This window comes from Peromyscus eremicus, chromosome 22, assembly GCF_949786415.1.
Source record: "Peromyscus eremicus chromosome 22, PerEre_H2_v1, whole genome shotgun sequence".
In the NCBI taxonomy this organism is placed as follows: Eukaryota; Metazoa; Chordata; class Mammalia; order Rodentia; family Cricetidae; genus Peromyscus; species Peromyscus eremicus.
In genome coordinates, this window is record NC_081437.1 from 21691597 (window position 1) to 21835775 (window position 144179).

Genomic DNA, 144179 nt, shown 5'->3' on the forward strand with positions numbered 1-144179 from the left:
GTCTCATTCAAGTTTGAATTGCCTCAAAACAGGAACTGTGGAACTCTATGATGGTCGGGGCTCTGCACAGGCTGTATCAGGTCTTTATTTTTAATGTATATGAGTATTAATGTATATGAGTATTTTGTCTGCATGTATATCTGTGTAACATGTGTGTACAGTGACTTCAAAGTTCTGAAGAGGAATGTCCGATCTCTTGGAACTGGAGTCACAAGGTTGTGAGCCAATATGTTGGTGTTGGGAATTGAACTCGTGTTCTCTGGAAGAACAACTAGTGCTCTTAATTAACCTCTGAGCCATTTCTCCAGCCCCTCAAGTCTTGTGCTTGATAGACAACCGACCTTTTAAGGTGTTTTCCTTCCTCCTCTGGGTTCATGGAAATCAAGCTTTGAAAGTTGATGGGGTGTTGGCAGATGCAATCAAGTTCAAAGCTACATTCAAAGCCCCCTCAGGCATACTCCTGCTTGAGGGTTTTCCTAGGGTGGTCCGGGCTCCGCATCATCAGCACCGGCACCTGTTTGTAACTTGCTAGTAACGGGACCTGATGGAGGTAGATCCCAGCCACCTGCGTGTTCAAAAGCTGCTCAGGTGATTCTGAGAATCGCTGCTCCAGGAGAGGTTTAGGCGGCAGTTGAAAAGCGCAGGAAGCTGGGAGGCTGGTAAGGTTGCTGAGCTGTGTCTCGGCATAGTGGAGCGCTGGACTGGCGGGTCACGAGGCCTCCTCTCGCGGTGTGCTGCTTCCTGGGAAGAAGAAGAGCACATTTGGAAGAAGGAGTCGTGGACTGCAAGGGACACGAGGTAAGGATGCCGGAGGGGGCTGCTGACACACGGGCACACAGAAGGAGGGGCAGGAGGGCCCCGTGAGGCCTATCAGTGGCTAACGCACAGGCAAGGACAGAGGGGACTCTGGTCTCCTGGTCAGCTTTTTCTTCTCTTCTCTGGCTCAGGCCAGCTGTCCCAGCCCATCATGGTGTCTGTGAAGCACTGGTTCCTTACTGGTACTGGGTAGAGCATTTCTGGGCTAGCTTGCATGAGTAAGCATGGGAGATGGATGATTTGAGTTCTCCATGGCTCATGGTTGGGCCCCTCCTTGTACTCCTTATCTTTCTGCTCCTGGTAGCTTGCTGTGGCGGTGTGAGGCAGTAGGTCCTCCAAAGGGGGTGCAGGTCGACATGATGCCCCAGGCCCTTGAAGGGGCTTTCGGGCTTAGGTGTCATAGCTCTTCCCTACGGTGTGTATTCATTCTGGTGACAAGAATACAGTGAGATACCCACATCATACATAGTCAGGGAGCGCCTGCCACAGGTGTGTCTCAGGAAAGTCCTAAGTCATTTTATGAAGTTCCTGGTGAGAAGTTGTGAGTTGTCTCTGAGTGGAGGTTAAGTTCTGTAACTTGGTTTGTCCTGCCAGGCAGAGAAAGCTCTACTGGACATGTCTGGTATCGCACGTGCATGCTAAGTAGTCCATCTGTCATCTGCATCCTTGTGCTGATCTCTTGGTCATCCGTGAGAAGGCGTGGCCGAGACACGTTAGGCTAGAAGGTATCCATGGTAACAGAGGTGAGGATGAGGCCAAGAAAGGGAGTCAGTCACAAAGGCGGTTGTGAGGAGGAGGGAGACTCTTCCTGGAGCTGGATTCTTGGGGGTGGCCAAATTCCTGTGTCCACACCAGTTTGATGAAAACGGGTTCTCAGGACTTGGCTGTGGGACACGGAAGGAGGCATTTTTGGCATTGGTATGGAGCAAGTGTGGATGGGTAGGCAGCCACCCAGAAGTCTGTCCCAGCTGGAGCTGGGTGGGGCATGGTGAGGGACCAGGCAGGCAGTAACTCTTCAGGAGCACAAAGGAAGCACTTCAGGGGTGGTGGTGGTGGTGGTGGTGGTGACAGGGATGGCATGCAAATGTTAGTGGACATATGAGTACCCCATGCAAGAGAGAGGTGGCTAGAGGGGCAACTCCGGGGCACACACCTGGCGGGATTGATTTGGAGATGAAAAGCAGCTGGGCCTGCAGGAGGCGGGCCCTCCATGCCTGAACACCTTCTTACCCGTGCCCCTTTGCCTCATCAGCAAACATACTGAATTCTCAGCCCTAGAGTTTCCAGGGACGTCATGGTTTTTCCAAGCTTTAATTACCTGCCTATCTTCTGTGTCTACGTCCTTGCCCTCGATGCCTCAAGGGCAGCTTCTGGACCTGTTTTATTTCGTCTCTCTGAAACACAGTAGGTTACAGAAGAAACTGTTTGAAATCAGCCCACCTGGATGCGAGATGTGAATTTGGGTATTTTGTAGAAATGTCTCTTGGCTTTGCTGGGCTTGTCTGTCTGTCTGTAGAATGGGCTGCATCCTGCATTAAGAGAATCATTCTAGTAAGGTGTGGGGGTGATGAGAGAGTCACGTGCTGACCGTATCAATGAGAAGGCCGGGGCCTAGACTCAGTCATCTTGTTTCTTTCTTTGCTTCCTCTGCCTGGCTGCACGTATTGCCCAGGCTGGAGGGCCTCTCATTTTGGGGTAAGCACACCTCAGCTGACATATGTCAGAGTAGCTGTTGGGATTTTAAGGGAGGGAGTCCAGCTTTCCTTTCATGTGAAAATCCAGGGGCGATTTTTGTTCCTTTCCTGTTAGAGAGAATCTATGTCAGATATTCTACACTAGAGATCAAGTTCTGTGCTTGGCTACTGAACCTAGTCCTTTGATATCCATTGATATCCATTGCAATTACAGGAAAAGCTGGGATGTGTCCTTGTCTTAACACTGATCACAAATAGAATGTGTTTTCATGTCTGGGATCAAAGTGGCACGTGAGCTCAGGCATATGGACAGGACATTCATTCTGTGCCACCAGTTTGTGACAGCTTGTGACAGCTAGTGATTATTTTCTCTCTTTCCTTGGGCTTCATGTAGTCTAGGCAGGCTTCAAGCAACCTATGTAGCCAAAGATGGACCCTGAACTTCAGATCATCCCAGCATCCGGGAGGTGAAGGCGAGATTGTAGGCATATGCCACCCACTCTTGGTTTAGGCAGTGTTGGGGATCGAACTCAGGGCTCTGTGCATGTTAGACAAACACTCTACCAACTGAGCTACAGCTCCAGTTGCTAACCTGGTGGTTTCTTCCCCTCTGTTGAACTACATTTCTTTTTAAAAAAAAAATAATTTATTTATTTTTATTTTATGTACATTGGTGTTTTGCCTGCATATATGTCTGTGTGAGGGTGTCGGAACTAGAGTCTTGGAACTAGAGTCACAGACAGTTGTGAGCTGCCATGTCGGTGCCGGGAATTGAACCTGGGTCCTCTGGAAGAACAGTCAGGGCTCACCGCTGGGCCATCTCTCCAGGCCCCACACTACATTTCTAATATTCTTGTCTCACCCGGGATAGGGATTTTTGAATGGCCCCACTCTGCCCTTGTTCCCTTTTTTGTCTCTGATTTTGAGCTCTGCGCTCTGCTATAAGTAGAATTTGCCAGAGGAAGGGGAAGTCCCTTGACCCTCACAATGTAATCCAGCTGCAGGGTGAGGTCACAGCTCAGCATGGTACCCACAGTCAGTCTTCTAGAGCAGCTGGAGGCCTCTCTGTGCAGCCTGGCACCTATGGGCCGGTGCTTGGCTTGGCTTGCCCAATGATGCATCTGAGCCACCAGTGGCCCAGGAAGGAAAGTCACACTGACAGGGCTGCAGATGTTCCTTGGGGATGTCTGGAAGGGGTGTGCTGTGTGCCTGCATCGAGGCTTGTGCAGAAACTGGAGTGTTGAGTCCTCGATGCTTTCTGCTACATAGACTAGTAGAATCGTACATGGAGATTTCTGGAGAAATCGGGAAAAGGAAATAGTAGGGAAGGGTAAAGGAGGTCTTGTTAGGAGGTGGAAAACTCTAGGAAAGGGACAACAGGAAGGAGTCAGAAGACAGGCAGCCATTGCTCAGCAATTTCAGCTCTGCATCTATTATGCTCCTTCTGCATACCAGGTATGAATGCAACTATCATTCCAATGCTCCAGCAAGGATGCTTAGCCACTCAGCGAGGTGGAACAGTCTTTAGGGGCCGGTGTCACCAGGGGTACCAGTGCTCTGGACAGCTCCTTGAATGTAGCCTGGAAACATCTGTCTCAGAAGACATCTATGGCTATGGACCTTGGCTTCTATTCCTTTTGAAGGCATCATCAGAAGCTCTTGGAAGACATGGACAGTGTCACTACTGACTTTGTAGTCTCCTGGTAGGATGCTTGGCAGGGAAGAGTACAGTAATTAATGTCCCAAGAATCTGCTGGATGACCAGGCATGGAGATTCACTTGAAAAAAAAAAAAATGAACATCAGAGACCAAGGAGGGACTTTCCAGCCCAGATACTGTATATGATACTAATGCCTTTAAAGTTTAATGTGCTTATTAACATCCTGAGGATCTTGTTAAAAACCTTACATGGGCTTTACCCAGAGAGGTTGTTAGAAAAGTGGGTGTGGGGAGCTGGGGAAGTGATGCAGTGGTAGCATACTTGCCATGTGAGTATGAGAACATGAGTTCAGATCCCCAGAACACATGTAAAAAGTTGGGCATGTGTCTGTAACCCTAATGCTGGGAGGGTGGAAACAGGTAGATCCCTGGAGTTTTCTGGTCAACCAGCCTAGCTGAGCTAGTGAACTCCAGGTTAATTGAAATACAATGTTTTAAAAAAAGGTGGGTGGGTGGGTGGGTAGAATGAGGAACTCACCTGAAATTGAGCTCTGGCCTCCACATGCTTGTATGAGCACACACATACAAACACACACAAACACACAGATGCATACATGGATACACAGGAGAAGAGAAAACGGAAGATGGTTGTTTGGGATTCAGACAGAAAGGTTCTTGCCTTGTCCGCCCTCTGCTGAGCTGTGTGGCCCAGCAGTAACGAACTCCGTCCTGAAGGAGCTCGAAGAGCCAGAGAAAACTAAGTTGGAGGATGTCTGAGGTCTCACAGCTGGAAGCGACAGGGCGGGAATCCAGGTCTTCGGACTCCACGCCAGATGTCGTCACTGCTGCCAGTCCTCAGTTTCCCAGCCTCCTCTCTGTGCTGGTGGTCTGAACTCTGGTGGGAGGACCTGCTCTGTGCAGAGGGGCAGACCCCTTCTACAGTGGGGCCCAAGCTCCTCTCAGCCAGAGAGGGACAGGTGGGTCCAACGGCCAGCTTGGCCTGGTTTGTGGCCAAGCTTAGGTACCAAAGGAGCAGACTGAGTGGGTCTCTTCATTCAAACAAATTATTTTTTTTCCACCTGAGGCAGGGTTTCCCTGTGTAGTTTTGTGGTGCCTGTCCTGGATCTCACTCAGTAGGACCAGGCTGGCCTCGAACTCCAACAGAGATCCGCCTGGCTCTGCTCCCAAGTGCTGGGCTTAAAGGCATACACCACCGCCCGGCCAAACTCTTAATTCACTGAGATCATGGGGTCAGGATGTCGCTGCCACTCTATAACTTGAGTTTTGTGGAGTCAGCCTTTGAAAGGCGTTTATGTGTGTCTCTATAAACAGAGCAAGAAGCCCCTTGCCGCACCCCGATCCCCTGAGTCTGTGATGTGTCAGAAAGATGGTAGTCCATAAAGTCATGACAATAAATGCCTGACACTATTATGGTGATGCAGATTTTCAAAGCACTCTGAATGCTCCCTTTCATCTTCATCCTCCTGGCCTCCCTTTAAGAGAGGCAGGACAGGTATTATGTTCACGCTACAGATTAGAAACAAAGACTCAAGAAGGAGGTTGGCTTGGCCAAGTTCATAGCTCTAGATGCAGAAAGACAATGGTCTTTCAACTGTGCTGGACCCACTGTCCCAACTGCCTGCCTGCCTGCCTGCCTGCCGCCATACAGCAGAGACTGTCTCAGTTCTGACAGATTTATTACCAGCAATTTATCATTTGCTTATTACCAAAGAGAGGAAAAAGCCAGCCTTGAGAAAAACACCCGAAAAATTGCCCAACGAAGTGTTCAAGAGCTGACTGAAGCTGGCATGAAAGTGAGGCCAGGAGATGGTCCACCCAGGGGAGGGACAGGAATGCTTCTGCATGGGAAAGGTAAAGGTAAAGCACACGAGTTGGAGGCTGGCAGATCAGAGTTCACACCCGGCAATAGCTGATGTGTGGGGAGTGGTAGGTAGAGGTGTGCCGGCTGATAGGACAGGGTCAGGTCTAGAAGAGATCGGGAGGAGGCAGGCTACATCCAGAGTCTGGGCTTTAAGAACCAAAGCCCAGAATTCTGGAGGAAAAATTGTCAGGGACTCATGTCTGGCAACTGAGAGTTGGTACCAAGAAAGGAGAGGAAGGAACAAAGAGAACAGGAAGGTGGAAAATAGTTGATCGGAGTAGAGATGCTTTTAGATGTCTTGTCCAGGAGAGATCTAGGCTCATGTGTTTAGATTGGCTGGGAATGTGTGGGAAGGTAAACCGGTCAGTGTACTGTGGTGGGAGGCCAAGGATGCTCTTGGCATGACTGATTTATCTGGAGAAAGGGTTGTATGCTTTTTGTTGGCTGCCAACTCACAGATGACAGCACAGAGACTTATTAATTATAAAAGCTTGGACATTAGCTTAGGCTGGTACCACTAACTCTTATAACTTAAGTTAACCTGGTTTTGTTAATTTATGTTCTACCAGGTGGCTTGGTTACCTTTACTCTGTACCTTATATCTGACCTCTTCAGTGTCTCCCTGGAGTCCTTCACATGCCTAGATTCATCTCCTACTTCCTTTCTCTCATCTCAGAAGTCCCACCTATACCTCCTGCCTGGCTATTGGCCATTCAGCTCTTTATTAAACTAATCACAGCAATATATCTTCACACAGCGTACAAAGATCCCCAACAAAGGGTCAATAACCCAGGCTAGTCTCCAGCTCCCTATGTAGCTGAGGATGACCTTGCACATATGATCCTTCTGCCTCCACGTCCTGAGTGTTGTGATTACAGGTGTGTACCATTACACCCCATCTATGTGGTGCTGGGGGTTGAACCCAGGTCTCCGTACATGCTAGCCAGGTACTCCACCACCGAGTCATGTCTTGGCTCCTAGTATGGTTTTTAAGGAACTGTTTCTTCAACTGACATTCAGTAGAGAGTGCTCTCTAGGATGCCTCTTTGGGAGAGAGGGAGAGAGGAAGGTCTGTATGCAGTACAGATGTCAGAAGAAGCTCCACAGGAGCCTTTAATGAAGGTTCCACAACGCCTTGAAGAAGCACACATGCAATCTATTCCAAGTGAGAGGAACTGAGGGCAGTTTTCCAAGCTCTTTTGATCTTGGCACAGGTTAATATCTCCCGGACCTCAATCCTGGAACACAATCCAACATTTTATCAGCTTGGCCAATGGCCATACCCATAATACTTTGTGCCTTCTACCCCTGGCCCCTGGCCTCTCACTTTGTGCTGGGGGTTGGGCACCTACATAAGACAAGACACTGTGGTGACTTCATCCTCCCTCCTGTCTGTTTTGGGATTTCCTCTCATAACCTTTCCCTAAGCATTGCTCTAACTTGGCTCTTACCACAGACTAACTTGCTTCTAGCTGACGTCCAGTGGGGATTGCCCACCTGTTCCAACTACGTGACAAACTAAAGGTCAGCAAAGCCTGGAGATCCTCCACCTTTCTCTGGCCACCGGGCTGTCCACTCTGCCCACCTTGTTTGCCCAGGTGAGCAGGAAGCAGAAGAATGGCCCGGAACAGGCTCCGCCAGGCTCTGGTGTCCCTTTGTATCTGCCACTCTCTTGCATGTGCCCACACCCAGTTGGGCTTGTCCTGGCTACGCTGCCTTCTGTCTGGGCTCTGCTTGCTCCCTTCCTCTGATCTTATCCCTCTTGTAATGGAAAGATCCTAATGGCTGTTGATCAGCGACGGCCTCCTAGTGGGTTGCAAACTTAGGCAGCCACCAGAATTATGGGGAGACGTGGGATAAAACCTTAGAATTGCCTTTCTAGTAAGTTCTGTGGGATTCCAGTGCTGTTGGCCTGAGGGGCCATGCTTTGCGGATCTATAGTTCCCAAATGTGAGATGCTTGGGAAATGTGGTAAGACATTATATTGTCTTAGTAGCTGTGATAAAATACCCCCAACTTAAGAAAGGGTTTACTTTGGGCCCACAGTTTGAGGCTACAGTCCATTATGGTAGGGAAGTTCTGGAAGCAGGAGCTTAATATAAGCATGTTGATCACATTGTATCTGCGTACCCTTCCTTGTTCAGCTGGGTTTCTTTATTCAATCTAGGATCCAAGCCTAGGGAATGTGCTGCCCATTTTTAGGTGGGTCTTCCCACCTCAAATGAATTTAATTAAGATAGGCCCTTCCAGGTATGCCCATACAAAGGCTCATTTCCTAAGTAAGATCCTATCCAGCTGACATCAATATTAACTATCACAGAAATGTATATTCCTGGGGCTCACCTCGGACTTAGTGAATCAAAATCGCTGGAGGCCAAGGTCCTTCCTGCCTGCTTTTCCTTGCCCTGGCCCAGTGCGGACTGCTTAGCTCTTCCACCTTTCCTATTCTTCTGGCCGTGAATGCTCCTATTTGCTTGCTCTAAACCCCATCTCTGGCTCCTTTCCCAGCTTGCTCTGTGTGCATTCACACCTTATTGCTGAGTGGGAACTTTCTGTCAGTTTTGATTTTCTCTCAAACATTTTCTTTGATTTAGGGTGGCAAGATGCCCAGCAAAATGCAAACTTCAGAAGAAACAACAAAATATTTGGGGGGAGTTGTTAAGGTTTGAAATAGGGTCTCTATGTGGACCCAGGTTGGCGTTGGACTCAAGAAGCTTCCACCTTAGTCTCCTGAGTACTAGGATTATAGGTATGTGCTACCCTACTGTTTCAAATAAGTTTTTAGTGAATGTCTCCTGCAGTATTTGTGACATACTTAATTAAAATGTTGTTACTTGGGGTTAGGGATCTGGTTAAGTGTTTGCTGCACAGGCATGAGGACCTGAGTTGATGCCATCAAAATTTGGGCATCAGGTGTGGCACACACCTTTAATCCCAGCACTCAAGAGGCAGAGGCAGGTGGATCTTTGAGTTCAAGGCCAGCCTGGTCTACATAGCAAGTTCCAGGACAGCCAAAGCCACACAGAGGGACAACTGTCTTAATCAAAACAAAGCCGGGCATGGTGAATCATGCTTGTAATTCCAGAACTGAGGGTGGAGACAGGAGGATTCCAGGGTTTGTTGGGCAACTAGTCTAGCTGAATCTATGAGCTCCAGATAAAAATGAGATGCCCTGATTCAGAAAACAGATGTTGAGTGACTGAGGAAGATATTTAAGGTTGACCTTTTGGACTCTACATGCATACACACACTAGTGTACTTATACTCTATACACATGTACACACCATAAACAAGTACCCACATAGAAATATTATTTCTTTGAAGAGAAACATTTTATCAAGTGTTCTGTATCTTCTCCTAACCAGTCCTGCTGCCCCTTGGCATGCTGCCATTTTGGTTTGGACAGATTTGACAGAACCTTCAAGGGTTTGCCCTTGGTCTCTCTTATTCTCGACCCCATCCTTTATCTCTTTAGGTCACCTGCCTGTCACCTGCTATCCACTCACTGGTGCGTCTCACCATCTTGCTTGGTCAGTTTCTCTAGACTTGCACCTCTGGTCTCTTCTCAGATCCAAGTGGCCTTTGTTCCTGCGTACATCCCCTGTCCCATGTGGCCAAGCCATGACTTGACACACCAACATCAAGGCTCGGTATATTGAAGCCATCGGAGATTTCTACTTCCAGTTGGGGCTAAGATCAAGGCCTAATATGTTCAAGCCCCCAGAGCCTTCCACTCCCAACAAGCCTCCAGAGACAACAGCTCAGTGCTTTTACTCATTAATTTCCTCATGTTGCCCATGAGTTACCATAATGGGCCAAAGTTCACTGTCAGAGTCGAAATTATATATAGGTATCTCATTGATGAGGCTGCCTTTAGGTACATGCTTGTCAAAAGGACCTAGGAATATAACTTTAGGTGGCAACGGGAACAAAGAGCCCTTTAATTAATTTACTCAATTTAATTTATGTCAATACAATTTTAATTCTGCTACCAAGGAGAGGGAAGCTTCTTTTAAAGTGTATTTTTAGTGATATTTTAATTCATTCTTTGACAGTTTCATACATGTACACCATGCTTCTTGATCATATCCACCCTTCACTCTCCCTAGATCTCCCCTAACGGGTCTCCTTTCCATGAAAAGGAATCTTCTACGAAGCTATCTACTAAGACAGCTTGCAATCCTTTCTTTTCCTTTGGAGATTTTTTGGGGGGAGGGGGTCACAAGAACATATGTAAACCACTTGGGGTTGGGGGGGTGCGAAGCATGAAGCTGTCCGTGGGAGTGGTTTGGTTAGTTTACAACTCTAGGATTTTAGAGGGACAGAGCGTTTGAGCTTGCTGTGGGTGGGTGTTGGTTTCAGAGGCAAACGTGGGTTCAAAGCAGCCCACCACCACATCTCCACTGCTCAGTGACAGCAGCAGTAAAAACAGTCCACTGGGACATCAGGGCGTCACACAGAGCAGTCAGTGAACAAGACAATAGTGCGTGCAAAGGGATCCAGCTGTGGTTTAACGCGCAGCCTGGGAGAGATGTGAATTCCAAGCCTGGAGAGAGGGGCAAAGGGATCCAGCTGTGGTTTAACGTGCAGCCTGGGAGAGATGTGAATTCCAAGCCTGGAGAGGGGGGCAGGGATCCTGGCTGGAAGCAGTTAGAGGTTAACTCAAGAGAAGGTGTCATGTGAAGTTGGGTCTGAGTGAGTGAAAAATGCAGAGTTCTAGAGAATAGAGACGTGTCCTTCCTGTCCTCCAGAGGCCTGTCCACAGTCCGTCAGGAGAGGCAGGCAGGTGACAGCTTTGCTGCTCTCCCTCACTTGTAGTCCTACTGGGAGGTTTTGTGTTGGGGTGTGTGTGTGTGTGTGTGTGTGTGTGTGTGTGTGTGTGCGCACGCGCATGCATGCATCCACCTGAAGGTGGCTGTCCTTATAACTCACTATGAACTTGATTTTAATGATCCGAACGTTTTTTGTTGTTGTTGTTATTGTTTTTTATTTATTTATTTATTTATTGTGTGTGTGTGTGTGTGTGTGTGTGTGTTTGTGTGTGTGTGTGTGTGTGTGTGTGTGTGTGTGTGTGTGACAGAGTTTATCTGTGTAACAGCCCTAACTGTCCTGGAGACCAGGCTGGCCTTGAACTCACAGAGATCCGCCTGCCTGGGATTAAAGGCGTGCGCCACGCTGCCCAGTTATGTTCTCAAGTTTTAACACGTTCCTAAGTCATTTGGGGATGAAGTAGTGGTATGGTTAATATAGGAGAAGAATATGGGAGAGTTTGTTGAAATACCTTTTGTTGTCTGTTTCCATCCTTGGAAATTGAGGTTCTGAAGATCGGGGGTGGGCCCGGCAATCTGCCACTTTAAAGAGCTTGCCAGGCAATCCGATGGCAGGGGATCTTTGACAATATTTGAACGTAGCTGTAGAAGATAGCTCTCCATGCTACACCCGTGCTTTAAAGAACCCTCTGTTGCTGAGAAGATGGTAGTCAAATGATCCTGGATGGAGGCCAGCGCTTCAGGCTTCTTCACGGTTTCTCAGACCCAAATCCTAGGGAGAAAAACACAGTGGGAGACCCAGTCTTACCAAGGAAATGTGACCACATTATTGTCTCCTAAGAAAATGCCGTGTAAAGGGGTTGGAGAAATGGCTTAGCAGTTCAGAGCATTTTGCCTCTCTTGTGGTGGACCTGGGTTCGGTTCTCAGCACCCACATGGCAGCTCACAACCATCTGTAACTCCACTTCCAGGGTATCTTATGTCCTCTCTGGCTTCCACAGGCATAAAGCATGCACATAGTGCACATACATACATACATGTAAGCAACATACTCATCCACATAAAGAATAAAAATAAATCTTACCAAGAAAATAACATGGTGCGAGGTTAGTGGGAAGAGGTCAATATCCTATGTCCTTAGCAGAAATGGTTCTCACTCCTGATCAGCTCTGAACATTATGATGTTCCCCACACGGTTCATGGTTTCCCCCATAAGTCCAGGTAGAGGCAGATATGCCCCTGATTGCTCTTTCTCCCTCCCACTGGGTTTCTCCTTCCTCGTCTTAGAAGGCTCCTTTATGTGCTTTCATTACAGCATCTACTTTGGTGGCATGTCAGTTTCTCCAAGCAGCCCAGATACTCCCCTCGGTGTATGACTGCCATCCTGGACAGAGGATGTTCTTGAGATACTCCCACCGTCATGTTCTGTGAACCTGGGCTTTGGAGACGAGCTCTAACTTGATACATTCTCTTTCATTGGAAACTCAATGGGTTGCAAGTGTAGAAGGATGGATTGACACATGCCTGTGACACATTCATGCTTCCCAGGACAGAGCGTTTTTGGGTGGCGAAGCCAATCCCAACTTGGAGTATGTGGGAGGATACAGTAGGATACAGGAAACAAATACTAACTTGATGCTTACATGCCTTTTTCATAAGGTCAGGAAGAATTTTGCCTCCCTACCATCTTATTTGTGGATGGATGCTGGTGAGCTTACTCATGTCACATACCATATTCCTTAGGGGCAGTGTCCTCTTTTAATGTGCTATGGTGATTGTTCCCTAAAGTCACAGAGTTAATTGTGACCAAATTTGAAAGGTGTCTGATGACAAGTTGACAGATAAAAGCACTAGAAAAATAGCCATGCTGGCTGGCTGCTGACAAGGAGAACTCTTGTAGCCACAGGATGAAAATTCAAGCTATGATGATCTAATCAGAGCCGACATCAATGCATAACACTAGGCTAGTCCAGAAGTCTGGATTGAATATGGATTGCTCTGCATTCCTCCCTGATATTGCCCAACCCCTCCCTATATGTGCAGCTGGTGCCTTCAGACATAAACTAGTGACATCAAGCCATATGGAGGAGCAAGGCATTGAAGGAGGTGGCACTGGGTCCATGTTGATGAATCATTCTACTTTACAGAGCAGTGTTTAAAATCGCAGGGCTCTGAGCTCCATACCTCATCAAAATCTCACTTAACCATAAATGTGATATTTAGGAGTCTTAAATTTTTTTTCTCTCCCCCTCTCTTCACTTGCGGTTTCCTTTTTGTGGTGATAAAAAGTACCCACATGTCGTCATGTTTAAATAAAACAAGGGAAGTCACACAGCAACCAGGAGAATAGATCATTTTCACACTGGTGGAAAATGCATAAAAAGCACAGTCAGATATTAGAACAAATTATGCGCTAAAACACCCCATATGTTTAGCCTATGATATTTGTCGCTTTGTGTCAGCTATGAAATATGGAGTAACTCTGCATGTATGTGTGTGTCCCGCTGAAGAAAGAAATGTACCAGTGAATTTATTCTCAGTAGACTATTCTTTAATTCAAATTACGCTTTGGAACTGGAGTGGAGCTCATGTGTTTAGCATGTGAGAAGCTCTTGAGTTCAATCCCCAGGACCAAACTCAAAACAAAATGATGCTTTGGGGCTGGAGAGATGAGATCCGGGTTCTGAGATTTGTGTAGTTGGGTGATTGTGTCACCGTGAGATCATGGAGTGTGCTTACACAAGCCTGGACGGTACAGGTTAGCCAGGAAATGCAACAAAGCTGGACATCGTGGAATACAGCTCTAGTCCCAGGAGTCCCAGCCCTGGGGAGGCTGAGGTGGGAGGTTCTCCAGTTCCATGACAGCTTGGTTAACCCTAGATAATGAGACACTTTCTCAGATAGGAAAAAAAAAGTCAGGAAAACACACACACAGACACACAGACAGACATACACACACACACACACACACACACACACACACACACACACACACACACACAATCTATCATGACATACTGTTTTATAACAAATGTTTTGATGGAGTTAAGGGCACTTACAGAGGGCCTGGGTTCATTTCCCAGAATCCATATGGTGGTTCACAGGACTCTGTAACTCCAGTTCCAGGGGACCTGATGCCCTCTTCTGATATCTTGTGGGCACCAGGCATGCACGTGGTACACATACTTACATGCAGGCAAAACACCCATATACATAAAATAAAAAGAAATACATCTTAAAAAATAATGCTTTGGAAAAAATCATGGATGTGTCCTCACAGTTAAAGTACCTCCTTGAACTAGAGTAAGATTCCTGGGTCAGTGGCCCTGCCCCTTGTCTGCCGATGCAGTGCAAGGTTGCCTTCCATGCCTTGGGCACAGGAAAGCTTCGCCCCTCCCCCCCACTCCACCCCCATGGCTCTCCTCAGTTGATTGCTTCTGGTATAGCTGCAGGCAGAGAAAGACTCATCCTCCCTTGGGGGTGCTGGCCACTAGGAATTTGACCGTGCTCCAGTGAATATATGGACAACAACAACAACAACAACAAAATTCTTTTTTGGAGGTGGGGAGGTCAAGGGAGGGGAGGTGGGGGGGGTGAGAAGACTAGGAGATGAGTGCGATTGGGACGCATGATGCGAGATTCCCAAATCAAAAAAAAAAAAAAAAAAAAAAAAAATCCTGAGTCAGATCTCTGTGACTTCATTTTATAAATGTTCTATGAAGTGTCTTTCTCCCATAAGTGCTGGTAGTCTATATTGATCAAGTGAGCGTGGCTGTGTGTGTAAAAGCAGATGCCTCTGTAAGAATACAAGTAGAGCTCCATCAATGAGAGGATTTTGCTGTATCATTTACTGGCTACTGCAGCACAGCCAGACGCATCCAGAGTACCTCGGGCTATCATCACCCACATGGTAAGGCACAAACACAGGCTTTGCAGTGTAATAGAATTCCTAGGACATTTTTGTAATGAGAGGAGGAGTCGCCTCAAGAGCATTTTGGCCAAGTGCTTGTAAGAGCCATCCTGCTTGGAGATGAGTTTTGCATTTTAATCAGTAGCTTGTTACAAATTTGTTTCCCTCTGCACTGCTGACAACTGGGTGTTAGTAGCATGGCACAGAGGACATATTTACAAAAAAAGTAAACTTGGTTCATAGGAAAGGAGAAGAAATGATCCACTTTTGGAAGTTGAAAGGTGTACGGTAATCTTTCAGTTGCTGACAAGTATATAATCTGCCCAGTGGCCATGTCATAAGAGCAGCAGATGGCAGTTGACTTCAAGGGGTCAACCCACCAGGAGGCAACTCCCCTGATGAGTGGATCTCAGATAGGCAAGACCACAGACCCCAGAATGTCTTTTTCTTCTGCTGTGCCTCTACATGTTTGCTGCTGCCAACTTTCTCTGGTGTCTGGCACGGTGTGAATGGGTGTGGAGACCCCCACTGCCTGTAATGTAGTGTGTTTATCTCATGAAAACTTCCCATTCTGCTGGGCATTTTTACTTGTGGATTATTATGAAGATGATTCCTTCCTAAGCTGTATTATCTAATTGATAATAATAATATTAGTTTACACAGAGTTTTGATGAATAAAAATAAATACAAGGAAATGTTACACAGCTAGAGCCTATGAGTTTCACCTAAGGAGCTGCATTGATTGCAGCTTAATTTAATGATTAAGAAAAACAGTTCAGGGCTGGAGAGATGGCTCAGAGGTTAAGAGCACTGGCTGTTCTTCCAGAGGTCCTGAGTTCAATTCCCAGCAACCATGTGGTGGCTCACAACCATCTGTAATGAGATCTGGTGCCCTCTCCTGGTGTGCAGGCAGAACACTGTATACATAGTAAATAAATAAATCTCTAAAAAAGAAAGAAAGACAATTGAGTCTCAGGAGCCAGGCTGGCTCAGATTCCTTTAATATTAATACTGAAAGTTGCAGTCACGGGCTTTGGTGTCCATAGTTAGCTGAAACAAAGCTTTAAATAACTTCAGGTTAGATCAGATGTTTAGATAATAGCTTTGAGATGAAAAAACCCCAGAAAACAATCTAAAGTTCACAAGGACACATCACTGAGGTAAAAAATACAAAGCAGCACAATTGTTACTAGCTGATGATCAAAGGTGATCATTAGTTCCTTGTACCCATTACTGCCCACAATCTCCTGATATAAAAAACTATGCACCCTAATGGTTTGAAGTAGAGCTGACTGATTCTTTTTTTTTTTTTTTCTTTTTTTTTCCGGAGCTGAGGACTGAACCCAGGGCCTTGCGCTTGCTAGGCAAGCGCTCTACCACTGAGCTAAATCCCCAACCCCCGATTCTTTTTCATATATAAAAGTTTAAGTTTAGCTGGGCGGTGGTGGTGCATGCCTTTAATCCCAGCACTTGAGAGGCAGAGCTAGACGGATCTCTGTGAGTTCGAGGCCAGCCTGGTCTAGAGTGTGAGATCCAGGACAGGCACCAAAACTATATAGAGAAACCCTGTCTCAAAAAAACAAAACAAACAAACAAAAACACCAAAAAGTTTGTTTGCCATTTCTTTAAGATTCCTTATAAGATTACCTTTCAAGATAAGTAATAAAGTAATTGGCCTTTTCTTTGTAACTGCAAAACGCAGCCTGCCAATAAAAGACCTGACTGAGCCGGGCGGTGGTGGCGCACGCCTTTAATCCCAGCACTCGGGAAGCAGAGCCAGGCGGATCTCTGTGAGTTCGAGGCCAGCCTGGACTACCAAGTGAGTCCCAGGAAAGGCACAAAGCTACACAGAGAAACCCTGTCTCGAAAAAAAAAAAAAAAAAAAAAAAAAAAAAAAAAAAAAGATCTGACTGAGAAGAATATCTTGCTTGCCTATACCATTAATCTATAACAAGTTGCTTGGGTATGAATATACGTGGGTTCTTGGGATAATTTGTTTTTCACCTGTAATACATAAAATGTTTAATCATGTAAGAGAGATGAAAAACATGTTTTTTTACCTGTATTCATTATAATCTTTCACTTGAAAAATAGAATGTAACCACATTGTAATTCTTATATTGCTTGAAAAACTTTGTTGGGGTATATAAGCTGTAGAAAAAAAGTATACAGTAGGAAAAAAATACAGAAGAATAGAGAATAAAGGAGGAAACCATCGAGAGAGTGTGTGTCTAAAAAGTTTAGTATGCACTACTCTGTGGATTCCCTTTGAGCCCTGAGCTGCTGGGGGATGGCCCCCCAGGCAGCAAAAATAATCCTTTTAAAATATGATGTCTGTTTATTTTTATTTATTTAGTTTGTTATTCTTGAGACAAAGTCTCATATGCTCCAGGGTGACTTTAACACACTGAGTAACCAAGGATGACCTTACAGTCTGGATCCTCCTGCCTCTACCTCCCAAATGCTAGATTAACAGGTGTGTGTCACCATACCCAGTTTTATGTAGTGCCAAGGACCAAACCCAGGACTTCACAGATGTTAAGACAAGCAACCCACCCACCACCTGAGCTACAAACCCAGCCCTGAAGGTGATTTGTGTGTGGTGTTCATGTCCATTTGATATTTGTATGGGTACATGCTTGCCATGGCGCATGTGTTGTGGACAGATAACATCCTTGGGCATCTATCCTCTTAATTCCCTTTGTTATAGACAGGCTCTCCCCTTGTTCACCCTTGTGTAAGATAGTCTAGCTGGCCCGTGAGCTTCCATAACTCCCCTTTCTGCCTCCCATCTTGACTCAGGTATGATAGGATACATGTGATGGTTTTTACAGGAGTTGTGGAGATCCGCATCCTGGGCCTCAGGATTGCACAGCGTGTGCTGTATCCACTGAGCCATGTTCTCAGCCCCTGGGGGTGGTTTTTTAAAGGAAACATTGGGGCAGGTGTTTGGAAATGCTACTGTTACATAAAGTAACAGCAGGAGCCATGAGGTCTGTGTAGAGTAATACCATCTGTGCACATTCAAACAAACTTAGAAGGAAATGTTCTGAGACCTCTTTATGCTCGCGTCTGGTACCACAGGCCTGTAACCCCAGCTGCTTGGGAGACTGAGGCAGGAGGATCATAAAGGCAGTCTGTCTTGGGAGACTGAGGCAGGAGGATCATAAAGGCAGTCTGTCTGGGCTGCAGAGTGAGTTCAAGGCCTGTCTGTGCAACAGAGACTGTCAAAAGGTAAGGGGGAAAATAGTCATATAGCTCAGTGGTAGAGAGCTTTTTTTTTTTTTTTTTTTTGCAAATGGAAGGCCCTCAGTTCAATCCCCAGTCTAAAAATAAATAACTGTAGGGTTGAAGCTTTAGCAGAAATGGAAGATCTTCAACTGGCTCACTTACCCCTCCTCCCAAACAAGTAGACACTGGGCAGAAGGCTAATAATTCATAGGGGCTCTTTAAGAAACGTCTTGGGAGAATTGCATGAAATTCTGCAAATCAAGAAACAATTGTGGCTACCTGTCTCTGTAAGGAATTTTCCCAGCTACAATAATGTTTGAAATCAAATTTAGAAAGGTTAGGTAGTTTTAAAACATAGGGAAATCTAGTCCATCAAAATGCTCTTCCCCCTACAAGGGTACTATTTTGGCAGGAGCCAAATGCTTATTTTGTCTGTAACTTTAATTATGACATGATTATTATGTGGTCAGTATAATTGTAACTATAAATTTAAATCTAGTGTTCTTTGAAAAATTATACTTATTTGTGCATCTATGTGTATATATTTATGTGTATTTATTTGTGTGTGTGTGTGTGTGTGTGTGTGTGTGTGTGTGACACAGCACATGTGCAGGGGTCAGATGGCAGCTTGTAGAGTAGTTTTCTCCTATACCATGAGTTCCCGGAGTTGACTTCAGCTCCACAGGCTTGGCAGCAAGTGTCTTTACCCATTGAGCCTTTTCACCAGCCCCAGTCCTGGTTTTATCGTGAAAATAACATACATAGATACGGAGATACTTACAAATTGTATATTGGGGTGCATGTGTCAGTGCTTCCTGGGTGGTAGGTACATAGTGGAAAAATTAGGATCCCCAAACCAGATTCCCATCCCTTTGATGGGAGGCCTGTGACTGTCTGGAGGAAGGGTTGGGATGCCGACTGGTCCAGGGATTTTTGTTATGAAAACAGCATCAGTATCAACCCAGGGAGGACAGCATCACTAAATCAATGGACATTAGCAGAGCAACCACAGCAATCAATTAAAATAGGAAATTGAAGTGCTCCCCATGAATAGTACTAACAATAGCTAAATCTCGGAGTGAGCTCTGTGTGCCAAGAAGTGCCCCATGCCTTCTCTCAGACTGTCCTACACATCCACAACAGCCACACAAGGTCTGAATCATGGTGGGGATGCCCACAGGGTTGGTTTCACAGTACCCATGACACCTTCTGGAAGTAGGGGGCTGCCCTTTTGGACAATTTACGAAGCTGCTTAGGTTTCCTTTCGAGTCGAGGGGATTTTGGTTCCATGAAGAGCCTGGTCCTGTGCCCTGCTGTGTAAAACTATAAAAATAGAACCGGAGAAGAAAGGTCAAAATTGAGTTTCCATACATAATGACGTTATCACTGACCCTTACTAGTCTCCAGAGATGTGCTCTGAGCTGTTTTCCCAGCAAGTGGATAAAAATCTAGCTGCCCTGCAGGCTTGCCTCCTGGGTTCTGCCTCAGGCTAGGCACCATCCTCACTCTAGAAGATTAACATCTTCCAGCTGGCAGTTTGTCCTGATTATATAAAGGGAACAGAGACTGATGGCCTGTCACTCTGGCGCTAAATGGTCTTGGCATGGTCAGTTTTGTGGGTGTGTGGCCTGTAAGTGGTTCAAAAGATTCTCCTTGGCTGAATACTGTTGCCGTTTAAAAATTCTTCATGGAGAGGGGGTGAGGGGTAGGGTGGTGGTGGTGGTGGTGGTGGCGGTGGCGGCGGCGGCGGCGGCGGCGGCGGCGGCAGTGGCCACGCCTTTAATCCCAGCGCTTGGGAGGCAGAGGCAGGCAGATCTCTGTGAGTTCGAGACCAGGCTGGTCTATAGAGCAAGTTCCAGGACAGCCAGGGATACACAGAGAAACTCTGTCTCAATAAATAAGTAATTTTTTTTTTTTTTTGGTTTTTCGAGACAGGGTTTTTCTGTGTAGTTTTGGTGCCTGGATCTCACTATGTAGACCAGGCTGGCTTTGAACTCATAGAGATCCACCTGGCTCTGCTTCCCAAGTTCTGGGATTAAAGGCATGCACTACCACCGCCCAGCTAAAATTCATCAGTTTTTTTTTTTAAACAAAGGGCCCTGTGTTGTAATTTTGCGCTAAGCCCTGTGAACTATGTTGTTGGCCTTAGGTCTAGGCCAGATGGAGTAGTCCATATGGAGCAGCTTGGAGCACTTGCCTGAGCTGGGGGCCAACTCCAAGGCCCATTTCTACCTTGGAAATCAAGTCTAGACGTAAACTCAGCCTCAACCCAGACTTTGAATGGTTGTGTTACAAAGTCCCTTGGCAAGATGGGCAGAGAAGGCAGCTGAAGCCCCAGGGAGGTTTGGGGGCTAGGGGGGTGAGAACCCATTCTCTCTTTATTCCTGAGTTTGGCCACTCAACATGCTAGCACATAGAATTGTACTACTCATCTGTTTCATTCCAAATTGAATTTTAACAGTGCTCCTGGAGGTCTGCCGTGTAACTGCCTTGCTCACCCCGTGTATGGGGAGCAAGCTGCTGCCACAGAGGGCCTCCCTGGAGGCCCCAGCGCAAGACTGAGCCTTTGCTAGCCACATAAAGGGCCGGTAGTTCTATGCCAGGCACATGGTAGAGACACATGGAGAGTGTAGGCAGTGACGTAAAGGCTGTGGAGAGCAGGTTGGTGGTTATGTTTTCTTCCTAGGCATGCACACAGGAGGATGAACGGAGCTGTTCTTGATCAAGCATCTATTCACCACCACACCCTTTCATACAGCTTCTCACTTAACCCCCAAACAGCTGTTCATTTGTTTGTTTTTTGGAGGTGGAGGGCAGGCTTCTTGCTTTTCATTACAGTTGAAACATGAGGGTCATTCCTTATAAGTCAGGATCAGAATCCCTTGATCACCTCATCTAAGTCCCCAACTCCCAGGAAGTGTGGTGGTTCAGTCATCGAGCTTGACTGTGCTTGAGATCTGAATTGATCGGGGATAAGATCCAAATGATTAAAACACCACTTGTGTGGAATACATTTAAGGACACTGCATTTCTTCTTGTCTCAGTTCCTTGAATCCCAGGCTCCGGAAGCATCTTTGTTACTGGAGGACACAGGCAGGGAGCTAAGGAGTGGTGGACTCCAGGTCTTCCTTTCCAAGAGGATGGAGAGGCCCTGGGCAGGAGGCAGAGCCTGGGGCCAGAACTGTAGAACAAACTTCCAGTGATGAGTCTCCTGGACATTGTTTAGAGAGCAGGGGGGTGGGGCACATCTTTTTGCTGAACTTTGACAAGCTGCTTTTGCCAACAGTTACAAAACTAACTTAGACTAACAAAGTTTTGCTAACAGATGCAAAACTTGTTAGTGTTCTATGGGCACTGGAATGATCAGCATGTTATATTTGGTTTTTATTACTATTGTTTTTAAATCATACTTTTAAAAATTTATTTATGTATATGGGTGTTTTGTCTGCGTATATGTCTGTATATGCCTGGCCAGAAGGTGTCTGAACCCTCAGAACTGGAGTTACAAATGGTTGTGAGCCATCATATGGGTGCTGGGAATTGAACCCAGGTCCTCTAGAAGAATAGTCAGTGCTCTTAACCACTGAGCCATCTCTCCAGCCCCTTTTTAAAAATAATTTTTTGTCTTTTTGGCAAGACAGGGTTTTTCTATGTAACCCTGGCTGTCCTGAAACTCTCTGTAGACCAGGGATCCACCTGCCTTTGCCCCCTGAGTGCTGGGATTGAAAGTGTGTGCCACCACCACCCAGATTTTATTATTTAAAAAATTATTATTTATTTATTTTTGAGATAGAGCCTCACTATATAGTCTTGGCTGGCCTGGGACTTACTATGTAGACCAGGCTGGATGTGAACTCAGAGATCTGCTTGTCTCTGCCTCCTACATGCTGGGTTTTACTTAAAAATAGAAAGCCACAAGTCATCGTCATTTCATAGTGCCAGGCTCTAGTCACAGTAGCTCAGGTTTGCTGCTGACAGTCCTGGTGTACAGTCCACACGAAGACATGTCAGTCACTGAGTTGTCCCCTCTTGCTGTTTGAAGCACGAACTGGTGTCTTTCTCTCTAGTAATGATATATTTCATTTCTGGAAGTTCCATTTGATTCTCAGTTCTTCTATAAAAATACTGCCTTGCTCTTATATTTTAAACTCATATCTCTAAAAATACTATTTTATGTGTATGTGCCTGAATGTATACGTACATACCATTTGCATGCATGTCCCTTCAAAGATCAGAAAGGGACACACTGGAACTAGAGTAGTAGGTGCTTATGAGCATCCAATGTGGATGCTGAGAACCAAAACTAGGTTGTCTGGAACAAGTGTCTTAACTACTGAGCTATTTTTCCACCCCACTCCTTAGTTAAAAAAAAAAAAAATTGATATGCTCATGTGCTGTGTGGTGACATTTTTGCCAACAGGGAACCAAATATAGGATGGTGCTTCCATAAGGGTAATAATAGAGTTGAAGGTTTTTAATCATGTAGTGATGTCATAACTGTCCTAATGTCGTGTGTGTGTGTGTGTGTGTGTGTGTGTGTGTATGTGTGTGTGTGTGTGTGTGGTTTATGTATGTGTATTAGTACTGTACTGGCAACTGTATTGACTAGGGGTTTTTATTTATTTATTTATTTATTTTTATTTTGCAATTGTATTGACTAGTTTTATGTTAACTTGACATAAGTAATCAGAGAAAAGGGGGCCTCAATTAAGGAAGTGCCTCTATAAGATCGGGCTGCAGATAAGTCCGGAGGGCATTTTCTTAATTAGTGATCAATGGGGGAAGACCCAGCCCATTGTGGGTGGGGCCATCCCTAGGCTGGTGATCCTGGTTTCTATAAGAAAGCAGGCTGAACAAGCCATGAGGAACAAGCCAGTAAGCAGCACCCCTCCATAGCCTCTGCATCAGCTCCTGCCTCTAGGTTCCTGCCCTGCTTGAGTTCCTGCCCTGACTTCCTTCAGTGATGGACAGTGAGATGGAACTGAGTGAAATAAACCCTTCCTCTCCAAGTTGCTTTGGTCATGGCGTTTCATACAGCAATAGGAACCCAAACTAAGACAGCAACTTACGGAAGGAAAGGCTTATTTGTATATATGTGTATTAGTAACTTTTCCATATATGTTATGGATCTTGAGACATAAGAGTCCTCCCTCGTCAGAGATGGGAAGTGTGGCAGCAGACAGGTCCAGTGGCTGGAGCAACAAGCTGAGAGCACACATCTTACAGTGCAAGCAGGAAGCAGAGAGAGTGAACTGGGAATGGTGTGAGGCTTTGAAACCTCAAAGCCTACGCTGCTCGGTAGCATACTTCCTCCAGCAAGGCTGTATCTCCCAAACTTCCCAAACTGCACCATCCACTTGGGACAAAGTGTGCAAACACATGAGCCTACAGTGGACATTCAAACCATCACAGCGTGCATACACGTGAGTGTGGCTGCATGTGCATGTATGTGCATGCGGAGGCCACAGGCCAGCTTTGGGTGTCTTCCTCAGTTGCTCTCTATTTTTGAGACAGGGTCTCTCATTGGACCTAGTGCTCATCAATTCTGATGGGTGAACAGGCCAATGAGGTCCAGAGGCCATTCTGCCTCTGCCCTCTTCCTCCAGCACTGGGGTCATAGATGCATACCACCACACCCAGCTTTTTATGGGGGTGTTTGCGGATCCAAACTCGGGGCCTCAGGCTTGCACAGCAGACACTTAGCAACGCATCCATCTCTCCAGCCCTCGGCTCTGATGTCTTGGTGCAACACATCACTCATGTGTTCTTAGTGTTACTGGTGTAAACACACAATACTAACAGTGGTGTATGCAAGTAGAGCATGTGCAACACTCAGTAATAAACATACAATGCTACCAGTTTACACACCATGCTATTTCATATTTTGGAGTGTATTCTTTGTATTTATAAACAAAACATTTGTTATAGAACAGTATGCCTTGATACGTTATGAGGAGCCTCATACATTGTGGCCCCTTGCCTCCCTCACCTGTCTGTCTGTCTGTCTGTCTGTCTGTTTCTCTCTCTCTCTTTCTCTCTCTCTCTCTCTCTCTTTCTCTCTCTCCCTCCCTCTCTCTCCCTCCCTCTCCCCCTCCCTCTTCCCCTCCCTCTCCCTCTCCCTCTCCTTTTTGAGAAAGTGTCTCATTATATAGCATTTCCCAGGCTGGCATGGAACTTGGGTCCTCCTACCTCAGCCTCCCCAGGGCTGGGACTAGAGCCGTAGTTCACGATGTCCAGCTTTGTTGCATTTCTTGGTTGGCCCGTACTGTTCAGGCTTGTGTAAGCACACTCCATGATCTCACAGCAACACAATCACCCAGCTGCATAAGTCTCAGAACCTGGCTGTCATTGGGTAACAAGGCTGTGATCCCTCTTTAGCACTGCATCAGGTAAAACGTCGTGGGTCTAATTGTGAAGTCTGATTCTCACTTTCTGGGATTGTAAAACATCGTGGGTCTAGTTGTGAAGTCTGATTCTCACTTTCCGGGATTATTTGGTTTTGCTTATGAAAAGACTGGCTACAAACCTTGACTCTGAAGTTAATTTTTAAAATCACAGATGATTAATCAGGTGAGTTCTTCTGCCCAGGGGAATGCTAGAGCTGTCATTATGTTAGTCATGGCCTACTTTTCTAGATTTTTTTATTTGATTTTTACAGACGATTCATTTGCAGCTGGGTTCAACTCATGGCTGGACTTGGTGGCCATTTTCTATTTGGAGGTTATTCTACCATGGATTAATCTTCCACTGTGTGTAATGAAAACATAACTGAGCCAATTCCCTCTTCTCTGAATCTTGGTTTCTTTCTCTGTACAAAGAGGGTGATAACAGGAAGGGGTGGAGTTCCTTTATTCTAGACTAGGGTGCCTGTCTGGCCTGATGCAAATGCTGGAATGCTGTCAATTTTCTTCTTTTCTCTTTCTTACTCCTCCACCCTCTCTCTTCAGGGTCCCATGCAGCCCTGGAGTGTCTTGAAATCACTACGTAGCCAAGGATGACCTTGAACTTCTGATTCCCCTGCCTGTGCTTCCTGAGTGCTGGCGTTATAGGTGTGTGCCATCACTTCAGGCTTATATGATGCTGGGGATTCAACCATTCCATGCCGAGAAGCACTCTGCCATCAGAGCGGCAGCCCCAGCCCTTGACCTTCTTGAGAACACTTGCCTTTGAATGAATCTTTTTCACTACCCCTTATAGTCCCAAATCAGAAGCAGTCCGATACAACCAACCACAAATCATTGCTAACCCCTTGCTTTTTCCACAGTGGTCCTCAGAGTGGTTGACTCATCTTCATCCTTGTTTCCCTAGATACCACCTCTGATACAGACCAGGCACATCCTTTTCTCTACCTATGCAGAATTACCAGTCTTAATGGCTCTATTATTCCCTTAGGGCCTCTAACAAGATCATCACTCCATCTTTCAGAGCTCAATTAATGTTCCAAAATCCTCGCTGAAGGATTCTGACTAGGTTTAATCCACCTTAATCTTTCCTTTATGCATTTAAAAGCCTCTATAAGGTGTACCATAGAGGTAGCTTCCCTGGAAATGATAGGTTTTGTTCATGGTGTGGCTTTGGGCGTAGTCCTACCTAGACTGTTTACCTAAAGGGACACGGTACACCATTGGTGTACACAGGTCCTGAGTCCCTCATCCAAAATGTGTGGGATCTGAGTGTCTTGGATTCTGCATTTTTTTTGAGTATTTGTTTGTATGTAGTTGAGATGCTTTAAGGATGGTACCCAAGTCTAAAGATGAGACCCACTTTTGTTCCAGACAAACCACCAACTACAAGTAGTCTACAGGTAACTCCACACAATGTTTCAGTGCACCAATTTTATGGGGTCAGGTATGGAATTTTCCACTTGAGCGGCCATGTTAGTGTTAAGTGGCAGGTTTTTGAGTCAGGTGTTCTCTGGGGTTGGGATGGAAAGAGAAATGGGGATTGAAAGAGACGCGTGGTTTGGGACTCCTAGATTTAATAGGTCATCTCTGTTGGGAAGTCATCTCAAACGAGAGGCACCTAGGGCTGTGTTGACACAGTTCACGGAATGAACAGGCCATGACGTACTATTCATAGTGTCAGACCTGGAAGCCCAGGAGAACACAGACACTGAGCATGGCCCCTCTTGTTTATCTTCCCCCAAAAGAGATGAACTCCCAGGAGAGGAATTCAGTCGGTCTCTATGCCTTGAGATTACTGCCTGGTACCAAGGGCCCACCTCTGGGCTTTGCCTCAACCCTTTACGAAGAATGACACGTTTTCATTGGTGCAGTGTTTAGGGGTAACAAAGTGCTGCGAGGCAAGAAAAATGGGTGCTTGCATTCCAATTTTATTACTACAGGATCTGAGAAGTTGAGCTGGAGACCAGGGTTTGAATGTATGGAGTTTTAACGTGCATTGTCACCCCAGGCTTTGTCCTTATAGAGATGCTAACATGAAGATGACCATGTGGACCCTCTGGATTCCTACTAGGTTCCTCTGAGGTGAAATTCACATGGCATACAATTATTTCTAAAAAGAACTCATCACCACCATTTTCAAAGTATCCTCCTCTGGGGTTAGGTGCAGAATATAAGGGAGAATGTATATGAGGCATGCAGCTCTGGCCTTGTCCCGGACCGATGGTCTGTATCTTCAGATTTAATCCAGATTTCTCTCAGATGTCAGCTAATGTAGAACTAGGACTTACCTAAAATTAGCACCATTTGAAAGGCTGAGGGGACATGACATAATTCATATCCCAATCTAGTTTTCTTCCAAAATGGCGTATTCCCTTCCAGGGAAACTCCCCAAGCAACCAGACACATCTCCCAGTAATCAACTACATTATCGAAGAGCCGCCTCTTAGTTGGAAGGAGTTTGTCTTCCCAGCCAGACTGTGATATGCATAGCTCAGGAGCTATTACAATGCTCTCATTGTCTCGGGTACAAGGCAAAACAGGTGCCGAGTGCATACCTACCTGTTGGGTGGAATAGAACAGGGACCGGTCACCATCAGGTGACCAAGGTTTTCATTTCTTTTCAACTGTGGGTTTGGTGAGTGACAAGATATGCTTGTCATAGGGTTGTGATGGAGCTGGACAGGGCCAGTCTAGACTCTGGTCTTATTCCCCAGGCAACCCTGCCTGGCATAGGACCCAAGACACTCTGGCTCCCACACCTGTATATGCATCAGATGGAGGGCAAGAGCAAGGGCCAGGCTCAGCTAAGAATAAAACAGTCTTTCTGTAAAGGGTCTGGCGCCCCCAATAAACCTGGGAGCAGGCAGGCTCCCAAGAAGTTGTGACAGTCCCTTTGGCTTCTGAGGGCACCAGGGATAGAAGCAAGTTTGGCCACAGTCCAGGGCTGCTGCAGCTGAAGGCCTGGTGAGGAGTGTAGCTGGGACTTTGGATGAAGATCCATCCATCCACTCAGGGTCCTAGAAACTGACAGTGTTCGGAACCTCCTTTCGGGGGCGTCTCATGGCTCTCCAGAGCATCATCCCAAGGATGCCAACCACCAGGCCACCGACTGCTGCCACTGGTACTGCCCAGTACAGCACCTTGGAGGATGCTTCAGCCGTCTGGTCTGGAAGGAGCTGACTATTCCGAAGGGTGTAGAGGAAAGGGCTTTCCTGGGGAAGGAGGCAGGAGGATCAGAGGCTAACCGGCTCCATCCACCCATCCATCTGCCCCAATCCCATCTCTAAAAGAGTGCAACGACCTCCTTGATGTGTGTCCTTGTAAATCTCCTTCACGTTGTACCTGAACCTTCCCTGTGAGGATGGGTCTCTCAAGTGATCAACACCCAGCTATGACCTCTTTGGTTTCCCACCAGCCTTTCCTTTCAAATGTGAGTTTGGAAGGTGGGGATGTGGTAATCGACTGTGGGAAGAGTCTTGGGGTGCTGGCTGATTGGGGTCTTTCCCCATCCCAGGAGTGCTTAGGGCTCAGGAAATGTCAAGGCAACAGGAGGCCTGGTCTTGAAGTGGAGTCAAGCCCCCAAGTGGGAAGTGGATGGGAGGGCAGGCATCTGAGCCCTCTTCCTAAACAAACCTCAAGCAACTGCTGTATGGGCCTGGGTTGGGAGCTCCAATAAGCACCTGAGGACTATTCTCTCACTGTCCAGGAGGAAGATATGCAGAAACAACCACATTAAAACAGAGAGGGTGCACACAGAAGAGGGAGCCCACCACTGGGGGATGTTTGCGGGCAGGGGCAGTAGACTAAGAGAAGATGGAGAGAAGCCCAGGGGATAAGGGAGCAATGGGGTCAGGAGGAGGTGGACATGTGCACAGGCGAAGTCCACAGCAAACAGGAGTAAACCACACATGCACACTACTGGGACTCCTCTGGGAAGTGGGTCCATTTGCCTAGAGTGTGAAGTGTGTAAAAGTGAGAGGCAGGTGACCCCTATGGGCAGCGGTGAGCAGATAAGGATCTAACATCCTTGACAAGACTGGGGTTACATTCCAGGACATTTCTAGAAGCAAGTGAAGGATGACGGAGGAGAGGAGAGCTGGAGGGACAGGGGGAGCAGACAGTGTCTTCATGGTCCCCTCCCTTCCCTGAGCTGCTAGCGTAGGGCTGGGCACTACAAGATCCTCAAGTCCTTCTGAAGTAAAGTAGCCAGCACTGTCTAGCATGACTCCTCTCTGCCACTGCGTTGGTGGCTCCTGCTTCCCCTATGGTGTGGCCGTCAGAAGGGAAAGTTGTGACGCAGTGAGTGAGTGGCAGTATGTTTAAGTCCCGCCCCCACACATGCAGCCACCGTAGGGCAGGTGGGGTACTCATTGCTCACTCACAGGTGAAGGACACTTGAGTTTGGTTCGGCTGTATGTGAAGTTAGTGGAGGTCGTCTTGCGGCCCACTGGTTCCAGCTGGAAAGAGAAAAAAAAGATACCTTGATAGTGTGGAAAGCTGGGATCCGGCTTACATGAGATACTCTTTTGGAAGGGTGGGTTCAAACCAGCAACTTGCTAAGATCTGCTGCACAGCAGCTCTGACTGGAGCTGACTTTTGACTCACAGGGAGAAAAGTCAGTCTGAATAGGGCAGGACCCCCTGAGTTGATGCCTTTAGACTTACCCAGAAGGACCCCAGGGCCCCAGGAAAGAACGATGTGTCCGTTGTGAGTCTCTTAAAGATCTGGGACCAGAATGCCCACTGCCTCTCCACTCGTGGGTGGCAGTGACTGCAGACACTGTATCTTCAATTTTATCAAATGGTGATCGTATTTACCAACTTGTCCCAGTGTGTGTGGCTAGTCAGTTTCAGGAGAACTTTGAAAGCATGTTGGTTACCATGACATCCTTACTACACTTGGCTTGCCAACCTTAAACTGGAATCTTCCTGGAACTGTTTTATGGGTTGTCACACAGATGAAAACATTGACTTGAAATATCCCAGGGAGCAGCTGTGGTTCGGTGGGGGGCTGTTAAAAGCTTCCGTGTCAGACTCTGGGAGAAGTAGCAGGAATATGACATACCCCTACCCTAGCAACTTTAGGTGTTAGTCTGTCCTGGGCATGTGTCCCCAGGGGAGGAGAAGATCGGGCACTTTGAACTGGTCTGACCTTTACCTACTGTGTGATTTGCTTCAGGTCTGTTCTTGGCCACCAAGCCCTGACAAACGCAGGAAGTCAATACTCTCTCCATGCTGGTGACAGACCTGGGGCCTGATCTCACTGTCTTCTGGCTGAATGCCTTCCACACCCATTTCTTAGGAACTCTGAGGAAGAGGAACAGCTGTAGGCTTGGAAGAGATGAGCCATGAGCACTTGCCGGAGCCCTGGCTCAGCGGACAGTGACCATGCAGGGCCAGCCGGTTGCCTTCTCCAAGGCGGCAGGATGGCTGGTATTAACTGTGGTGGAATTTCTAGGACATTTATTTTAGGGCTTCCAGAGAAATGGTGACATGGAAGCATCCACGGACTGGGATGGGTTATGGACGTAGATCTATTTCCACTTTCTCAGAGTCAAGGGAACGCAACCGCGCTCTAGCAAACAGAAGCGCTAGGGACAGAAGGAAGGTTAAAGGTCAGGTTGGCTGATTCCCAGGGCTGCTCTGAGAACTTACGGGCACAGAGGATGACGGTGACCCTGCGGGTTCAATGAGCCTCTATCAATTTTCTTTTCCTGTTGCTGCCCACCGGAGTGCATCTACTCCATCCTTAAGCCTCCATCACCTGGGCTGTTGTTGTTGACTGACTGATTTTTCGAGATAGGTTTTCTCTGTATAGTTTTGGTACCTGTCCTGGGTATCGCTCTGTAGACCAGGCTGGCCTCGAACTCACAGAGATCCTCCTGCCCTGCCTCCTGAGTGCTGGGATTAAAGGCGTGTGCCACCGCTGCCTGGCTATTGATATTTATAGAGGCTATTGTTTTTGCAGTCAGCTATACTATATTCACAGAACGTCCCTCCCTAACCTGCCCCTTGGTAGGTGGCCCTATGATCCCCATGATCTACTCCTCCCTTAGGGCATCTCAGTTAATTCTGTGGTTTTTGAATACGTACGTTGGTTGTAACGTCAAATCTCATCCGGACTTTCTCATTTGAGCTCTTGCATGTGGCAGACCCCAATACCTCTGTGTCAATGTCAATAGGGAGGCTCCCCCTTCCCATGTCCCAAACGGAACGCAATTTCCAAGTAGATGGATGTCTCTCTTGATATTTGACCATCTGCTTAATGTCTTAGACCCCAAACCCAGAAGCCCCTCCCTAGTCACCTCCCTCAGCCAGTTTTAAATACACCCCAGGATGATCACAGCTCTCCTCCATGGCTGTCACCCTGGACCCAGCCACGTTGCGCGCATGCTATCTTTCCGCTTCTATCTTTGATCCCAGCCCATGCCTGCACAGTGACTAGAGGGCAAACTGGAACATGTCAGCCCCTTGTTTAAAACAGCCAAGGATGTGGCCCTTGCCTGTCTTTCTGACCCTGGTTCCTGACCGCTGGAGCATCACACACCGGCCTGTATGTGCCTCAGAAGCTTCACGCTCATTCCTGACTCCACGCCACATGGCTCCTATTTCTTCTCCCTGGAACACTGTGGCCCAGACCTCTGCCTGCCTGGCAACCTCATGACATTCAGGTCACAGGCCATCAGTGTCACCCCCACCACCACCCTATGTCCTCAGCTCCCTGCTTTACTTCTTGTAAAGCTCAATGCAGTTGGTTGTACAGGACCTCGTGTTGGCCTAACTTGATTATCTTTTCTTTTCCTGGCCACACTGTTCACACTCTGTGAGAGCAGGGATATTCTTTACTCTGTTATGTTTTTGGCACCTGGAACAGTACCTATCACGTAGTAGTGCTGGATAGTAGTTGATGAATGGAAGTCTGAGGATCTTGAATGGAAATACTAAGAAGGAAAAAAGGCCTGGTGCAGCCCCAGGAAGTGGAGTTGTTTTTCTGGCATGCACAGGCGCTGTGGGGTACCAATGATGCAGCCAATCTCAGGGCTTGGCAAGGCGCAGTGGAGCTGGCAGCCACTGGCCCAGGGAGGTAAAAGAGAGGTCCGTGGGGTAGCTTCCTCTTGAGTGTTTAGACTAGGCAAGGGAGTGAGAAGCCCCTGCCACAAAAAAAAAAAAAAAAAAAAGAGAACCCAAGGTAAAAAGCCAGCGTGAAACTGCAAAGGAAAGGCAGGGTCTCCTTAGTATGGTGGCCAGAGAAAGGGATTGGGACCAAGTCCCCAAAAGCCTTGTATGCTATGCCAAAGGTTCCTAACCTGTTTCCTTCCCATCTGTCATAGTGGCACATGACTTTAATCATAGCAGTTAGACAGATCTGTCGGTTCTAGACCAGCTTGGTTATATGGCCAGTCAGGAATATAGAGTGGGACCCTGTCTCAAAAGGAAGAAAGAAAAGAGCACCAAGTCTGAGACCTACTCCAGACAAATTATCAATTATATATCAATGGATGTCTCTGTGTGTGCATATGAGAACAGTTGCCCTCAAAGACCAGAAGGGCACCGGATCCCCTGGTGTTACAGGCAATTGTAAACTCCCTGTGCTGGATAGGTTTTTGTCAACTTGACATATGCTATAGTTGTCTGAGAAGAGGGAACCGCAATTGATAAAATACCTCCATAAGATTGGATTGTAGGTAAGCCTATGTATGGCACATTTTCTTAATGAGTGGTTGATGTGGGGATGACCTTGCCCATTGCGGGCAGTGCCCCTGGATGACAGAAGAAAGCAGGCTGAGCAAGCCAGTAGGCAGTGGTCCTCCAGGTTCCTGCTTGAGTTCATGCCCTGGCTTCCTTCACGGATGGACTGAGCTGTGCTGTGGAACTGTAAGCTGAAATAAACCCCAAGTTTCTCTTAGGTTTCTATTGCTGCTATAAAACATCATCCCCTGACACTGTCCGACATAGTTGGGAACTGAACTTGGGTTCTCTGCAAGAGCAGTATGCGCTCTTAAGCTATATGACAAGACATCTCCAACCCCATTGCTATTTTTTAAAAGTACTATTTCTGGAAGCTAACAAAGAGAGAAACAAATACATTGCAAATAAGCAGCTGATCATTTGGGTAAAGAGAACATACCCAATACGCAGAAGGGCTCCTCCTGCACCTCCCCCTAATCCTGTTCACTAAAAGAGAGATCACCAGGAAAGACTTTTAATGCCTTACAGTCAGCTGCTTGCCTTTGAGGTAGGGGTGTGTGTGTGCACATACTGTTGAAGTTTGCTTACTCTTGGTGTGTGACAATACTCTAGCTTACAGATGTACAATAGTTTGTTGATAGATGCTTGGTTATATGTGTAGTGCTGCTATGAAAACTATAGTATGTATCTTTCTAGTGGACACTTGTATACTCTTCTCTCCAGGATACAATTGTTCGGTCTCAGGAAATACACAGGGCTCAGCATTGTTAGATACACAAGAGCTTGTCGAAGTGGCTGTAAATACTCAACTACATTGAAAAGTCACCAGAGGATGGTCTAGGGAGATGGCTCCAGAGGATTGTCATATATAGCAGGGGCTGAGAACTGTTGTATAGTGGCTGTGAGTCTAGAGACAGGGATGCTGAGGAGGAGGAGGAGATGGGATTACAATTGGCGAAGTGTTTTTAGATAAGGGTATATTGTGTAGCAGTGGTGGAATAGGTCTCTAGAGGAAGAAGTGGATTATTAAGCCAGGAGAGGCAAGAGATGTCGTGACATAAAGTACATTAGGTGCCCTGGGAACATCAGCCAAAGTACAGACACTATGTCATAAGACTAATTATGAGACATGAATTCACCGGCTGTATATGTGCTTATCAGGCTGGGAGTGGGAGGGAGCGAGGTTGGTGTTATGGCTGGGCCACCAGAGGAAGACATGGAGAACATGGACTCTTGTTTCGGCCGAGCCCCTATGTGAGCCTAGGCAAACTGGCTCATGTCTGCAGATCTCAGTTACAAAGTGTTCCGCCTGGATGGCCCCTCAGATCTGTTCCAACTCTGACAGCCCATTTATCTGCTGTGACTCTAGGGGTGACATTCCAGGAAGACTGGAGAATTGGCAGAATGCTAGAGCCGTATGTCTGAGAGGGTTTGGGATGAAAACATGGGACTCTGTAATTATTCCCCCAAATTATACAGGACAAGGGACAGTGGGGTAGTTTAGCTTTTTTTTTTTTTTTTTTTTTTTCAAATTTGGGGTCTGGCTGGGGAACCCAGTCTGTCTTGTGTTACCAGTGTTTTTTAACCCCTTACTCCTGCCTTCATGGAACAGAAGCCCCTAGAAAAGGTGCAAAGCGTGTTAATCCTCACAGCAGAGACCAATGGACGTGGTCGTGTTTGAGCATCCATCTGTCTATTGAGCCTCAGGAGACCCTGAAGAGTCCCAGCTGTAAGCAGATGTGGCTTGATGGAAAAGCTGGGAAGGGAAGAGCAGGAACTTGGCTTTCCCCTCAGATCTTGGGGGGGGGGGAACATAAGACAGGAAACAGATTCCCATTCCATGGAGAGATGTTCAAAGAAAAAATGTCGTGGGACTTCATCACTGAAGGACAGTTGTCCTTCAATAACAAAGTCACCAAAAGAAACAACTAGGAATTATGGTCTATTAACTTTGATTTAAAAAAAAAAACTTGTGCAAATGCCCAGGTTGAGTGTGCAGGCCCTTGGGAGATGGAGACAGAGAGTTCAAGGCCAAGCACGGCAACGTAGTGAGAATTTTTTTTTAGTTTTTCAAGACAGGGTTTCTCTGTGTAGCTTTGCGCCTTTTCCTGGAACTCACTTGGTAGCCCAGGCTGGCCACGAACTCACAGAGATCCCCCTGGCTCTGCCTCCCGAGTGCTAGGATTAAAGGCATGCGCCACCACCACCCGGTGAGACATGACTCCTGGGAATATAGCTCAGTGGCAGAGAGCTATATATATGTGATGCCCTCGGTTCAGTACCTAGTAAGAAAACAATGAAACGCCCACATCAAAGCCAGATACAGCTATAATTCTGGCATTTGGGAGGCAAGAATCAAGCCAGTCTGGGCTACAAAAACCAAGAAAATCAAGAGAAACTGAGGGAAGCAGGTGGAGGGAAACTCAGAGATTTTGGATGGCAATTTAGAATCTTGTGCTGAAAAGAGTATGATGGGAAGTTCTGGAACTGAACAGACAGATGATGTCAGTGGGAGGAAAACCCCAAAACAACAGGAATGGAAGAAAGCTGAGTCTGCAATTAAAGAGGCTTACATGGAACTTTGGTTGCTAGAGAGGAGGTGGTAATGTAGCTAGGGAGAAAGTCAATATTGTGAGCCAGCTGAGGAAGGCACCGGGCAACGTGGAATTGCTGACAGGTGTGGGAATATTTGCCCAGCGGTGGTTGGCACAGCCACCCTAAGCTTGAAACCGCAATAAAGAGCATGGGTGTAGATGGTGCAGTCACCATGGGAAACATGCAGGCCAGGGGGGTTTTGGGTTGCCGTGGAGCCTAGATCAAAGGCCAGGAAAGCGCTCCGTTTGCTGAGTCAGATGATGTAGACATCAGGGGTGATGGGTCCATCACAAGGACATCTGCCCCTGGGGGCCCAGGACTGCATGTTCATTTCATAAGGTCCTCTCCCTCTCCAGTGGAAAGGACTGGACTAGGTCTCCACCGGGAAGAGCAGGCTGTGTGGATGTTGCCTTTATGGTGTCTGTAGAAAAAGACTAGGCACTGAAGGGTAATGGGGCCGACACTTGTCTAAACCGAGGACTGTGCTGACTGTCATTATTTCATAGATGTTGATCCAGGTGAACAGAGAGGCCATTTGCTCAAGGATGTACAGCTGGTACTCTCATCCAGTCTCAGTCTGACTGCAAAGCTGTTCTCTTAGCAATGCCTAGGAAATGTCACAAGTGTGCAAATGTGTGTATAAAATACATACACATCCTTTAAAAAGGTATGTGTACGTGGTGTGTATATGTAAGTAAAGATGCTTACCGGCAAGCCTTCTGACCTGAGTTCAAGGCTCAGAAACCACATGGGGGAAGAGAACTGACTCCTACAAGTTGCTCTGACCCCCACATAGATGCTGTGGTATGTGAACACACACACAATAAGTAAAACATTTTTCTTTTTCAGTGAGAGAGCTCAGGAACTAAAAAGAAGCACTTGGCATCCAAGTCTGATGAGCTGAACTTGATCTCCGGAACCCACTGCTGTGGAGCAATCCTTTTGTACACTGTGAAGATGTGTTGCTCTCATTGTTAATAAAGAGCTGATTGGCCGATAGCTGGGCAGAAGTGCCAAACTAGAGGACGCTGGGAAGAAGGGTGGAGACAGGGAGACAAGCAAGATAAACATGCAGTGCTGAAAGGTACCATCACGTGACAGAGGGTGGATAAGAAATTCGGGTTAATAACTTGTAAGAGCTAGTTCATATAAAGCCTAAGCTATCGGCCAAGCATTTATGATTAATAATAAATCTCTGTGCGGTTATTTGGGGGTGGGACAGAGCTGACTGGCGGGCCTGATGAAAAACTCTGCCTACAACCCACAGTGGAAGGAGAGATTTGTGCTCTAATGTCCACATATTTCCATACTCAAATATATTAGGGGTTGAGCAGACAGCTCTGAGGGCAAGAACTTGCTGCTAAACCGTGCTAAGCATGAGGACCTGAATTCAAATTCCCAGAATCCACATGAAAAACCAACCATATCAGTAGTTTGTCCTCTTGTAGGAATGAGCCAATAGCCTGAGGTTGCCCCCTTGGCCACTTACCATGTTGTTCCAGAGGGCAATGGCCATCTCAGCATGCCCACGTTCTGAGAAGTGGAAACAGTCTTCAGAAAAGAAGGTCAGGTTCGTGTCCCCTAGCTGTGGGAAGAGATAAGGGGAGGTTACCGTCTGGACATGGTTGCCTGCTTCCCCTCCCAGCATGTGACACAGCATCCCCCCCTCCCATCCTTTTAATTCTGCTTCTGCCTGCTTCAGATGCTGATGAAAAACCTCCTGGTTTTAGGGTTTTGTTTTTAGCAAGCATGAATTGTAGCTTCCCTAGCTCATCCCGGTCCTGGAATTGAAGATACGATGATTTTAGGAAGATTTTCCATTCTGGGGCGGGAGGTAACTTGGTGGGGGTGCACTGCCTGGTCACAATTCATTTTATTGTTTCTAAGAATGTCTAAGTTCTAATCACACACACGCACACAGAGTTGAAAAAAAAAATCCTTTGGGAGTCTTCCTAGAGCAAGATCATAAAAAACGAAGCTGCAATCAAAAGCTTCCTAGAAACAGCTGCAGCTTACCTCAGTCAGCGGGATGAGGGTTTGCCGGAAGAAAGGCTGTACAAGGACTGCAAAGTCCTCACGCTGCAGGTACTGGGGCCAGTAGGAGAGCCCGGAGATGGCACTCTGCAGATGAAGAGGCTGCTCAACCCGACTGGCAAGGCTAGACAGGGTCGACTTTAGCTGCCATGGGATGGTTGTGACAGGCGTGGACCCACCCTAGACCGAAGGAACTTAAAGGGACTCTGCTGGCCCACACATGGGTTCATCCTGCTTGTAACAAACACCCACATCTTTGGGGCCCTGTGCTGACCGTCAGGATCAGAGTCAAGGGGCCCCGGTTAGAGAAGTTCTCCATTCACAGGCTCTATTAGCTTCATTCTAAGAGGCTACATCTGAGCCGCTGATGACTTTGCATTGGCCACGGGTCTGGCTGCCCTCACTGCATGGGGAGTATCTCATCAGCTCTTGAAAAAATGCCTAAGAATTTAGGATGATCAGGGTAGAGAGCCCATGGGTTTTGGACTTAAGTATCAAAACATGGGCTATTAAAAGGATTAAATTATAAGCACATATAATAAAGACTTCACGATTCATCTGGTAAATGGAAGCAAAAGGAGAAGACACGAGAAGCATAGGTAACTCGAAGGTCCTTCCGGTACAGACCTAACTTGATCTGGGGAGGCTGCTGAGGTGAAGAGGGAGTCACAGGGACTTCAAAGAGGAATATTATTTGCCTCATGAAAAGGGATTAGTCTGCAATAAGGCTTAGGGTAGGCTTATCCCAAAAGGGTAACACAGATATGCAGGAGTATTAGGGGAGTAGACATCAGTAGGCTAAGTTTTCTGCTCCTGGGGAGGGGGAAGTGGGAGGCGGGTACACTAACCAGTCCCCTCATAAAGATTATAGGTAAGGAAAGTGGCCTCCGCTGTGTGACATCTATCAAAGGCAAATCTGTCACTTGCTCAGGGCTGACCCTGAGCCAGGAGGCAAGGTTTCTTCCAGCTGTCCCTTTGAGATCTCCATGCCATCTTTCCCTGACCTTGGTATCCAATTTGCCCAGATAAATACTTTGAGAGATAGGATCTACATTTTAGGGAGTCACTGGCTCTCAGCCAACCCCTGGTGAACACACAAGGTCTGAGTCGTCCTCAGAGCGCAGCGTGGGTTCCCATCCTGGACGGGAGGAAGAGCGCCAAGACTGACCTGGAGGTTCCAGTTCACTTTTTTCAGCTCCTGCATCGCCATGGGGTTTTGAGCATGTTTAAAACAACTGCAGTTCCTACGAGACAAGGAATCGTGCACTGAGTCTCCTTGGGGTGGCTCAGCTGTGCCCTCCTGACAGGAGTTTCTGCCCACAGGGAGCTGCCTGTGCTGCGCAATGGATATGGAACGGGGCGGGGCTGGACACACAAGTATCCCTACAAAATTTGGACCCAAGTCACAGAGCCCTAACTCAGGATTGATGTTAAAAAAAAAAAAGGTGTGCCATGGCTGGGACCGTCAACTTTCCCTAAAATCTCAAGTGCCGAACAAAGGCTTGGTCCCAATTTTTGGCACTATGGGGTGGTGGTAGACCCTTTAGGAGGTGGAGCCTACTTGAAGGAAGTAGTCACAGCTACAGCAAGAAATCCAAGGGAGTCTGTTTAAGGGTATTAGGGAGTTTGTTATGCTATAAACTGGGGAGAATAACTCATTAACCAAGATGGACAAAATTGTTGCAGAGTCCTGGAAGGCTGATTGTCTTGACCCATGCTGCTCCTGCCGCCTGAGTCAGTCCATACCATCCAAGCCCATGAGGGCAAGAAGGGGCGAGCATACATGCCCCTCAGGTCTTAAGCTAGCCCTGAGGCCATGCCCTAGGGGCTGGGGCCTCCGGGTCACAGGTGAAACAGGTACTCACCATATCTCCCTTTTCATCTAAATAAGAAAGTACTAACTTAACATAAAACTGTATACAGTAGGAACGACCCTGGGATTGAGTCCCTTGCATTTGGTTCTACAGGCACTTCCAAGTGTTTTCTAGGTCCCTAGCTTCCGGCCCTGCCCACCCCAGGCAACCATGCCCTGCACACTTACTGAACTGCCAGAGGCATGGCACACTTCCCGTCTTGGCCCTGGTGCAGGCCAGCCAGCTCCATGACTTCCACCACATTGATGAAAACCCTGGGAAGCTGCGGGAAGCAGAGGCATGGGTTTCCTGAGTTTGAGGTAGTGGGGGGTTGGAAGCCTCGAGGACAGGTCTTCAATCTAACCTTGCCCTCCCTGATATTACCAGAGAAGAAATGGACGCCCAGGGAGGGGCCCATGTGATCGCACCGACTCTTTAGTACCTCACTTCATCGGGTAGAGAAGCTGAGACTCAGAGAACCCCCAGTGCTAATGAAAACCACAGTGCCTGCCTTCCAACCCAGGCCTGCCGGCTCCAGCGGGAGCTCTGTGCTAGGCCACCATCCAGCTTCCAAGCCAGCTAGAAGCTGTCCTGCAGAGAATTGAGTACAACTCGCCTAGATGCACCCAAGGAGGGGCCCTCCACACACGGCAGTCGTGGGGAAGCAGGGTTGTTTGCGGGACCAGGGAACAGACTGCTCACTGCCCATTCCTACCTTCTCATAAAGGATGTCCAAGGCCTGCTGGATGTGCTTGACATACTCATGGGCTGAGTGGTTCTCCTGTAAAGGGAAAGGAGGGTAGCTTTCTATTCTGGGAGGAAGAACCAGAGGGTGAACTGAGTGACTGCTGTCCCCAAGAGCCCTGCCTTCTCACATTCTTGAGAGACCTAGTGGCGTCCTTTTTCATAAACATATGCTCTAAGGAGCAAAGCTGAAATTGTCTACATGAGGGGCATTTCCCCACATCATGTATCCACAGGAAGCTCTGGGTATCCTCTGGTTTCCAGTGAATCCTACGATCCAAGACCCAGAAATATTGAAAGCCCTGTTGTGGGATACACTGTGTGAAAATGTATTGCTTTGATTGGTGTAATAGAAAGCTGAATGGCCAATAGGTAGGAAGACGTTATGCTGTGGGATGGTCTGTATGTCAAGTGTGTTGCTGATTGGTCAGTAAATAAATCACTGATTGGCCATTGGCTAGGCAGGAAGTATAGGCGGGACAAGGAGAAGAATTCTGGGAAGTGGAAGGCTGAGGGGGAGACACTGCCAGCCGCCACCATGACAAGCCACATGTGAAGATCCCGGTAAGCCACGAGCCACGTGGCAAGGTATAGATTTATAGAAATGGATTAATTTAAGATATAAGAACAGTTAGCAAGAAGCCTGCCACGGCCATACAGTTTGTAAGCAATATAAGTCTCTGTGTTTATTTGGTTGGGTCTGAGTGGCTGTGGGACTGGCGGGTGAGAGAGATTTGTCCTGACTGTGGGCCAGGCAGGAAAACTCAAGCTACAACGTTAGGCAGGACTTCTGGGGACAGAGGTGTCTTCGGAAAAAGGGCAGAGTTGCCAGCCATAGAGAGGACTCTGGGAAGAAGGATGGAGTCACCAGCCCGATGGAGAAGAAATAGGAAGTACAAGATGGAAGAGAGGTAATGCCATGTAATGGAATGTAGATTAATATAAATGGGTTAATTTAAGTTTTAAGAGCTAGTAAGGAACGAGCACAAGCTATAGGCCGAGCTTTCATAATTAATTAGAAGTCTCCATGTTATTATTTGTGGGCTGGCCGTCCCGATGAAAAAATATGATTATAAAGCTCTGGAGGTTACGTCCTTCTTGCACACCCCAGGTCCCCAGTTCTGGGCAGTAAGGGAAAGGACTGAGGGAAGAGTCTAGAAGAGCTGAGCCTGTGTGAGGGAAGATAATCACACCAGTCTCTCTGTGATCCACCAGGAGCTAAGAGCCACCCACCCAGCCGCAACAGTGACTGTCAAACATTCTACAACATCCTCAGAGTCCTGGCCGAATAAAATACGGCATGTCCCCAGCTTAGAACAAGCTGTATTCTAGAAGGGACAGCTTGCAAAGGCTTGTAAGTCTGGACATGTTTCCCCACAGAGACATCAGGAATGGGGTCAGCTCCCAGGCCAGCTGGCTGGGGTTGGCTGGTTAACTTATCACGGTCCTGAAGGACAGCGAGGACACTCTCGAGTGTGCGTCTATTTTTTTTTCTCTCCAATTCCATTTAGAAGATTGTATTGCCTCCCCTTCCAAGAGAGGGCAGACTCCAAACAGGCACAAGACAGAGAATCACTGGCCACCTGTCTGCCAGAAAGTGCCATCTGTATGCCCCAAAGAGGCCACACCCCCAATGCGTGAAGACTGAGTCCTTCTAGACCTTTCTTCTGAATGGAGAGCCACTTAGGAAAAGCTAAGCCTCACTCTGTGTGAACCAGAGGCTGCCGGGGTAGAATCAAGTTCCCGGAGCCCAGGCTAGTCTGACCTCTGCAGGCTGTATGTCAGAGTCCAGGGTGAGGAGGAGGCTGGGGGGGGGGTCAGCAATTTCATTCTCGTGCCCCCAGTGGGGCTAGTCAGCGGCTTACCGGGTTCTCACAGTAATGACATAGGTCGTTGCCCCCGATGAAGAGTGTAACCAGCTTCCAATCTTCCTCCACGTTGATTGTCTGAGGGGACAGATCCTGAGTTTAAGGTCTGGGAACAATGGCTGGTGAGACTAGTCATGCTATATGGTCAGCTGATTCTCAGGTATCTTTTTTTTGTATCGCCCAGAGTATGAGGTGGTAACTCCTCTATTACTATGGTGCCCTGAGATGATGGGAGCTCCCCCGTAAGAAAAGTAAGAGTGTGTGTGTGTGTGTGTGTGTGTGTGTGTGTGTGTGTGTGTGTGTATCTGCTCACACACAGGAGGCTGGCTACTTTCTCCACTGAGATCCTCTTAAAAACGTTAGAATGGACATGTCTCACATTTCCCCAGGCTCTTGAAAGGCCTCTTGGATTATCCTGCTCCTCAAATGTGATCTGAGGCATTCAAAAGAGTTTGTGTCAAAAGATAGAGCCTGAAGACAAAGTCGGGGCTCTTAGGGCCTGAGTTCACGGAGGGAGAACCCAGCAGGGTCCCAACGGTGGGGTAAAACCAGGAAGGCCCAGGAGCTGCGGTTCTCCACTCGGCCTCCACCATAAAAGGCGTCCCTCCAGGAGCCGCAGTCCACAGCACAAGAACAGAGCATCAGAAAAAAAAAAAGTGCCAGTGAGATTCTGAAGGGCTGGGGATGGGGAAGGATTGGAGCGGAGCGGGCAGCCTATTTTTAGCACTTTGTGTTTATGTAAGAGGGCTCTGGGAAGCCAACTCTGGGATAAAGAGCCCGAGGCCTGTGATCTTGGCCAGCTCCCCGCTCCACCTCGTCCTCCTGCATCCAGCCCCGGGGCAGGGTGCCAGGCAGATCTCCTGTGAACTCCCTGGAAGATCACCTGAAGGCAAGCTGCGGGGACAGCCGAGGGGTTCATCAGGCCCTGAGCCCCCCCCCCCCCCCCCCCCCCCCCCCCGTTAAAAAGAAGAGCACCTTTCGGGGTGGGGGTGGGGCTCTGTACTCACAGGTGTGTTTTTCATTCTCTCCACCAGGGCCTGGGCCTGGGCCGGCATGTCCCTAGGGAGAAGGGAAAGACGTCACTATCAGAGTTGCTCGGGATGGCGGCCTTGAGCTGGACTAAACCCATGGAAGTCATGCTTCCCAGTCAGCCTTTGAGTTTCTGTTCCGCAGAAGCTGCAGGCTGGTTCTCACCAGGGACCTGGGGACGACCACGGCTCCAGATCCTGCTTCCCCTGGTTGGGACAGTAACAGGGCCTCACTGGCCTCTTATCTAGGATTTGGACACCATTCTCAGAGATTCCCTCCCGCCTCCCTTTTATCAAGTCTTTTCACTACAAGCTGAGTCTGTTTGGTTCTTACTCGGTGCCTGTTTTAAAAATAATCTTTTTTTTTTTTTTTTTTTTTTAAAGTCACATTCCTAAATCATTCCCCAGATTTCTTCTTTCCAGGCATGACGGCTCCTTCCACTGCTACGTCTGAGCCCCAGTGGGCAACCTTTGGTCCCTTTAGTCTTCTCCACTGTTACCTGGATTGTGACAGTATTATTCTCCTCCCTGATTCCAACAAGACAGGATAGGAGAGACAATACGGCAGGATGGGACTGCTTTTGTCTCCCCACTATTTGATATACAAAAGGTACACTGTTGTAGATACTCAGTCACGTACGGCAGTGGAATAGTATGCAGCCGTGAAAAGAAATGAAACCTTGCTGTACTCGGCAGCCTAGATGCACCTGAGATAACTGTGTGAATAACAGATATGTTCACTGCATGAGGTATGTTCACGGCATGAGAGCGGTGATTGTCTCACAGGTACACAGGGGTCAAGACTTACCAAACTGTATACCCTTGAATATGTGTGGTTTATTGTGGGTCAATATTACCTCAATGAAGCAGTTTCCTTAAAAAGACACATGTATTGAGGTGGGTGTGGTAGCGCACACCTGCCATCCCAGCACTTGGGATGTAGAGGCAGGAGAATGGGGAGTTGAAGGCCAGCCTTGGCTACACGGTGAATGAGAGGTCAACCTGGGCTACCTGTGACCCTGTCACAAAACAACAAAATTGATCTGAGAAGTTATGTGAGCAAAGGACACATAGCCGACCCAAAGAGCCAACACAAGATGGTGACAGGCTATGCGTGGACACAGTGGGCGGACACAGTGGACGGACACAGCGGATGGACACTGGCCAGCACTCAGGGTGCCATCCCTGTTCTTCTCATGGACAGCTGATGCACCCGGGATTGTAGTGACAGGCGCCCCCCTTCCCTCTAGGGCCCAGGGTCTCCCCTTGCAGCTGTTGCCACAGCTCCGTGAGTTAGCACAGGTCCCAGGCCTGAAACAGCATGTCCCAACATCACCCTGCCTTTCTAAGTGAGAATCAGAAGGTTCCAGCCTGCAGTGTTGCCGTACACATCACCTCCTTTCCCCAAAGGGGAAAGTTCCTTTGCGGGACTAATTCTTTCAGAGCAAGGACTGCACTTTTTGACTCTATGGTATCACTCAGTAATGCAGTGAATTACTGAACGCATTTTTGCTTGATGATTAATGGAAGGGAGATTAGCTGTTGAATAAAACCCTGAAACTGAATATTCCAACAATGGCAAACTTTTGTATGCACACGGACTACATGCCATACTCAATCTTTCCAAGGCTTATTTATCCCCTTCAATCCCATGACAGCTCTGAGAGACAGGTACTATGATTGACTCTTAGTTTGCTCCTCTCTAGTGACGTTAGAGATGCTAAGCATCTTGGCCAAGGCCACAGAGCCGGCAAGTTTCTGAGTGGAGACTTGAACACAGAAGATCTGATCTCTGTGGACCTGACAATTACATGGGTCCTGGGGATTCAAACTCGGGTCCCTCACGTGTTACCTTTCTCTTCAGATGAACTCACACTTCTCCACACCGATGAATGACAGAGTATAAATAAGGAAAAGAGAGAGAACAATTCTCAACCCTTCCTTAAGCCAATGGCTTAGCCTTGCTTCCCTCCAACACTGGACATGGGTGATGCCTGCAGGTGTCAGCTACTTCTCCTATCATGGCCTTCGCTCAGGCAGGGATGCTAAATAAGGCAGTAAGAAAAGGGAAAGGTGGGAGACTGGGGAAGATGGCCCAGGGGGTAGCGTGCTGGCTATCCAAGTGTGAGGACCTGGGTTTGAGTCCCCGGAGTCCACGTAAATCCAGGTACAACGGTGCACACCTGTAACCTCAGTGCTGAGGCGCAGGTAGTGTACCCCTGGGGTTCTGGCTGGCTAACCTAGCCCTATCTATCGGTGAGCTCCAGGTTCGGAGAGAGACCATGCCTCAAAATACAGGGTGGAAAGGCAGTGAGTTGGCTCAGTGGGAGAAAGCGCGTGCTACACACGAGCCGGACATCCTGGGTCCGAGTCCTTGGAAGCCATGATGGAAGGAGAGAACCTACTTCTCAAAGATGGCTTCCGACCTCCACACATGCTCTTCCCGAGTGTACCCCACCTCTCTCTCTCTCTCTCTCTCTCTCTCTCTCTCTCTCTCTCTCTCTCTCTCTCTCTCTCTCTCTCTCACACACACACACACACACACACACACACACACACACACACTAAATAAAATTACAGGACTGGAAAGATGGCTCAAAATTTAAAAATGCTTGCTTGCACAGGACAAGCATCCAGTTCCCATGCCAGGCAGCTCACAACCACCTCTATCTCCAGCTCCAGGGATTCCAGTCCTCTCTTCTGGCCTCTGTGGGCATGCACATGCACATACACAAGGTAAATCTTTAAAAAAATAAATTTAAGCCGGGCAGTGGTGGCGCACGCCTTTAATCCCAGCACTTGGGAGGCAGAGCCAGGAGGATCTCTGTGAGTTCGAGGCCAGCCTGGACTACCAAGTGAGTTCCAGGAAAGGCGCAAAGCTACACAGAGAAACCCTGTCTCGAAAAACAAAAATAAATAAATAAATAAATAAATAAATAAATAAATAAATAAATTTAAGGGGGTGAGTTACTGAGGAAAGTGTGACATTGTCCTCTGGCCTCTCCGTGTGTGTGTGTGTGTGTGTGTGTGTGTGTGTGTGTGTGTGTGTGCACGTGCACCTGAATGCACACACTCACTCCATGAGGGGGTGGGCGAGGAACAGACTGGGGAGCCAGCGCCCCGGTGAACAAAGCCTGGGCTCCAGTAATCCTAACAGTAACTAGGTGCTGGAATAATGGCCCACAGTGTTTTGTAGACAAATATGTCCTTCTTGTGACACTGAGAAAGTTATCAACACTTCTGTGGCACCAAGACTCAAGTGGAGCCCCGGGCCTCGGTAAGGCTTCCAAAAGGAATGTTCTCTGTAAGCAGTGTGCGAGTCAAGCCTGTGCCGTCTCCCTGGTGACAAGGACGCAGCATCCTCCTGCAGAGCAAATACCCAGCACGCTCCGCTCTGCTCCATGCAGAAAAATCAATGAACCCGGTCAGGCATTTCAGCTTTAATTACCTGGGATGCCGTCAACAACAGAGAGCCCAGTGAAAACAAACCAGTACCATGCTATTTGAGGGGCCCTGACATCTGACTCTCTAGTGTTAAAACACGGCTTTTCTTTTTTCTTTGAGATCCAAGGATATGAGGCAAGACAGATATGAGGCAGAGGAAGAGAACTGAGTGGCCCCTGATGCTGAGAGCCACCCTGCACAGGTGACTCACGTTCCTGATAGACAAGAGGTGGGACTGGCGTCAGCAGGGACACAGTCTGCTCATGGTCTGATCTAGGGCCTCCCTGATAACTTGCGAGGTGACCTCCGTTATTTAAGAAACTCTCTAGCCACAAGGTCCACAGCACAGTACCGGTGTCCAGGGGTGTGAGGATTATAGGAGATAATCCATGTGGAAGGTCTGGTGTGGGCCCAGCATTCAAGGAGTGCAGGGTACTGAGACCATGACCAAACTGGGTCCTAGACACTGTGCCCCTTGCTTTGAATCCCGGCACTAGGGAGGCTGAGACAGGAAGTGATATGGCTGGGCGGGGAAAGGCATATAAGGCGTGAGGAGATAAGAACTAGATCCCTTTTCGGCTGAGGACTCAGAGGCTTTCCAGTCTGAGGATTTGTGGAGATAGGATTTCACCTTTCATTTGGCCTGAGGACTCGGTAGTGATGAGAAGTTTCTCTAGTGGCTTGTTCCTTGTCTCTCTGACCTTTCAGCATTTACCCTGATCCCTGATCCCCACCTCGATCTCTTCGCTGGTCCCCACGTCAACTCACTGAGCTCTGGCCCCTTCTTCTGCCACATTGAATCCCGCCGTCTCTTCCAAGGTACCGGTAGAGAATCCGAGGATGGAAGGGTTGAACTTCTTCAGTATGTCTTTAAAGAGGGGTGAGGCAGAGAACACAGGGGACAGGAGCTGAGGTGGGCCTCTAGTTTGGGGGTCACAGGTGTGTGCCAGGAGGGGGCTAGCTGACTCTCTTCCCTGCAGATCACTTCCCGTGTCTCCAACTCTAGGCAAAAAGCCCTGGCCTGGGTGAGGGTCATGATGGTCGTGGTACCAGGACCTCTTGGTGTGGGTTACTTACTGGGCAGTGTGGTATGGGTCTCCAACGTGCCATCTCCTCCAATGCTGGGGAAGAGAAAGTCACTTTGTCAAGGCCACACTGACCTGCTGCTGTCAGTGACCACACTGACCCCTCTGGGGTTGTCACAGGTAGGAGTCAGGCTGGAGGGATTCTACCCTCAGGGCATCGCTCCTACCACCCTCAGGGCTAACACAGCGTCACAGAGTCTCTTTGGATATTACAGTTGGGCTTGGGGACCTACACCTACCCCTGAGCAGGTGGCGGGGAACCCACTTCTTATACCTCTTTAGGGGAATATTTTCTATAGAGAGTGAGCCGAGAGCACTCTTACCTCCAGGACAGCCCCCTCCAGGGGGTGGTTAGATTGCTGGACTCACTTGGTCGAGCTCCGAAGGCTGTCTGTGAAGAGCAAAGGGAAGCTTTCAAAAGGCTGTCACACGGCGATGAGTTAGAGGGCCTTCAGGTAGGCCCCTCTGGCTCGTGCATAGCAGCCAGTACTCAGCTCGGCCTTTTCTAGGGAAGGCCCATTCTTCTGTTTCTACACGTCTACGGTCTGAGTTCTTCTCCCAGACCTTCACGCGGTCCTGCTGACTCTTTCTGACCCCCTCCCCTTTCCCCAGTAAAGGTCCTTTCTTTCACACTGTTCATATTCTTGGAGGCGCTCACATGTCTGCTGCGGACAACACTGGTATCCCATCTGACCTCACAGAGGCCACCATGTTCTCGTCCTGCCACCAGGGCTGCCACGACTCTCTACATTTCTTTCTGCCATTTGCCTCTGACTCTGATACTTCCACGTGTCTATCTTGCCTTCAGGGTCTAAAGCAAAAACACCGTCCCTGGTGTTGGACGCCACCATCCAGCATCCGCGTTCTGACCCCAGGGTTTGCGTCCTGCATTTCTGACCAGGCCACGCCTCAGATGGACGCATGCTGACCTAGCACTACCTCCAAAGCCTGAAGGCCTTGAGCTGCTCTGCCCTGTCCTTGTCCACCCCTCCTTTCCCCTTCCTGGACTGCTGAACCTCTTCCTCCCCAGGCCCACAAATCCCTAGTTCCTTCTCTCCCATCTCTGGCTGCATCTCTCCCTGCTATCCCGGCCAAGGCAGGGTGAAAGTCAAACCCCTATCCCATGGGGACATCACCATCTGCGGTCCATCCCCCTTTGTCGCTTCCTTTTTTCTAATTTCTTTTCTATGAACATTACTGAAGCGGCCTTTTTAAATTTTTTTTCTTAATAAAAACAAAAGAAGCAACCTCTCTTTGGAATTTACCAAAGTAACACGTTTGCCATAATCAGCAAATTAAACAAAGACTTAAAAAAAACAAACAAACAACTTAATCTCACCACAGGAATCTTGCCCCAAGACTAGGGGTGCAACTCATCCTGTAGGGTGCTTGCCTGGCATGCATGAAGACCTAGGTTCAGTTCTCAGTACCGAATAAACTGGGTTCAGTGGTGTATACCCATAATCCCAGCACTCCAGTGGCGGAGGCCAAGAGGAATAGGAGTTAAGGTCTTCCTCAGGAAGTGTGAGGCTAGGCAGGGCTTCTTGAGATCTTCTCTCAAATTAAAAATAAACAAAAACCAATATTGCCTCAACAGGGCCTGGTAGCTCATGCCAGTAATACCAGCTGTTGAAAAGCTAAGGCTTACTGGGAGTTTGAGGCTAGCCTGGGCTGCAGAGCAAGTTGGAGTCAGTCGGGGCTATTTATTGAGATTCCCAACACACAAAACGAAACTGAAAGAATCACGGCCCTGACAGTCTACTGCATCTACTATACATCACTTCCTTCCCCTGCACCCGTACACATGCCCCATTGGGGTGAAGTCATGGTTGTTGGGGCCTGGTGTACACTCTTCACTACGTTTCCCATGTCTACACCACAATTAAAACACCTTCACGTCCATGTGGGGTGGTTTGGTTTCCACAGGAACGGACATGCATTTTGAAAGTCCCATATGTCACCCGTCCAGTCATGATTCTCCTCCCGATGAGTTTCCTGCTGTCTTAGCCGGAGGGCTATGACTCTGTCACTCTTCCTTTTTAGAACTGCTGAGAGAGCATGGCGCACAGAGCAGAGTGGCTAGACAGTTGACTAATGCAACTGAGCCAGGACCGAACTGGGCTTCCCCCTGTCCCTAAGGAACACGCCCTGAAGTGGGGTGAGGCAATGTGTCGCTAAGACCTATCACTCTTTAGGACTGTGTCGATGGAGTTGAGTTCAGGCAACTTTGGACGTGTGCGTTATACTGATGTGAGGGAGCTGGGTGGGGTGCCGGGAGACCCTGTGCACGGGGTGAAGTTTAAGTAGGGCTAAGGAAGATGGGGTTGGGGGGTTGGGGGGCTGGGATGCATGCTTCCTGCCTGGAAGGGGACTCCCTGCTGAAGGCAGAGGAAGAGCTGACTCTGCCAAGCCAGGCGAAACTCTGTGGGGCCCACCCTGGCCCACGGTGCAGTACTCACAGTCAGGGAGTCACCCATCGCTGCCACCACCTTGATGTCTGCTGGTTGGAGCTCGTGGACTAGGAGAAAGAGGAAAAAGTAGAGTGGACGGGTGTTGGCCTTTTACAGTGTGCGTTCAACAAGGCCAGGGAGTCTGCGCTAGCCTACGGCTCCCTGTGCTGTTTCTAGCCTAAAGGTTTACTGGTACTGCCTCTGCAATTCATTCAGAATGCTAAGGCTCTGAAGAGCGTGGGCTTGATGGCTACCATCCGGCACGCTATAGGTGGTCCAGCAGAGTTCCAGTGTGGTTCACATGGAACAGGCAGCTAGGGCCACATCCCGGCTGCACTTGTCTCACCAATCGGGGAGGCCTGAGGAGCTGTGTTGAAACTTCAAAGAGACAAAAGTATTACTCGAGGGAGAGGCCTGAATCCTTCCATATTGGAGCCCAGCAGTAGCTGCAGATCAGCTTCTCGAGGGGCCTCTGAGCATCTAGCTCTGCCTTGGAACGGAACCAGCAAGGTCTGCTCAACTTGGCTCCAGGGTGTACCTACCTATAGGTCTCTCACCCAATATGGTATTTTATGAAAGAGGTGTGATGATTTCCTTACCTGAGCTGGGCACACTGCCAGAAGGATTCTGCTCTGTGCACAGAAAGTCACTGCCCCAGTTCTGAGTCAGAAGGAGAAAGATAGAGGATAATCACTCACATGCAGGCAAGGTGCATCCAAGAAGATTCAGCCAAGGAACCTAGAAATACATCCCTGGATGTATAGTTAGCTGCAGATGTGGAAAAAGGAAATTAGAAGTGGGCTTCTGTGCACAGCACAGCCTTTCCCTTTCTGACTTATCTATATTTGAACGGAGCCAGCAGCCACAAAATAAAGCAGAAAGCAATGAACTCTTACAACCAGTTCTTCAAAGGACACAGGTTTTATACATCTAACATGAACAATTATAGGCAGGCTTTGATGTGTGTTAACACTAAGTTGACTGACATTAATTATGACACCAGAGTCTACACAACCATCCATTAAGATATTTTTACGAAAATGCCGAATTTTTTAATTGCGAAGCTCTTGGCTTCTGCCCATCTTGCCTGTTTTGCTATTTAACCCAAAGCCATCAATCCCTCCCATGTGCAGAAACGAACATCTGGCACACTGGATACTTTTGGTCAACTGTCCTTGTCTCTAATAAAGGGTGGATTTTCCAGGTGCCAGGGGAGTCAGGGCAGGGTGGGAGGTAGAAGGCACAGAAATGCCAATTCAAGCCAACGGGTGGAGAACTAACTTTCTCCAAAGACGAGCACACTGGGTGTGCAGTAACGCCTCCCCACAACGGTTGGACTGATTTTCTTGGAGTGTGAGTGACTGCCAGAGCTTTGGAAAGGTCATCCAGAGACAAGTCTTCTCATGTCCCTCCTGAGCAAATGAGAAGAACTGTCAATCAAAACACAGCTTTCACCTCAGAGGGAGGGAGGATAAACCGTCCATCAAAACACAACTCCCCTTTAAAGGGAGAAAAAAAAAAGGTGATTTTTTTCAGCCAAAAAAGAAATAAGTGACCATGGCCCAGGAACATAGATTTAGATTGCCCCAAATAATATGTTCCAATGTAGAAATGGTTCTGTGAAGTTTTTATAGTCACAGAACAAAGAAATACATTAATGGAGACATCAGGTGTCCGGGTAAAGAAGGAAAATGTCCTCTCAGATGCTCTCTAATGACATTTTTAGCTTCTGGGTTGATGGAAGCTAGTGGTTGTCTGCTTAGTTTCATGTATTTTTAAAAAGTTTCCCCCGAGAGTCACAAGGACTTAGGTTGGGCACAGAATTGGACAATAAATCCCAAGGAGACTAAAGACAATGCAAGACTATTGGGCTCTGAATCTGTAACATTCCAACTCTCTACATTCCTGAAATTGTGATCAATCAACCTTCAAGACTCTTTGACATAAGTGTGGCTTCCGTGGGGGGCGGGGGAGAACTTCACCAAACTGTCTCTCAAACATTTGCTTACTCCAGTAGATCCGTGTATCCCCAGGGCCTCCTCAACAGATCAGTGATTTCCCCCATCTGTTAGATGTTTTATGGAAGTCAAGAACGGTCACATGACAAATACTTGGGAAAAGTGCAACTTTGAAAGAACGTTCTAGAGCTACCAACCACATCGTGGGAATCGCTGATGGTTGAGCATGTTCTATGTGACACACACAGATTAGACCTGAGTGTGTACATCCGTCACAAAGGAGAAGACACCATGCTGTTACCTCAACCAGGACCTGCCAGGGGTCTGCCATCTTGCTCTATGTGCCCCGAGTGGGTCCAGGAAACCACCCAGGACTTTGTAACAAAGGCAGTGTTGATGTTGCCTACTTTAGGCAGCCATCTATCAAAAACGAGAACATACCTTTCTACCCTGGGCTTTAAACAGTGGAAGGAAAGATCCCTAAGAATAAAGATCCAGGAGAACAGGCCGAGCCCCACTCCCCACTACCGTAGTCTATCCAGCACTTAGCATAGTGGTTGTTCCTCGTAGTATCCATTAAGAAAGTGGAAAATGAACAGATGAATGCCTGGCTGACAAGACTTTTCAGTCACCCGGGAATTTGGTCACTGGTTCAAGCAGGACTCGACACCTTTGGGTTAACATGAGTCAGAGAGAATCCAGAGAGCCTGGAGATGATGTAGCTCCCAGCCACACGGCTGGAATAGGACGTCACACTTGACAGCTCCTTGGCACCTCCACACAGCTCAGCGCTTTGGTTGGCTTATGAAAGCTCTTTCTTCTAGGTGTGGCAGTTCCCACCTGTAATCCCAGCATTTAGGAAGCTGAGGCAGGAGGATCATGGTGAATTATAGCCCAGTCTGGGCTATAGAGTGAGATCATATTTCAAAAACCAAACCCAGATTTAAGTAAAAGCTAGGTGTGGTGGTGCACACCCAGAACCCGTGGACTTGGGAGGTGGGATAAGAGAATCAGGGGTTCAAGGTCATTCTTGGCTACATAACGAGTTTTAGGACAGTCTGGGCTACATGTTACTCTGACTCAAAAAGTAAGGTCCCCCTAGTCACAGATGTTTGGTACAGTCTCCATGCTGCAGCCAGAGAGATCTCTTAAAGGCATGTACCAAATCCTCAAACCTCCCATGGCTTCCCATCTGAATCCTAACCTTCATTCCCAGGCATCCCGGCTGTGTGCCCTGGCCCTGAGCACTAACTTGCTCTTATCTCCCACACTGTTTACTCACCACAGCCACATGCCCTGACTCCAGCCACTCTGACTTTCCTTCTCCTCCTCGATTATACTCAACTTGCTTCACCTCCCCCCAGCCTCCGTGCTTTCTGGCCCTTTTGCTTGGTATTTTCTGGTCCTCTGGGCAGCTGGCATCTTTTTGACCTGCATCTCTCAGTTCAAATCTCCCCTTCTCAGACAGGCTCGGCAACCATGATGCATCAGAATTGGCCACCCTTCCCGTGGCCCATCTCCCTCCTTTGAGCAATGGCTGTCCCTACCTGAAATGATCACTTTAGTTATGTCCTAGATGTCTCAGCTCAGCAGATGGGACTCTCTGTAAAAGCTGAGTCCCATCAGTTTCTACCACCCTGAAACAGTGTATGGCACATGGTAGGTGCTTAATAAACAATTGTGAACTCTCTGTTGGGCTCTAACTACCCAGGTCAGGACCATGTCACATGCGTCTCTAAATCCCCACCAGCCCTCAGCATGAATGAGAAATGCTCGAGTCTCTGACCAGGCCTAGGTCCTTCAAGGTGTGGTGTGGTATAGTGTGGTGTGGTATGGCACAGGATCTGGCAAGCCACCTTTGGAGTGTCGATCCTTAAAGCCAAAGAGCCCTCTGAAAGCTCTAAGCGGGATTGAGTGACTCGTATTCAGTTAAGGTCGGGGCTTTGGTGTGGATATGCGTCAGCTTCCTGTCATGCTCCACCCCTGGCACAGAGATTCCTTCCCACTCAGTTTAGGGTTCCACCTTCAGGAAGCTGATGGCACTTCATGACCCCTGCCCCACCCCCACTGTCCACCTCTGCAAGACTGAGACGCTTAATTACGAACAATGTCGCTGAGCCCAGGACAGCAAAGGTCGGTGCACGCTGATCCCTGGCACTTCCTCTGCTTGGCCACTGACGTCAGGTCGACAACTTGAGAACATGTCAGGACCGTTCTGGGGCTTCAGTTCCGGACCCTTTTTTGTACATTCCAATTCCCAGTATGTCAGAAGGATATATTTGGGCTTAAACTAACAGTGAAATCTGCACCACACCCCGAGTCCCTGGCAGGTAGGACTAGCTTGTGTCTGAGAGACGCAGACATGAGTCAGAGGTTACCTCAATGGCTGGCTTGGAAGGGTACGTGTAGTTGCTGTTCCGGAAGGTTCTCAGGAAGGGCTCATCCTAGGAGGAAAAAAAAAATGACCCGGGGAGGTTATCTAACAGCATGGAGGCTATGTATGAGCTAACCACCCTGCCTTCTAGGTTTATTTAACAGGGTTCTGCATCGAACGGCAAAGAGCTGCATAGACACAATTTCAGCCATCCCAGAAGGGTTTTTTTTTTATAAACCATTATTAGCCAGGGAGGCGCAAATAAAAGGCTTTAGAGAAAGTTCAACACATTCTGCGGTCTGGGCTCCATGATCTCATGTAGACCATAGCAATTACGCGCATCTCCGCAGTCCTCGGTCTTACCTATTTTCTTAATTTTTTTTTTTTTTCTGGCAAAAGACTCACATTTCAGCAATTTTCTTTCTGGAGAAGAGTTATGATGATCAGTGTGTTTTATTACCTGTCATTTTTTTTTTTTTTTGTTCTTCCTCTCTTCCTTGTGCTGTATGTGTTTATGACTCACTGTAATTTGGCTTCCTGTGTTTTAGGTCATTTTCCCCCCTTGACTAACCTGTTCTCCAGGCAGGCCCTCCTCACCTCTCTGCTGTACAGTTAATGCTGCTGCAAGCCAGTGGAACACTCCCAGGCCACCCAGTGGAAGGTGACGGGTTAATCAAAGAAGGGTGGAGGCAGCAGCCAAGGAGAACCAGGAGAAAATCAAAGGAGGAGAAAACCCACAACCGAGCGAAGCAAAGTCAACCTAAGACCTGGACCAGGAGACAGTGAGGTCGACCAGGCCTAGGGGCGCTCAGGGAACATGCTTATAGAGTAGAAAGACCAAGGCTGGGGAAAAAAAAAATGGGAACCAAATAGTCAGAGGTATGGAGAGATGAGAGGGGAAAGTCAGCCTATTGGAAAAGATGTCTTTAGAGATCAGTTCCAGGTGCTGTAAACTAAGTCTCCGTGGTAAACTCAGCTGGGAGGGGTGCAGGAGAAAGAGGGGAGGAGAAGGAAGAGATGAGGAGCAAGAGGATGAAGATGATGATGATAATGATGATGATGATGATGATGATGAGGAGGAGGAGGAGGAGGAGGAGGAGGAGGAGGAGGAGGAGGAGGGTTAAAATGTTGAAGCTAGCTAGGTGGGGGCGTGGTTACACATGCCTTTAATCCCAGCACTCGGGAGGCAGAGGCAGGCAGATCTCTGCGAGTCTGAGGCCAGCCTGGTCTACAAATCGAATTCCCAGAGAGCCAGAGCAGTTACACAGAGATATCTGTCTTGAAAGCCCGCCCCTCAATGCTGAGGCCTGTCTTCCCCTTTTTCTCAGTCTCAGCACTCCAATCTGAACAGAGACCAGCGGCACTCAGGCGATGTTGCCAGTGGGAGACAGAGAAGCTCGTAATGGCATGCAGCATCGTTAATTAGGCTGCCTCAGATCAGTGTCGTCAGCATCCACCTCAACAGTCACCCCAGGAGGGCAGCCTGGGTGCCTTCTACAAAAGACCGACCTACACCTGTCCGGCTCCTGTACCCCAGAGAAATACCAAGAAGAGGGCAGGGGGAGATTCGTCCATCAGGTACAAGGAAGAAAGACATGAGACACTCCTAAGCAATAAAGACCAGCAGACCTAGAACTGTGGAATTTTTCTTGGGAACCGACACAAGACTTGGGGACTTGCATCCCTCAGGACAAGACTGTGCGTGGGGGCTAATTATGATTCTCCCTCCACAGAGAAGTCCTGGCTGGAGCGGAAGGCACAGTCCACTTTTACCTTTCTGGAAGAGCTAGGAGTATCATAACTATTCATCTGACTACAGGAAGCATGAGTTGGGGAAGAGGAGACTATGCCAAAGGGATCAGAGGACAAAGGGACCTTGGAATTCTGCTTTTATTGGCTCTTGGTTGCTTGGTGCACCTGAGTCAGGCTGGTTTAAAAGGCCTGGGGTGGGGCTGATGACATGTGAGATCCCTGACTGCGAGCCTGAGCAGGTAGAAGGGACGCTGCCCGGTGGTTTCCGTGGCCTGCCAAGGAGGCAGAGTCCAGGCAAGAGCGAGCAGTTGAGTCAGTGGCTGGAGAACCCGGCTGCTGCATAGCTAGATGGAAAGGTCTGCAGAGAAGGAAGGGACTTTCCTGATGGGCTATGTATACATTTAATCTCCTCCCCCGTGTCTTGGGTAGGAGCCGTAATCTTATACCATATGTGGCTTCCAAGAGGAAACGTGTCTTAAGGGTTTGGAAATCTAGGATGGGTGTCTGGGAAAGAAAAAAAAAAAAACAGTGGTAGGGTGAGAGACTGTGGAAGCTGGAGCTATGAAGTTCAAGGTGTCGGGGGGAGAACTCTAGAAATAGACCAACTTCAGAGTGAGGATGTACACAATAAGACCAAGTCCGGGATGTCTGGGAGGGGCCTCGTTTTCAGAGCCAGAGAGAGGAATGCCATGAAGAGGTAGGAAGGGAGGCAACCAGGAAAAAAAAAATGGAGGTGCTTAAGCCTTCCCAAGTCAGGGAGGAACAGATTCCAAAGGAGACAAACATAACTATGACCGAGGTCAAGAAGAATAAAAGCTGGAAAAGGGCAGAGCTCAGCTCTGGAGTGAGGTAAAGAAGGGGCAGAGAGGGGAGAACAGTCCTCAGAGCTAATCAAGACTCAGTTGTACCGAACTCGCCCAATCTGCAAATACATCCTAAAACCACGGAGGCACAGCGGAATGTGCTATCATGGTATCCATGAGGCTGGGAATGTAGGAGGAGAGGGGCCCTTCTGGAAGTACTCACTCCCAACTCGCTGCCTCCACCCCTCCCTCATCCCCCAGGTCCTGCTTGTGGCTTCTATGTTTAGACACAGCCTGGATGAAAATATGCACTGCCTGTCCTGCTCATCAGCTCACACGGAGAGACGGGTGGACTTTTGTATGGCTCCGAGGCACATGGCAGGGAGCAGATGGCACCTGAGACACTGTGCTGTGAAGCTGGGCTGGCCAACAGATGGACCCTTTTGGAATGGGCTCCAGGGTTGCTTAGCAACAGCTTCTCCTGGGCTGGGCTTTTACAGGGCTCTAGGAAGCTGGCTTTTTCCTCAGCTCATCAATAGTTAGGTCAGGTTCTGTCCGGAATGGAGGAAGTAAGCTTGAAGTTCTAAGGTAGAGCCTCATCTCTTTGGGGCTCCCTGCCTGAACTGGGACAGAGGGGGCATAAGTTGCCATGGGGTTCACAGTGAAAGGACCCTCCCTGACCCAGGGCCAGGACCTCAATTTAGCATATAATGTTTGTAGGGAGGAAGAGATCACGATGGTTGAGATTTGACACTTTGGAGGGGACTCTTGTAGTTGATATCCAATGTGTTCATATCCATTATTAAAGTACTGCAAACCTCAGTTATAGGCTGGAGAGATGGCTCAGTTGGTAAAGTGTTTGCCACAGAAGTATGAGGACCTGGATTTGGATCTAGAGCACATCCGAGGAGCCAGATGTAGAAGTTTGAGCCTGTAATCCTAGACCGGGGGAGGTGGAAATGGGGGGATTCATGGGATTTCCTAGTCAGCCAGTCTATAGCCAAGTGGTTAGCTCCAGGGTCCTTAGGAGAGCCTATCTTAAAACTAAGATGAAGAACAGCTAGAAACATCCAACATTAACCTTTGGCCTCCGTGTATGCATGCGTTGACACCCGTACATACAAGGGCTCACAAAGAGAAGGAAAATGAAATTCTTATGGTATGACCACTGCTGTAAGTCCTCAAATGCCCCTTACTGCCCAAGCTGTCCAGGTCCCCTCCCCCCTCAATGCCCCTGGGCAGCCTCAGGAAGTGGCAGTGAATCTGCTCACACATGGCATTGAGGGGCCTCACCCAAGCCCTTTTGCACGCTGATAACTACATGACTCGACTTTCTCCTCTGCTTGGGGCACTAGATCCAGCCATTGAACCCTCGGCTACCACTGCCCTTATCCCCTCTTCCGGCCCCTCTTGCTCACGGTATATCAGAGGAAGCCAGGTACTAAAGACTGAGATGGAAAAGACAGCTGACAGGGAGCATGGAGCAGGATGGGGGCCTCCCCTTTTCTTGGGATCCCCAGCAGATATCCCAAGGGAGCTGCGAGCCTAGGCCGAGGCTCTGCCTGGTAAGCAGGGGGCAGGGTGCTGGTTGCAGCCTGACCCAGACTGGAAGGAAACCCAGCCTCCCACATTAGGTCAGGCACTCTGCTTTTATGGCCACCAAGGGCTCTCTAGCCTTGGCCTTATTTGGTTAAAAAGCCATAAGACAAAACCAGAAACTGAAGGCAAGGGGAACGTGAGCCTGCCCCCACTCCAGGCCTGAAGTCACGTTGAACATATTCCTCCTTAAAAGGAGCCCTGCGCTGTTCCTGATGCCAATTCAGGCTGGTCCTCTCGAGCCCTCCCTGAGGGTAGCTCGGGCTCTCCCGTTGTGATCCCCGCTGTTGGCCTTCTTCGTGGGGAGAACACCTAGTCCAGGCTCTGGGCTCCCGGGTCCCTCTCTTGGCCCTTCCACCCATATCTAGACCCTCCCATCCGCTCCACACTCTCTTGCCCTCCTGGCTTCTGCTGCCCAGGCTCCTCTTTGTGAGGACCCAACTTTATCACCTATCTCCAAGGAAGCAGCTCAGCCACATTTCCCTCTCCCCGTCTCCCAAGTCCATCTCTCCGCCTAGGGCTGAGCAAGCTCAGTTGGAGGAGGAGGAGGAGGAGGAGGAGGGAGGAGGAGGAGGAGGAGGAGGAGGAGGAGGAACGGGAGGGGGAGGAGGAGGAGGGGGAGGGGGAGGAGGAGGAGGGGGAGGAGGAGGGGGAGGAGGAGGAGGGGAAGGGGGAGGAAGAGGAGGAGGAGGAGGGGGAGGAAGAGGAGGAGAGGAAGAGACAGAGAAGGAAAAGGAGGAGGAGGGACAAGTCTGGCCAGTTTCTGAGGACAGACCAAGCAAGCCCCTGGCTTTACTACCTGGGTCGGGCAGGCCATGGCTATGAATGCTCTCGGGTCCAAAGTATCTGTTTTCTTTCCCAGAGGTTCAAGCTGATCGGGGAAGAAAAGAAAAACACACCAGGCTTGTTTGTTCCTGCTGAAGAAGTGAACATCAGAACTTCATTTTGGGGGTGTGGCTTTGACTTGAGGCTCTGTCAGGTGCTGGCAAGCAGGATCCAGAGCAAGTCAGTCAGCTTCTCTGGAAACTCAAAACACTTCCTGTGAGGGTGCGCGTATGTGGAGGGGCTAGAAGGAGATTACGTGGTTTCAACTGCCTAGCATAAGTAGTAGTGTACAGAAAAGGTTGAATAAATGCAGGGTTTCTGTGTGTGTGTGTGTGTGTGTGTGTGTGTGTGTGTGTGTGTGTGCGCGCGCGCGCGCGCGCGTGCGCGCGCATTTAGGAGTTGATAACCATGCTTGTGTATGGAGGTCAGAGGTCAGTGTGTCAAGGGTTTTTTCTCTGCTGCTTTCCACCTTATTTTTTGAGTTAGGGACTCTGATTAAACTTGGGAGTGTGCTGTTCCAGTTAGACTGGCTGGCCAGCAAGCTCCTGGGATCTCTGTCCCCCAACACTGGCGTGATAGCGGTCTGCCCCCATACCCGGCTTTTACATGAGCCCTCAGGATCTGAACTCAGGTTTACCCACTGAGTCAGGTCCCCAGCCCTCCTGATAGGTTATGTAGACAGCATCCCTCCTGACAGCTGACAAGGGACAGCTGGTAGTGCAAGCTGGCCAAGTCAGTTTCCAGGATTCTCCATGGCCACTCTGTAGACGTCCACTGATGTGCCAGCTGCTGTCCCTCTGGGCCCGCCCCACATCGGTTAAGCTTGGTGCTTTGCACTAGACTACACTGCCAGAGGCCGCCCTTCATCTTACCATATTGGCCCAAAGGGCTCTCGAGAGCTGAGAGTGGAACTTCTGGTTAGGGAGGACGCAGTCTGGGGCAAAGAAGGATGTATCTGGACGTCCATCCTGAAAGAGACAAACACTTCCTCAAGGTCCTGTGGGGTTAGAGGGAGCCAGAGGCCACGGGATCCTGGGGAATGACCACAACATACCCTCTTGCCTTTGGGAACATGCCAGGGACATAAGGGCATTCCCACAGATAAAGAACTTTGGGTGACCTAAAGCAATACCTTCTCTGGCCTCCACGTTCTCCCTATTTTATTTAAAAAGTGCTCTGTTTGGGCACATTTGTAGAATCTCTAACTCATGCTGTAAGTGAAGAAACTAATTTCTTAGTTCTCCAGGGAGTCTTGGGTAGTGTATTGGTTAATACTGATGTCAACCTGATAGAGACTGGGTGACTTGGGGTGGGAAGACCCACATGGAATGGGGTACTGGACTGCACAGGGAGAGAGCTAACTGAGGACCAGCATTCCTGGCTTTCTGCTTCCTGACAGTAGATGCAATGTGCCCGGCTGCTGCAATGTGCCCGGCTGCCTCATGCTCCTGACCCTGCCGTCCCTGCCAGGATACATTGTGTCTCTTCTTAAACTAAAATGTGAGCCAAAACAAGCACGTCTTTGCTTAAGCTGCTTGTCGCAATGAAGAGAAAAGTAACTTATACTAAACTAGCTAGGGTGGGGTGGGGAGTGGGGTAGGGGAACTTTCTTGCTAATTCTCAGCCTCCATAATTAGGTGGAGAGGATTAAAGGGCAGACCAAGCAGGCCTGGCTAGAGCTGACATCAGGCCAGCAGGTCACCTGACTCTAGCTCTTCTCTCTGGACATACCACTCTGTGTTCCTTCCAGCTTCCCCCCCAAGTTGTCTGTGGTCTTGGGATAGAGGCCTTAACTGTTCCGCCCACACAGCAAGCTCTTCTGCACTGAGAGGAAGTGCCAGGCAACATGCATGGCCAAGGGGTGGGAACATGGCACAAGAACTTTCTTTCATAGCCACAGGGCCACATGTGAGGGAGACCACATGTGGCAGCAAGTCACTAACGTAGACTTGGATATCTGTGAGTCTTGCCTGTCTTTTACGTTCTTTCTGATTTGGGGAAGGCTACAGCACATCTATTCACTTCTGTTCTATGGGGTTCTCAGTATCCCCACAAGGCAGTTGCGGCAATCTTATCTGTAGGATGCATAATGCCTGGGTTCAGGTGTAAAAGGGCACTGTGGCTGCTGGTACAGCATCTGCGGACCTCTCTGTGTCCTTCCCATTCTCATGCATTCCGGCCTTGATGGTTCTCTTGCAAGGATGTCCCTCCTCCCTCCAGAGCCCAAGGTGGGGGGAGCGTACCTCTAGGATGGGGAGCCTGACGTTCAGGAGAAGGGGCTGCAGGACCACAGAGAAGTCCTCCCGGGTATCGTAGCGGCCGGACTCCACCAGCTGGAGCATGCTACTCTGGAAACACACACGAATACCAACAGCAGCCTTAGCACAGGATAGGGTGAGGACAGGCGGCAGACAGCATCCCTGTCCCCATCCCCTTAGACAAGGGAGCTGACTCAGCCTGATGCAAATGTTTTTGATGGCAAATCCCATTCTAGACAGTTTGGAAATGGGTGTACGGTTTCAGGGTTTTTTTTTTGTTGTTGTTGTTGTTGTTTTTTGTTTGTTTTGTTTTGTTTTAAACCTGCCATCTCTAAAGGTTTTTTTTTTTTTTCCACAAGAAAAAAAAGAAAAAAAGAAAAAGAAAAGGAAACAAACAAAAAACAGAGAAGACACTCCAGAGCTCGTCAGGCTCCAGGTTCTTATCCTGTAACCCCCTTTCTTGTGGCTTGTCTGTGGGGACTCGTGTGAGAGTGGGGGCCAGAGAAATGGGGAGAAGCTGGCCTCCAGTGTGGCTTCATGGGACACCCCAGACCTACTGGCTAACAAAGAGATTTATCACCCTCCACCCCAAAGGTGCCTCAGCCACACCAATGTCACCTGGGTGCTACTGGGGCTTTTCCAACCAAGGAAACCAAGACCCTCAGCCAGGTGGGGCAGAGGGAGGGGCCCAGGATGGTTGACGTCTTGCTCTATTTCCTTCATGCCCGGCACCCCCTGCCTAGAGGGAGCTCTGGGCTGTAATAGGAAGAAGAGCACAGGAGGAGAACATGGAAAGGGGCTCTTCTCTTTACCTGGTAGGACTGGGTGAAGGACTCCAACCTGGCCAGCTCGTAGGAATTCTCCCCCGGGCTCAGAACACAGTTGCACATGACACTGTACAAAGAAGGGGAGAGAAGAAGGTCCATAGCTGAAGCTCCCTCCACTCAGGGACTGCTTCTGGCCACCCAGAGCTGGGTGGGGTAGCAAGGCTCACTCAAGCCCTGGTTTGGGAGCACAAGCGCCTGGAGGTTCTGAGGCATCTGTCCCACGTCCTCGAGAAAGTGATGTGTAGTGGTATTGTGTTCCCCAAAATATTGTGCGCCCTAATAAATTTATCTGGAGTCAGAGACAGAACAGCCACTAGATACAAAGGCTAGAAAATGGTGGCACTCACACCTTTAATCCTAGCACTCCAGAGGTAGAAATCCCTCTGGATCTCTGTGAGTTCAAGGCTACACTGGAAACGGCCAGGCATGGTGACTCACGCCTTTAATCCCAGAAAGCGAGCCTTTAATCCCAGGAAGTGGTGGTAGAAGGCAGAAAGGTATATAAGGCATGAGGACCAGGAACAAGAAGCATTTGCCTGGTTAAGCATTTGGCTGGTTAAGCTTTCAGGCTTCTAGCAGCACAATTCAGCTGAGAGCCATTCGGATATGAGGACACAGAGGCTTCCAGTCTGAGGAAACAAGACCAGCTGAGAAGTTGGCCAGGTGAGGTTAGCTGTGGCTTGTTCTGTCTCTCTGACCTTCCAGCATTTCACCCCAATAACTGGCCCCGGGTTTGATTTTATTAATAAGACTCTCTAAGATTCCTGCTATAGTGATGAGAAGGAGGAATCTGCAGTTTGACTGAGTCTGCTTTAACAAGTACTCGAATTGGACTTCAGAGGCTAGGCCTATCACATTCTGTCCAGTCAATGAACTCAGGCAACAAGAATGCAATATTTAATTAAAAAAATAGAATAGCAATGCATCCTGGTATTAAAGCAGGCACACCAGGACTCTGATACTCATATCCTGAGATACCTCCTCTAACGTTATTCCAATGCCTTTCCTTTGATTATGAGTTAGTTTCAGTCATATGCACTTTACATTCAGAGGAAAGTTAAAGATGACCTTTGACATACGACGGAGGCGACATTCCAATAAGCCTATGGTAAGTTTATAATAGCATACGTTAACATTCGTGTTCCGGGCTGGCAGATGGTTCAGTGGTTAAAGCGCTGGCTGTACACGTGGGAAGGGCAGAGTTTGTATTCCCAGAAGCAACAGAAATGCCAGGTGGGTATAGCGGCCCACCTGAGATCATAGTCTGGGGAAATGGAGACAGAGGATTCCCAGAGCAAGCTGGCTAGTGAGACTTGCCTTATCGATGAGCTCTGGGTTTGACTGAGACACCCTGCCTCATTGAATAAGGTGGAAGATCACTCAAAGATGAGTCCTACCATCAACTTCAGGCCTTCACAGGCACACACAAGCATGTGTATGTGTACCCTCACATGTGTGCTCCCCCATATAGACATGGATGCACACATGTGCACCATATCCTCAAAAAATGGAAAAAGGAAAAAAAATCATTTGCTATACCTACCTACCCAATATTTCATCATAGCAGCCCCATATGCCATAGTGAGCTGGCTGGTTTCCATTTGGGGTGGGGGGCTTTTCTTGGAGTATTTCTTGGGGCTTCCAGAGTCACTTGAGAGCATGGGACTACATATTTCCAGCCCAGGAAAAGACTGTATTCTGAGTATGTTTTCTCTTGAGTACATGTGGCTTTCGCACCATTATATAGGTGAGAATCCCAAGTCAAGGCTATCTGTGTTGCCTTCAAGACTGTGCCTGGGGCACAGTAAATCCTGTGAGATTTTGTTTTTTAAGATCTATTTATTTATTATGTATACAGTGTTCTGCCTGCATGTGTGTCTGCATGCCAGAAGAGGGCACCAGATCATTACAGATGGTTGTGAGCCACCATGTGGTTGCTGGGAATTGAACTCAGGTCCTCTGGAAGAGCAGCCGGGGCTCTTAACCACTGAGCCATCTCTCCAGCCCCTGTGAGATTTAAGTCAATAGGTGCATGAAGGTGTAAAGGATGAGGACTCACACACCTGTGTACCCACCACCCAGTTACAGAAGCCGAACAGTCATCTTTCCCTTCCCTCAACTCCCCTCTTCTCAAGAAGTCTGGGTTGGGTGTTCTGTCTCTTGCTCTCCACTATAGTTTAACCACACAGAAAACCACTCTGTGTTGCCATTTTCAGTTTGGGCTACTCAGTCTCTCGAATAGTGGCCCCCATGATTCTTGCTATCACAGAAGTTCCTGCCTGGCACCTGGGATAGGGAAGGGACAGGATCAAGGCTCTTGACCTCCCAGAAGAGAATGATGCTAACACAGTCCCTGTTTATAGACAAGGAAGAACTAAGCTGCTGCTGAGACTCTGGGGAGACATTGCTGAATGGGCAGGCCAGGGCAAGGCTTAGGAGATCTCTTGGATGGGAGGACCAGTGCCTGCCTACCTGGCCTGATGCACCGGACACTTGTCTGGGTTCTTCAGGAACACTTGCCGTATGATACTGGGGTTCATGAAGTCCACGAGGTTGACCAGGGCTCTGGGGACCTAAAGAGAAGGCTGTAGGTAAGACAAGGGCTCCCGGGGTTTGGACAGAGGCTCCCTTTAGACTTCAAGCTCAGCTCTTCCCCGAGTTCAAGAGACAAGTCTACACAGGACTGTTTCACAGAGTGTTGCAGCCCATGCGTGACGTAAGGTATATCAGTGGGTGGGGAGCGCCCTACATAGCTACAGCATAGATAGTACCTCTAGGATGGGACAGTAAATGCTAAGAGCTCAGCTCTGTTCAGCCATCATCTAGTGAGCGAGAATATGGCATGACAGACAACTTGTTTGCCAGGCTGTTGGCTCCTGACCAATTTCTGCCAGCTTGACTCGGGTCAACTACTTCTGAGTAGACACGGGGACTCAGTTACCCAGCAGGGCATCTAGTGGTTAGAATGTTATTTCCCTGGCATAGCAGGGGAGCTTTTTGCTGCCCACAAAATAGCAGTGAGGTGGAAGAAATGAGCCTGGGTATAAATAGAGGTTTACTCAAGACACACTCTGTGTTTAACATGCAATGCCAAGCCTGACCAGTGGCTAACACCAAGGAATGTCCTGGAGAGAGATGTTAGTACACAGTGCCTTCCTTTCTTGATACCGGAGATCTCTGGGGCTCCTTCCAAATAGCATGCAGCTGACTTGGGTATAAGACTGGAGCCTCTGGATGGGGACAGAGCCTATGCCTCTAGCTGGCTCCATCCTTCCTCTCCTCTCCCACCTGCACCTCCACCATACTAGAGCTGTAGCCAAGCTACAGAAGCCCTAACCCACCTCCTTATGCAGGATATCCAAGGAATTGCGGAGATGGCCAACAAAATTGGCTGCAGAATACCGATTCTGGAAAGAGAAAGGGAAGGGGAAGGAAGGGATTGGTTCCGGTGAGAGGGCAGAGGGGCAGGTGTGGGCTTCCCTTTTGGGTCCAGCCCCGAGGACTTGTTACCCCCCTGCCCACCATCCGTGAGTATATCAGCATGTTAGACTCTGAGCTGAAAGCCCAGTGATTCACTGTTGTCAGGGACAAGGGGCTAGGAAATCAGAACCATTAGCGAGAGTCGAAAATGAAGAACGCTCTCCCAAAATGCTTGGGGGGTCTATAGTTCCTTCTCTCTCCAGAGTTGTAAAAGCAGCAGCCACCACTCATGTGCCACCTAGCCCCTCCCTGCTTGGGATGTGCATGTGGTGCCAGTCACAAAGTCGACCCCAAGGAGCTCGAGCACATGAGTGCGTGCATAAGTCATGTGTACACATGCACAATGTGGTTGGAGCTGAATGCCCGCCCTGGGGTGAGTTGTAGGGACCTCGATCTCCAAAGCCTAATGGTCAAAGGCAGGATCAGACCCAGACCCTATCCAATTACCGAATCCATGCAGAATTCACACAAGTCACGGGCTCCGATCATGACTGTGATGACCTTCCAGTCTTGGAGGAAGTTCACTCTCTATATTAGGAGGGAGGAAAATGCTCATCGGGAGCTCGAGGAAATCCAGTCAGCCCCTTGTGACTTCCTTGTCCACTTGAAATAACACAATCAGAACCTTGGAGCTGATGACATTTTAAAGGCTTTATTTATAGACCAGAATCTTAGCAGCAAGAGGGACCTTCAAGGTCACTGTGACCAGCAGCCATTCTCCCCCCACCCCTTATAATATCCTCTAGAAGGTCTCAGACAAGGGGGTTTTCCTATCTCTGCTTGAATGCTTCTAGCAAAAGGGCACTCACTGTTTTTCATGGCAGACCATTCCATTTGGGGAAAACTTTACCGGGCTAGACAACTAACATCTGTCAGTAACCACCAATCTGACTCACATGGTCATTCTTCATCCTCTGAACCAGAGTTTGGACTTGGCTTGCAAGGTTCCTAAGGAGAGAAAGTCAGTCCTTCTGTTGAGGAAGGATGTCCATATTTGTCCTCTTACCCTATAGGGCCTACACACTGCAGGTTTTCACAATACTACATGAGCTGCTGGTTGAAGTCTGAGTGATGGATCCGTAGCATGATGGTCTCCTTGGGTAGGATAGTGGGGGATTGTATGTCACAGGCTACTGCTATTATAGAGTCCAGTTAACGAGTGTTGGGGGCATGCCCACCAACTAGAGATGTGGGTTGGAACCATGGGTGGGCCAAGAACCATGGGAAGCAGGAGCTCCAGGCTTCTGGGGTTTCTAGAAGAATTAGCACCTCCTTGAGAGACCATCCCAGGAGGCTAGGCAGTTCTGCCTCGGCAGCCCCCTGGATATCTCTAGTCTGCTTTTTTTGTTTTTGTTTGGTTTTTGGTTTTGTTAGCTCCATTCCAGGACTAGGGAGACAAAGAGACTTGTCCAGAGGACCTCTCAGGCTGGAGATCTTGACTTGGATGCAGTTGGCCTTCCCTGATCACATAGGGTAAGTGTTACCCGTGGGAGGATTTCTCTAACAGCATTATGTCAGAGTGAGCTTCAAAAATTGGCAAATATTGCTTAGTTAGTCCAACCCTTAGATGCCAAGGTGTGTGAAAGCCTGACCAAGGAGCTGGGTGACAGCTGTAGAGACACATCCAAGGCGACTCCAAACTCCACCCACTAACTATAGTTATGAGGGGACAGGAAAGAGCACCCTCAAAATCATTGTTGCAGATGGGTGAAGTGCCCCTTTGTGGGTCTCTATGGGGATCTCTGAGGGACTGACCACATGCCTCTGTTCCCCTCTCTGCAGCAGCCCCCCCCCCCCAATGTCATACTCAGCTTTCGCCCTAGGAACAGCCTGGTTAAGGAATGCGCCTGCAGAATCGACGTCACCCATGCCGACTGCGTAGCCTGTGAGGTTGCCATTAAATTCCCGTAGGATATCTGGAAGAGGAAAGGGAGACTCTAGGCACAGAACTCACGACAGAAGACCAGGGTGCATTCTGCAGTAGTACAAAGCATCCTAGGGGTTCACCGTCATTCTCATGCTTCCTGGGAACAGGAAGTGGGTTGCGCATAGGCCTGACACAAACTAGGGCCTCTCTCAGTTGGAATGACATGATGATAAGCATGACGGGGTAAGGTTGGAAGTTTCTCACAGAAGTACTTTCCTCTGCCCAACTTACTTACAGGGCCAGTGAAGGCCCTATGGATTTGTCTCAGCATTTTTCTTGAAAAGCTCAAGGCCGAGGGCACTTGGCGGCTTGCTCTCAGTCACTTCACAAGAACATAGAAAGAGCAGGGATTGAACTCAGGCTCTGTCTCTGGTGCTCATTCCACCCCCTCAGGCTATTGGGGCCTCCTCTCCCTCTCCAGGGCTCATCCCTAAGGATGTGCTATTTTTTTTTTCTAGAGCATTCCTACTCAAGCCCTGGGTAGTTACTTACTGGGCAAGGTGGTCACATTCTCCAGGGACTCGTCCCCGCCAGCACTGTATGGAGTGAGCAAGGCAGAGAAGGAGAGAAACCAAGTCAGCATATGAACTTTACCAAAGACCAGTCCCCACCCGTTCTTAGAATGTGAGGGACCCTGAGAACATTCTAGATTCGCCAGTGGACGATTTCCCCTTTAGTCTAGGATCTGAAGGTCAAGGACTTTCCTTTATCTACTTGGGTGGTGAGTGCTTAGCTGAGGAGGACATGGTGTGCCCAGCATGGACTGTATTATAGGCCATGGCTCTTTCTCTTGTCCCAAGCTTAGAGTTAGATATGGACATCTCCATGTGACAGAGAAGAAAGCTGAGGTGCTGGGAGGTTAATGGCTAAGGGTAGCTAAAACCCATCTTGAGCTGGGAAGCTTGAGAACACAGATAAGCTTTTCTGCCCCGTATCAGGTAGATTCCAATGGAAGATTCAGAGGATGGGAGCTTGCTGCCTTCTAATGCCCCATCTCATTGGATCTGGTCTAACCTCAAAACACAGCACATAAGAGGTCAATTCCTCCCATGTATTTAAGGAGATACTCATTTCTATCTTAAAAAAAAAAATCAAGCCAGGTGTGGTGGCGCACGCCTTTAATCCCAGCCTTTGGGAGGCAGAGGCAGGTGGATCTCTGTGTTTGAGGCCAGCCTGGTCTACAGAGTGAGTTCCAGGACAGCCAGGACTGTTACACAGAGAAATCCTGTCTTGAAAAACAACAAAACAAGCAAACAAAACAAAACAAAACAAACCCCAAAACCCAAACAAAAAATCTAGATGTTCCGATATTTGGTATTTACTGTGTTTTTCTCTGTGCCCTTTTCCTCAGTCCCAGCATGTCATTCCAGGCCAGGGGAGTTTGAGAATATAGACTTAGCATCTAGCCCCCTAGTAGAGACCTCTCAAGGATGGCCATAACTCAAAGTTGCTAAGCTCTGCCCTCCACATCACTGAGTTTTCTACCCCACGGCCCATCAGATGTCTGGGCCTGGGCTAGCAGGTGGGGCTTTTGTCACTACTGAATTCTCTTCTAGCTCTACATGACGGTGTTGCTTCTGAATCCTTTTCTCTCTGAGCCCAAGTCACCAAATTGGAGCATTTTGCACTTGGAAGGAAATTAGAAATCCCTATACTGTCCCATCTGTTGTCTTCTGCATATTTCCCTCAACAAACAGGAAAACATATATAAACACGTACATTTATCATGTGCCTTCTACTTTCATTTCTTAAAGGTAGCTTGGTACTTAAAAAAGGGTGGTGGCAGAGCAAGACCAACAGGCTCTCCTGGTGCCATGTCAGTGTCCAAGAAGATAAAAGATAAGCACACAAATAAACACAGAGAAGTCAAAATACTTAAGTCACCATTTTGATCAGAACTACCCAAACATGAAAGGAAACCCTCATGCCAAACATCTGGTCTACGTTAGACTCTTCAGGAAACATAATCTGTGACACACGAGCTCAATGGCTAGACTTTGTTTCTTCTGTGGTCATCCAGTGTGCAGAAAGGTACAGGAGATGCTTAGGAATGTGTGTTCAAAGTGTCAGAAATGTGAGGTTAAAGACCTGATTAAAAACAAAAACAAGGAGATGCATTTTGCTTTGGTTAAGTAAATTTTATTTTGGCCATAGAATAATCCCAAACAAGCCAATGCATTTCTATCAAGGAAAAAGCTATACTCTAAAGAAGAAAGTTCTCAGACCAACTCACTGGTAAGCTAGCTGACAATGATGTCCATAGGTGCACAGTCTCATAGGCCAAGGGACCTTGGAAACCTCTATAGGTCATGATTACAACCATCCATCCCTACAGAATCCTGGGGCCCCTTTTCCCATTTATGTAAGGCCCATTTTTCCTGTTTCCTTGGAGGAAAAGGTCCAAGGTGCTTTCTTAATTTTCCTAGAACCATTTCATTGGCTGGTATTTCTAATGTACTGGGCTCCAGAAAATGGTTTTTCTCTGAACAGTCTTCTTCACGGACATTTCCCAGGGGTTAACAGATATTTCAAAGAAAGAAAAGTCCAGAATTAAGGGCAACCCTGACTCAAACATAAACCATAAAGAGAGGTCTCAGAACCTTTACTGTGCTAGTATGCACATGAAGGAAATACTAGGTAATGTTTTACCTCAAATACAAAGGAATGCCCCTCTTGGACAGTTAACATTCCATGGACCAACCCCAAGAAACACCTGTCTGGTAGTCTACCACTGTCACTTAAATGCTAACCTACAGCTAACCTAGAGCTTCCATCCTCTACATAGGTATGCTTGGGGGGAAGATTTTAAAGTCCAGCAGTCATTGGCCATGGGTTATTGGGATTATAATGAGAAAAGTTCGGCATTTCATTCCTAGGAAAGAACCGAGAGTGGCTGAACATTTGCACGACCATGCAAGAAATCTCTTAGAAGGCTTATGCATCCGAGTTGGGAGCCGCACTATCTCAACTACCTGTGAGGTTGGGCCAGTTACTTCCGTTCCCAAGGGGTGTTCCTCTGGAGCAGACACTCATGTGTGGTTTCCCTCACACAATGATGTGTCACTGCCTCCTTCAACTGAGATGGAGAGCAGCTGCTGTTGTGAACCAGGCCTCTTCTGGGCCTCAGTGAGTCCTGCTCCCCCCACCCACCTCACTCTGTTCTCTTTTTCTCTTCCCTCACAGCTTCAGCAACATTCTGGAGAGTGCTGAGTAACGGAGGTTCTGTTTTGTTCCAGGCAGCCTGCTAGAGACCATTGAACATGGCTGAAGAGGCTTGGGAATGTGGGGGCTCTGAGCTGAAAAGCAGCACCCTAGTTCTGGGAGGGAAGATCACCTTCATGCTGAGGGTGCATTGGAACTTCTCGGTGGGTGGCTACCAGTTCTGTGATCCTGCCTCTCTCTTCCCTTGGGAAACAGGTCTCTCTTGGGGCTTTCCTTGGCTCTGGATCACCCCACCTTGTCCCCTATCACTTTCTTAGGGAGGATCCTTGACATGAATGCATCCCGCAAAAGGAAATAGTAAGTATGCTTCTGAGCAGCCAACTGCTCATTAACACTCTGCCCTCTCGTGGCAGGCTTCGGTTTGGTTTTCCCAGGTAAGTCCTTAACTGCTCGCGAATTACTTTGAAGCATGCAAAACCTCGAACTTTATTAGGAAAGAAAAAAAATGTAACGACACTCAGTTGCTCACCTGACACCCCAAGCCTGAGCTCCTTTCTACATCTGTATCCGAGGTTTCCTTTCTTATCTCTTCACTTTGTCTAATGACATGCTGGGTAGCACTTTTTCTGGAAAGTCTTCTATCCCTGCTGGCAGGGTTGGTTCCTCTCTCCTTTCCCATCCTGTGCCACTCAGGAAGTTTTCATTTCTAAACACTAGCCAGGCGAGTATGCAGCTGATACACACACCCCTCAGACACCCATTCGGTTCTTAATCTCGTGCCAGCGCACAGGAGTTGCTCAGGGATGCCCACTGATTGCAACTTGCACCCATTATTTCCTCTGGAAGTGAGTACTGGGTCTGGGCAGTTTTCTGTATAGACGCATACATATATACACAAGCAGAGGTGTTACTACAAAATGACATGAATACATACATGAAGACAAACAGAGTAGCATCGACATACGAACACAGACATGCAAACGAGCAGGTGGAGACTCAAGGACTTGGTGCTTTTCGGGCACATTTCAGGTTGGATTTGCTGACCCAGGAGTTTGGTAAGAACCTTGGCTTATTTTTTCTGCACAATTTAAAGATAAAAGGATCATTAACAGCAAAATTATCTTCTCCGTTCAGTCAATGCTCATAGTTTGCAGAGGCATATAGCGGTTCCTCTGAAAGCCCCTTCTAGACCTGGTCCTTGCTCTTTGAGATTTGCGTATTTATAGGAGCTAAACCCACATCCTAGCCAGTGCACACTGGCCATCCCAGCAGCTGAGAGGTAGAAAGCGGAGGGCTAGAAGCCCAGGGTCATCTTCCCTTACATAGTTCAAGGCCAATCCCGATTCCCCGAGACCCTGGCAATAAAACAAAACAAATCCACAAAACCAGAAAGGTAACAAAACCAACAAGGAGGCTAAGCTCTGGGGAGGAGGAGGAGGAGGAGGTCAAAGGTTAACATTACCTATATGATAGTCCTCGATACTGGGTGCGGACATCGGAGAGGTTACCTTCTTGGGAGCCGATGCCATTGCCAGCCTTGGGGAACATCAAATTCCACAAGAAAACCAGTAAGCCAGAGAGAAACGGGGAGCCGTGAACATGGGTTCTGAAGGCATGGCCCCCGGTGCACTCATGGAGGCAAGAATGGTAGTGAGGGGACCCAGGCTGCGACCCTCCTTCCCAGCTGTGCTTTCTTTCACTATGGCAAGCCTTTCCAGAGGCTTGGGACTCAATTGGATCACAGCTGTGAAGTCTGGGAAACTCTCAAGTGCTTTACAAATGGGAGTGATGTTGATACTATTACCAGCATCAGTACCACACAGGGCTTTATGGACAAAGTGCTTAAGCTGCAGCCATTGCGATGGGGAGATTTCCAATAAAATCCTCTCCCTCCCCTCTCTCCCTCCCTCCAGAAAGGCATTTCCAAAGCCCAGCTCTGCTGCCAGAAGGTGGTGCCCTGGGACGGCAGTACAGCCCCATGCTGAAGGTGAAGAGGAGCCAGAGCCTTAGCCACCGCTGAAGGATAAAGCTGCCTTCCATGTGGATGCGGAGGAAACAGATGGGGGTCTGGGCCGCTCACAAGGGAGGGAGAATAGTACCCACACAGGCATCGTTAAGAGAATTTTGAGTCAATGTGACATATTTTTTTGCATATGTCAAAAAGTGGTGTTGGGTGTTCAAAACCTCAGCCAACTGAGAATATTCAGTTCATTCCGGAAAAAGATTTTTTCCCCCCTGCACACCTACTTGATAAAGCAGTTGTAAAAATAACATTGTTGCCAGTCTCCTGGACAGATAGAGGCAGGGGAGAAGGGCGAGAGCTTGTAGAAGCTCGGAGTGCAGGCTTTGGAGTTAGGACGGCAGGGACTTGGAACGGCACCACTACACCCGCTGCCCACTTTTACCCCCCTCCACACCACGCCCACTCCCACCCTCCCACCCCAAGGGCTCCAAAGTCCTTACGGTCAGAGAGTCTCCCAGAGCTGCTACAACTTGGATGTCTGCTGGTCTCAGGGCATGCACTGGAAGATAAGTGGACATGCGTGAGTCTGGGAAGGGAGCTGCCGGCACAGGCTAGAGCCTCTGCTTTATGCCAACACCCCAAACAAGACGCCATGTGTGTTTTGGCCATGTAGAGCTGGGGAGCCCAAACTGTGTTGTCAGAATGTCATACAAGAGTCTCCTCATCAGAGACAAACAAATCTTAGGTTTTCATCAGGCCGGAAGATAAAGAAATAGATGACAGGAATGTTGCAAGGCACCAAGTAGGAATGGGGGGGGGGAGGTATTAGCGCTGGTAGTTATGTGAGAAGTCAGCTGTGGCCTAAGTGCCCACCCAGACAGACACTGGCCCATGTATAGCCCACTTAGAACTGGGTTCTAGATTTCCACAAGAATCTAAGAAACAGTCATGCCAGACCTTTCTCTCCCCTCAAGTCTGTTCTGAAGAATCCAGAGAACTTTCTAGACCCTTCCACAGGCAAAGCTTAAGGACACATTTCCACAGAGCTATCCATTTAACGGGACTCCCTGGCCTTATCCCCCTCTGGACTTCACCACCCTGCAGGCTGGGCCAATAAGAGGCAAGCTCCCATGTCTTCTATGTGTCCCTGCTTAGATCCTGAAAGTAGGATAGGAAACAGCTCCTGACCCAGAATGCACTGGGGCTTGCCAGGCATGACATTGCCGAAGGCCAGAGCTGGGCAAAGCCCATCTAGACCAGGCTAGAAAACAAGCACTGTTCAGGACTGTGTTGAGTGGTCACCATGCGAAGCCTGAGAGATTGCTTACTGGTAGGTAAGGCTTTGTGTGTGTTTGGGGGGGGGGGGGGGGGTCTTGGATCCCAATGGGTCACAAGAGCTTACCCGAGGTTGGTGGTGAGGTTGAAGGGGCTCTGTCCTTGCATAACGTCCAGGTTCCGTAACCCTAAATGCAAAGAGCCAATCCCAGAATCTCAGAGTTAAGGGGGTGACGGGCAGAGAAGTTGGATAGGCATCAGGCTTACTAAGCAGGCTTGAAAAACACAGAGCCTGGGTCTTATACCTGGGGAGGGTCCTCCAGGGGCACTGGAAGATGGCACCCTAGATGATTCTGAATATCAGCCAACCTGTGATCTGTTCATTTAAACTCTGACCTCTCTTTCATGCAGGGCAAGACTCAGGGCCTTCAAAAATGATCCACCCCACCCTCTGCCCTCTCCTTCTGCTGTGAAAGGGGTGGCTAGCTCTGTTCTGCCTTGGTGGGGCTGCAATTTGATATGAATGGAGTTTGTTCTTCTCTCCACCCCATTGGAAGGTGTGGGTGGGGAGATGATTTTATGAAAGGGTCCAAACCATCATCTGCTTTCTGTCAGGGGTTCTCATCCGTCTTCCCATCAGTAGGGGCTGCCCGCCCCATTGCCTGGTGAACCCAAGGGAGACTTAGGTAGATACCTGGTTGCTGTTCTTGTAGGTGCTCAGAAATGGCAAGGTCTGTGGGAAGAGGAGAGGGAACAGTGTCTGGATTCACACCAGCCTAGACATGCCCTTTCCTAGCCTGCCCAGTGCCAATTAGAGCTTAGACCCTTCCAGAAAGACTGACCACCACATGCACCAGGGTCTTCTCTACAACCTGAACCCAGCCCCAAGACGCAGACTGAACCCTTAAGTAGCTACCAGGAAGGCATGTGTACTCTTTCCCACACTCAGCCTATTGGCGAAGGGGGTTGGGTCTTGTTTCTCCACCCCGCCCCTTCCCAATAGGCTGCCTTGCCACCTGCCACCCACTTTGCCCTACAGTGACCTGGGTTCCTTAAGTAAGAAAAAGCAGATTCCTCCACGTCTAGTTCCTCCAATGCAAGCCCTGGTCCAGCAGTTCCCAGTGAGAAGCCTGAGACCCTTTTGGGGACCCAGAAGAATTCAGAAGCCTCAGAGGGGACAGCTACAAAACTCCAAGAATCTGACAGTTTGTGAGTGGAAACTGGGGTCTCGTGCTGCTTTTCCTGCTGGTTAAAATCTGCTTTCCTAGCTCTAGTGTCCATTTTAGCCCCCCACCCTTCTCTACTCTCCCGTCTGTAGTCAGAGGGCGTTGCCTGGACAGCCCACTCTACCTGGTTTGGACACATAATAGGGATCTTGTTTTCAAAATTGTGTTGTCTTGTCTTGTGGCCAACAGGTTCCAGCTAAACAAAGAAGCAAGAAGACGAGGAATGTGGACCAGGTGGCTTGGTCATGATGCAGGGGGCGGGGGAGGTGGGAGGGAGAAGGAGGAGAGATGGCAGGCAGCTGGACTGGAAGGGAGGACTCTTACACCGCAGTTCTTACCATGTTCTTCCAGAGGGCAGTGGCTGAACGTGCATGAGTCTTGCTGCTGAAGTGGAAACAGTCGGGAGCAAAGAAAGAGCTATCGGGCAGGCCCTCCTAGTCACCGGACGGAAAGAGAGAAACAGTTACAGATGGCAGAAAAAGGCAGCTGCGTACCCTCTGGGGTCCCCCCTCATCCCCAATGCATCATTTCTTTACCGGGGTCCGAGGCATGGGCACATTTTCAAAGAACGGCTGGAGAACCACGGTGAAATCATCTCTAGTGTCGTATCGCCTGCTCTCAATCAGCTGTTCAGTGCCTTTCTGCAGGAGGAAACAGGAGACAGAGGTTGGAACAGCTGGAGGGACACAATGAAACCAGTCTCATGTCTTACTAGCTACTTTCAACCAACGCTTGAATTCCTTCCTAAGGGAGGAGGAGGTGATGGAGGGAAGGGGTCCGGTGAAGCATGTTCTGTGACTTCATTCTGAAGCTTCTAAGAAGCTGCACTGTGGTCCCTATCATCATTGAATGTGCTTCCATGGCACAGTCCTTGGCAGTCCCCACTCACTCAGTCAAAGATACTTAGCATCAACTAACTCTGCCTGATACAGACCTCCCCGAGCCCTGCGCAGTGGCAGAACCCTCTCCCAGCTTACCTGATACTGCCTGTTCCTTTCAACTAGGGCGGCAAGTTCTGTTGAGTTATCATCAAACTTCAGGACACAAGGACACATGGTCCTGATGGACAAAACCAAAAAGACACCCCCAGCCCGAGGTCATCATCCTGAATGGGTGATGCAAAGGCTCTGGCCATGAGCCTCAATGTATTTCTTTCTAAGTTGAAGGAGGCATCAGGAATCTAAGGCTAGGTCAAGAGGAAGCCACAGAAAATGACCATGAACTTGCTCTTGGAAACCAAACACCTCCCCCTGATGTCTGGAGGAGTGATTTATGGAGCTGAGTCATCTGATGGTTGTGGAGAGATGTGCAGAGCGACACACCTCCTACAAAACGACAATAGTGACAGTAGCAATAATTGCTAGTATACATTACATGTTAACGGCGCCAAGCATCATGTACTGATACGTTTATATCTCTTAGCCACTCCAGAAACCATTATTGACCTCATTTTACAGGAGAGAAATCCAAAGCTGGCACAGCCTATCATTGTGGTTATTTCAACAGCTAAGGAAGATGATCACGAGTTTGAAGCCAGCCTGGGCAGCTTAACAAGATGCTATTCTTAACATAAAAAATCAACAGGGGGCTGGGGATGTGGCACAGTTGGTAGAGCGCCTGTCTAACATGCCTAAAACCCTGGGTTCTGTCCCTAACACCCCAAAACCGGGTGTGGTGGTCCCTGCCTGTGATCCTAGCACTCTGGGAAGCAGAGGCAGGAGAATCAGAAGTTTAAGGTCATTCTCTACTACAGAGAAAGTTTGAAGCCAGCCTGGGATATACAAGATGCTGTCAAAAAAAAAAACAAAAAAAAACAACAAGATAAAAGTAAAAAGGGCTAGGGATATAGTTCAGTGGTAGCAGACGTTCCAAGGGGTCGGGGGAGAGGAAATGACCAAAGCTCAGTAGTTAAGTAACTTTCTCAACGTCACACAACCTTAGACGTGGATTGGAGCGAGGACTTGGAACTCAGTCTCTGAACTAAACTGTTTCTGACAGTCTGCAGCTCCACTCTGGCTTACCAGCCAGTAAATCTGGATGTTTGGCCTGGGGGATAAGGTAATAAGAGCCCAGGTGGCTCAGCATAGATGTAGCACCACCGAAGAAGCTTGGCCACTGAGACAGAACAGCAGAGAGGTGGAGTGTGGTCCCAAGAGAAGGAAGCCTTTGATTTCGTCAACACTAACGTTCTCATCTTCAAACGGGCTTGGCAAACGCCTTGCTCCGAAAGTCGAGTTCTAGTGGCCAGCAGTGGGAGGCTTTTGGGGGATCTCTCTGGAGTGGATAGCATTTCCATACTGAACCCCCTGCATGTCCCAGTGACTGGAGAAAGTGGAAGCCGGCAGAGGAGTCAGCAGGTTGAAAATAACATGCCTGACACCAGCTGTGTTAATAGACACGCGTCCCTGGCAGGCAGCCTGTTCCTGCTCCACAGTACCCTGAAGCCTTCTCTAGGGAACCTGTGCCGTCTGCCTATACTCCCTTAGGGACAGTCTGCCAGAGTTCTCCAGGGATCAGTATACCCCCTTAATTTCCAAGAACAAGGCTGGCTGGCCCTTGTGAATTATTCATTCGGTTATTCAGCAAACAGCCCCTGCGCTCTACTGGCAGTGACTCAGTGCTCACAGGCTGTGGGGGATAATCACCGCCAGCCGGTGACTAATGACCACGTGGTGTGCTCGGGGATGCGGTGGGGGCTTGCACAGAGCTGGAGGGCAGGGGAGGAAAGTTTGCACAGCCCTGTGACCCAGGCAAACGGTGCAGAGGGGCTTTCAGGGCAGAATCGGTGGGGAATGGCCATGCTTCAGTTAGAAGAGCAGCTTCCTTCCAAAGGTCATACATTTACAATGGTGCGAGAGAGAAGCCATCTTTGGTCGGTTCTGGAGGCTGAGGCCAGCCTCTCAGTAGCATCCTTCTGAGGACTAGAATGCTCTGTTTTGAGAGGAGACTGTCCTCTAGACCCTGCTGATCCTGATCTCTCTTCTTTTTCTTCTAAGGAGTGACATAGCCCTGTGTTGGTCCCACCTGGAGCATCCACATGCCAGTCAGAAACACTGTCCTGGGAATGGGCCTCTGCAGGTGGTGACTATGCTCTGGATATTCTGTGAGTTAGATCTTAGTAGTAGGCTGAGTGCTCCCCAAGTCTTACCCATGACCCCAATCCTAACACCCTCTTCTCCCTTCCTTGATGAAGGGGTCCTGTGGCTTGTCACGGCAACAGAAACAGGAAGAGATGCCCCATGTGCTCCCTCAGAGAGATTGTTGAGGCCTATACTGGTGTTTGGTTTGTTTTTAATATCCTGAGATGCCCCCAGGGAGACCCTTTTCAGGTCAAAATGTGGGGTGGTCCTAGCAATCCCCATACTCTACCCTGGGGTTTCCTAAAGAATATGCTAAAGTCCACGACCCTTTAGGAACATGGGAGAAGTTCCCACCAGACCTGAGGATGAGCCGTGGGCAGCTGACTTGAGTTTCTTTGTATAGCTCCCTCAGGGCGATGATCCCAATCACTTCCACCATATTCACAAAGGCCCGGGGAACCTGCAGGAACATGGCATCAGTCACCAAGGCGACACGTGAAGCGTAGCATCAGCTTCTCACACGGGGGCTGGAGCTCAGATCTTGTGACCTCTTCCTGACCCCGCCCACTTTCTCCTTTCACTCATATATATCTCTGCTCTCCAAGGATGCCAGTGCATGCAGGCTGCAGCGGAGGTGGGCTCAGAACAAAGCCAGAGCTGCGTCCCGGCCTCTGAGGCTACATATGATAGCTATGATAGAACTACTCAAACACCCGTGTGGTCTAAGCCCCGTACCTCTGCATGGAGGATGTCCAGGGCCTTCCTGATGTTGTCTGTGAAGTTTTGGGGAGAAAAGTGATCCTGCAGGCAGAGGAAGAAACTCCTGAGGTCCATGAATCACCCCATCTCCTCCCTACTAAGCAAGATTGTTTCTTATTTTGGCTTTTCCTTTTTCTGTATTTTGGTCAGAGTTGGCAATATTGAAACACAAGATTTAACGAAGGGCAAGGTTCGAGGGAAAGAGAGCTTAGGGGAGCGGGAGATCCCAGCTGGATCAAGAACAGAGAGGAAGAACAAGAAATAAGAGACCATGATAAATGAAGACCACATGAGAATAGGAAGAAGCGAAGTGCTAGAGAGGTCCCCAGAAATCCACAAAGATACCTCCACAATAGACTGCTGGCAATGGTTGAGAGAAAGCCTGAACTGACCTACTGTGGTGATAGGATGGCCAAACACCCTAATTGTCGTGCTAGAAATCTCATCCAATGACTGAGAGAAGCGGATGCAAAGATCCACAGCCAGGCCCCAGGTAGAGCTCCAGGAGTCCAATTGGCAAGAGAGAGGAGGGTTTATATGAGCAAGAATTGTTGAGACCAGGATTGGAAAAAGCACAGGGACAAATAGCCAAATGAATGGAAATACATGAACTATGAACCAATGGCTGGGGGGCCCCCAACTGGATCAGGCCCTCTGGATGAGTGAGACAGTTGATTGGCTTGAACTGTTTGGAAGGCATCCAGGCAATGGGACCAGGACTTGTCCTCAGTGCATGAGCTGGCTGTTTGGAACCTGGGGCTTATGCAGGGACACTTGGCTCAGCCTCGGAGGAGGGGACTGGACCTACCTGAACTGCATCTACCAGGTTGAACTCAATTCCCAGGGGAGTCTTTGCCCTGATGGAGATGGGAATGGGGGATGGGCTGGGGGGGGAAGGTAGGGGGACGGGAGGGGGGAGGACAGGGGAATCTGTGGCTGATATGTAGAATTGAACTGAATTATAAAATAAAAAAATTATACATATATACATATATACATATATAAATAAATAAAAGAAACACATGGTTTGTCTGTGGAGGCCCTAGCTACAATGCTAGAACTCACCACGGCTCTCAGGAAAGGGTCCTTTCTTTTTCATAGGGCAAAGGAAAACTCGGAATTGATTTTGTATTGGCTAGAGGTAGAGCCTTGGCTATGCCGTATCACTTCTCTGAACTCCTCTAAAATGGGGGTGTCGGAGCAGATGACCTGAGGCTCCACAGTGTAAATAGTCTCTGGATCTACTCTCCGCCCCCTTCCTGTGCGATCAGAGAGTCTGCGCTGAACCTCAGGTGCCTAGAATCACATCCAAGCAAGTGCCTCAAGGATGTAGTGGGGGAAACGGGGGGTTTGTGGGGCCTCAAAACATAAATACACTCTGATTTTTATATCTGTGGTTTTAGAATTGTGTGTGTGACAGAGAAAGAAAGAGAGAGAGAGAGAGAGAGAGAGAGAGAGAGAGAGAGAGAGAGAGAGAGAGAGAGAGAGAGAGTGAAAATGGATGGATAGAGGCTGGCACCAGGCATCCTCCTCTGTGGTCTCCACCTCATCTTTTGGGACAGGATCTTCCACTGAATCTGGAGCTTTACTGTTCAGCTAAACTGGTTGGCTAGCAAGCCCCAGGAATACCTTTGTCTCTCCCGAGCAACAGGGTCACAGGTGTGCACAACACAAGCACACCAGGGTCATAGGTGTGCACACACAAGCCCACCGGGGTCACAGGTGTGCACCGTCACAAGCACACTGGGGTCACAGGTGTGCACCATCACAAGCACACTGGGGTCACAGGTGTGCACCATCACAAGCACACTGGGGCCACAGGTGTGCCCCGTCACAAGCACACCGGGGTCACAGGTGTGCACCATCACAAGCGCACCGGGGTTACAGGTGTACACCGTCACTAGCACACCGGGGTCACAGGTGTGCACTGTCACAGCTGGCATCTTCTGTGGGTGCTGGAAGTCCAACCTCAGGTCTCCATGTGTGCATGGTGACATGTCACTGGCAGGGCCATCTCTCCAGCCCCATTTTCAGAGCACGGGGGCGGAACCCCTCTGGTGGATGATGAGCACCCCACTTTACAACAGGGTAAAACTGTGTCCCTCAGGAAGCTGGAGGGGGCATGTACCAAGGTCCCCAAGCCTTTCTTGTCCCCAGCAACTTGTTGGATCTCAGCTTTAAAGTTCCTAGCCCTCCGTACACCAAGGCTACTTTGGCTGTGGACTCTCTGATTTGTGTATCGTCAGAACCCCATGGTGATGTCTCTTGTGTTATGAAAAGTTGCTTGTTTCTGGCCCCTGGCTGAGGGAAACCCCAAGGACAGAGCTTGTGTTTCATCTGCCACGGTTTACCCCTCCCCCACCCCCGGGCACAGCGTGGGGCACAGGTACGGGTGTGAGACAGGTGGTATGGTCTAAGGGGTCTCCTTCAGAGGGACTTGGGAATCCACGATTACATGGCAGCCATAGATCAACAGCCTCTGGTGGGGGCTTCCCATCAGCCCCAAGAGGTGCAGACCTGAACCTTGCCTCATCACCTCCGTGGGAAAACACTTTCTCTAGCGACTGTGCAAAGGCGGAACTGACAGGGCTGGGCAGTGCTGTGGAGAGGAGCCGGCCTATCGTTAGCTATGAAAACACGCGGGAGTGTCTCAAACAACACAAGGTTGTCTTGCTTTCTAGAATATCACCACCAGGCTCCCTCGCTAAGCAACAGCATCAGGACCAGCCTTCCAGGGGAACGTCCTCGGGGTTTTAGGGTTAATTAGTCCTCAGTGGGATCCATGCCAAGCCATGAACAGAGTCCTGACCTAGCTACGCTGTTCCAAGAGCCAGTGGCCAACTACGGAAATCCTTCCCGAGGGTGAGGGGCTGGGGACTTACCAGGTCATTGCAAGAATCGCAGAGGTCATTGCCTCCTATAAACACAGTGATGACCTTCCAGTCCTTCTGGAAGTCTATTGTCTGAAACGCACAGAAAACAAGCAGGGTCAAGCAGGAACTCCCAAAGAGGCAGTTCCCCACATGCCAGAGAGTTCAAACTTTTCTTGGCACAGTAGGACATCGGTCTGTCCCAACCACATCAGTAGGGGGAGCTCTCTGAGTTTTGCTCTTGGTCTCTAGCATGGCCAGGAAGGGGTGGGAGATAGGGAAATAAGTCCTGGCCCTGGGAAGGGAAATTTGTTCTAGAATCTTCTAGAAACCTGGGGTTCTCACAATTAGCTTTACAGGAGACAGATCATCTTCTGGATTTCTAGAAGATTCTAGAACAAATTTCCTAACTCAGATATTCACATGAGTTAAAGGCACCTGTGAAGAGTTCCAGCTGGTGCTGGACCTACAGGCACATGCTTGTAGTCCTGGTGCTAGGGAGGCAGAGGCCAGTGGATCTCTGAGTTCAAGGCCAACCTGGTCTACAGAGAGTTCCAGGACAGCCAGGGCTACATAGAGAATCCCTGTCTTGAGAGACCAAAATAGGAAGGAAGGAAGGAAGGAAGGAAGGAAGGAAGGAAGGAAGGAAGGAAGGAAGGAAGGAAGGAAGGAAGGAAGGGGAAGGAAGGAAGGAAGGAAGGAAAAGAAAAGAAAAGAAAAAAGAAAAGCTCCAGCTGGGGTAGCTGGTCAGAGCAACATTGTGGTCTCGAGAACATGGCCGGGAGAGTTTGCCACTCTAGACTCTACCCTTCTGCAAGAGAGAGAGCCAGAGAAGTGTTTGAAGTCATAGGCTGCATGGAAGGGGATGTGGAGATATGAACATATATATTTGCCATACACCGTGGCCCAAGGGTAGCTGTGGCACTCACAGCCTCTTACGTCATCTCTGGCCCACATAAGCTGCACTTCTCTGGCCTCTGCTTCCAAATGAGGTAGAAGAAGGATGATGGGAATGATGGGAGGGAGAGAGGGGATGCTGGCCAGTTTGACTGTGGACATAGACACATTCTGAAACTCTCCTAATAATTTTTTTTTAGGGGGTGCATTGCATTACAGAAAAATAACCAACATTGATCCCTTTTTGTTATTTTATCCACCCGAGACCACCTCCCAAACCAGTTCAGCACTGAGCCTGCACTTCTCTCTTAGCTGAGAGACAATCTTACACTCATCTGTTAGAACCCAGCCAGACACCTGTCTCCCTTCGGAATCCTGCCAAGCAGGGGACCTAGCCCCGTGGCACCCTCCTCCACTCTACGCGTAACTCTCTTTACAAAGCGTGAGCCAACTGCTTCAGAATCTTGATCCTTCAATGTTGGTCTCCTCTTCTAAACTCCTGGAGGATGGGACCGTGTTGAATTGTCCTCATGTATCTACAGTCCCAGGCTTGGCTGGTAACACACGTTTACTCTGTACAGCTGGTTAACACACTGGATGGGAACCATATTTGCAAAGGCACAGAGGTTCAGGGCTCAGATCGGCTAGAAACCTGGCCGGAATCCTCTGCACCTCTCACCCTACTCCCGACTCCTCTGTGTCTAGGGATTTCTCCTCCCGTTCTGTGGAGTCCCACCTCGGTGTGTCTGGACTTACCTTGTCTGCCTTCATCAGGCTCACCAGCTTTTGGGCCTGGGTAACTAAGCCCCTGTGGGAACACACAGGAGTTGAATGAGGGTTAGTGACAGGAAGGGCAGGCGTAGAGGCAGTAGCAATTGGCAATCCACTTCCGGCGGGTGGCGGGGCAGGACTGAGACACCCCCCCCCCCCCCACACACACACACACAGCTCCTTCTCTACCCAGGCTTCACCGGGGAGGACTGACCACCTGAGACAGGCAGGAGCTTGCACGTTTTGGGGGGGTTGACACTCAGCGGGTTTATTTTCAGGCTGGCATATTTTAATGATACACTTCCGGTTTCTCTTCCAAGCTGGGCTTGTTCAAGGCATAGAGGTCTCACCTAAACATTTTACGTCACATGCCACTCAACTCATGCCCATGTTAGATGCCACGGACTGCCTACCCTACAAGGTGACCTCAGTTTAAAATGACGACAGAGCTCGGTGTCAGAGTGCTTACTTAGCATGAACGAGGCCTTAGGCTCACAGTCTCCATAATGGAAAACAAAAAAACTGTAACCAGGGAGATCAACCTGCTTAAGGAAAGGCATCGTGGGTGCAAATGAGATTCAAGCAGCCCCTTGAGAAAGAGCTCCTATTCTGCTAGGTAGCACGGGTTTGAGTCCCAGGTCTACCCATGACCACCTACCTCTCTAACATCTTTACCTTACAAACCCAATGCTTTCCTTTGTAAAATCAATCAGTGGCCTTGCCTCCATGGGGTCGAGAGAGCCGAATGAGGGTCACATAAAGAGCTTAGTGCCTAACACAAGGCAAGCATCCATGGAATGATTTCTATTATCACTAGCACTGACACCATCTTCAAAGTTCCCCCAGGCACTGTGCCCAACAGGTAACACCAGCTGTCCTACCTCCCTCTTAACTACTAACCCAGTTGCTCTGATCTTGGCCCTAGAACCCTGGGTAGCAGCTACTTGGGAGGAGATACTTTGAGTCTCTTAACCTGTTTCTCATCTATGGATCAGCAGTTATCAGGGCAGCCCCGCTGTCTGAATGCCGATTTGGAATGGGTATTTGGTGGGCTCTATTTAACCAATTAGAAATACAGGTAATAATCCCTCTGTGTGGTGCATCTCACAGAGTTACTATGTGGAACACAAGGGTGCCAACCATGAAGGTATTCTGTAACTTGGGCACTGCTGTGCGTATACGGAGGGTTATGATCAAGATGGGAATAAACCCTGCAAGACCCCAGGCCAGACCCTGGGGTCAGCTTGCTGTACCTGCTCAGGCTGCGTATCTTCTTTGTGCTGTAGTTTCAAGTGTAATATGGGAACAACCCTCCTGGCCCTGCTTTTCTCTACCACCTAGATATCTTCCCTAAGGCCTAAGGAAAAGTGCGGTCACAGATTCCAGGCTGTATGAGCCACACTTACTGCTGTTAGTCATAGGTCCTTGACTCTGCGTGTCCGTTCTTACGTGTCTCCCTGATCTAATCATGTTTAGAACTGCCTTTCTTCTGGTGCAGTTACCAGCTGATACACACTGGAGGAAGAGAAACTACAAATGTTAAAGCCAGCTTTAGCCTGAAAGTGGTAAACCACTAGCCTCTCACCCCCAAAGAAAGAAGCAGCCTTCAAATTAATTCTAAAGCCTATTAGGCTTGGCGTGAACTGTCTTTCCTATAGAGAAAGTTAATGCAAAAGCTCCTCAGAGGACGTTTATAAGCTCCAGGAGAGCCTTCAGGGCTAGGAAAACATCAGGGAGTCTTGGGACCAAACTACACACACACACAAAAAATCTTCAGACCTACACGAAGATGTATGGTCTGTGCTAAATCTGGAAGAAAAATTGGGGTAAAATAGAAAAGATCTTTTTACACGTTTCCCTAATTGGATGTGGTATTCGTGTGTTCATTGGCTAGGAAAAAGACCCCCAGGGACACTCAGTCTTTGAATAGTATGCCAGCAGAGCTGGGGGTACCAGGAACGCTGACCTGCTAGTTTTTAGGGACCATAGGGTCAGCAGCACCATGGGGCATGGTCTCTGAGCCACTATACGTTTTCTTAGGGGAGCCCTGCAGCCCTACTGAATTAGCAGTGGGGCCACTGCTGTGAAGCGTTATTTTAAGATGGGTTGTATTTATTTACGCTGTGGAACATTTGTTTTAATGATGCAAAGGTGTGTTGCATTCTTTTATGTTGCATTTGTTTAACTCTGTGAAGCTGTGCTACTTTGCCTGTCTAAAACACCTGATGGTCTAAATAAAGAACTGAATGGCCAATAGCAAGGCAGGAGAGAGAAAGAGGTGGGGCTGCCAGGCAGAGAGAATAAATAGGAGAAATCTGGGAAGAACAAGAAAAAGAGGAGCAAGAGAACAAGGAGAGGAGGATGCTAGGGGCCAGCCACCCAGCCACAGAGTAAGAACAAAAGTAAGATATACAGAAGAAAGAAAAGGAAAAAGCCCAGAGGCAAAAGGCAGACAAAATAATTTAAGTTAAGGAAAGCTAGCTAGAAACAAGCCAAGCTAAGGCCAGGCATTTATAAGTAATAATAAGACTCCGTGTGGATTTATTTGGGAGCTGGGTGGCGGGCCCCCAAAAGAGCTAAAGAGCCAAAGAGTAAAAACCAAACAACAGACCACCATCCTCACCCAGTCCATGCAAGGGTAGAGCTCACTAGAGCTTTTGTATCCAAGATGCTGTCAACCTGTGACAGCCTTGCCCCATGTGCTTCAGAGACTTGTAGAGGCCAAGGAAGACATGTGGATGCCATTCAGGGCTCCCCTTCCCATGTCAGTGTGCTTCCTATGGCACCGGAAGCATAGAGAGTGCAGAGCCCCAAATGACCCTCTAAAGAAGGCAGGGAATGTAAGACTCAAAAACAACAGGAACAAGCTAATAATGGGGACTCCCCGTGAGCCCATTTACAGCCACTGCTTTGTGAGGGGGACAGGGTTTACCCATGAGGCCAGGTGATCTCCTTGAAGTGCATGCAGGGCATCAGAGGAATCTGATCAGTTGCTAGGGTAGGGCTGAGTGTACCCTGCCAGATTTGTGTGTCTAACGGCGGCAAAGAACTCTCTCAAGACAGCACACTCTGGCTTCTCACCCTGACTCTACCCAGACCAAGACTCTGAACCTACACTAAAGCTCTCCCGGGCACCCCTGCTTCCGTCCTCCCCAGCTCGCACCCCGCTCCGGGATATTCAGGCTCACTCAGATTTGGCTCCCGCTACGGCCTGGTTGAAGGACGCTTTGTCCGTGTTTTCTTTCCCGGTGCCGACAGAGAAGCCCTTCAAGGCGGGGTTGAATTCCCGGAGGATGTCTGGAAATACAAGGGACGTGTTTACCAATGGCCTCCACAGCAACCTTCCCGAGACTCTTTCATTGTTTTGTGACAGGGTCACTTATAAGTATAGCCCAGGCTATCCTCGAACTGGTCATCTTCCTACCTAAGCCTCTTGAGTGCTGGGATGACGCGACCGACTGTCAAGTTCCTTTGACCATTGAGTGTGGGGGACAAAGGACGGCCCCCGGCCCCCAGCCCAGCATGGAACAGAACGTTGGGTGCCTTAGACTTCACAGCAGTGGTCCTCGACCTCCCTGATGCTGCGACCCTTGAATACAGCCCCCTCGTGTTGTGGTGACCCCGAAACTATGACATTATTTTCGTTGCTACTTCGAAATTAATTTCTCTACTGTTAGGCACTGTAATATAAATACCTAACATGCAGGATGGTCTTGGGTGACCCCCGTGAAGAGTCCTTTAACTCCCATGGGGGTCATGACCCCCAGGTTGAGAACTCTGCTTTACATCAGGCACAGCACATAATAATGTACTACACTGAGGCTTTTTGTTTTTTTTTTTTCCTTCAGGTCCTTCTTTAAGGATTTTTATCATGAAGGGCTGTTGAAGTCTTTTCCTCAGCTATTGAGATGATCATGTGATTTCTGTCCATACTAATTTGTATATGTCAATGCATTCATGTTATCTCTGGAATGAAACTGACTGGCATATGGTCTCCATGTGTACTTGAATTTAATTTGCAAGTATTTTATTGAGATGTTTTGCATCTATAATCACAAAGGAAATGGGTCTTTTTTTTTTATGCTACTCTGTGTGCAGCAGGGTTGGTGTGAGGATGATGCTCGCTGTGTAGAGGGAGGTAGGTGGTACTCTTCCCCTCTGTTTTATAGAATGGTTTTTAGGACTGCTGTTAGCCCTCCTCCAAAGGTATAGGAGAATTCGTTAGTGGATCTGTCTGGTTCTCGGCTTTTCTTCACCGAAAAGTTAGTTTTATTTTTCATCAAATTTTAAAGGTAGTTTTGCTGGATGTAGCAATTTTGATTGGCAGTTACTTACCTTCAGGGCTTGAAATAAATAATTCCACATTCTCCTGACTTCTATGGTTGTTGATGAGATCTGTTGTGATTCTGATGTATTTGCCTTTGTGGGTGAGCTGGCATTTCCCCTTTACAGCTACTAATATTTTTTCTTTGCTTTTTAAATTTCGATACACTGTCTATAATACATTGTGATTCTTTGGTCAGGTTCTACTTTGGATTCTAAATGTCTCTTGTGTTTGATTATTTTTCTCTAGATTTGAGAAATTTAATGTTATAAATTGAATTAGATAATTCTGTATTCATTTAGTATTTATCTCATCTCCTTCTATCTTAGCCATTCTTAGGTCTGGCCTCTTGATTATATCCCAGAGTTCTTAGACATTATGGTCATACATTCATTTATTATTTTATTGCTATTTGATCAAAGATTTCATCAATCTTGTCCTCCATCCCTGGGATTTTTTTCATTTTGGTTATAGCTCTTGGCAATACTTTCCATTATGTGTTATTGATTTCACTCAGATTTTTCATTCCTAACATTTCTATTCCCCCAAATCTCAATGACTAGCCCCTTGCTGACTTTTTTCCACATTGCAGACCTTTTTCTCCACACTTGCTGATTATCAATTCCTGTGTCTGTCTTTAGGGTGGCATGCCCCCGCCCTGGAGATTTGCTGACACCATCAGGGCAGAGTTCTGTCTCCCACACACCCTGTATTGGAGCATCTGCTGGGTTAAATCAAGCAGGGCGCCGGGCGGAAGCTCTGTCCTGACCTCACACTATCACTGCACATTCCCACACACCTGTTTTACCCTGAACCATGCAGCTCTGCAGGTTGCTTCCTCCCACTAGGAAAGGTTGAAGAGGTAAGCTAACTGTGTCATGGAGTCTGCCTGAGGGGTGACACTGTCTCCGTCATTTGTAAAGCACTTCGGTGAATGATCTTGAGCAATATGATGTCCAGCCATCATGCTGGGGCATCTCAAAGCCAAGATCGTCACAGTTACAGAAGCAACCTAAGTCACCTCCCAGCAAACGGGGACAGAGAGTACTCAGAACACGGAACTGTACCTACGTAAATTCAACACAGTTTTCCAAGAACCGAAATAGATAATAGACATGAAGTCCTATCAGGTGTGCCAATGTGGACGTTAAGAATCTCTACTGTCCTGTCTAAACTTACTGGCTTAAGACTCAAATAATATCTCAGCTCAAAATATGTATCAAAGGGATATGTACTCCCAAAAGTATCAATAATGAAACCAATCAACCCCCCCAACCCCAGGCAAAAATCCTTAAGGGTTTCTAAGAAGAAAAGAATTCACTGTAAATATTGTCTAACACCTTATTAAAAGAAAGTGTACTTACAAACACTGGGATTGGGCAGTACTAAAAATAATCAATCAAATAACATAATGGAAAGCACTGCCCTTAGCCATACCCAAAAAGATTAAGGCAGATCCGTCAGAAAAATGTACCCAAGCTTAAAAAAAAAAAATCACCCGAGTGGGTGAAAATGTTGAGCCCCAAACAAGGCTCTGTTTGCACAGCCTGAGCAAGGTAACTTCATCTCTCGCTGCTACCATTGCTACGGGTTTATACAGCAAGGTCTTTGTGGACAGAGATGCCCAACCTATCAGGCCTGAGTGGAAAACTTCCCAGATAGGCTCTGTGTCCAGAATGGCAGTCCAATCCTTCTTTATTAGATCACTTTTAAATGATTGTCCTAAGATTTGATCTAAGCTCTCTCTCTCTCTCCTTTTTTCCGCACTCATTTATTGGATAAAGACGATTTCCCATTGAAAAACACTGAAAAAAAGACAAAACCCTCCAAGGCTTTTTAAATTAGCTCAGGAGTCCAGCCGAGATGGCAACCTCGGGGAAGCAGCGCCCCCTACTGTACTCAGCGGCGTCCTGCCGCCTGGCGAGGCTGGCGGCCGCCAGGAGGGGGCGCAGAGGGCTCAGGCGTAGCCACCCCGCCCCGAAGGCACCAAGGTACTCACTGGCCAGGGTGGTCACGGTCCTGATGTTCTCATCTCCTCCGACGCTGTTGGTGAGAAGCAGGAAAGAAAAGGAAGGTTTAATATGCCAGATAAGCCTAAACAAAACAGATTTCCCGCCTGAGTCACAGGCTCGGGGACTCACCCTCTACCCATCATTTCTTCACGAGAACTAAAAACCCAAATCAGAACGCAACTCCGTTCCTCTCACCCTGGACGTCCGCTGGAGCAAACAAAACAGACAAAAGAAGTTAAATTGTCGCTGCTGGGGCTGCTTTTGCTTTAGCTTTGAGCCCGGCTCTGATGTTGGGGCAGGGAGAATTAAGTTTGTCTCTTTCTCTGCCTTTCCCAATCCACAGGGCTTCTGGGCTTCTTTTGTGGCCAGCCCCGTGCCACTTAGCGTCTCCCTTACGGTTACTAGCTGATGCTGCCCTTCCTGTTCCTGTTTAGCTTGGAAAAGCCCGTTTTGAAAGAGCACCTGCGTCAGGGTCTCCCGACCCAAGCTTCCAAAGGAGATAGCACAGGCTTCTAGGAACACAACACTGGTGCCTGTTCACCCCCAAAACTCCTGTCCACACCTTCTGTTATTGGGATTGTAGTCTTTTGGGGAGGCCAGAACATTGAATTTAGAAGTTTGTTATAGAAAGAAAGAGATAGCCCATCCCCCTCACTTGATGTACTGTTTTCTAGAAGGCCCAGGGATCTTCTGGGTCTTGCTCACCTCCAGGACAGGCCTCGGTATTGAGTTAAGACACCGAACAGGTTCCCAGGCTCGGCCCCGGCCCCATTGGCTGCCTGAAAGAGAGAACAAATAGTGGGTGGGCGGCCCCTGCTTTTTCTCAGGACACCTCAGCTGTCCACCTGTTTGAAGGCCCATACCATTAGCCTGAGCAGGACACCTAGGAAAGTTCTTGAATCCAGATGGAACCTCCTATGGGTACATCTGCCGCCCTTTCTGGGACAGTAGTACGCTCCCTCTGGGAAAGCCCGGTGCCATCCACAGCTATACCTCCTGCCCGGAAACCCTGTCTAGACAGCAACTGGGAGATCCAGGAGCCCATAGCATATATTTCTCAAAAGCACGTGTCAGAAGGTGCTGTGTCTTTTGAAAGCTGTGAAACCTATCATCAAAGGAAGCATACGCTAAGTCGGTCCTCATCACATCTATGCATGCTCAGGTGAGAAACAGCAAGATGTTTCTTTAGGGCGTCTCCTCCCCCGAAGCATGTATTTCTAAACTCCAGGAGAAATCCCCAGGTTACTCTCACTACAGTTTGGTACCTAATTCCCTTTTCCGCCTGCCTTCATTTCTCACTTGCTGCCTTCCACACCTGTGTGATTCTTTTTCTCTATGGCTCTCTGTCCCGAGAGCATCTTCTACGACACGGTAGAGGATGGTAAGGGTGGGGTAATGTCAAGACCTCACTCAGCAGGGAGTGGCTAAGATACACACTGGTAAGATGCCAAGAGCCAGCCTGCCAGTCTTTCCCGGGGGGGGGGGGGGGTGTTACACACAGTAGGACCTTTGAGATAAGCAATTGCTGGGGTCTCATTGGAAGAGGTTGCTACAGGGCTAACATTCTGAACCCAGAGTCAGGACTCTTGAGTTCTTGGGCCTGGCTTCTAGACTCAGAAGCCGACTTGGGTACTCCCTGCAAAGCTCCTTATTGGTCGGATGTGAGGAATGCCAGACCTCACGGGACTTTTGTCACGGGGCTACAGACTGAGCTAACTTCATCGTGACTAGGCCAGAATTGTCCTTGGAGAGTTCAAAGCTACAGATGCTATCTTCTAACTGATCCAGGGGATAGCAGCTGGAGACAACAGCTGGATTCTACTGGGAGTGACCGTTAAATAGAAACTTGTTTCTTGGAACCTCTGAGGACCAACCCCCTCAGGCTTTCTATAGGATTTTTTTTTTTTTTAAGTGTGCTTTGTTTAGGGTATCACCCTGGGGCAGCTCCAGAGGTGGGTTTGTCCATTTCTGGGACCTCTACTTCTTCCACCGACCCTCATTTCTCACCCCCACCTCCATACCCATTGGTCCTAGCTCATCACCTCTTTGGCCTGTCTGAGCAATAGACTCTTAGCTTTTCTACAGGGACAAACAGAGGACTGGCTGTGTCTTTGGAGACATGCCAGAAGATGCTGTCCCACTACAGACACGGGCTATGTAACTTCATTTTGTTACTCATGTTCCCTCGGGGTCCCTCCTGCTTTCCCAGCATTGGGGGAGGAAGGTAGAGGGTGGAATGGGAATCACACTGTGCAAGGCATGCTAGATGCTAGGCAGTGGGAATATGGAGGGTCTAGGGATCAGGACCAGAAACAGGCGAGGATTAAAACCTCAACTTTCAGTTCCACGTTTTCATGGTCACTAAAATCTCCTCAGCTGGACCCGGTATCCCACAGCTGTAACCCCAACACTTGGGAGGTAGACACAGGAAGATCAGGAGTTCAGCTACATAGTGAATTAGAGGCCAGCCTGAGCGACATGAAACCCAGTCTCAAAAGCATCAACAAAATCTCCTCCTATTCCTTCTGCAGCTGAGGTCACCTACCGTGAGAGAGTCACCCAGCGCTCCAATCACCTTGATGTCAGCCGGCCTCAGCCTGTGAACTAAAAAGCAAATCTGGGGTGAATGAAAAATGAGGATTTCAGGAAGACCCTGGACCTGGTTCCCTGGGCCTTGCTCCCACCAGCAGCCGACTGAGGCTCGAGTAATTGCGGGCTGCATCACACTCAATGGAAAGAATGCTCAGAGGCATCTCAATTCTCTGTCTCCTTCCCTGGAAATCTCTCTCACCACTTTCATGCTTCTTGGAGAGTGGCAGCTGCCACTCCTACTGAGGACTTTCACTGGGAAGGGAAAACGCCCCTAGTGTTTCCGAGGACATGATGTAAACGAACACATGCGTGATCATGAACGCAATGCCTTTGAGAATATATAGATTAGCCGTCCTCGAACTGGGTTGTGCGCCGGAATCACCTGGAGAGCTTGTTAAACCATATATGATCACCTCCCCGCCCCCCCCCCCCAAACTCCCAAGAGCTTCAGATTCAGGAAGTCTTTAGTGAGTCTAAGAATTTGCATGTTTAATCCTCAGGCACTATAGCTACACCAAGTGCTATCTGGGTATTACATTTTGAGTACTACTGAGAAACACTTTTCATTTTGAAGCCATGGGCAGTGTGGTCCGTTTCTGCATTTGTGGAAGAGACTGTCAACTGTTTCCTTCTAGGTCTAGGTACAAATTGGCTCACACAACCGTGGCTGCCATTGCAAAGCCTGATGGTGGCTTTGTCATCTTGTTTTTAGACCCTAGAGTCACTAAGCATCTTTAGAGTCTTCCTCCCCCCCCCATCATCATGTCTTGAATTTACCGCGCACGCGCGCGCGCGCACACACACACACACACACACACACACACACACACACACGCACGCACATTCCTTTCACGTGATTACAGCCTATGTGGCCTTTCCCAGCTTTCCACAGCTACTCTATATGGTTAGCAGAACAATATCAAATCACAGACCCAGCTGTACACATTAACACATGCCTACAGGGCTAAGCATGGAAACTTGAAAATGACCTCTTCCCAAAGAAATCAGGCTATGAGGGGGCCGGGAGGGGAGAAAAAAGCATACCAGAAAATAAGACCCATTCCCTCAACTCCCAAGTGGTTTATTTTAGCTTGTGTTGATGACAGGCAATCGCTATATTTCGCAGGGCCAGAATAGTGAATTCTCTGAATGCTGACTGGTATGCAAAGGTCAGGGCAAGTCTTTGGAGTTGGTAAAGTGTGAAGGTGATGGGCAGATTTGCCTCTACAGCTCCAACATTTATTATAGGCTGAGAGAAGGGGAAAAAAAAAAAAGCTCAGATGGCTTAGTGGGTAAAAAGCTTCTGCCACCATGCCTAAAGACCCGAGTTTTGTCCTGAGGATCCACAAGGTGGAAAGAGAACCCCTGTAAGTTGGTCTCTGACCTCCGCACCAGCTCCACGGCACAAGTACACCCACACACATTTATACATGTGCATGCAAAATAAAGCTTACAAAAAATATAAACAGCAGCTCAAATAGATCATAATTACCTCTTAAATGTGGCGGATAGAAATGGAACAGAATATATGCACACAGAATATATGCACACATAGACAGATCTCCTCTGCTCCCCCACTCTGTGTGTGTGTGTGTGTGTATATATGTGTATATATACATATATATATACATATATACATATATATACATATATATACATATATATATATATATATATATATATATATATATAAACAGTTTGTTTCTGGAGTGGCTTCTCTACTTGGACACTCTGTATTCACAGCCAGAGAGAATAGGCCATATGAAGCAAGGCTTGGTGGGAGGAGTTGGCTTCTCTGGCATTCTACTGTTATGATACAACCCATGCATTTCTTTGGTTCTATATTCTGTAGACCTTGGTTTGAGGTTTATTAACACTATTGTGTATGATAAAGACTCAGAAATTGAGTAAAATACTTTAGCAATCGCTCTCCGTATTTAGAGATAAGATTAAATTTATGTGGCCTGATTAATGTTATCTGGAACAAACTGTTTACTACCTTGAAAGAAGATTGATACTCATCATTAACTCATGGACATTTCTACAGAATCTTTATCAGAAGGCCATCTAAGCTTTGGTGCGGTATTATGTACAGTGAGCAGTCTACACCCGAGTAACGATGGGGAAATGGCCTCTGCCCATGAAAAGCCATACTCAGGAGTAGCATTTAGCAGTTTGGAGTTTTATTCTTGTGTGGCCCAACAACTTGAACCATCCGATGCTGTAATCTAAAAAGTCAATTTGGTCTCTTTGTTAGCTAGGGCTTCCCAATCCATTTACTCTGCAATTTTAAGGGTCTTATGAAAAGATTTCCACAATGATGGTGATTTACTGACATTAGAATAAAACCCCATTTCTGCCTTTGGGGATTTTAATCTAAGTGTATATGAATAAATGGGTACCTTGTGCATAGGAGGAGTGCAAGAAACATTAATTTCACTTCGAAATGATACAGGTCCGAGGTGTTGTATATGCCAGTTTTCTAGATATGATTGTTATACATTGTATTCATGTCTCAAAAGGCCACGTTGCACTCCAAGAGTATGGATGATTACTATGTATTAGTCATAAGTATATTAATAAAACATATTAGCTTGAATGAAAGGTTATGTGGCCTGTGATGGTTGATTTTACAGATCTCAAAGGTTTAAATAAGAAACTTGGGGAGCAAGGAGGGATAGATAGGAGGGTTTGAAGGGAGGACAAGAGAAAGGAGAAGTGATGTAATTATATTATCTCAGAAAAAATGATAATGGATTGTTTAGGGAGTATTAAAACAAAGCCTGTAATTTCACTCTTTTTGTCTGAACGTTTTTGAGCCATTACTGTTTGAATCTGTTGACATGAAAACCATGTAGAGGCTAATTCCACTGACTTACCTGTGGGACTTTCTCATTTCTACAGTTATCACACCTCAGTGGATGCTGACATCCAAAGAATGTCCCCAGATCTGTCCTCCAGTTCACTAATTTTATTTTCTACTCATTTTGTCCATGTTGTTTAACATAGCAATAGGGGTCCCAATTTCAATGACTATTTCCCCATATTAATTAGGGACCCAATTTTCACCATCCTATGTTCAGATTTCAAAGTTCTATCTGATTCTTTAGCATTTTGGTGGTTCCTTCATCAAATTCTCAATTTGTTTTTATTTGTTTAAACACACTAAATGTATTAAAAAAAACAACAACATTGGGTGAGGAAAACAGATAAATGAGTCTCTTGAGGAGAATCTGAATTTGCTCAGTAGGCTGGATGTACTGAGGGACAGACAGGCTCTTAGTTCTCATGGGACAACGTTTCTTGCTTATGACAGGCTACTACGCCAAGTCACAAGTTTCGTGAACAGGCAGATGGCTTCACAACCTCCACTGAGCATTAGCTCTTGGGTCACAATGAGGTGAAAGGTCTGATGAGCGACTGCCTACTGCTGGAACATGGTCATTCCTCACCTTAGCTTTAGGAGAGCTCAGTTTAGCCGACTGGGGTAAATAAAGAGCATTGGGAGTTTAGAAAGGAGCAGTGACTGAAGTGGGTGTACTTTTTTTTTTTGACTCACACTGCTTGTGACAGCCACATACAGGCAGCACATTGGTGTCTCCTAGCCTCAAAAGCTACAGGTTGTTCCCAGTGCATGGAATTAGAATTACAAGCTTGTCTTCAACGGACAGCCAATGAGCCACGTCCCCTCTCACTCCTCAGTGCCATTTTTGAAAAAAAAAACTGAAGTCAGCAGTAGATCCCCAAGTCGATATTTAAGTCATCCCAGCTATACGAGAGGAAGGGCCAGCTAGTATCAAACTATCAGTGTTCATAAAGCCATAAAGCGCTTTACGTATCCTGCAGGTGTACAAGCCTTTAATCTTTATTGAATTCCAAATGCTGATTGGCTATAAAAAAAATTACCTACACCAACTTTCCGCATCTCATCCCCAAAGCCCCATAGATCAGCTGACGAGGTCCTACCACCCTCAAGCTCTGGTGTATGAGAATAGTTTCCTAGGCCACCAGGGACCGTGGCCTGTGATAAGCAGTATCCTATTTTGTAACATTGTTTTTGATCTACACAACTGTGGGTTGAGGGGGACATACTAGGAAAGGACTACAAAAAGAGGGTTGAAAATAATTTGGAAGGCAAAATAGTTATTTTATACTGTAGTCTCAGTGACAGTATTTGAGTGGTAATACTGTGGCCTAGTTGACATGTCAACTCTGAGAATTCATTGGATGAATTCAAAATTCTCAGTAACTCAGAGTTGCTAAGTATTTAGTGGCTCCTCCCACTTGCTAAGCCAGCGGAGGGTGTAAGAAACGGCCAACTCTATTAGGATTGTGTATCATATGATCTCATTTCATTTAGCAATCACGGGCTCTGGAAGAGGGGAAGAACTTCCCAGAAACATGGTAACAATCAAAAGAAAATAGTCATGTGGTCTTTTGCTGAGGTCCCCCCGGTTTTTGTTTTTTTTTTTTTTAAACATGGAAATACTTCTGTCATCAATATGGCTAGAATGCTCACAGATCAGTGGCCCAAAAATGAAGTGTGTTTTCCTTCTTGCCCACTTATCTGTGGCTGTTTTCCTGACAGATACCTTCCAGGGGACTCCAAGGTCTCCCCCCAACACTCTTTTTTGTTTTTTGTTTTTTGTTTTTTTTTTTTTTTGGTTTTTTGTTTGTTTGTTTGTTTTCGAGATAGTGTTTCTCTGTGTAGCTTTGCACCTTTCCTGGATCTCGCTCTGTAGACCAGGCTGGCCTCAAACTCACAAAGATCTGCCTGCCTCTGCCTCCCAAGTGCTGGGATTAAAGGCGTGTGCCACCACCGCCCAGCTCCCCCAACACTCTTAAATGAGTGTAAATGTCACTGGACGAGCTTGTGTGGTTCAGTCCTAGGCCATTTGTCTAGCTCAGTGGAAGGAGGCTTGGATCACCTATCTATGTGATTCCCTTAACAATGCCTATCACTGACGTATCTCAGATCGTAAAGTTTTGAGATCTCCTAATCTTGAATTTCTTCCAGCACTCATAAACACAATGGTCACAAGGGTCAGGGAGTAAGGAAGACTCTACTTTATCTGGTTTTTAGATGTGGAGATAGGTTCTAATGGATGGCAGATTCTAATGGATGGTTGCCATGACAGAAACACAATTTCGGGAGATTGCAGAACACAGATCCTCCTTTCAGAATGATAAGATTAAAGTATGGCTATTAAAACCTTCCAGCTGATAGTCTATCTTTATTTAGATATATGCCTATCTCTCTACATATATCTCTACGTCTCAGAATAAGGGTTTTTACTGTGGGAGGGCACACATATATAGATGATCATTCCTTTCGGCTGTTAAAGTCCACCAGTAAATAAATCAATAGGAATGCAGTGTCATCAAACACCGGAGCAAGACGTCTAAAGACTAAACTCATCTTCTTGTACGAGCTGCACCATTTCTGTGGGGCTTGGATGTGGTTTGGTCCTCCAAAGACTCAAGTCCTGGAGGCTTGGTCCTCAATATGGTGGTGTGGGGGAGGCAGAACTGAAGAGATGGACCTAATGCAAAGTAATCTGGTCACCGGGGGCTGGGGGGGCCGCCCTTGGACAGGGTTAATGCTGGCCTTGCAGGGTGAATTAGTTCTCATGAGAGTGGGTGGTTACAAATGAAGGTGACCCCAACACATGACTCGGTATGTCAATTCTCTTCTCATTTCTCTACCACATTTTAACTGTGCCACACGGGGCATCGCCAAAGAGACAGGACATCTAATGTTGGGTATTCAGGCTCTAAAACCACGGGGTAAACATGATTTCTTTTTAAGGTCCCAGCTTCAGGTATTTTGTTACAATAACAGATAACAGATTAAATATGATTGCCCACTTTGTTACATGACAGCTTTGAAGAATAAATTTTGTGTCCAGGCTTTGGCGAGAGGGAGACAATGTTACAACGGATGTCAGAGTCCTTATAGGTATTGTGACTTCTCCAAATTCAATTTTCTCTTTTCAGTAATCTATGTCAGAAGTTAACTTAGATCAGCTAGGACAGACACCCTGAACGGCTTATAGGAGATACTCAACAACTCGCCAGCAAATGAACAAACACACAAACTGAGAAGTGAGCATATTTAATTATCCTCCAATGCCCAGCATGAGAGCCTACAGCACTAACATCTTAGCTAAGGTTCTGAGTCATCTGGGTCCCATGAAGACCTTTGTGTGACTTCCCGTATGTACAGACATCATTTCCCAAGCTACTTCACCTGCCAAGAAAACTACAGTGCTTAAGTGGCTTCCTCTTTAGGAAGATTGTTAATGACCACCCAGAACATTCCATCTGTCTCATATTCAGAGCCCAGCAACATTTTAGAAATATAGTGAAGCCAGGAGTGATGGTCTACACCTTTGATCCCAGCACTCGGGAGGCAGGAGCAGGCGGATCTCTGCATTCGAGGCTAGCCTGGTCTACAGAGTGAGTTTCAAGACAGCCAGAGCTACATAGATAAAACCCTGTCTTGAGAGAGAGGGAGGGAAAGAGAGAGAAAGGAAAAGGAGAGAAACAGTGAGAAATGACACAAACGAATTCACCCATCAAGGTTTTAAGATAGGAACAATGCACTCACCAACCCTGAGGCTCCTTGCACAACAGGACCTGACATGGGGTCAATGCTCAATAAACACTTCCTGATAATGATGCTATTATTTTAGTTAAAGGATAATCAAGCATAAACATGACCTTATGGCCTCATGCAGGGCCATAAACACCGGCTTAGACCTTCTCACCCATCTTGATTCAGATCTTGGGAACCTTGCTGTCTTAAAGTTGCTCTGACTTGGATTTCAGCCCTCAAGTGAGTTGAGAACTCATGGAACACAACAGCCATGTACCTGTGGTGGGGATTGCGTCTGATGGGTCCTTGTCAGGACAGCTGAATTCTGTGCCTTCTCTCGCCTGGAATAAGACACACGGGGAAAAATAAATGCATCTACCAGAGTAGAGCCTGGGGATGGCGGGTGGTGGTGGTGGTGGGTGTTGGGCCTAGACATTGGAAAAGACCACTTACAATAAAAACAGAATAGAACTATCATGTCTGTTAAGATCTCTCTCAACCTCATAGCTCACTGTCCACAACACATTGCTCTGGTCTGTCTCCGCCTCCTCCACCTGAGCTTGAGCCTTTAATACTCTTGCTCAGAATGTTGCTGTCCTCAACGGTGTCCCCTCCTTCAGGCTGGAGGCCCCCTCCTCTCCATTCGCAGTGGTCTCTCTCTCTCAGGAAGACTTAACTGTGACCCTCCCCTGCCTCAATTCTCAGTGGAGTCAGGCCGTTCTGGGTAAGCTGTTTATCATTGTGTCCCCAAAGGTGAGAATGATGCTAAGCGTCACAGAAAATTAATATTATTTGTTGATTGGAGAAATAAACGGCTACCATATGCCAACCTCAGCATCAAATCTATTGATCCTACTCTAGTCTGTCTTTGACCAAAGCCTTGATACTCTCCCACACCTCTTAGACTTTGCCTAAGCCATTCTCCTTGTTTTCTCTTCCATTTTCTTACCCTTCTATCCACCAGGCTCATCCCTCATCATTCTTCAACACTGAGACCATGGGTAGGTACCTTTATGAAAGTTATCTTTAACTTTCTCAGTTGGGTTTTTTTCCTCTGTATTCCCAGAAGACCCGACACAAAATATTAATTCTAGTTGTTATTATAGTGTATGGCATTATATCATATAGTGTATGTCATGTTGTTATAGTGTATGTTATTATAGCATATGGCATTATATCATATAGTGTATGTCATGTTGTTACAGTGTATGTCATCGCTGGCTGGGGTGTCCATTTCTCTACCAAACCATGTTCCTTTTGGAGCGGCAGTGTATTCTAGTTGTGGTTTAAAGTCTCATGTCTAGAATCTATCCCCCTACTTAGTCACCTAACAGATCATACCTGGGCACTGTCCCCGAGTCCTTGCCTCTCTGAGCTTGCATTCTAGAGGTGTATAAGAGACTTAATAATGTATCCTGAGGAAAATTAGCAATACATAGAAAACAATACCAGCACTTCAATAGAAGCCACTGCATTCCAGACACAGAAATAAGCGCTTTCTATTTCTTAACGCACTTTAAAATTCTGGTAATATTATTACAGTCACTACTTCCCAATGAAAAATCCAAAGGCATGGGGAGGTTAAGGGCCTTGCTTATCAACACAGAGCCAGGATATGGAAGACTCTGGATTTGAACATAGAGCTCGTGGCTTCATCTCACTTGCCTGCTTCCCTCTAGATGCATCTATGATATTAGAAAATATGGGGGTCATTGGTAACTTGGGAATTGATCACATTGGGTCTCTTAAGAGTAGAAGTCCAGGCTACCACTTGGCGTGAGTGTTCCCATAGGGAGAGAAGAACCAAGTCATCTTTATCTACCTTTGTCCTGGTTCTCTGATAACAAAGACATCAAACTTTCGCTGTTTGAGTCCCTTGGGGAGTGCAAAGTGCCCTATCTAATCTCAGCAGGAAGAATCCAGGCGACTCTGAAATAAACCATAATCAAGACATAATGAGAGAGGTGAATAGTGTGGGTACAGGTCGACTTTAAGGCTCTCTGGTCCCCAAACTACCTGGGTTCCAGACCTCGCCTCACTTCTCCCCGCCATCCTGACAATTTTATTTTCTTTCTCCTCGGGTGAAAGGTTCAAGGACTAGCCAGAGATTTGTGAAGGGTTTGGGGTGTCTTGTCACAGTGCCACGGAACCCCAACACCTCATGATGCTGTGAGAGCTGCAGGGAGACAGGTCTAAGAGGGTGTGGATCCAGGCCACCAAAGGCAAGCCACACATACCCTTGAGGTCCTTCACTGCCCGCCCCCGCCCCCCCTCCGGTCGCTCTGGCTAAATTCCAGGTACCTGTTGCAGTTCCCATAACTGCAGCTTTCAGCATGCCCAGAAGCAAATGGAGTTTTCAGGACACAGAGAACCAAATGGAAGCTTACCAAGATACAAGGCTGTTGTTCCCTTACCTGAAGCCTTCCTATGGGTTTCAGCTGTTGGGCCTGGTAGTTGCTATTTCTGTAGGTGAACAGATAGGGGCTCTCCTGCAGAGAAAGGTGACAATGTAGCCATGACCCAGAGCTCTCCCATCTCATAATAATCAAACTCATCATCATCGATATGGTTGACTGGAACATTCACGCTGAAAGGTTTCAGGTGCGGGGGGAGGGGGGCGGGAGGTTCAAGAGAGACACTGAGGAGGAGTATTGGGGAGTAAGGAGCTCATTAAAAATGTTAGGAGTATCACAGGCAAGCAGACAGATACAGAATTGACGGTAAGGGCCTCCGAGGACAGTTCAGAGCCCAACACCAGAGAGAGACCCCACAGCATGGCAGGGTCTCTCAAGAGAGGTACAGAGCCCAAGCGGCGGAATGAGACTGGGGGAGGTTTCACAGTGTAAGCCTGCAAGCCAGACAGGAACCAGGAAAAAGGCTGGGGAAGAGGATGCGTGATCAATACTTCCTTGGCCATAAATGAGACCCTGGCCCCAGAGGTCTGTTAGCTAGGGACTTGGTAGGTGCCTGTCAGTCTCTGGGACTGGGAAAAGGCTGCTATGGGTGTTGTGGCCCAGGCAGTGGCTGGATTCTAACATGGCGTTCTTACATGCGAAGCCAAACCTCTTCCTACCGCTTTTCTTCTTGTTGGCTGTTGACCCCCTGAAGGTGGTTCCCGGGGCTTTGAAATGGCCCATTCCCAAGCTGGCCATCTCTGATGCTCCCTAGCTCTCTACCTCAGCGGTCTGTATCACCCGGCTAAACACATGTATCTGACAGAAGAGGATCTCACTGTAGGCTTCTTGGAAGCCATAGCAAAGAGGAAAAGAGGTTTGTCTAGACACAACAAACTTACTAATTCATCAAGAAGGCACCCCGCCCCCTGCCCCCAAATCAACCTGCATTCCACAAGAGAAGGAATTTCCATCACTGATGTTATTTCCTCATCCCTGTATTTGGAAAGACCACCTATATGTCTATTACATATTGGACACATATTTAGGATACAGCCTTCAAAACTCATTAGGAACTCATCAACTCTGCCTCCCGATGAAGAGGAAGGCCTCGAACTGGTACCTGGGGCCCCAAGAAAGTTAGAGGGACCATAGCTGGAGGCCAATAAGCTATGGTTTTGTTCCTGTGACATCCACAGTTATGGAGGGCCTTCACTCTGCTAGTACTGAGCTCACAGTCCATAGGAATAAGTTTTAGGATAGCTACATGTACAACCTATGCTCAAGCCCAGAGCAACAGACCCAAGATTCTCGGTGCTAATGTCTCAGCAAGACCCCACTTTTCAGTAAAGTCCACGTCGCCACCCACATCTCGCCTCGCCCAGTCCAGTGTCTCCTACCTTAGATGGACATTGCATCGTCTTTCTCTCTGCTGCATTGAATATCTCATCTTTGTGACCCACTGGTTTCATCTAGAAAAGAAGGTGACATCTAAAACAGAAGCCTCATGCAGGTAGCCCCCCCCCCCAGTACTCCTGAGATGAGCCCCTCCAACCAGGGAGTCCCCCAGAGTTTGAGTCTTGGATCAGTAGCCCCTTGCGGGCATTTCCAGCTCTGTCCTAGACTTAGGGGTTAAAAGCTCAGCTCTCAGGGGAGTGCAGCCTACATCTTCCTGGGGATTCAGTAGTGAAGACCACTGTGTGAGGGTGAGTGGGTTTTGGGGGGCTTTGTTTTTTGACAAGATTTCCTAGCCCATCTCCCCAGGAGTGCAGGAGGAGAGACTCAGCGTGATTTGGAGCAGGTATTCAAGGAAGACTGACATTGGTCTTCTGAATCCAAACAGATTATTTTGCAGTGGGTCACATGGCTTCCTGATCACCCTAGGGTGGTTATCATACTTGGCATCATGTCCTCCCCCTGTGTCCAGTTGGCTGGACACTGATGAAGATTTCCGTAGCAAGGACAGTCGAGGCAAGGAGGAAGGTCAAGCCTGAGCAGCATGTGAAAAGCACGTATCCTTTGTCCTGACTTCTTCCTGCCTGTAGCTACAATCTACATCAGTGATTCTCCACCTTCCTAATGCCGTGACCCTTTAATACAGTTCCTTGTGTTGTGGTGACCTCCGGCCATGAAATTATTTTTATTGCTACTTCATAACTGATTCTGCTACTGTTATGAATTGTAAATATCGGATATATAGGATATCTGATCTGTGAACCCCCCCCCCCAAAGGGGTTGCAACCCACAGGTTGAGAACCACCGATCTACATACACATAAACCCAGGTGCAATTAAAAAAGAAACACCACCCTCTGGATTGAAGTTTACACCACTGCAAAGGAAGTTAAATGGGTCCCAGTCTTTAGCTGGGGTATGGAGATAGAGTGACAGGGAATGCAGCTCGGCCCCCACACTCACAACAGGCTGGCTAGCAACTTGAGAATGAATGGCATGGTACCATGACCACCAAGGCCACCTGACAACAGACAGATGGTGCTCAGAACAGCAGCAGGTGGAATCATCACATCAGAACTTTGGCAAAGTGCCAGAGAAAGGGGGATGAAGGGGAATAAAGGCAATTGAAGAATTAGATGAAGAGTTTTTTTTGTTGCTTTTCTTCAGCGCTTGAGATCAAGATCATGCCCTCTGCATGCCAGGCAAGTGTCTACTACTGAGCCACATCCCCAGCCCAAGGGAGAATGTTTTTAAAACTTCCTTTTGTGGACTAGGGATGTATCTCAGTAGAGTGCTTGCCTAGCATGCTTGAGCCCTGGGTTTGATCCCAGTGCTGAATAAAGACCTAGTAAGTGCCTGTAATCCCAGCACCTTGGAGGCGGAGGGTCAGAAACTCTGGGTTATTCTCACTTACGTAGCAAGTTCAAGGCCAGCTTGGGCTACGTGAGATCCTGGATATGAGGGAGGCAGATATGAGAGAGACAGAGAGACAGAAAGAGACAGGGAGGAAGGGATGAGAGGGAGGGACAGGGAGAGAGAACTTAAAAAAACAAAACCAAAAAAACCACCCAGCAGTGGCTTGGAGGGATCAGTGTCCTTTGCACAAGCCTTTTCCCTCCTGTTTGGGAGCCCTTATCCTTTGCTCTCGACCCCACCACGCCCACAGTGCTGGGCTCTAGATCAGCTGTTCTCCTCTTCTCCCCTTACAAGGGCTTTGACAGGGATATAGTCAGCTACTGGCTTGGACACCCCTGTCTAGCTGGCACACGTATATAACCGTGAAGATTCAGATTCCCCTCAAGAGCTAATAATTCTGCCTTTGTGCCCCAGACACTGGGAGCCAGAAGAAACATTCAGGACTTGTGGCTTGTTCTGATCCAGTGGAAGGAGAGCCCGATAAGGGGGTATAGTTACAGTCACTTCTGGATAAGGAGTGGCAGTCTGCGTCTCCAAGCCTGGAGTTGGGGAGGAAACGGTCTCTCAAACTCTTTCAGTTTTATTTTGATGGTGGCCACTCCTAGAAACTGGGCCCAGGTGGTTCACAAAGGAAGCACTCGGGGGTGGGGATGGGGGGGAGGGCATGGCTAATGGCCAGGGTCAGGTGGTCAACTACACCGCATTTTTCTCCTCCTCCTCCTCAGTCTTTCAAGAAAGTCAGAATCTATGGGAGAATCTGGAAAGAAACCGCATCTATCCTAATGGAATGAATTCAACAGAACCCTTAATATCTTAATCTCCTAATCTTTTAAGGACCCCAGAGAAGGAGAGTTTACAGGTTTGTCCAATAAACCTGCTTCTTGTTTAGAACCTTATCTTAAAATGGGCTTGATGGTACACACCCATAATCTCAACATTTGGGAGGCTGAGGCAGGAGGATTGCTTATGTTTGAGGACAGCCTGGTTATAGAGTTGGGATCATGTCTCAAGGCCCAGGCAACAGCAAGCCTTAAGTTAAATGTTCCCGTATCAGTCACCCAGTGTTCTCACACCGGTTCTAACCCTGAATCCTCAGAGAAGATAGGAAAACCCAATGACTTCACATAACCCCTCTTCCTCCACCACCCACTGCTGCACACAAAGGCACTATCCCCCCCCACCCCCCCGGGGGGGGTAAGGCATCTGTCCCTGGTCTCATCCTTGCTTTATGCTCCATCTTCTGGTCCCTTAATTGCTAAGAGTCTCCTCCAGTCTGCTCTGTCACCATGAAATTAGCTAGTACGTGGGATGGATGAGGGTGATCTTAAGATCTCTGGAGGCTGGGGAAATGGCTCAGCGGGAAAAGGCACTGGCCACCGAGCCTGGCACGTGTCTGGCAGGTGGTCCTCTGGCCTTCAAATGCACATCGCAGCTCATCCCCTCCCCTCAAAAAACAAATGCAGTACATTTTTAAAAACCAGATCTGAAAAGAGTTCTGAAGTATGAACACTTCTTACATTCTCTTCCCTGCCTGGTGGCGCTAGCACCTTGCTGTGGGTGTTATGATTGCTGGAAGGACCTGGGATTTAACGTCCCCATGGGTGTGTCCCTTCATTACCACTATACAAGAATTCTCAGAATTTGCAGAGGAAGCAGCAGAAAGATCCCAGAGAGCGTGAGTTCTGCCCAAGCACAAATCTTCTTCAGCTTTGTATAAGGGGTACAAGCAGCAGCCAGGGCTGGGACCAGGCAAATCCTGCACCTGGGAGAGTTCTAGTCCAGGTGTGTGCAGACAAAACCACCACTCACCACCTCTGCATAGGTGTGCTGCTTAGAGTTCACACCTGCGGTCTGCAGGCACGGAAGACAGACGTTGATGTGGCCCGTGCACGTGGCTCTGTGGGCTGCAGAGCAGAGGTTCCTTTCCACACTGATGTGCCCCGGGTGTGTGGTCAGGAGAATGGCAGATGAGGGTCCCCGAGATTACAGCAGTTCCTCTTACCCCCACCACCTGCCTAGGAGGAAAGCCCTCTTCCCCCGAGCTCTGTGTCTGAATGTGGCCTAGAACAAGTCAAATACTCCTGGGAACTGGCCTCAATGGTTTTTGGGTAAGCTAACCACAAACCAGGGCCTCCAGCTTCCCCATGCTCTCAAGGGACCGCAGCAGCACTGAAAGAGATGTAGGGAGCCCACGGGCTCCCATTCCTTCACAAGCCCTCTGAGGCTAGCTGAAGGTCATTAAATTCTCTTGGCAGAGGAGAGAAAAAAAAAGTCTCTCTGTCAAGAAACAGCCAGAAGTGGGCCTGGGGCCAGAACACTTTGACACCCTTTGCCTTGCCCTAACCTGTCACATTCCAGATCGTTCACGGGCAGATTCAAGCCTGCAGGAGCCGTGGGTGGGTTCGAGCAGAGTGGTGGGTGGCCTGGTATTTTGCCCGTGAGCAAACTGGGGAACTGAAATACTTGGGGGACTCCTCTCTCCCTTTCTGGGCTACAGGCACCTTGAGGGGCTTAGTGGGAAGCTGTGGGCTTGCGGGTGTTTGGACAGGTCTGGAGAGAGACCGGTGACCGCCCGCCTAGGACAACTGTCACCTCCTCCGTGAAGCCCTCTTCTTGGCACTTGCTGTACCCCAGGCCCTTGGCCTTAAAGGAGAGACCTCGGTTTCCCTCTGGGCACTTGCTTGCTCCTCGTGACCCTTGAGCAGGTGAGAGGAAACTGGGCCAGTAGCATGGGAATGTCCCTTGGCCGCCTGATAAACTGGTTATCACCATTACTGCTGCCAACACCGAGGACATCCACAGCAGGAGAAAGGGAAAGGACCCCGCCCTGACATGCTCTCATCAGCTGTTCCTGAGTTCCTGGACTCGTCTGTGCTCTGGGTCCCATCGTCCCCATACCTTCTCTCTGCCACTCACCGCTGGATTCATTATCCCCACACCCCTTGCTCACAGAGGTCCTCTTGCCGAGGATGTCTGCCCTGCCCTCCTCCCACACACCACTTCAAATTCACTTTGCATCCCATCTTCAGGGCCCCTCCTGACCTCGTGGCCCATATTGAGTTTGGGGAACTGCCAGCACATCCCTGCTGGCCCAGGTGCACGTGCCCTGTTCTAGTTACTGGTCCCTTCCCAGCTAGACCTTAAGGTCCTGGTGTCCCCTGTCCCCTCTAGTACTAGGCAGGGCAGAGTGAGGTCATACACTTGTTGGCTGAGGAAGCATAGCATGGTAGAGGCCTGAGGTTTGGCTGAGGTGGTACAGTCAACCCTATCTCCTTGAGAGAGGGTGACAGGAAGACAGTGAGTTCTGTGCTCTTCATGGAAGAAAGGCTAGCAGAAGTTCTCAACCTGTGGATTGCCTTTTAGCAAACCTCTATCTCAAAAAAAATATATATATATATATTACAATTCGTAACAGCAGCAAAATGACAGTTATGAAGTAGCAATGAAAATAATTTTATGGTTGGGGGTCACCACAACATGAGGAATTGTACTAAAGGGTCACAGCATTAGGAAGGTTGAGAACCACTGGTAAGGAATTATCCCAACCCAGCACCTGCCCTACCAGCAAATGCCTTTGGAAAAGGCCTTGGGTTTCATCGACAAAGGGCAAAGTGTTTCACATAATGGGGTCACTACCACTGTTCCCTAACTGCCCTGCTCTGATCTCCACAGGTCACCTTAGACTAATACTCCACGCAGCTCACCAGTAGGAGAAAAAGAGTGAAATGTTTCTAATCCAAGGAAGAAGAAAAACCAATTTACATTGCTGGGATTCTAAAGACAGGGCCGCGTGGATGGGGAGACAATGGTAAAGAAGCTCCCTGAAAGGACATCAAGCTTTGGGGTACCTTCCATCCACTAAGAATCCCAAAGGCCCTGGGGAATCTTTGGGGACCTGGGAAAGTCCATCAATGTCACCCTATGGAGAGCAACAGAATCTATGACATCAATGGTGAGACACGCTGAATGGGTGGGGTCAGGGGTCATGTGTTTCGTGTGCGGGGGAGTTGATACCCTGAATTGATGCAGGCATGAAAGGCGGGATCGAATTCGAGCCCCGGTCATCTCTCTGAAGACCGTGATGGCTCTAGGTACTACCTATACCTTTAAACCTGCATGGTGCCACATGAGTAAGCGAAGTGAGTAGGAACTGCAAGGTGGCCTGTGCCCTGAAATGAAACTTGAAGCCAACCTCTAGGGACACGGCTCTGCCTCTGGGGAAAGCAGGATGGAGCTCCCCACCAGCTTCTGTCATTGGTAGGTCAAGATTCTGGGGTCAAACTTGGCCAGCATCTCCACTAGCGTCCCGCACCTGTTCCTTGGTGCCGTGGGCAGAGCGATGCAGTGACTGTCCCTTTGTGAATCAGCCCACAGGCTGGCGTGAGCCTCCCATCTCCACACTTACCATGCTGTTCCAGATCCTGAGGGCGAGTGTGCTGGGATCCTGGGGTGAGGACCTCTCCTGGAAGAGAATAAGGTAAGAAAGGACTCTGTCACTCGCCCCTCGCCCCCAGGATATGATGGCCTCTACATACTGATTGATCCATGTGAACAGGGCCATGGCCCATCCAGCTCTGTCCCCTAGTCCTTCCTTAATGAGTATAGGAGCACTGTCTGGGGTTAGGGTTTGGAGGTCAGGGCCAGCATGGAGAAGGTAAGTCTCCAATTGTTCTGTATTATTATGGTGCTTCCAAAACTGAACTCAGAACAGGAACAGGTGACAGGGAGGCGACTCAGTTGAGGCATGAGGCATGGGAAGGGGTTCCTTTCCTCCTTATGAACCAGGACTTCGAACAGCAGGTGCGTCTTGGAGGTACACAATGAAGTCAACAGGCAGGAGCTGGGAGCTGCTCCCAGACACAGCCCGGAAGGCTCAGGAGCTACAGAGACCCTGGTAGGCAGGCACATCTCTCCTTCAGTGCTATACACTCCAGACAGTCCCTTGACCAATGAGTGACCTTGGGGAGGAAGGCGCAGATGCCTCTCCCCAGGGATGGAGGTAGAAGAGCACACAGAGGGAAAAGCTAGAGGTAGTGATCTTGAAAATGCCATCCTTAATAACCACAAAGGTGGAAGGTACCGAGGGCTTCCCAAGCTCCAGGCCCCGAGCTCTTCCCATGTGTTAGCTCATGGGATCCTGACGTCCACTCCAGGTGGATGGAATACTAGTAACAGCCCTCGTTTGACAGATGTAAAACCGAGGCACGGAGATGTCAAGCCTGAAGTCACACAGTTGGCCCATTCCAGAAGCAGGGCTTTAGGCCAGGCTATCAGCCCCGAGGCCCTGCTTTTCACTTTGGAGCTACCCTGTCCTTCAGAATCTGCCTACGTGAGGGAATTGCATGAGAAAGGGCGAGAGAGTGCTGTGGTATTGTCTCAGACTGTACATCTGATATTGGGTAAAGGCTGGGGATTCTCTGGAGGAGAGGGGAGGAGGAGGAAGTGGGGGAGGGGGAGGCAGGTGTGTGGCCCAGGCTTCCTCCCCATCTACTATCTATACTCACGATGCCTCACATGGCTCACTCACCGAAGGCGGGTCTACCTCAGAGAAGAAAGGCTGGAAAACCACTGTGAAGGACTCATGCTTGTTGAACTTGCTGGAGGCCAGGAGATCTTGCCAGGTTTCCTGAGGAAGCGAGAAGAGAGCGCATGTGCAAGAGCCCAAGCCAGCCCGAGTGTTTAGCACACCAGGACCCCTCACTCAACCACCTCCACACATGACAGACAACTGTGTGCTGCTTGGAAGGCCCACCCCTCTTTGCCTTACACTTTGGGGCTCTTGAGGACTGAAATTGAGTATTCCCTTGTCTCTGAAGCCCCAGCACTAGGGCATACCAGATTGAGAGCTGGAGTCTCTTCTCTGGAAACACAAGAAGTGCAGGGCAGCCCCGCATGCCAAGGAGGAGCCGCCATGGTCTCATTGGGGGCTAGGTCTGCAGAGGCATGTGCCATTAGATCCCGCCCCCCCCCCCAATCATATCAAAAGTAGACAGTGCTGCACAACTGTACTCACAACTTAGTTGAATGCAAATAATGTTAACACATGTCAGCGGGCACTGTATTTTGAGCTGTTTACCAGCAAGGATAGTGGTTTTCACTGAGCCCACTATACCCTACAAACTTGGCCTCTTGGTCAACTAAAATGTATGGCTTCAGGAGCCGTGGCTTGCCTCCATACAGGCACCATCTGTATGGTGTGTATGGTGGGGATTCTGTGGAGGAGAGGAGGAAGAGGCAGGGGCAGGTATGTGGTCCAGGCTTCTTTTCCATCTACTATCCATACTCTCAATGCCTCACATAGCTCAATCACCGAGGTGGTTCTATCTCATAAAAGAAAGGCTGGGGAGCCACACATGTAGCAGTGCCAGTAACAATGACAGCAAAAAAAAAACAAAAAAAAAACAAAAAACAAAAATTTCAGAATGAATGAGCCAAACTCTTCACTAGCGGTTGTCAGCATGATCGTCCGCTCCCACACAGGCTGTGCCTCTCCTTTGTTCTAACAGTAAGGACTCATCACAGGGAGTACCATGAAGGTACCTCTCCTTGGCTCCCAGCAGTCCTGAATTCAGCCACGTCTTGCTAGAGCTAGTTAGCTCTTTGCCCCCCCCCCCCACCATCCCTGTTTGCCTCCTCCACACTCCCTCGCCCCCGTGAACCAGCAGCTCAGGTTCCACGTGGGACTCACCTGATAGGACCACTGCATGACAGCCTTGGACAACTTCGTGGTCTCCTCCGAGCAACTGCAAAGCTCTGGTGCAGGGCTGCGGATCAAAAGGAGCCAGGCATGATCGATTACGCTGGTGGGATAGAGGTATGCAGAGGGCCTCCAACAGAGTGTGTGTGTGTGACTGGGGGTGCAGCGAGTTGCTTAGCAAGAGGAGAGGGGAAGTGGTGGATTGAGAGAGTGTAGAAGAGGCAAGTGGTGAGTAGGAAGATTAGGGTGTATCTCAGTTAGGGTTACAAGTGTTGTGATTAAAGCAACTGGGGGAGGAAGGGGTTTACTGGCCTGATATATTTGGAATCCCAGTCCATTGAGGGAAATCAGGACAGGAACTCAAACAGGGCAGGAACCTAGAGGCAGGAGCTGATGCAGAGACCATGGAGGAGTGCTGCTTACTGTCTTGCTCCTCATGGCTTGCTCAGCCTGCTTTCTTATAGAACCCAGGACCCCTAGCTCAAGGATGGCCCCACCCACAGTGGGCTGGGCCCTCCCCCATCAATCACTAATTAAAAAAATGCCCCACAGGCTTGCTACAGCCCCGTCTTATGGAGGCATTTTCTCAGAAAGGGTTTCCTCCTCTCAGATGACTCTGGCTGGGTCAAGAGGACATAAAACTAGCTAGCATAACTGACCCCTTGTCCACATGACACACAACACATCACTGTTATGTCATAATCTTTCCTTTCTTGTTCATCTCATATTAATATATCACATTATAAACCATATTACAAAATTAAAAGTCTCATAGTCTTTACAAATTCAAAACACTTCAAAATTCAGTCTCTTAGAAAAAAAAAATCCAAAGTCTCCTTTAAAACACAAAGCCTCCCTAAAACTCCAAAATCTCTTTAAAAGTTCAAAGTCTCTCAACTATGGGCTCCTGTAAAATCAAAACAAGTTAAATACTTTCTTACTTCAAGAGGGACAAACCAGGACACAGTTACACTCTGAACAGAGCAAAGCCACACTCACTGTATAAATGACTCAGTCTCCAATGTCTGGGATCCACTCACAATTTTCTGGGGTCCTCCAAAGGGGCTGGGTCATTTATCCCGCTCTGCCCTCTGCAATACATATGGATCATCTCCTAAGCTCAGACCGGCTCTACTCCAAGGCCTGCTGTCCTTGGCACCTCCAAAATTCTGGGGTCACTTGCTGCAACTGGACTGCACCGATAACCTCTCCTCTACTGGGCTCTTCTTCAGGAACTCCATCCTCCCATACAGTGCCAAACTCCAGCCATTCTCCATGACCCCTTCATGCCTTCAAAACTAGTACCACCTCGGTGACTCTTACACTACCAAGTCCGGCTGCCAGCACAAGGTACAACCTCGGCCGCCTCTGGAACACAGTTTCTGTGTGCTCTCAAGCAACGCTCCCCAGAAGATTTCACCTCAGTCATGCTGCTCTCTTTCTTAATCACGGCTAATTTCTCAGCTCCAGCTGATCCGCATCAATTGTCCAAGCAAGGCAAAGATTTCACTTTAGTTTCACACAACACTTCTGGGATCTTGTTCATCACAGCTGATTCTCCAGCCCCAGCTGACCAGAACCACGGATTTCTTAATTCAAAATATGCAATGGCCCCAATGGTGTCTTTAAGTGATTCGCAAACTTCCTTTTGAAACGTCACAAGCCAGACCTCTGTCGTCTGCCCGGTTCTCAGGTTCATCCTCCAAGTTCTCACAATGTGCTAACCTTTGAAGACTGAATGGTTTTTCTAATCCAAAGTTCCAAAGTGTTCCCACAATCCCCCACCCCCAAACAACATGGTCAGGTCTATCACAGGACTACTCCTACAAACCTGGTACCAATTTCTCTCAGGGTTATTACTGCTGTGGAAACACCCTGACTAAAAGCAACTTGAGGAGAAAAGGACTTATGTGGCTTACAGATCTTGAATCAGTCCACTGAGGGAAGTCAGGGCAGGAACTCAACCAGGGCAGGAACCTGGAGCCAGGAGCTGATGCAGAGGCCATGGAGGGATGCTGCTTACTGTTTTGCTCCTCATGGCTTGCTCAGCCTGCTTTATTATAGAACCCAGGACCACCCACCATGGGCTGGGCCCTCCCCCATCAATCACTAATTAAGAAAATGCCCTACAGGCTTGCCTGCAGCCCAATCTTATGGAGGCATTTTCTCAGTTAGGGCTCCCTCCTCTCAGATGACTCTAGCTTGTGTCAAGTTGAAACAAATCCACAAATCGCCAGCTCAGGGTGGAAGGCACCCCATGGGGCCCTTGTCCACAGGGTCAGGATATGCTATGAAGATGTTCTTCCTTTCCTTTCCACGCGCTCCCCACCTCAGAAACCCACACCCCATCATTTCTCTCCTAGTCTACTTTTACCTTCCTTCCCCTTCAAATCCCCTCTTCCTTTCTCAGCTGCTCTCATTCTGACTTTTTTCATATGAACCTCTTTTTCAGCACCAAATACCAGATTCTGAGAAAATTCTGAGAAATTTCAGAAATACACGAGAACCAAGTTCTGAAGCATTAAAATATATTTAGGTTATTTTTTTTTTTACCTAGTCACTAATACTTCTTGTGGCAAGAATATTTTGCCAAACTCGCACGGGTTTGTGGTTGTTTTGTTGAAGACTGTATCTCACATAGAAGCTAGGCTTGCTTCCAACTTGTTGCACCCAGCTTTGCCCTTCTGACCCTCCTCTCTATCTCCAAGGGCAGCAGCTACTGATGTGAATCACCATGCCTAGTTTTATGCAGTGCTGGAGACCGAACCCCGGGTGCCAGGCGAGCACTCTACCAACTGTGGTTTAAAGCCTCAAATCAGTTGGGGTGGGGGTGGGGCTCTGCCACTGCATCAACCAAATTAAATATTGCAACATCCCCACTGGCTCTGCCACTCACTAGTACGTGAGCGAGACAGCTACTGAAGTCCCCAGGCTCCGTGCGTGGGTCTCCCCAGGGGATCGATGTATGTGGAGAGCCTGTGCAGTACCAGCATGTAACAACCACAATCACACACAAGGGATGATGCCTCTTCTGCCTCTATTTTCTTTTTCTCTTTACCTGAACCCAGTCTCTTGATGCGGATGAGACATGGCCAAAACCTCAGAGAGATCCACCAAATTCACAAATGCTCGTGGGACCTAGGGGTTACAAAGAGACGTTAAGGGATAGGAAGGGACACGAGCATTTGCCGGGCGCTGCCTTGGCTGCCGTGGCCGTCTCTGGGCTCTCTGCAACCCTGGGGGCCTCGTTTGGGGGCCACCCTTTTAGAGGGTTTGGATGAGGCTGGTCCAAAGCCGTCACCCCTCCAGCTGTGCATCTTAGAAATGCAGCTGCCGCTCTCTCTGGTGGTCAGTGCAGCCCCGATCCTGGGGTAGCACGGAGCCCAGGGGAAGGTGAGCCACAGCCCCCCATTCTTGGGTGCTCAGAACCTGCGGCTTCTAGGAGGGCCAGCCTCAGTCAGAACGCAAGGGCACTGAGGCCTCCAAGGGCTGCCAAGCTCCTCTCAGGAGCGCCCCTTTTTAAGGTGGTGAGAAGACGGGGTCCTTCGAGCCTTCCATGTCTCAGGGTCTCATTGTCTCACACAGAAGTCCATTTACCCCACTCCAGCAAACGCCACTGGGAGCCAATCCAATCCCACCTCAGCTTCCCCGGAGAAGGGCTTCAGGGGCCACCCAAACTGATGCTCGCCTCGTGTTCCACGTCCCAGGGCCCCAGGGGCTGGGGAGCCACCGCCTCACCTCTCGGTGCAGGTAATCCAGGATCTCACACAGGTTGTCCATGCGCCTCATCAAACGGCTTTTCTGTAAGAGAAGAACCGGGCTGAGCCAGGGCGGCCACAGGGAGGACGTGAGGCCCAGGGACCCAGACTCAGGTGAGCTCACAGAGACCGGGACCGGTGCCTCCTGGAGATCGTGCTTCCCTACAAGGTTAGAATCCCGGAGCCGTGCCATTTTGGTCTGGGCTCTGGGTCCAGTCTCTATTTCTCTAACCCATACTCCACTGGAAAAACAGTCAACCTCTCACGAGGGAGGCGTTTACCCACAAGCCCAAGGTTGGAACATGATAAGAAACACTGTGGTGACTCTGATGCTCCCGGTAGAGGGTGGGACACATTCCCGAGGGCTGAGGGGGTTGTTTTTATCTGAAGAAAATCAGATCTGAAGAGGGAACATCACCAGCCTGGATTTAAGGACCTAGACAGATCTCAAAACTTCCAAAAGGGGACCTGGCAAGATTGCTCAGTGAATAAAAGGCTTCTGCCACCAAGCCCGGCGGCGGCCTGTTTGATTGTTCTGTGACCTCCGCATATCATGGTATATAACACACACACACACACACACACACACACTATGTAATCAACAAGATTTTAAAAAAAGAAAAAAAGGAAAAGGATGGGCCAATGAGATGGCTCTTTGGATAAAGGCGCTTGCTGCCAAGCCTGAAGACACAAGTTCAATTCCCTGAACCCTCATGATGGAAGGAGAAAAATGACAGGTCCTCTGATCTCCACATACATACCATGTCATCTTGTGTACACACACACACATGTATACAAAATAAACAAAATATAGTAAAATTTTCAAAACCCCAAACTTCCACAGGGCACAGGCCAAGTATCCCTTATCAGAGACGTCTGGGACAGAAGTGTTTCTGGTTTTGGAGTCTTTCAGATGAGGGGATATTTGCATGGACTTTACCAACTGAGCATTTATTATCCGCAAATCTCAAATCTGAAAATGCTCAAGAAGCTTTTGGATTTTGGATTCCTGATCAGAAATCCAAGCTTGGCTGTTTGCCAGATTCCCTCTTTCTCATACCCCACCGTTCTCCCCTGTGCCACGTTTGCCTTGAGTAAGAGCCAGGGTCCCAGACAGAGGGCTGAGAAGGCCTCATTACTGGAGTGTATAAACCCCCCAACCCCCACCAGTGCAGCCCTCTCCCCCTCTGCGCAGGTTTGGAAATAAGCAAGTGAGAGCACCTCTAAATTTGACCCCTGGTTATCACTTCAGTGTGGGAAATGAGTAAAAAGTACAAGACAGACTCCTCAGCTGGCTGCAGACTTGCTGTCCCCTGAAGCAAGGTGGCTCCCACAGCCAGGCAAGGAAGGGCAGGAAGCTGTGCTATTACCTGGGGGGACAGGGGCTGGGACTCTAGAGACAGCTGCCTATCACCAGATGGGGGTTGCAGGGAGGGCCGCCTGCCGCCCACAGCCTAGGAAAAAGGGCCCATCCCTGTCTCTCCTCTGCTCTGCATCCTCGGTGAGAGGCTGTCAGAGGCCAGCCCAGCCAGTCTGTTGCAATGGCCAGTGATAAGCACTGTCTGGATTCTTCTGAGCATGGCACTCCCTCCCCCCACCCCAAGAGCCCTAGGTAAGTGGGTCCGGAAGAGTCCCTGCTGCTCATCTGTAGCTCATTCAGGATATCCACCCTCCCCAGGGGATGTGGAGGACATGGTGCCTTCCCCCGTACCCCAAGTGTGAATCTTGCTTTAGAAACCCCTGGGTCAAGGGTTTGTCTGTAGCTATTTGGGGAATCCAGGCTCACTCCGTCATCTCAGGCACGGGATGGTTGTCCCTTGGCTCACAAACTGTCCCTGTTTCCAAGTGGGAGACATTCTATACCTATAACGTCTATTCTAGACATTTGTCTTCAAACTCCTTGGACCATGACTCAGTCTGTCACTTGCTTCCCATGGCGGTCCAGTGCAGGTACCCAGAACAAAGAAAGCACAGACTTCGTGAGTCCACAGCCCCCTGACTTCATGCAACAAACTAGAATATTCTACAGTTTATTCTATTCCATTTCCTTCTCCCTTCATTCTGCAGTTTTTGCTCTAATCTTTCTGACTAACTTGTGAGGACTCACTAATGTATGGGCACCCATGACCTCAGAGCCTAGAAAACACCTTTACACATTTCAAATACTAAGAAACTTGAGGGAGTAAGCGGCTGTCAATAAGCCAACGCCGAAGCACGAGGTGGCCGAATTCACACTGCGGAGTGACTCACTCGGCAAGACGAGGTCTTGTCTGTAGGTACCAACGTGACAGGGTCTTGAAACTATGTGGTTGATGAAAGGCACACAGTGCACACTATATGGAAATGTCCCGCTGAATCTGTTCATTATGCACACTGAATATATTTTAATAAAAAATCAAGAATATTAAAAGTAAAAAAAAAAGACTTGTGTAGTACTTGTGGAACTAAAAATTAACAAAAAAACAAGTCACATAAATGGGACACATGTATGCAGAACGCATCATGCATTCAATAATGCTCGAAGGGATAAATACATTAAAGGCAAGGAATCGTGTACGTTTGCTTGGCTGCAGGTTAGAGTGCAGAGAAGAAATTGTGAATGAGTGTAAACATCTGTGAATGCACACTTATACATTAAAAAAAAATCAAATACCAACCTGAGCAAACTCATCGCAGATATGCTAACATGTGTCTGAGTCTGCACGTAAGAGGGATAATATGTATATAGGTATGATAATGGGTGAGTAGCTAAAGAGTAATGAGTGGCTATACAGAGGAATTCAGCAGTGTCTAAACGCACGCTTCAATATTTCCGTGCAGAGATACATAATTCATGAGTTAATGTTCACATGCACAATGACCCCAGAGAGAACAGAGCGTGTAAATTTCACTTGGCACAGGTGGGCAGAAACTTTCATCATCTGTACACAATACACTCAGAAGAGCTACGGGAAGGCTGAGAGCCGGCTAGGGATGGAGATCTTTACCACGATTCTCCTAGGGTTCCACAGCACTAAGAAAAGGGAACTTCGGTAGTGGCCCAGGGATCTGGGCAAGTACACTGGATTCGGAAGAAGGGATGCAGCAGGGGAGGGGCATATCAAGAAAGTTAGCCAGGCCTGAGCCATGGCCTGACAGAGGTCCTGTGAGCTGGGCTGAGGGGTCGGTAGGCAAACCACAGTAATTGACAGAGATAGCCTGGTGGCAGCTAGACTTTAGACCACTGAAGAAGAATCTGTATGGCATTTGTATTGCCACAGCCTATGGCCCCAGCCACCCCTAACCCTTTCAGCTGATTGGAATTGGTCTTCAATAAATACTGAAGTCACAATATAATCACCTACACAAATATTAAACGAAACTACGCGTTTTTGTTCCCAGGAAAGCCAATGATCCTGAATGATAAAATCCACAGATTGTTTGCCTTTGGTAAACATTAGCCTTCTCGCCCAAGCTGGAACTCATAAGTTTAGGGTGAGGCAAGTGTACACATCCTACACTATTCTGTAAATCCAGCACTCACGTGAAGGCAGATGAAGAGAGGCAAAACAATTCTTAACTAACTAGGAAGCTGATTCTCCTCGGGTGTAGAAAGATCATTAATTCAGTTTATCTAAGCCTGAATTTATTTTCCTAATATGAGATTGGTGGGTATAAAAATCGCTAATAAAGCTGGAGTCTCAGATTTTTTTTTTTTATTTTAGAGGAGAGGCGCTCTTTATATGTGACTGGTGGTAGTGTGAATTAGTGAATTACTGAAAAGCAGTAGAATATTTCCTCCAAAAATGCAAAACAGAAGTACCGTATGACCCAGTCACATTACTCCTTAGAGTCCCAAAGAATCCTCAGTCACAATACATTAATGACATCGATACGCTCATGCTTCTCATGGCACTGCTATGGAACCAGACCAGGAGCCCACCACGGATGAATGGATGATGTGGTATATCAACACAGTGGAGTACTATACATCCATGAAGAAGGATAAAATTGTGTCATTTCCAGGACTTAGAAATCATAGGTAAGCAAAATAAGCCAGACCCAGAAATACAAACACACATTTTCTCGCCTATGTAGAATCTAGGTTTTTCTTTAAGGCATGGAAGTAGAAGGGTGTTGTGTGATGTTTTATTCGCATTCTGACAACGTTTGCTTTGAGACAGAGGGCGAAGCTAGCTACTAGCTGACCAAAATTAACCATAGAGGTTTTGGAGGACTGAGGACAGAGAGACAGGAAGTAGTAGAGCAGGGCTTAGAGGAGGTCTCGGCCTTTTTGGATGGAGGAATGAAAGAGATAGGAGGTCACTGGTCACTATGCCTCTTCTGTGATCATTCAGGTTCTTACCCCGATGTCTGACTCCCGAGTCTTTATTGATAAAGAATAATTAGATAAACACTTCAGAAGGGGAACTGTTTGTCAAGAGGGGGGAGAGGGAAGGAGAGAGGGTAATGGGGGTATAATGAAAGTACATTCTATACATGTACGAAAACACCACAAGACCCATTGTTTTGAACAATGGATATAACAATAAATTTTCTTTTACAACTTTAAAATTCCAAATTTAAAAGCATTCTTGGCACTTGTGGTGGTTATAAATGAGCAATGTTAGTCATACACTCATGACAGCATTTAATCCCACCCAAATCATAACACACAAAAAATGATTAAGATGGTTAATTCTATGTTCTGCGCATGCTCTCACACTAAAATACTGGAGGAAGAAAAGCAAATACGTATTGTTTGTTTTCTTGAGAATCCGTCCATCCGTCCGTCTGTCTGTCCATCCACCCACCCACCTGACCCACTCATCTACTTGTCCTAGTTCTGAAATAGGAGCCTCATCCCCAGCTCAGCAGACAGTGCTCAGACAGGGTTGGCCCCTTCTCCTCCACACCAGCAATCCCCCAGCCTCCCAACCTGCAGCTTACCTCCTCAGCAGAGGGACACAGGTGACACTGGCTTGTATTACTGAAGAAGACCGTGATGAGTTTCCAATCCTTCTCAAAGTTAAGTTGCTGAAACATAACAGCAAAAGGACAGGGGGTAAGAGCTGGGCCAGGAGTCTGTCTGTCCGTGTTTCTCAATCTCACACATAAACTACCTTAAATCACTGTTAGGGGTTGTTTTGTTAGCCTCAGACATCTGATCCTCCTGCTTCTACCCTTGAGTACTAGGATTATTGGCATGAGTTACCACTGGCTTGGGCGTTTGTTCTAATTTTAATTTATTCATTTGTTTGTTTGTTTTGGCAAAAGTAGTGCTTGGTAGTCTAATGTGGAATAATTGTTCTAGAAGGCAATTTGGACGTGGTTGTATTAAGGAGCATACCTTGTTAAAAAGTTGTTGTTGTTTTCAATATCAGATTGAACCTAGGGTCCTGTGTATGCTAAGTACCCTACCACTGAGCTATGCACACCCTCTTATTTTAACATAGTTTCACAAAATTTCCAAGGCTGGCCTTTACTCTGTAACCAGGCAGACTTTGAACTTGCGATCCTCCTGCCTCAGACTCCCAAGTAGCTATGATTACAGGCCCGTACCACCAGGTCCAGTTCTCAAGGGGTATTTTAAAGAAAGAGGACCATACAAGATTTAGCTACAGTGAACGATGCCTTGTTGGGAGGAATGAAAATCAGCCAACAGCATAAATATCTGAAGTACTTTATTGTGTAAACTACGCCACATTCATGTGAATGAACCACTATGTGGCTGTTAAAACGATAATGGAAACTGTAATTAATATCACCAGAAAAACTGAGAAAAGTAGATTACAAAAAGCATATCTATCCAGTAACACCCCATTTTATACCGATATACGTAATTAGAAAAAAAAATGTCGAAGGGAATACATACAAAGTCATTATTAGTAATTATCTTTGGATATGAGGCTTAAGGTGGCTTTAATATTACATTTGCTTTTTTGACTTTTCTCTAGTGAACATATTACTTGGATACAAAGCAAACTTGTTTTCGGAGTCAGCTTTGGGTAGCTGGGGAACACTGTGAACTCTGCTCTTTAGGGTTTAGCTCTAACTGACTTCGTGAACTTGGCCTTGTCTCATGGCATCTTGAAATTCTAGTTTCTTTATCTTTAAAATTACAGGGTTGGATTCAGGACCACCCACCTATTATGCAGAACAATTACATTCTTATTATCATTATGATAGCTAACCACTGCCAGCCAGACTGGATTTATTTATCTTTTTTTTTTTTTTTTTGAGACCAAGTCTAACTCTGAGTTCAGGCTGGTCCCAGATTGCCTAAGATTTGCCTCCTTTGGCCCACTGAATGCTGGGAATATGGATGTAAGCCAACACCCCTGGCTTAGACAGGATTCAGAATTGCCTAGGAGATACACCTTTCTGCTTGCTTCTGAGTGCAGCCCCAGAGAGGCTTTAGGAGGGAAGAGCCACCTTAAATATGGTTAGCACCATCCTGTGGGCTAGAGGCCTAGATTGAATAAAAAAGGAAGGACGAGAAAGCCAGAAGGGTACCAGCATTCATCTCTCTTTGCCTCCTGACTGAGGGACACATTGTAACCAGATGTCCCATGCCCTGCCTTCCCCGCCATGCTGGACTGCATCCCCACACACCATGCACCAAAATAAGTTCTTCTTCCCTGAGCTGTTTCTTGCCAGGTCATTTGGTCCCTGTGTGTGTGTGTGTGTGTGTGTGTGTGTGTGTGTGTGTGTGTGTGCATTATGTGCATTTGCGTAGGCTAGAGATGGATGCTAGGTATCTTCCTCAACCACTCTTTTTTTTTTTTTTTCTGAGACAGCATCTCTTGCTGAACCCAGTGCTCTCAAATTTGGCTAGACTGGCTGGTGAGTGTGACCCAGGGATCCTCCTTGTCTCCTCCCTCCCCAGTGCTGGGACTACAGGCACATACCATTCTGCCTAGTTATTACGTGGGTGCTGGGAATTGAACACAGGTCCTCAAGCTTGCACAACAAGCATTCTTCTGCCTGGGCCATCTCCCCAGCACTGTGGTAATTATTTGTAACAGCCATCATTGCTACAATGACAATGATAACCACCGGCTTTTACTGAGTGTCAACTGCACCAGGCACACTCAATATATCATCCAATCCTCTATAAACCCTGTGCGTCAGGCTCTCTCACTACTCCGTTTCTTAAATAGGGAAATCAAGTTTAGGGGAGGCTGGATGCCTTACCCAGAATCACACAGTGATAAGCTGAAAGTCTAGGTCACACCCAAGCTAATCTGTCTCTCTCTGAAACCCAACCCCCTCTCTATGTGAAAGGTCACTTGGCCCATCTGCTGACTTTCTGCAGTTCCATACAGAAAATCATTCTAAATAGACCTCCTCACTCTTTTCTCTAGTGACCTTCGGGGTATTACGGTGGAAGGGACACTTTCTAAGAGGCCAGGACACCTGAGGTGTGCTCATGGCAAGCTGGCACCAGGGTCATCCACTCTGTATCTTGGTGTCGTCTTGCAGCAAACCTGGACGTCCTGCCCATGCCAGGGTTAAAAAGCCTCTTACCGGGTTCTCTTTCAAACGTCTCACCAGCTCTTTAGCCTGAATCCACAAGTCTCTGTGCAGAGGCAGGGGAGTAGAAAGAACAATCAATAAAATATATTTTTGAGAGTGAAGAAGCTGACCCCACCCCCACTCCAGCACAGATGTCAGCCTCTGAGCTGGAGGCTACCCTGAACCACTCTGGCTTCTGAGGGGCAGACTTGACTGGGCTTGCATTTATTTATTTATTTATTTATTTATTTATTTATTTATTTATTTATTTATCTTGAGACAACAGGGTTTCTCTGGCTTTGCGTCTTTCCTGGATCTCGCTCTGTAGACCAGGCTGGCCTCGAACTCACAGAGATCCCCCTGCCTCTGCCTCCTGAGTGCTGGGATTAAAGGCGTGCGCCACCACCGCCCGGCTGTTGACCTGGCTTTTAAAGCCAACTGCCATCAGCAGAGGGAAGGTACTTGGGCCCGGATTTAATAAAGACCTCTATTTTAAACCTCTCTGACTGTTGGCAGTCCCCCTCAAGTCCCACACCCAAGGCTAGCAAGAGCGCAGGACACCAGAGAGGCCAAGAGTGTGACTTACTCAGCAGTACTGTGGGCTGCACCACTCTTCCCAGGAGAGCACACGGGCATCAGAACAGAAGGGTTGAAATGTCTGATGATATCTGAAAGGACTAAAGAGAGAGCCAGGGGTCACCTCTAAAGATGAACGACTCCCTGGAGTGACAGCATCGCTGCCCCCCATCGCAAGGCACAGCCTTCACGCCATGCTGTGGGGTCACCCCCGAGGCAGACCCTGGAAAGTGCACGGAGCTAAGCTGAGCATCTGCCTAGGTGGGCCAGGCCCAAGGTTGAGTGCTCTCCAGGCATTCTCTCATTTACTCCCAGGGAAACGGAGATAGAGACATCAAGCAGGCTGTGTCGGGTCTCTCAGCTGACAGGAGCTACTTGGGATTAGAACCAGGGCTCTGGGCTGCTCGTCATGAGTGACATCGGGGTAGGAAAGCTCCAGGGAACACGCAGAGAACATGTCGCCAAGCTGACAGCCAGAGGACCTCTAAAAATAGTGCTGTCAGGAGTATTTAAGTTGTGTCTTGCTCCCGAGAGAGGAGAGGGCAGAGCAGGGTGGCAGAGGAGAGATGCCTCTCTCCACTCCCCTTGCTTTGTGTCTGATGCCAAGAGCCTCAGGGTCTATGGAAGCAGGATCCAGGGGGCTGCAGGAGAGTTCTGTATGGGGAGCACACTCTGCAAATGACAGGCAGAGAGAGAGAGAGAGAGAGAGAGAGAGAGAGAGAGAGAGAGAGAGAGAGAGAGAGAGAGAGGAAAACTGGGCCGAAGGTGGGGGGACTGGTTCCTTGCTTCATGACCTCTGGTGGCCACCTAATTCATATGCGATTTGGCTTTGCCATCTTTAATCCAGACACACAAGTCTTGTTTTCTCGGCTGTGACAAGTTTGCCGGATCCCAGGGCTATGGGTGGGAAATGCAGAGCTTTGGACTCAGTTCAACATGGTAAGAATGGCGCGCATGTGTGAGTGTGGGGGCCACTCCATTCCCCATGGGAGGGTAGCTGCTAAAGGTCTATGAAAATACCTGAATACAAAGTCACGGTAATAAGCCATTGGAAGAGCTGCTTTTGAAAGTACACGTGCTCAAACTTGACCTCAAGACTTTTCACAGAACTTTTTGTATCATTTTTTTTTTTTCTCAGCTGCTGGTTTCTTTTTTGTTTGTTTGTCTTTTGTTTTTTTCTGGAGCTGAGGACCAAACCCGGGGCCTTGCACTTGCTAGGCAAGCGCTCTACCACTGAGCTAAATCCCCAACCCCAGCTGCTGGTTTCTAGTCTATTGTTACTTAGTCTTTCTCTTGGGGTTTCATGATGGTGGGGAGCGGGACAAAAGGCAAGGCTGGGGGATAGATGCCCTTAGTTTCCAGGGACCCTACTACTTACTGAACATACAACCTTGGAAAGGTCCATTTATCTCCTCAACACTCAGTTTTAAATCTACAGAATGCCCCCATGACAGGCAAGGGCATGGCTTCATGTGGAGGTCATTAGAATGCTCTAAAACTCCGGGATCAGAGGATAGGAGGGTTGAGCCCGGACCAACCCCATCATACACAGAATGGGTCCGGACATCCCTGGACCACTTTCTCTGTGGAACTCCTGCCACGGCTGTCAGGGAAGCTTTCAGCCTTGGCACTGCCCCGCCCGACTCAGGGTGCCCTCAGCTTTTGATGTTCTGATGCTGAGGATTTCAGATGCAATCTTTCCCTTCCCTGTCACTTCCGCTGCCCAGCTGGGATTCCTGATCACTGTGTGCCCAAAAGGGGTGATTCGGCTTGGCAGGGGGAGGGGGGGAAATGGAGGCAAATGAGAAGCCTGGCAAAAAAAGCAGAGTGGTACTAGAAGCTCTGGGGTCCAAAGTACATCCCCAGGCATTCCCAAATGGATCACTTCATTTCTCTCCTATCATTTGAATGGCAAGACGTCCAGGCCTTGGCACGGCTGTGACAGCCACCAGGTCAGTGAGCACTCTGACTCCTGCCTAGGAGACCTTCCTAACACCCTGACCCTCACTAGCCCCTCACCTGTCAATCAGGTGACAAGAGGGCTGGACAGTGGCCTCAGCCTTCCTTGCTGGGTCATGAGCAAAAGAGGGAGAGGATCCTCATCTCTGTCCTTTCTAAGAACCTAATACATCACAAGCCCTTTGTGTCAATGCCCAGGCTCAGCTGACAGGGGACCGCTGCTGCACCCCCCCCCCCCCCCCGTTCATCAGTGCAGCGGGGTGGCAGCTCAGCCTAACATCTGGATGGCCAGCTCATCTCACAAGCAGCAAGCATGGGACACCCATGCTTAGCTCAGTGGCATCAAGAGACTTGCCGTTTTAGGATAACTTAGTAGAGTCACAAAGGTCCTCTGGCATCAAAGGAAGAAACCGAGGTCACAGAGAGCATATTCATTAGAACATATGTATATATAAAGAGAGAGAGAGAATGAGAGAGAGAGAGAGAGAGAGAGAGAGAGAGAGAGAGAGAGAGAGAGAGAGAGAGAGAAGAGGCCAACATGTCAATCACAATTACTTCCTTTTTTTCCTCTACTTCATTTTCTGGAGCCTAGGATATGTTTTTATGGCCAGTGAGAGAGAGATTATAGAATGCAGTTTTATTTTACAAATAGGTGGAAAATTAGACTTGGGTCTTCCCCTTGGGCAGGAGGAAGGACCCAAGTAAGTGCCATAAATCCATCTCTGAGGTCCCAGAGGAGCAAGAACCCATGAGGCTTTGGTCCAGTCACCCCAGTCGCTCCCTCTTTCCTAGCTCTCCATCCTAACCCATTCATCTCTCACACTTTCTATTCAGGACATGTGACCTGCCATTCCCCGCCTCCCTTATCAGCCTTCCTATCGTGAAGTCCTCCTTTCCCAGGTATTGATGGTAAAGTGACCAATAAAATGCATCTTCGCTATTAACAAAATGTCTGCTGTGTCACAGGTTGGGGACAATCTGGCTAGAAACCCAGGACTCACCTGTCATGACCCCCAGGCACATCTGCTGTGGTGTATTCTCCATGCTGTAAGAGGCGAGCACGAAATGATCAGACTGCACTGGTCACCCACGGGAGCCCTTTCCTTGGCCATCATAGGCCATTCCTAACAAGCTTTTAGCCTACCCTTGCTCTGCGGTTAGTAAGGGGCAAACAGCTCCCTCTGGACCCTCTTCCCAAGCTCTCCAGTCCTGCCCAAAGCTGAAGAGGACACTGAGTCCATTGTAAAATGATTTTGGTCCAAACCCTGCAAGGTCACCCAAGAACAGAAGGAAGAGGCCTTGTGGCAGACACGGGCATTCCATCTTTTTGGCCTCTCCCACTTCCCATCCACCCAGAGGAGCCACAGGGAGTCAAAGGTTCTGGATGGGTGCTAGGAGGCTGGGAGCTGGTTCCGGTCACTGCTCTGTCCCTAAGCCTTAAGCAAAGTCTTTAAACTCTCTGGTCCTTGGTGTCACCCATCAATCTAGCAAGAAGTTAGAGGAGAACATGTGTGGGGCATCCCTGCTAGCTCTGTGTTCCAGAATACAGGTACCTTTGAGTTTTCTCCATGTTGGCCACGCCAGAGTCTGGAGGCTGGAAGAGACACTTGGTGTGAGTAAGTCAGCCATAGGAACCCAGCAGGGAAGTTTGAGACCACAGGAGGACCAAGTCCACCTTGCTCACTTTATGGGGAGGAAGACACACCCTGCTCCCCCACAGCTTGTCTGTTAGACCCTCACAACAGAATGGCTGAGAGCTTTCCTCAGAGTATAGATGTAAACACATCAGAAGTCATGCTATATTCTATACAGAATTAAAAGACCAATTTGCCATAGCCCTCCACAATCTAAGGGTGACTGTCATCTTTCCCCCTTTGAGTAGAGTGTAAGAGCCATCGAAGGGAGGGGGTTTCATCTGTTTGTACTTGACTGTATTCCTTGGACCTAGAACAGGGCCTGACGTATTGTAAGCACTCAGTAAATGTTAAATGAATAAAGCATGCTGGGCAGTGGTGGCGAACGCCTTTAATCCCAGCACTTGGGAGGCAGAGGCAGGCGGATCTTTGTGAGTTTGAGGCCAGCCTGGGCTACAAAGCGAGTTCCAGGACAGGCTCCAAAGCTACACAGAGAAACCCTATCTCACAAAACCGAAAAAAAAAAAAAGAATAAAGCAAATTTCTGTTTTCACCTTGATGAAATATTGGGTAACACAGGGCATTCCTTGTTGGGGAAGTCCTAATCACAGTGCTGAAAGGGAGACAATTTTACCCTTCCCCTGGTGACAGGGTCATGTGCTTAGCAAGCTCCCAGAGACACTAGAAACTGTTTTCAGGACATTGGAAGCACTCAAACATTAGCTAGCATAAGTATTTTCATAGTTTTTGACACATAACACACACAAAGTTCATACATGTTTAAACTTAGACCTGTCAAAGTTACTAGAAGACAGAATGCCAGGTACAGTCGCCACAGGTAGACAGTTATGTCGTCATTGTCCCAACCCAGGCTGCTTTAATGAGCACAGCTGTCTCAGCCACCAGCTCCAACCTGGCCAGCCCACGGCACTGGGTCACATCCTTAAAGATAAGAGCATAGGCTGACCATGAAATCTCTCTCCCTGAGGGCCACGTCTCTCACTTGTCAGTAAGAGGGACTTGGGAAGGTCATCTTCCAGGGAGAGGCCACAAGCAGAGCAAAAATCCCCGGACTACGCAAGTCAGAGGCTGTGAAGCCAAGCTGTGGGTTAGGCAGTCAGGGGAGTGGATTCCCTGGGCCCAGCCAGTTGGACAGTCTGGGTCAGACCACAGGGGGCGCTGTCTGCCAGCATGAGTGTTCAGTTGCCGGAGGAGGAGCAGGGCACCTATGGCTGCCAGATCTCATATTTCAGACACTGGAAATGCAAATGTTTGAAACCTCCCGATTTCAATGTTGGCAGTGGACTGAATTAAAAACACAGTGTTTAGGACCACGAATTTGCTTCTTCTGCAATTAGCTGCTGGAGAGCATACCTTGCCCCCAGAGGGGAGGTGGTGCTCAAGAGAAGGAGAAGGAAGAGAGATGAGCACAAGGCCAGGATGTGGAGAAGCTTAGCTGGGAGGACCCAGAAACCGTGAGAACGGCGAGCGTTCTTTCTCCTCCATCTCATTTGCTGAATGCCTGGCCAAGGTTCCAAACCAAGTAAGACACAGGCTCTCCCACAAAGAATCCAACAGAGTGGATCCTAAGCTCCCATTGTTTGGCATGGAGATGTCTTTGATAGTTAAACATGAAAAAAAAAAATATTTTTCAGATGTACTATTGCGTTATAGTACCATTTAGGTTTCGCATGTCACTTCTGTCCCTTTATGCTGCCTTCAAATGTATTGGATTGTGTGTGTGCGTGTAAGTGAACATATATGTTAATGGGGGCCGAGGCACAAGATGTGAATGACTCTTTTAATTTTTCTTACGCTATACATCTGGATTTATAGAACATGTATCACAGGGGCTATTGAAAATCAATTGTGTAAATATTTGCAGATCTTGTTTTCAAGTGTTTGAGAGGGAATACAAATCTAAAGCAATTAACAAATTTTAGAGAATCCCAAATAAGTGAGTGTGTCTTCATTTCAGACACCCCAGAAACTGTTGCTTCTTGCTAAATCCAGGGTAGGTGGTATGGGGCAGTAAGGGCAGATGCGAGCATGTGGCATTGTCTATTGCCCTCTAGGGTCTCCCAGATGGTTTCCCTGCTCACCCCTTCCCTTCCTCCCCCCTCTGCATGACTGTATAAAACATGTCCCTTCGAGTTTACAAACAAGAAGCAGGCCAAAGGTACCGAACACCACCAATCACCAGAAAAATTAAAGTCAAACCCACCGTGAGGTGTCAACTTGTGCCTGTTAAAAAGCAAGCAAACATGGATCTGGAGAGATGGCTTGATGGTTAAGAACACTGGCTGCTCTTCCAGAGGACCTGGCTTGGATTCCCAGTACCCATACTGGGAGGCTCACAACCACCTGTAACTCCAGCTCCAAGATTTCTGATTCCCTCTTCTAGTCTCTAAGGTCACTTACTCTGTGTGTGTGTGTGTGTGTGTGTGTGTGTGTGTGTGTATGTGTGTGTATATGTATATATGTATGTATATACATATACACACATTCAGACACATTATATAAAATAAAGTCTAAAAAAAAAATCCTGAAAAACAAAACCACCAAACAAAAACAGTAGAAAATAAGGGTTGAGAATATGGAGAAACTGGAACTCTTTGTGTTGCTGATGGGAATGTAAGCTGTGCAGCCTCTATAAAAACCAGTATAACAGCTCCTCAAAAAAGGAATTTTTTTTTTTTAAGATAAAATAGCACTGTATATCTCAGCCTGGCCTGGAACTTGCTATCTAACCCAGGCTGGCCTAATCTGCTTTGATCCTGTCTCAGTTTCCTAAATTGGGATTATAAGTACACACCATCACTTTCAAATTCCTCAAAAAAAGTATTAAAAGTATAATTACCATGTAATCTAGTGTCATATTTAAAGGCATCTTTCCAAAAGAATGGGAAGTAGGACCTTGAGGAGATTATTTGTACAGAATGTTTTTTAGCAGGATTGGCAACAGCCAGATGACGACACATGTCCATGTATAAACAGATAAACAAAATATGCTGTGTCCATGCATACAACGGAACATTAGTCACCATTTAAAAAGGAAGCATCTGGCACAGGAGGAGATTATGTTGATCAAAATAAGCTGTTTACATAAGATAGACATTACATGATTTCAAGGATGTGAGGTCTCTCTGGTCAAACTCACGGAAACCAAAAGTGAAAATGTGGATTTTGGGGGGCTGGGGAAATGCAAGATGAGTTGTTATTTAATGGGTGAAGAGTTTCGATTTTGTAACATGACAATGCTCTGGAGGCCAGTTATACAGTGAAAACAGACTTGATACTACTGAGCTGCACACTTGTACGACCCAAAGGGAAGCTTGGATCTGTATATGTGAAGGAACAAGGAATAGTTGTCTTGCTGGGTCTGGGTTATCTCAGGAGTGCTGGAATGCGGCATTTTCTTGTCACTACTTCCTATATTTGCATTGTATTAGGTATTAGAAATAAATATTTAAGTGGCTAAGATAGCAAGTTGTATGAATTTGTATTTATCACAATTATATGTTTTTATTAATATCACTGTATTTTAAAATTATTTTATGAGTGTTTTGCTGCATGTATGTCTGTGCATCACATGGGGGGCCCAAGTCCCCATGAAGGTCAGAAGGTCAGAAGAGAGTACCCAGTTCCCTGGGACTGGAGTTATAGATGTTTGTAAGCTGCCATGTAGATGCTGGGAATTAAACCTGGGTCCTCTGGGTCGAACAAGTGCTCTTAAGCACTGGACCAACTCTCCAGCTCCTCCATGTATTTTTTTAAAAAATATACAGAGCAGACATGTAATTTCCTTTATCTTAGAAATGCAAAAGCTTAAAAGATTGCCTTATCAATTCTGTGCAATGATATGGAATTCGGTATGGCGGCTTCTTGAAAACTAAAAATGGGTTTTCCGTATGACCGAGCTACAGCCCTCCTGAGTATTGACCCAAAGGATTCAAAGTCAACACATCCAAAGCACTTACCCATCATTGTCTGTGGCAGCACAATTCATAACAATCAAATTACGGAACCAATGTACTTAAGCCAACATCAGAGGACTGGACAAAGAAAATGGGGCTTACATACACAGTGGGCTTTTCTCAGCCGTAAAGAATCAAGTCATGTTGTTGAAAAAAAAAAAAAAAAAAACGGAAGCAGCCAGAGACAATCATATTACGTGAACTAAGCCCATTTCAGAAAAACAAACGTCCAATGGTTTCTCTTGTTTGTAGTTCCCGTATCTTCTATAGATGATACATGAAATCATGAATGAATATACGGAAAGAAAGAGAAAACAAAAGGGGAGCTCGGGGAACAAGGGTGACAAACAGCAGGGAGAGAGGCGTGGAATACAAAGATAATGCAAATCGAAAGAGATAAGGGTATAAAGGGAACATGCTCAGGGAAGAAGAACGTGTAGAAAACTGAAGCAATACATTTTAAAACACAGGGCCAGGACTCTGGGCAAGACTTACCAGTGGGTTTAACTTATTAATGAGAAACCCCAGACATTCCCTTTCCTGAGATGATCACAGGCATTTATTTGATTTTTTTTAAAAATTACATCCTCCCTCTAAGATTTTAGGATGTCTTTGACTCATACAAGGTTCCCTTCCAAATGGAGCACTATCTGAGAAAGAGGTCTAACAGCCCAGGCCAGCCTCCAAGTTGTTGTTGTTGTTGTTATTATTATTATTATTATTATTATTATTATTATTATTATTACTATTATTAGACAGGGTTTCTCTGTGTAACAGCTCTGGTAGTCTTGAAACTCACTCTGAAGACCAGGCTGGCCTCAAACTCACACAGATCCGCCTGCCTCTGCCTCCCAAGTGCTAGGATTAAAGGCATGCGCCACCACCACCCGGATACCCTCCAAATTATTATATAGTTGAAGATGACCTGGAACTTCTGGTTCTTCTGCCTCTACCTCCCAAGTGCTCAGATTACAGGCTTGTGCCACCACACCTGGCCAAAAACAGAACACTCTGCCAGACATCATCGGGAGCTTATTCATGGTATCACTGGTACCAAATGGTCCCCTTAGCCAAACTATATGAAATACTTACAGTTCCCAGGTTTCCAATGGCTGCCACAAGTTTAATGTCTGATGGTCTTAGAGAGTGGACTGTGAAGATAAGAACCCATGTGACAAGGTCAGACCTGCAGTCTCACAAAGTAGGCAGAGAATGCTCTCCGTGTGGGTACACAGAGCAGACCCACACCCTCAAACCCCAACATAGCCACTAAGGTCAGGCCTGTGGGCAAATTCAGGATCCTGTACTCACTGGGAACCCCAGGACCCATACTCAAGGCTCCTTCCCTCTGGAGACCACACTAATAACCTGGACTTGGCCTCTCCCAGCCTGTGTCCCAAGGTTTTCATGGTATCTTCTCACCTGGCCCTCTGCCTGCCTCTCACCTCCCACTAACTCACAACCCTGCATTTCTGAGCTACCATTAATAAGTAACAGACCAAGAGACTAAATTAGGGCCACCCGGGTACCCACTGGTTAACTGTGGTTAGAAGATTACCAGAGAATAGCACTCAAACTCAGTGACCACATAGAAACATTGGATGCAAATTATGTGCAAATGTACACTTCTCCTCGACCCACGCGTGTGCCTCCCTAGAAACCACTGGCCAAACTTCCTAGCTGTGTTATGGAGGGATTTAAATGTAAACTTGGAGCTGGGCAGTGGTGGTACACGCCTTTAATCCCAGCACTCAGGAGGCAGAGGCGGATCTCTGTGAGTTCAAGGCCAGCCTGGTCTACAAAGTGAGTTCTAGGACAGGCACCAAAACTACACAGAGAAACCCTGTCTCGAAAAACCAAAACAAACAAACAAACTTCTAAAAGATGCCATTTTTTAAAAAGTTCATCAGTTTATTTTTTTAAAAGATGTTTAAGTGGGAACCCTAATAAAGTCAGTACAACAGAAAACACACACACACACACACACACACACACACACACACACACACGCACGCACGCACGCACGCACGCACATACTTCCACTAAACCCAGCCAGCCACTTAACAAGTAAAGTTAGGAGATTTATGGCATCCCAGTCTTAGAGAAACCCAACCCATAATAAGGGAGAATGGCTAGAGTGGGCACTGTGACTACATAGCAGAAATGGGTGACAGCTTCCAACCCACAATTCCCAGGACACTTCACCCTGCAAGGGAGTCAAGACACTAGAGGTTGTCTCCATGTTGGTTTTATCCTTAAGTGTTGTGTTGTCTCTGTCCCTCCACAGGAATAATTGAGGAGGAAACAGAGCAGTGGTTTTTAAACCTTCCTAATGCTGCGACCCCCAACCATAAAGTTATTTCGTTGCTACTTCATAACTGTGATTTTGCTGCAGTTAGGAATCATAATGTAAATATCTGCTGTGCAGGCTTATCTGATATGCTACTCTCCGATGGGGTGGGGATCCACAGGTTGAGAACCACTGAAATAGTAAGGTGAGGGGCTGAGGGAGAATGGAATGACTGAGAGGTAGAAGAGCAATGGAGGCAGAGCCTCTGTTGACCACAGAACCTCTCCTGCTCATGGCCAGTGGGCACATACCTGACTTAGAAGGCATACTCAGTCCTAACTTCTTCGGCTTGCACGGGAATGGAAAATTCTTCAGCGCCCGCAACTGAAACCAAAACACCCAAAACATCAATTTCCGTGTACAGAAGCATTGCCTGCTGAAACACCTGGTGTAGAAACGACCCTGCTCCTGCCTACCTAGGCTCAAAATCCAGAAGCAACACTTGCCCGTGGGCACACTTTCCTAACTTCCACACCCAGTGGCCCTGGTCAGAGAGGACATGTGTCTCTTGATGAGAATTTAGCAAGCAGCATGTGCATCTCTTGGAAGAGTGTGGTGGAGAGGGAAGGCAGATGGTGGAGAATAAAAATGAATTCTTGGAGAAACAAACAAACAAAAGGAACTCTTGGGATGATGAAATGTTCTGGAGATGGATAGCCACGGACACACAACAGCAGTGTTCCCAATGTTCCTCAAACATAGGGTAAATATTAATGCTTGTTATGGATTTTTTATTCTAATTTTTAAAAGAAGAGATAATCGAAGGACCTAGTTTATTGAGAGGGAAAAAACTACACCTAGTTTACTAAGTGTAAAAAATTAATTCAGTGCCTCCTTTATTTGTATTATATACTGTTCCTCTCTTATTTTAACACAAGAAAGAGCATGAGGCATTGTTCATATTTGCTGCTGTAAACTGGGTAACCATGAACCCAGGAGTCTGCTGTGTCTCTTCCAGACTGGAGTGTCCTGAGCCCAAATGGATCACTAAGAGCAGAGGACAGTCATGGTGACCAGTACACAAGTCTTCAGGGCGGCATGCACCTCTCAGGGTACCGGTGCCAGGAATCCAGGGTGGCTTCTTCGGGACATGGGAAGTGCCAGGGGAGGGACTCTGGCAGGGAAAGCAGGCAGCACACGGACGGAGCCCTCGCTGTATCTCACAGCGTAAGTTAATTTCTCGAGAATTACTGATTACAGTAAGAGACACACAGCGTTTACTCTCATCTCTTATCTGGTGGACCTTCCGGGAAGACCTCACCCAGACGCCTTCGGATAACTTACAACATCTGCTTCAAGGTTCACAGTGATAACACGTCCATTTATAATGCTTGCGGGACACTTCCGGGAACCACCCGCTCGGTCTGCAAGGATGATGAGCGCTAAATTTCAGGAGCCGTGGCAACGTTCTGCCAGGCTTCCTGGCTGGCCTGGGGAAGCAGCTCCATTGGCCCATTCCGTTAAGGCCTTAATGAGGGGCTACCCACCTGCTCGGAAATGTGGATTTTTTTTCCCACTAGAAGAGACCGCCCACATCTCCCATCCCACTATACACACACATGCACCTCCCACCAGGGCGAAATCCTTACCACTTGCTGTGGTTGCCATGCCAATGTGTTCTCTCCAGAAGAGCTCTGAATTTGGGAGGGTCCTAAAAATGAATAAAAAGAAACACACAAGCACGTAAGCAGAAATAGTTCAACTTTGTATATGTGTACCTGTATATGAGGTAGTTTTTAAAAGTTGAAATGAACTCTTACCCAAATGTGTACCCTTTACACTTGTCCCCCAAGTACTATCATGTACCCATATTAGTAATATCCTTTATCTTAGAAAAGCACAGATTCCTTTTCTCCAGCGGTCACAGTTTGGAATACCATGATTCCATTTATATATTTCATTACAGTAGAATCCCCAGTTGAAGGTACAGAACTGTGGTCTGAGAGAAGCGGCCGTCCCCCTATATCCTGCTTGGGCACATTATTAGATTACCGTACAGCTTCCTTGCCAAGAAGCAGAACCCTCTAGGATCTTTTTTTTTTTTTTTTTTTTTTTTTTTGGTTTTTCGAGACAGGGTTTCTCTGTGTAGCTTTGCGCCTTTCCTGGAACTCACTTGGTAGCCCAGGCTGGCCTTGAACTCACGGAGATCCGCCGGCCTCTGCCTCCCGAGTGCTGGGATTAAAGGCGTGCGCCACCACCGCCCGGCCCCTCTAGGATCTTAATGATGGCTGATAGCTACCCCTGTTTGGGGATCTAGGACAAGGCAGGAATGGCAAAAGGCATCCCAGAATGATCTAAAGTGTAGCAAGACTGTAAAGAGCTAATCACAGGGTTTCCCAGCAGCCATGACTGTGTTAAGTACCTAGGTACTGCTGTTAATTCTCAAGAGGTCTTGCTGAATTGAGGTGAAGAAGATGACAAGACAGGCCGGGAGACACAGAGACTTACTCCTCATCCCAGCATACTCTGGCAATATAGCCCTGGCTGGCCTGGAACTCACTATATAGACCAGGCTGGCTTCCAGCTCACAGAGCTGTACCTGCCTCTGCCTCCTGAGTGCTGAGATTGAAGCCACGTGCCACCATGCCAGCCTCTGCAAACTCTTCCTGTTGTAACGTAATCTCGCTATCTGTCTCAACGGCGCCACGGGACATTTCTAGTACTTGACCCTGGATTTAGAGTCCCCGTTTCCTCTGACTCTTCTCAGCTCTCTGTACAGTGGGCACGGTCCCGGGGCAGCACCTCTAAAGAGCGGCAGACACCGTGAAAGGCAAACCTGACCTGAGAGACGGAGCTTGACTAATTTCCCACCCCAGCCTTCCTCTGCAGTTTTACCTTTTGACCCCGCAAATAATTTATCTAGAGTCGCATGAAGGAGAAACAGTACATTTCCGGTTCCTACCCACTGAGGGACCAGACACCAGTTTCCACGAACGATGGCTATAACCCACCTCCAGATCTCGTTGACTCTTGAAATTCCCGGAAGCCAATTTTCTGGACAGAAAGGGCCCTATGATGGGAAATCAGTGAGGTGTGGACAAGCATGGCGTGCTGGAAAAAGCTAGGACATGGGGTCTGTAGCTGGAGGGCAAGGAAGGGGCCAGTCACAAAGAGATAGGACCTGGACTTCAAAGCCATAAATGCCAGGCTAACCATAGCTAACTAGGAACCATGACCAACCTTGAAGAGATGATTTTTAAGATGCTGTTACTACAGTAGTGGAGAAATGAGTTAGCAGGGCAGGGAGAGTTCATTCAGGTAACGTTCTGCCCAGGTCAGGAGAGCAATTCTAAATGTAAGTGGTAGCCGCTGCTTCCACACAGCTCCTGTCTCCCGCTGTTAGAGCACTGACATAAAATAATTGCTTTGATCCTTATGACAGTTCTATGAGAGAAGTCCCATAATCTCACCCTATATGCGGCAAAGTGAGATCCAGAAAGCCCAGCTCACAATAAAGTTGACATAGCTAGCCGCTGGTGACAGAGAGACTCAAAACAGACAGCCTAGCTCACTTAGCGACCGGGGCAGTGTTAGAAAGCAAAGAAGTGAGGAGAAGCCACATGCCCGAGACGAAGTCTGACAAATGCTTCCTATAAAGGCCAGATGGTCCATATTATGGGTTGTGTAGACCCTAAGGTCTCTTTTCTGGCATGACCATTCTTTCTATTCACGATTTCAATATTGTGAAAGTGGCCAGAGTCAGTATGTACATACGTTAACTTCATCTGTGGAGGCTACAGTTTATAGTCTACATAATTTTCATCTGTCATAAGATACTGTTCTCCTTTTTAGTCTTTAGGGCCATATAAAAGTATAGCAATCTCTGTGGGCATCAGCAAACTGATTCTACAGTTTCTATGGAGAGGCAAAAGACCTCTTACAGCTAACACAACACTGAGGATCAATAAAACCCAATACCAAAACTTACTGTAGAGTAACCTAGACAGTGTGGTACCTACCAAGAGGACAGACAGATCAATGGGACAAAATGGAGGCCAGAGAGGCCCAGAAAAAAATATAGTCAACCAAATATTTGACAAAGAAACAGACAATGTGGTGGAGAAATTACAGTCTCTTCAAAAGCAATGTTGGACTTTCTGGACATAGATATAATCACCCAAAACGTAGAAATGACTTTTAGCTTATCAGCTACACAAAAACAGATAGCAGGCTGGATTTCACCCATGTGGCTAGTTTGACAACCAACCCATGATCTTACACGGGGCCTGAAGAGGTCATCCGGGTGAAATAGGAGGGTGGACCTGTAGTGACTGGCACTAGCCTTCACAGGGTGGATGAGAGACCGGAAAGTAAAAACACTGCATTTAAAGGAGGTGAGAAGGGAGGGAGACCCTAGAACAGACAGGGTACCCCAAAACACAAAGATTATATTGGATCACAGAGGGAAGACTAGAAATAAGCAGTGGAGGAGGGTTTAGGAGCCCACTCCTCAGTATCTGCAGGGCTGGGTATCAGGAGAACTGCCCTTCCCCGGGCAGATCCCAAACCAAGACCAGAACAAGGGAGGACACAGGCTTGTCCCTTGGGAGACTAGCTGCAGATAGCCAAACAAGAATAGACTGTCCAGAATGCTGGCCCCCAGCGGAGGCTTTGGATTTCAGACAGGGTCAGGAGCTTAGACACCCTGTGTCTTGTCAACCTCCCCCAGCCTCAGTTCCCTCATAAGATGGACGTGGTAATGTCTGCCTTGTACAGCGGTAATAAGTTTAAAGGGGTAGAGACACCCGAGGCTGCACTCTTCCCCAAAGAGACATCGGTTAATGGTTGCCTAGAAAGGCGAGTCATTTTCTTCAGTGGTGTAGACGTTGGTAAGGTACCCACCCATGCTCTTTAAAATACCCCCTCCCCCTGCTCATCAAAAAACCCTAAAGGCTGTGGGGGGGGGGTCACAAAACCAAGACAGACACGGGAGCAGAAAGAAGGTTGTTGGTCAGACAGGGTGAGTGGGAGCGGGAGGGGAATGAGAGAGGGCAATGGGGATGAAAATGACCAAAATACATTATCTACAAATATGACATCGTCAAGAAACAAAAATAAATGGAAATGGTTTTGATAGTTATTTTTATGTATGGGTGTTTCGCCTGCATGTATGCCTGTACACCACATTCGTGCTCAATACCCACAGAGTCCAGGAGAGGGCATGAGATGCCCGGGGAATGGAGTTATAGATAGCTGGGAACTAACATGTGGGTGCTAGGAATCGAACAAGGTCCTCTGGAAAAATAGTCAGTGCTCTTATCCACTGAGCCATCTGTCCAGACCCCTAAATAAATATGCCTTTAAAGGTGTATATGACAGATGTCAAGGGTGCAGGAATAAGTGGCTGTGATTGGCTGCTGACGTAGATAATCCTTCAGATACTTCCAGACTCTGTAGCCTGAGATTACCCATGTCACTGAAGGTTCTAGAGCCCGGCATTTTCAACTTGGTGGTACTTCTGGTATAACTGCCCTGGGCTCTCAGAGAAACTGTGCCTTGAATTTAGACCGTAGCTCTCAGTCGTCATGGAAAGTTACAGCCCTTTGTCCTGTCCCCACTGACTCTTGGAGGGACTCAGGCCTCATTCTCACCCTCTGCTTTCTCTCAGGTATGTGGAAAGGAAATACTTTCGGTGTTCCCCCGTGCCTGAGGCGTTGTGGCAGAGACCATCAAAGCACTGTGACATCACTGAACCCCCAGTCACGGGACCCCAAGGAAATGTTTCGCTTCTGGAAAGTTGTTTGACCATCAGGCTCGTGGATCTGTAAAGGGCTCTCGGCTCCCTGAGAAACTCCCACCTCAGTAAGGTCATTCAGGGAAAAAAACATGTATTTTTCCACCCTGCTGGGAACGAAAGAAAACCACCTGTGTGTGCTCTGAGGGACAGGCCTGGATGACAGAGATCAGTCATCCAGATTAGAGCTGCAACCTTTGGGGCTGGGAAGCAAAAAAAAGGTCCATTTATAGCACCAGGCCTTGGGGAGGTACAGTGCACAGAGGTTTCTGCCTCAGGGATCCCCTTTTAATTCAGCAGCTCTCTGTTGCTCTGCCGTTACCTAGATACTGCCCTTCCCCCCTCCCCCCATAAAACCTCAGGTTTCACTAGACTGCATGGGGCCTGGATAATGCTAGGCATCAGCAATCACAGAAGTCCCTTGGGTGGTGCTCACTTACTTCCAAATTAAGAACCTGACTCTACAATAGAGAACTGACTGGAGTTGGTCCAGCAGCTAGCCACACGTGGGTGGGATGATTTCACTAGCCAACTTAAAACAGGTCACACACTCCAATTTACTGATTTCCTTGATGCCTGTCCACTTAGAGTGTATCCGGGGCACAAGTTTCCACAATCCATCCCTTGCTTGAGGAAGAACAGTCCCACGTGGTGACCTTGGCCATGCACTCAATCTCTCTGCCGTCTGTGGACTTCCTCATCTATAAAATTGGAAGGAGCCTGGCTGCCTCACCTTCCTTCTGCAGTCGCTGTGAAGATCAAAGAACAGGAAAGTGCTATGTGGGCAAGAGCCGTGCACGTGAACAAAGATCACCTTCCAGATGAAAGGGAGGTGCGTCCCTGGACAGCAGGGAGAATGATCAAGGATGATGGAGTGGAACTGAGGTCAGGCTTTGGGGTGCATTCAATTCTTGGGTTCTTTGTGAAGTATAAGGTCCTCATAGCAACACCGGAGGCGGGATATATGATCCTCTAGACTAGTGGTTCTCAACCTCCCTAATGCTGAGACCCTTTAATACAGTTCCTCATGACCCCAACCATAAAATTATTTTGTTGCTATTTCATAACTTTTTTTGCTACTGTTATAAATTGTAATGTAAGTTTCTGACACACAGGATATCGGATATGTGGACCCTGTGAAAGGGGCCATGACCCACATGTTGAGAACCATTGCTCTAGACTTTTTTTTTTTAAAAAAAAAAAAAAAAAAAAAACAGGCTCAGAGACCAGACCAGCGAGGGAAGTACAGGCTTCATGAGCTGCATTCACTAAGTATTGTGCTAAGCCAGGATCTGGAAAAGGGAGGGTCAAAGTCACCCAGTGTCTCCCTGTGGTCTCCTTGACTGCACACAGATCTTCTGGGTGACTCTAAGCTCCTTAGGGTGATTGGCAAGTCTCATTCATACCCGGGCCTTACAGGACGCTGTGGTGGCCTGTGAGCAGATGCTACCTGTGAGCAGCTGTGCATACTGAGTCAGAAAATCATGAGTCACGCCTAATTGTGGCTTCCACCTCAGAATTCCAGGCATGCTGGGAGGCACAGGCATCTTTTTTTGTCAGCATGGTACATGAGCAGTCACATGCCAATCAGTAGAAGGTGACATTGAAGTCCAGAGAGACTGCTGGGGCTGGCTTCTGAATATGTGTCTCTGAATTCTAGGATAGTGGAAGCAGAAGGCCACTACAATCACCTTGTTGGCTGCCTCAGGAAACTATGTTCTAATGGGTTAGCAAATGTACCAAAGACACTCCATAGGTCACTAGTGGAGTCGTGTGGGGCATTCAGCTCTTTTAAAGTGAGTCCGGTGTGCTTGCTCTGAGCTCACAGGCTTTTTGAATGGATGTCATAAGAAGTTTGTTGTGCATGTTATGATTTTGATGTAAATTGGGCCCCATAGGTCTGTGTTTGAATACCTGGTCCTCAGCTGGTTGTACTGTTAGAAGTTGTTTCAGAACCTTTAGGAAGTAGGGCCTAGCTGGAGAAAGTAGATGGCTTGTGGGAAGGGGAGTTAGAGCCCACCTTGCTTCCAGAGGGGACACTCTATTTCCGAGACCACAGAAATGTGAGGAGATCAAGCCACATGTTCCTGTTGCTATAAACTCTGCCATGCCCTCTTCCCCATGATGGATGCACCATCTCGAACCCCGAGCCCAAATAAACATCCCTCCCTTAAATTGCTTCTTGTAGATATTTTGCCACAGCAACAAGAACACTAACAGTACCTTCCCTGAATTGTCCCCATGTGGAAATGTGTGACCTGTGGCTAAGCCTACAAGAACACAATTTTCAGCTGCCCTCCCAGTCAGAGTAGGTTTGCCATCAGGCTGGCCAAAGAAATGACTTACCATGAACAATAGCATCCCCTTTGGGGAGATACCTAGTCTGATGAGCCATGAAAGTCATCAGAGATGATTTCAAAAGCCCTGAACCACGTTATCTAAATATTCAGCGTCCGATGCCAATGGCCAAAGGAAGACACCACCTATGTGGGATGGAGACCAGTACACACTCCATCTTCTGCTCACCCCTTCCAACATCACGCACCCTGAGCTCCAAGGGATGGCAGCATTCCTCACAGGACAGGGCATGCTTACAGTTGACTTGCAGTTTGGCCCTTGGCCTGTGTTTTTGTTTGTGTTTTTGTTTTTATTTTTCTTGACTTTGTTTTGTGAGAGGAGGGCAGTGTTCTGGAGGCCAGAACAAAAAGGCCATGGAGAGCTCTCAAAGCTAGATGTGGGGAAAGAATGCTCGTCAGGGAGCCCCAAGAGGAGAGGCATCTTAAGGAAGCGCATGGGAGGGGGGCTCAGGGTCTCTCCATCAGGAAGGTCTCCTCCCAGAGATAAGGGAGGGGTGGTGGTATGACGGGAAAGGACCTCACATGGAAGAGCAAATGGTGGCCTAAGGCAGAAGAGCTGCATTGGCCTTTTCCAGAGTCCACCAATCCTCCCGCTCAGGCTCAGTGGTAGAGCACTTAGTGGCGCTCACCCTCCACTTCCTCTTAGGACTCCAGGCTCCAATCCGACCAGCCTGCTTGGGGCAGGCGGTGAGCCTTGCCCCAGAGTAGACATGTACACCTCCCTCCCTTTGCACCCCTTGTCTGCTCTCCTGGGTTGATTTCAACCGCGCTGCTAGTTCTGTAGCACACCCCACTTAAGACTTCCCTAGCTCACAACCGTCCCTCAGTTCTCAGAATCCTTTTGCAGCTATCATGGCTCCCTGCGCCTGTGTTGGCGCCTGATTTTCCTCCAGTGATTCCGTGAGATCCAGCCTCTGTCCCCAGAGACATTGCTTAGTAAGTGCCAGCCAGGCTCAGCTTGACTTGGGTTCTCCCAGGGGTGTTCAGACAGTTCATTGACAGCAGTTAAAAACTGCAGCTCGAGGAAAAGGATGATTGACAGAAAGTCCTAAAAATCTTCAAGATACAGGTGACATTCCGGGAAAGTAGACTCTCGAGCCCTGAAGGACACCCCCATACCTGTCCTGGCTGCTCAGAACAAGAATGGGGGGGACATATGTGTGTGATGGCAGAGATGGGGACAGGGACTGAAACTTCTGAGACAGAGGGGAGTGTCCAGCCTCAGGGTCCTAGGAATGGCTCTGCTGACATCCAGATGAGGGACCCAAGCCAATCCCTTCCCCCTTGCATCAATAATTTGAAGGAGCTGTGTTGTTGGGAGTTTTTGCTCTTTTGCGGGGCCCGCCATCAGCTCCCAAAAAAATCTCTCATGGTGGCTTATTCTTAATTATAAATGCCTGGCCTTAGCTTGGCTAGTTTCTTGCCAGCTTTCCTTAACTTTAAATTATCCCCATCTACCTTTTGCTCTGGGCTTTTCCTGTTCTCTTATTTCTGTAAATCTTACTCTTACTCTGTGTCTTGCTGTGTAGCTGGATGGCTGACCCCTGGACTCCGACTCCTCCTCCTCCTCCTCCTCCTCCTCCTCCTCCTCCTCCTCCTCCTCCTTCTCCTCCTCCTCTGGCTACTTCTTTCTTCTCCTTCCTCCCAGATTTCTCCTTCTATTTATCCTCTCTGCCTGCCAGCCCCACCTATTTCTCTCTCTTGCCTCGCTATTGGCCATTCAGCTCTTTATTAGACCATCAGGTGTTTTAGACAGGCACAGTAACACAGCTTCACAGAGTTAAACAAATGCAACATGAACAAAAGCAACACACCTTGAAATAATATTCTACAACAGAGTTGGCCCACCAGAATTTCTCTAACATCTGTTTCAACTCTTATTGTTTTTTTTAAATTTTTTATTTTATGTGCATTGGTGTTTTCCCTGCATGTATGTCCATGTGAGGGTGTTGGGTCCCCTTGAACTGAAATTACAGAAAGTTATGAGCTGCTATGTGGATGCTGGGAATTGAACCTGGACCCTCTGGAGGAGCAGCCAGTGCTCTTAACCACTGAGCCATCTCTCTGGCCCCTCTTCTCTTATTGTAATGATCGTGTTTCTAGAGAAGGCTGGAGGGGAAGGATCCCAAACTCCCAGCAGCACCCTGGCTTCCTGCCGATGTGTGGTGACTTCACTCACATCAGTGCTGAAAACACACATGATCGGTTCACTCAGCTCCTACCCTGGGCTTTGCATCGACACTATCACGGATGCATCGTCGCCAAGGCAATGAGGTTTTATCCACAGTTTGGACAGCCTCTTGGGGATTTGTGACCCATTTGAGGAAAACGGAACTCTAACAAAAATCTGTATTTTATTTATCTATGGTGCTTTCCTGCCAGCTTGCTGGGGCCGAGAGCAGTTTTGAGATAATGTTGTTTCTGATTTAGAAGTTAAAGTTTTGAAACAGGGATCTGTGTTTACGTGTGTGGTTTGCTGAGGTTATCTTCAAGTTTAAATAGAAGTCTATTTAAGTCTTGTCCTCCGCTGGGTTCTAGCATCACACAAATGAGTGGCCAAGGGCCTTGGGCTTGGGACTGGCTCAGGTTCCTTTATTCACCAGCTGAATGACTCTTGTTAAGCCACCCAGACTCTCAGAGTTCTCATCCACACAATGGGAATAACGGCACAGTCCATCTTGAACAGGAGTTGCTCTGTGCAGGCAGTCTGCCCTCTGAAGCTGAATGTCCTATACCCATGGATTCAACCACAACGGGTTGAAAACATTTAAAAAACTGTATCTGAACTGAACATATGTATCAACTATTTGCAGAGCATTTACAATTCATTTTGTATTGAAATCTATCTAGACATGCTTTAAAGCACACCGGAGCTTATTCATGTGTCTATACACATCAATCTACACACGGATGATACAAGGAATTTAAACACCCTCAGACTGGAATATCCTCAGAGGAGTGGGGTCTGGGAACCCACTCCCTGCTGGGACCAGGGAGGAGTTATGTGTGAATGCTTGGCATGTGGTTTACCTCTTCAAACCGTGGATTGAGTTTGAAATGACTCCTTATTGGAATGGTCTCAGTGTCTGAACGCATGACCCTTATATTTATATTTTCTCTGAAATTGGTCACCTTCAGCCTAGGCCCCAAAGACTATCATGGGTAGATTGTTCAAGGAGGCTGTTACAGGGCAGAGGAAACATAACCAAACCAAGCAGAGACACACAGTGCCTGTGAGTGACAGCATGGGGAAAAATAGAGCAGAGATATCGTAAAGCTTTGGATGCTGAAATTACCAGGCAAAAATTACACAATTATTTTTTTTTTGAAAATAGCACATACTTGAGGTTTTTATAAGAAGCCAAAAATTACCAAGTTATATTGACGTAATAATTAAAATATGGCTTAATATACTATATGTAATATAGTAATACATACCATGTATTAAGCCAAATAAGTCTGTGAGGAACTAAATATAAATTAAATTTGAAAAAATAAAATCAGTAGTTTTCAAAAATCTTTCTTCATCAGCTCTAACAGCAAATTAGACACAACTGAAGGAGAATGGAAAAAGCACATGTATTAAGATAAACTACTTAATGGTAAGTGTCTAAAAGGATGGCGGTTTGGGAAGAGAGGTGACAGGTATGGTATATGACAGGAGAAATAAACATCTAACTGGCACAGAAGAGGAAAAGAAAGAATAATTGGCTGAGAATTCTTAAAACAGATGAAAACAGTCACACCACAACTTTGGGACACACCAGGAGGACCAAGCAAGAGAAATGTGCAGAAATTAATAACCTTGGAAATAAACACACAACATGGGTTTAGTATGTCTATGCACATATATACATATCTTGTGTGTGTGTGTGTGTGTGTGTGTGTGTGTGT

General features: G+C 47.9%; 1 protein-coding gene across 1 annotated transcript; it reads right to left on the minus strand.

The window, feature by feature from the left end:
- Positions 1 to 26276: 26276 nt before the first annotated feature.
- Positions 26277 to 114464, minus strand: Plb1 (phospholipase B1). The gene is made up of 49 exons (XM_059248343.1): positions 114182 to 114464; positions 113502 to 113581; positions 110435 to 110510; positions 109274 to 109372; positions 108152 to 108208; positions 102277 to 102348; positions 100898 to 100972; positions 98761 to 98824; positions 91839 to 91897; positions 89999 to 90072; positions 89281 to 89324; positions 86146 to 86254; positions 82943 to 82994; positions 81302 to 81382; positions 78396 to 78461; positions 78020 to 78120; positions 75558 to 75639; positions 75117 to 75221; positions 74919 to 75014; positions 74705 to 74776; positions 74049 to 74087; positions 73482 to 73542; positions 72580 to 72638; positions 71579 to 71652; positions 67447 to 67490; positions 66835 to 66943; positions 65924 to 65975; positions 65475 to 65555; positions 64889 to 64954; positions 64020 to 64120; positions 61533 to 61614; positions 60706 to 60810; positions 59335 to 59430; positions 58437 to 58508; positions 53491 to 53556; positions 49754 to 49814; positions 49164 to 49222; positions 47028 to 47095; positions 46697 to 46740; positions 46388 to 46487; positions 42155 to 42206; positions 41145 to 41225; positions 39251 to 39316; positions 38724 to 38818; positions 37851 to 37926; positions 36665 to 36769; positions 36138 to 36233; positions 28748 to 28822; positions 26277 to 27577 (listed from the first exon to the last, which is right to left on the minus strand). Exons 1-49 carry the CDS (start codon positions 114392 to 114394, stop codon positions 27383 to 27385), a joined length of 3957 nt encoding a protein of 1318 aa, XP_059104326.1. The 5' UTR covers positions 114395 to 114464; the 3' UTR covers positions 26277 to 27382.
- Between the last annotated feature and the right edge of the window lie 29715 nt (positions 114465 to 144179).

Coding starts and splice junctions, on each gene's coding strand:
- Plb1 (XM_059248343.1), bottom strand. CDS start 114,394: ATGGCACGGCTCCGGGATTCTAACCTTGTAGGGAAGCACGATCTCCAG. Junction 61,615..64,019: donor TGTCCGGTGCATCAGGCCAG/GTAGGCAGGCAC, acceptor TTCTTTGTACAG/TGTCATGTGCAACTGTGTTC. Junction 49,223..49,753: donor TGGCAGTGTGCCCAGCTCAG/GTAAGGAAATCA, acceptor TCTTTCTCCTAG/TCCACGAGCTCCAACCAGCA.